General features: G+C 40.4%; 7 protein-coding genes across 14 annotated transcripts; 2 read left to right on the top strand and 5 right to left on the bottom strand.

The window, feature by feature from the left end:
* Positions 1-494: 494 nt before the first annotated feature.
* On the bottom strand, positions 495-33,647 carry pi4kab (phosphatidylinositol 4-kinase, catalytic, alpha b). 2 transcript variants are annotated; one of them, XM_038704344.1, is made up of 55 exons: positions 33,412-33,647; positions 32,225-32,341; positions 31,544-31,637; positions 31,063-31,151; positions 30,901-30,973; positions 30,546-30,808; positions 30,120-30,186; positions 29,392-29,540; positions 29,219-29,284; positions 29,002-29,098; positions 28,686-28,877; positions 28,454-28,554; positions 28,060-28,189; positions 26,781-26,910; positions 26,580-26,675; positions 26,276-26,459; positions 25,519-25,622; positions 25,038-25,206; positions 24,896-24,946; positions 20,774-20,882; positions 20,111-20,247; positions 19,890-20,023; positions 19,711-19,793; positions 19,556-19,626; positions 19,300-19,424; positions 18,734-18,815; positions 18,469-18,552; positions 18,128-18,217; positions 17,688-17,807; positions 16,405-16,419; positions 16,172-16,264; positions 15,924-16,080; positions 15,687-15,814; positions 15,409-15,567; positions 14,691-14,842; positions 14,470-14,577; positions 14,248-14,375; positions 13,732-13,890; positions 13,466-13,545; positions 13,122-13,321; positions 12,773-12,863; positions 11,826-11,993; positions 10,240-10,293; positions 10,006-10,126; positions 9,773-9,902; positions 7,931-8,074; positions 7,742-7,812; positions 7,554-7,660; positions 7,312-7,416; positions 7,037-7,162; positions 6,790-6,910; positions 2,069-2,228; positions 1,888-1,977; positions 1,698-1,781; positions 495-1,579 (listed from the first exon to the last, which is right to left on the bottom strand). In XM_038704344.1, exons 1-55 carry the CDS (start codon positions 33,508-33,510, stop codon positions 1,528-1,530), a joined length of 6,309 nt encoding a protein of 2,102 aa, XP_038560272.1. In that variant the 5' UTR covers positions 33,511-33,647; the 3' UTR covers positions 495-1,527. The 2 variants fall into 2 exon arrangements, with proteins under 2 accessions (XP_038560272.1, XP_038560273.1); XM_038704345.1 differs by lacking the exon at positions 16,405-16,419.
* On the top strand, positions 21,154-24,327 carry serpind1 (serpin peptidase inhibitor, clade D (heparin cofactor), member 1). 2 transcript variants are annotated; one of them, XM_038704346.1, is made up of 7 exons: positions 21,154-21,306; positions 21,463-21,730; positions 22,063-22,706; positions 22,869-23,017; positions 23,141-23,265; positions 23,421-23,565; positions 23,736-23,927. In XM_038704346.1, exons 2-7 carry the CDS (start codon positions 21,471-21,473, stop codon positions 23,925-23,927), a joined length of 1,515 nt encoding a protein of 504 aa, XP_038560274.1. In that variant the 5' UTR covers positions 21,154-21,306; positions 21,463-21,470. The 2 variants fall into 2 exon arrangements, with proteins under 2 accessions (XP_038560274.1, XP_038560276.1); XM_038704348.1 differs by lacking the exon at positions 21,154-21,306 and having other exon boundaries at positions 21,471-21,730; positions 23,736-24,327.
* Positions 33,648-33,757: 110 nt separating the features above from the next.
* On the top strand, positions 33,758-40,155 carry snap29 (synaptosome associated protein 29). Of its 2 annotated transcripts, XR_005442523.1 has the most exons (7): positions 33,758-33,879; positions 34,713-34,949; positions 36,699-36,892; positions 37,854-37,939; positions 38,021-38,119; positions 38,969-39,330; positions 39,436-40,155. XR_005442523.1 is itself a non-coding variant. In XM_038704349.1 (6 exons), exons 2-6 carry the CDS (start codon positions 34,713-34,715, stop codon positions 39,127-39,129), a joined length of 777 nt encoding a protein of 258 aa, XP_038560277.1. In that variant the 5' UTR covers positions 33,758-33,879; the 3' UTR covers positions 39,130-40,155. The 2 variants fall into 2 exon arrangements, 1 of the variants encoding a protein (XP_038560277.1); XM_038704349.1 differs by having other exon boundaries at positions 38,969-40,155.
* A 2,879-nt stretch (positions 40,156-43,034) lies between these two features.
* Positions 43,035-57,344, bottom strand: si:dkey-178e17.3 (somatomedin-B and thrombospondin type-1 domain-containing protein). 2 transcript variants are annotated; one of them, XM_038704412.1, is made up of 5 exons: positions 56,892-57,344; positions 49,462-49,644; positions 48,889-48,979; positions 44,983-45,141; positions 43,035-44,494 (listed from the first exon to the last, which is right to left on the bottom strand). In XM_038704412.1, the coding sequence occupies exons 1-5, from the start codon at positions 57,139-57,141 to the stop codon at positions 44,389-44,391; spliced, it is 789 nt and encodes a 262-aa protein (XP_038560340.1). In that variant the 5' UTR covers positions 57,142-57,344; the 3' UTR covers positions 43,035-44,388. The 2 variants fall into 2 exon arrangements, with proteins under 2 accessions (XP_038560340.1, XP_038560339.1); XM_038704411.1 differs by having other exon boundaries at positions 49,462-49,647.
* A 2,907-nt stretch (positions 57,345-60,251) lies between these two features.
* Positions 60,252-79,832, bottom strand: si:dkey-178e17.1 (tricarboxylate transport protein B, mitochondrial). Its single transcript, XM_038702801.1, has 9 exons — positions 78,973-79,832; positions 69,245-69,352; positions 67,898-67,997; positions 64,469-64,607; positions 63,465-63,549; positions 63,192-63,296; positions 62,906-63,021; positions 62,711-62,784; positions 60,252-62,255 (listed from the first exon to the last, which is right to left on the bottom strand). The coding sequence occupies exons 1-9, from the start codon at positions 79,082-79,084 to the stop codon at positions 62,141-62,143; spliced, it is 954 nt and encodes a 317-aa protein (XP_038558729.1). The 5' UTR covers positions 79,085-79,832; the 3' UTR covers positions 60,252-62,140.
* Positions 79,833-80,117: 285 nt separating this feature from the next.
* On the bottom strand, positions 80,118-106,700 carry cltcl1 (clathrin, heavy chain-like 1). Of its 4 annotated transcripts, XM_038702797.1 has the most exons (33): positions 106,232-106,700; positions 99,870-100,077; positions 99,314-99,316; positions 97,457-97,725; positions 96,493-96,654; positions 96,093-96,206; positions 95,821-95,994; positions 95,443-95,640; positions 94,870-95,070; positions 94,483-94,635; positions 94,037-94,159; positions 93,403-93,540; positions 93,138-93,302; positions 92,777-92,957; positions 92,470-92,633; positions 92,229-92,354; positions 91,988-92,130; positions 90,777-91,011; positions 90,562-90,684; positions 90,317-90,462; positions 90,040-90,223; positions 89,711-89,903; positions 89,453-89,610; positions 89,184-89,348; positions 88,094-88,369; positions 87,194-87,343; positions 86,974-87,105; positions 86,776-86,886; positions 86,064-86,234; positions 85,538-85,759; positions 85,154-85,180; positions 82,315-82,390; positions 80,118-81,752 (listed from the first exon to the last, which is right to left on the bottom strand). In XM_038702797.1, the coding sequence occupies exons 1-33, from the start codon at positions 106,271-106,273 to the stop codon at positions 81,595-81,597; spliced, it is 5,091 nt and encodes a 1,696-aa protein (XP_038558725.1). In that variant the 5' UTR covers positions 106,274-106,700; the 3' UTR covers positions 80,118-81,594. The 4 variants fall into 4 exon arrangements, with proteins under 4 accessions (XP_038558725.1, XP_038558726.1, XP_038558727.1 ...); XM_038702798.1 differs by lacking the exon at positions 99,314-99,316 and having other exon boundaries at positions 106,232-106,699; XM_038702799.1 differs by lacking the exon at positions 85,154-85,180 and having other exon boundaries at positions 106,232-106,699.
* Positions 106,701-109,197: 2,497 nt separating this feature from the next.
* Positions 109,198-118,538, bottom strand: si:dkeyp-117b11.1 (B-cell linker protein). Its single transcript, XM_038702802.1, has 19 exons — positions 118,351-118,538; positions 115,529-115,554; positions 115,390-115,424; positions 115,261-115,292; positions 114,414-114,507; positions 114,209-114,273; positions 114,058-114,103; positions 113,870-113,950; positions 112,789-112,817; positions 112,433-112,469; positions 112,180-112,252; positions 111,916-111,946; positions 111,696-111,735; positions 111,493-111,595; positions 111,272-111,303; positions 111,022-111,065; positions 110,866-110,934; positions 110,321-110,479; positions 109,198-110,168 (listed from the first exon to the last, which is right to left on the bottom strand). The coding sequence occupies exons 1-19, from the start codon at positions 118,495-118,497 to the stop codon at positions 110,046-110,048; spliced, it is 1,266 nt and encodes a 421-aa protein (XP_038558730.1). The 5' UTR covers positions 118,498-118,538; the 3' UTR covers positions 109,198-110,045.
* Between the last annotated feature and the right edge of the window lie 225 nt (positions 118,539-118,763).

Consider the following 118,763-nt stretch of genomic DNA (forward strand, 5'->3'; position numbering starts at 1 on the left):
TTCCCTCATCTTGTCTGTCATTTCTCACGGTGGGTGGTGATGGCGCAGTGGATAAGACATGTCTTTGGTGTGAGAGATCCATGTTCAAACCTGTGAGACACCATTGTGTACCTGAGCAAGACACTTAACCTCTAGTTTGTTTGTTTTTTTAAATTGATAGTTTATCTTATTCATACTCTTCTTAATGTAAAATCAAAGCCCAATTCATTCATATTTAAAATCTCACCATCACTGATCTTTAAAAAAGCATACTGAGTGTGATGCTTTCAGCTTCAAAGTGTTACAACAAAAACATTTACCATCCAACTGAGTTTAAAAACAGTTATTATATTTATTTGAAAGACAACTTCTGAAGAGTCTTGTTGACCCTAATGACAGATGCTTGTTGTTGGATATGTTTCACAGTAAACTTCATTCTAACCAGTCCCTTCTAGGTTGAAGTGCTAGTTTAGCATTTAAAATTAGTTACTGAAACACCACCAGCAAGAGTATGACTAAGTTAATAGATCTTTATTTGATTTCATATCTTATGCATTTTCATTCAAAAGGCATGAAGATAGAAAAGGTGACAAAAAATGGGTCATGGATATAAATATACAAAGAGAGGCAAAATCTTTACAATCAGTAACATTACATAAAGGCTTAAGCTAGCCATATGGACATGGGGCACAGCACTTTGGATTACTAAAATTCACCAGAAGCTACGCTGGAACCAGGCTACATGATAGTTAACGTCCAACTTCATGCAACTGCCCAACATTCAAGCTGTGCCTTACCTTCACTCATAAACAAAAAGTTGGATTTATGTGCATTACCTTCCCTTCCCTTTGGCAATGAATATACAAAACTCTGCCCCACTGTTTCCCAGAACTAATGTGCATCATTTCTCTCCGAGGTAACTGCAAATACAGAAACCCAAAAATACAGACAGTTTAACTCATGTCTATACAGTCAGTTGTCACTGTTAAATACAAGACGAGTACCATGCCACAGATCAAAGAAATCTGACTGGTCCATTAAAAAGAGAAGCACAGTAGTACAGTCAAGTACAAGATGACAGAATAGGCCACATTGGCAAAACTGAAACTGGTCTACTTCAAGTATCCAATTACATTTCAAACCCCATCTAAAATCAACGGCTTTAAGAATTTACATTCACAGACATTACAAAATATTTCAAATTGGCACAAACTCTGATTAAGTATTTACTGAAGGTGCAGATTACCAAGAGCTTTTTTTCTCTAAATGCACAGAAGTCAAGATGCAAGTGCAATAAATAATAATAATTAATATCAACATTTATTTCAACATAAATTCATAAATAAGGGCATGGACAACTAATATAAAGAAAATGTGCTTTGAGAGGAAACAAGAAGCTAAAGCAAACACAAAGGACAACATCCAACAATCAGCAAAAACAATGAACCACAATGGTGAACATTAACAAAGGCACAAACTCACGCACGCACGCACGCACGCACCATGTACTAGCAAATACAGTTTATGCACATGCTTAGGCACAAATATTTAGTATGGGATCTGATTTTGGTAATACTGGATCATGTCGTAGGTTCTACTTCTGTAAGACAAAAAAGGAATCGAAACAAATGTGAATAACACTTTCTGGAAATTAATATATATTAATATATTAACAAGAATATAAAAGGATATCCGAACTGTTCAGATTTTGTACTGACCTGTTGCTGAGGAAGCAGTTCTGGATGACTTTGATGATGAAGGAAGCTGCATCTTTCTCACTCAAACCAGGGTTGAATCGCTGCCTAGATGTGGGGAAAGAGACTATGAGCAACAGCGAATGACATTCAAACTGCTTATTCTCATTCACACTGGCACACACATGCAGACACATATACACGCCTGACTCACTTGAGCAATTTGATGGTCTGTCCTCTGAAGCAGGGGAGGCCAGTGTCCAGCATGAGAGTAACTAAAGAGACCACACCATCCATGTAGGGCCTGATTCACCAGAGGGAAGTTGTTTTAATGTTACATGTTAGCAATCTTCTTACTTCCGTGAACATTTGCCTCATCACTTCTACGTACGCACCTGACAGCCAGGTATCCCCTCACACACATCTCCATGAACCATTTGAAGGGTGTTGCCTCCATCTTCCCACCCATGATCATCACCATCTCATCGGTTAGCTTGATGTCTGGCTCCCAGCCGAGGTTCCCGCCAGGAGAACTTTCAAACATGAACCCGAAGTCTGGACACACACACACACACACACACACACACACACACACACACACACACACACACACACACACACACTCTGAGAGTTTACTTTACAGTTTTTTTTTTTAATGCTCTAGTATCATGTTGCAGCATGAAGATAATAGCTGGCCCTATAATTACAAATACAGCCAAGACTGCAGACAAAATGATGCAGAATAAAGGCCATTAAAGGTTATTATTTGAATATCGGACATAAAAGTTCCAAAAGTTTGATTACAGCCATTTTGCCAATCTTGCTAGAAATGTGGAATGGGAGAAAAAATGATTCTTAGATGCATCGCGATGCAGACGTGGAAGATTCTGATTACATCAACAAATGTCAAAAAATAAATCATTTAAATGTTAATTGATAACGTAATGTTGACGGAACGCAAAAGGTGGAACTCGGGGAAGTGCGGGGGCCTTTCTCATTTCCCAAATTTCCACTTCCTCGACTCCTTGATCCTCGATTCCTCCAGGCGCATTTTAGTCCCGCCCACACGAGATGCGGGCTGGAGGAGTCCAGGAGGAGACGCGAGGAGAGAGGAGTCAAGGAAACGGGCATTTAATGAAATGAGATGTCCTTTCCTCGGAGCCGTCATTTTAAAGCGACTTCACTTAAATCTGACATGTTGCACAGCTGCATCATCTGTCCACTGTTAGAGCTGTGATCTCTGTCAGAGCAGCAGATCTTTTGGCACTAAAGGCTACAGATCATTTCTTCACAATCCAGAAACATGTCTGTTAACATTATAACATGCAGAAACATCTTGAGGTTCTAATAAACATTATAGCATCTGTGGAAAACAGTCAGATTACAGCAGCCTAATCATAGACTAGGCTACACAGTAGGCCTACCACTTTTTTGCGGTGCACCTGTAAACAGGAAATCGTTACAGCCCTCAGCTTGATGAGACGAGCGTTTCATCATCAGTCCATTTACAAAATGACACAGTAACATTTATCTCATATAGTCTCAATTACAGCTGTCATCACAGGACAGAAAAAAACCTGCAGGGTTAGGCAGCTGACAGGACAGAGAGAGGAAACAGAAATAAATTTTCAGCTTCTATAGTCCATGTTTAGACTCTGATGGAGCTCAGGACTGACCAAAAGGACGGCTGCTTTACTCCAAACAGTTTTACTATATGAAACTGAACTCTGTGTGAGACCGTTTGGACGTGAAGAACACAGAACATGAATTAACACCAGATCCTCACCGATCCTGTCGGCGTGTTGGGAGATTTATTATTATTAATTTATGTTGCTGTGGCTTGTGCGTAAATGCGCAGTGTCACTGGGGAAACGCTTCATACAGCCGCTATTTAATGTTAATTTTTACAATTCTGCTGCCCATCCACACATCCCATTCAACATCAGTGATATCAAAGTGAAATGACATTAAGGAATGCGGTTAGAACAGCTCTTTATGAGGCGCTACACGAACGATGAAGGGCAGAAAGTTTGATTCTTTTTAATAGGCTTAACTGATACAACTTATGAAAACAACAGGAACACTGCAGCGTCCTGCTCCGGCTATGGGTTGGTCCAGCTGCTTGTCACGCCTCTTGTAAACATCATAGCGGCTGAAAAGACTTCCGCAAAGGATACACTGATGTATCCTCCAGCAAGCCTCCTCGATTCTCGCTCCTCGATGTGCATTTTAAGAATTCAGATGTACTTCAAGATGGCATGCTGAGATCGATTTCCAGGTCACACGCTCGAGGATCGAGGAGTCAAGCAGACAGAAATTTGGGAAATGAGAAAGGCCCCAGTGTTCCCCCTGCGGAATGAATAACTGTAGGTACCATATCCGTGCTGCCTGCCAGACACACCCAACTAAAATGTCACACAATATCAATTAATATCAATGCACAAGAGATGATTTTATCTATATTATATAGCTGCAGTACCGGACGCTGCAGTTTCAGGACCCCCGCAATCCTGGGGCTGCAGTTCTTTTGTGACAGCACCACCTAGTGGATTGGTGGTGGTAATGCACAACAACACGGAGGAGGTTAACCCTGTCTGCCCAGCTGTAGGGTTAACCGGTTGACATGCATATAATCAATAACTTAGGTTTAGGCACACACCCTGTGATGGTTAGGGTAAGGGTAACTGGCTTCGGGGGGCTTTCAAAACTAACATAGCTAGCTAGCTAACTAGCCAGCCAGCTAGTTGGCGGTATCAAAGTAAACAAGGGGCATACAAATGCAGTTCCGTTCCTAGGATTGCGGTCCTGAAACTCCAGCTTCCTGTACTGCAGCTAGATACTACTCTGTTTTGGCTGTTTATAACAAGCTAAATTAGTAACGAAGTAAGATTAAGTAGCTCAGCTGTATGTCATTACTATCTTACCTACTTGTCAAGGGTTGAGAACATCAGGTGCAAGCTTAGACTAAACTGCTATACAGCTCTGTCCTGTATAAATACTGTATATCGTGATAATTATATTTCAGTTTTCAGAGGAGTTTAACAACTGGTTGTTAAAGAAATGAGGGACCATGGAGATGAGGTTAAAGGTTCAGTGTGTAATATTTCTGAGGATCTATCGCAGAAATGCAATACGAGATCCATAACTGTTGTAATGTTTTCAGTGGTGTGTAAAGACCTTACATAATAAACCATTGTGTTTTTTATTACCTTAGAATGAGCCATTTATATCTCCATAACCGTGGGTCCCCCATTCAACGGACATCGCCATGTTGCATCGTCATGTTTCTACAGTAGCTGTAAACAGACAAACAGCGCTATGGAGCGCATTTCGTCACTATGTTCTTCTTGTTCTACGTCTTGTACGTTAGAAGAAGAAAAAGTAATAATATGCTGCAAGGGTCAGCAAAAAAGTTTTGCATCGGAGCAATATTTTCAACCATTAGATGGATGAGAATATAAGACATAATGTTGACGTATACTAACATGTTATTTGGTTAGCTCAGTTGGTAAGCCGTAGGAGTCACAACCCAAGTGTTGAGTGTTCAACTCCACTTTAGGACAACTTTCCCCTCTCTTCAACAAATGGATTCTGCAGCGAATGTTTCTCAGATCACGGAATGTGCTGCACTGTTTTTGTTTCAGTGTTTGATCCACATCCATCAACCTACTGACGCTTTTTCAATTCCCCAGTATCTCCAGGCAGGAAATTTAGGGAAATCACGTTTTCTGACGGCTCTTTCAGAAGTGTGTCAAGCAGGCTACAGAGTCTTTTAATGTCGTTCAGTCTTTCAAAGTATAAGCTCAGTTCAACTCTAATACTGCATAACAGTAAACAAGCTTCTTGCGCTTTTATTTTGTAGGCAAACCACTAAAGAGAGTTGCTGTTGTGACTGAGATCTATTTCAGCACCGCTATCAAAGTATTTATTTATTTATATTTTTGCCGCTATCAAAGCACCATAATCTGGCCGCGGGCCAGATATTATTGCTGGCGGGAAGTTTTGTCAATGGTCCATAATCACAGAGAGAATTGATATGTTTCCCTTGTCAATGTTTGTATAAACTTTATCCATTATGTGGTTTATAATGGACTGGGGTGTAGAAACAGTGACAGTGTTTCACACTCTTGGCTCTGTCAGTGGCCAAGTCACAATAACATATGGTTTTACTGAATAATTTCATAAATATAATTTCTTAATAAATATACCTTAAAAACCCTCATTTCTTGACTGGCCACTCTCTCTGTCTCAGAAGAGACACCTTTGTGCTGTTGTCAGCCACCGTAGCTGACCTACGCTCTTTGAAAGGGCGCAGTGGTAGACTGGACAGATGGCTGCATTTCACAACCCTCACCACTAGATGCCACTAAATCTTACACACTGAACCTTTAATGAAGTAAACTAGTCCTTTTAAGCTGATTAGGAGATGTTTCTCTTGGATTTTAATGCACAAATTTAATGCTTAGTAATTATCCAGGGATCCTGTTTAGAAAAAAAATGATGTATCAAGATGCATCGATAATCGTTTTATAATTGCATCGCAGCCCACTGAATCGTAATCGAATCATGAGGTGCCCAGAGATTCACTATGGTTGGGTATCGAGAACCAGTTTAAGTTGGAACCATTAAGAAATTTCCAAGAACCATGGATGTGTTAAGACACGTGCATTTCAATTCTGCTCATCAGTTCCAAACTTTTTGCATATTTCAGTCGCACTCCCGATTGAACTGCAGTGAACCTTTTAAATTCCATAAAAGTTGCACTTATCTGCCAGGACTTGCTACGCGGACCTAACATCACTTCATTTGTACGCAGTATGTGAACAAAGCACGCAAGAAGAGAGTACTTCTGTTTACATTCCTGGACCATGGTGGACTGCAGCAAACGCTCAAAAGTTTGGCTTTTTCTTAGATATGTGCCTCCAGAGATACCCCTCTAGTACAGAGACTCCTTTTACTTTAGCCATGAAGAGGAAACTGAGCAAGGACAAACTGGATGAATGTCAGAGTGGTGATAAGATTTGTTGTGAAATGGTTCGAATCAGAACCAAGATTCAATGACAGCCAGAAGAATCAGAATCGATAAAACTCTCAGGGAAATGCAAACAATACACACCAATGTGAATGAGGTGGCCCTGGCTGTCCAGCATGATGTTGCCGTTGTGTCTGTCCTTTATCTGCAGCAGGAAGAGCAGCAAGCTGTAAGCTGCCATGCTGCGGATGAAGTTGTACCGTGCCTGAAAAGAGAAATGTTGGAAGGAGTATCAGATGATTCGGTTAGTAATTACGGTACACTTTTACAGGTGTAAATGAATGACTGATGGTAGAAAAGCCTTTACAAGGTTGTGAGATTTGGTATTTACCTTCTGGAACGCTAGTGTGGATTCATCTCCATACTGATTCCTGAAATAGTCGTACATGCCGAAGTCTGTCTGTCTGCCCAGCTGGTCCCGAGACTTGCAGTCCGGGATGCACTCGATTACACCACACTGTGGTAGAACATCAGAAACAGTAAGATTGAGAAGTGGTTTGATTTTAGGGGAAAGTTAAGACTTGCGGTTTCATCATCTTAAATGAAAATGTGTTTTGAACATGTCAAGAATATAGACGAACAAAGAAAAATTTTATATGAACTCACTCCAGGTGCTGTGGCCACCACCCTATAAGGAAACACATAGAGATCCAGGCCCACCAGCTGGAAGATGTTCTTAAACAGGCTGATGATCTGAAGAGCCAGCATGTCCTGTGAACACAAAGGACGAAAAGGTAAAGAAAGAGAATTCAAACTAAAATAATTAGGTCACGTCGAAGGAGGATATCACAAAATCAATGGAAGATAGCAGTGTAATAAGTGAAAGGAGAGGACTGTGAAGCTGAGACCTGTCGGCAGTCGTCTCCCACTTTAAATATGGCTGCCTGCCAGCAGATTCTCTTGGCCTCCTCTTCACTCTTCACCTCATCTACAGAATCTGAGCGACACTGCAGACCTGAGGAGAAGGTGTCACAATGTTTGTCTGTGCACACACTTGAGAAATTCAGTATTTACTTTCATTTAACATTAGCAGTACCTTCTTTTTCAAGCTCGCTGACTCCACACCTCCTAACTTTGAATTTAGCCAGGTAGGGGGCTTTGGCAGCACTAAATAGAGACACAAAAGGATACAAAAGTGCTTTTATATGTTCAGTGAAGTTGTCACGTTTCAATGTGAATTGTGGTAACTGTAACAAGTATTACAGAAGATGATTTTGAGGCCAACCTCTGCATTGGGGTCCCAGACTTGTAGTCTATATCCAAAACTATGGCCTCTGGATTACTGGGAAGATAACAGCCGGGTTGGACTTTGATCTGTGACATGGCTTCCAGGCAGGCCCTCTTCCTCTCCTCTCCTTTGGGAAAAGGTCTGATGAAGACACACAAAAACAACTTGAAACCACAAAGTTTCCACAACTCTTCTATTATACATTGGTATCTCACTAAATGACTTCAGACCACCAGTGACAGTCGGGCTCTGTTGTTATTCACAGAGGGGAGTCACTAGGGTAGAGAGTAATAGAGAGTGGAAGCCAGGGGACAACCAAACTTTCTCCCCTGGACAGCTGCAATTAGTGCTGTAATGAGGGCTGATGGGAATTTTGTCTGCCTCTAGTGGACTGACAAAACACTCTCTGTGAGAGCCAGCAATAATAGGACCTGTCAAAAAAACTTCTCATCAGCTGCAGGGTGTACACATGGGCAGACAGGTAGTCAGGGGCAGAGGGAGACGGCATGCAGTGCCTTCCAGACCGGTGCATAATCAGAGAGACATGAGACCAAACAACAGCCAAATAAATGAACAACAAAGGGATTAAGAGAGTAGATCACTGGTGCAAGGCAGGTAAAAGAACAAAACACATTGGCTCAGGGGAAAACTTGTTATCACTTCATAAACACCTTGAACATTACGTAGAGGGTTCTGTTTAACAGAAAAGTTAAACTGTAGTTATACTTTAAGGCCTTTGGCAAAGTTCAGCGTCTTAGCTTCATAAATATTTCTCTTTTCTTTCAATGTCGCTGTCAGATTGTCAGAGTGCATTATACACTCACCAGCCGCTTTATTAGGTACACCTGTTCAATTGCTTGTTAACACAAATAGCTAATCAGTCAATCACATGGCAGCAACTCAGTACATTTAGGCATGTAGACATGGTCATGACAACTTGTTGAAGTTCAAACCGAGCATCAGAATGGGGAAGAAAGGGGATTAAAGGGACTTTGAACATGGGGTGGTTGTTAGCGCCAGATGGGCTGGTCTGAGTATTTCAGAAACTTTTGATCTACTGGGATTTTCACACACAACCATCTTTAGGGTTTACAGAAATTCTCAGAGAAAGAGAAAATTTCCAGTGAGCGGCAGTTGTGTGGACGAAAATGCCCTGTTGATGTCAGAGGAGAATGGGTTAAACCAAGGTATGCAGACTACCATCTCTGAACGCACATGTTGAACGTCGATAAGACACATGCCTTTGGTGTGAGAGACACGGATTAAATTCCCCACTGTGACACATCCACCAATGTGTCCCTGAGCAAGACACTTAACCCCTAGTTGCTCCAGAGGTGTGCGACCTCTGACATATATAGCAATTGTAAGCTGCTTTTGATAAAAGCATCAGCTAAAATTTAACAAAAATGCTCCATGTCACAAAGTCCAAATCATCTCAAACTGGTAACTTGAACATGACAATGAGTTCACTGTACTCCAGTGGCCTCCACAGTCACCAGGTCTCAATCCAATAGAGCACCTATTGGGATGTGGTGGAACGGGGGATTTGCATCACGGAAGTGCAGCCAACAAATCTGCAGCCACTGCGTGATGCTATCATGTCAATATGGATCAAAGTCTCTGAGGAATGTTTCCAAAACTTTGTCTGTCCAACAACATTTCTGGTCTCTCAAAACTGATACTAATACTTCAGTCAGATAGGTGGTAAGTGGTAAATAATCTAAAATGTTATAAAAACTTTGGGAAAAATTCAGCAGTAATGTAAAGAATATGCTACTGTAATTAAACGTGCAGTATGGTCCCTAGAGTAAAATAGAAAAAAGCAAAGCGTGTTCATACTTGATAATGGCCGACACATTGGTGATTTTGTTGAAGAAGTCAAACTCCCTCTGGTAGAAGTCTTTGGCCGGGCCAGACAGAGAGCCAGTGATCTCCTCCACCATCTGCTCCAGCAGATCACCAATGTCAGCTGCAGGGAGAGAGATCATCATTGTGTTTTACATTAGTATGTTCAAGTGTTGTGGATGTGCACATGTGGAGTTAGAAAGAGAGAGTGAGGGTGAATATCCCACGGTCTTTATGGCTTCCTTCCTCATCCAGGAATATGTTGGTCTTCATGTTCCAGATGAACTGGTGAGCCAGAAGCTGAGACTTCTGAGCGGCCCACAGGATGTACTCTCTCACATAACCCATCTACACCAGGTTGTGACAGGACAGAAATACAGGGAGAGTTCCGACAATTACATAATCTGAATATATGCATTTTCTTTAAATGCATTTGCTAACTCAGAAAATCTGATATTTACCTTGTCGTAACGAAGCGCTTGGACAATTTGAGGAATGTAAAACAAAATGGCATCCTAGACAAAAGGAAAAAATACATTTTACCAGCGAGGAAAAAAAGAAATGCCATAACTTTGTCATTGTATACAAGTGAAACAGAGTCCTCTGTAATGTGGGCATCCCTTGGGCTTATTAGTGTTAATTATAGACAAATTAAGTGATTGGCTGGCTTACCTGCCTACCTGCGCACACTCTGCCCATGCACTTACTGCCATGAAAATGTGTTTTGGGGCAGTGGCTTTGGTCGGAGGCATGAAAGAAGTGGGTGGGATTTTTCCAGTTGGAAACTTTCAAAAATGTTGCTGTCTCTTGATAGTCCAACGTTGCATACCCCCGGTTTAAGAGAATAATGGCAATTTTATTGCCCAGGGAAACAAATCCAGATGACAACAGCTGATTGTGTATGTGTGCTGTACCTGCATACCATTAGCTGCCTCTTCTGCCCCTATCACTTGTGGAGTACCTCAAGGTTACATTTCAGGGCCTATTTTATTTGCTGTGTATGTGCTCCCTTTAGGCTCCATCTTCCACAAATACAATGTTTCCTTTCACTTTTACTCTGAGGACACTGCCTACCACTGGATCCAGGGGATTCCAAAACCATCACATTCATCCCTAATTGTCTGCAGGATGTGAAATGCCTGATGGCAAAAATCTGCCTTCAGTTAAATCATAATAAGACAGAAGTGATTGTTTTTGGTCCACCCAACATCACAGGGAGTATAGCTAGCCACTCAGGGCCACTGTCATCAAATCTTCATGCCGATGACAGGACACATGGGTGTCATTTTGAGTGAAATTTGACAAACAGATCAACTCTGTGTTATAAGGTTGCTATTTTCAGGTAAGTCCATCCTGTTTCTCTCAACAACATGAAGATCCGCATTTATCTCCTCAAGACATGATTTCTGCAAATCACTGTACATGGGTCTTGGCCAGTCCTCTTTGTCTCGCCTGCTGCTGATGCAGAAAGCTGCAGCGAGACTTCTAACTGCTACCAGAAAAAGACACAGCATTACACTGGTCCTAGTATCACTGCACTGGCTACCTGTCAAACACAGGGTTGGTATTAAGGTTATTTTATTTATTTTTAAAGCCATGGCAAACCCTGTACATTTTAGAACTTCTCTGCCCCAACTCTAACTCTAGGCCACTTAGATCCTCAGAATAATTGTTTTTAACTGTTCTACGATCGAGGCTAGTGGGTAAGGGAGCTTGTGCCGTTGCTGTGGCAGCCCCAAAGCTTTGGAATAGTCTTTACTCAAATGTTCCCATTCTATTGGCACTTTTAAGACAAATCTCATGTTTTTAATCTTAGAGGTTTTAGTATTTTTTAAATAAATTGATCTTAAAAGTTTTATTCTGTTTCTGTTTTAAATTTGTGCACATATTTCGATATTGCCTTTTTTCTATTATTGCCATTTGCCATTACCTTTTTCCTTTACTTGCTATTGTTGTGCCATTTATTCTAATTTGTACAGCGCTTTGGTAAACTCGGGTTGTTTTAAAACATGCTATATAAATTTGACTTGACTATATGTGAACGTACAGGAGGAAAGGAACGAAGCACTTTGACCCCATACTGGGCTGTGAGAGGGTGAGGAGGGTACAGGGAGGAGAAGTAGGACAGTCCAGTTGGGGGATCTGCTGGGGCCCAGCACAGGATATGACTCAGCTCTGGAGAGTCAGCATCTATTGTGTGCCACGTCACCAAGAACTGAAGAAAAACAAAAAAAGAGAAACAAAATTGAGAAAGCCAAAATTTACATCATTTATAAGTTCTACTCTATGTACAACATGCATCACAGCATCCATTCAACATTATATATGATGCAAGGTTATGACCCCAAACCTGAGGGTGTGCTAACTAGCCTCCAGAGTAGGCTGTGTTCATTAGTTACTCAAGTGACAGGAAGGAAAAAAAACAACATGTCAAGGATGATCATCTGCTAAATTATGGTGGCCTTTGGGGAAGGCCATGATCTGCCTCCCCTGCTTCTTCTTTAGACAGATAAGAAGCTCATTAAGAGTTCAGTCAGGTAGAACTAAATGGAAATAGAGGACACTGGAGGGAAAAATATTACTTCAATAACACCAGCATCTCTCAAGTGACAGAATATGACCACTTGAAAGCAAAACACTGAGGGCAACTTAAGAGAAATGTAGTACCGGGAACTTGTGAAAAAATCATGTATTTAAATGCTTAAAGTCAACAAAGGTCAACAGCACTCAGTGAAACCACAGTATTATTTACCAAGGGCAGTAAAAATCCTTGCTGAAAGTGTATGGCTATAGACGATTGTAATGATCCAGAAAGGGTTTTAGTCACAACAGATCTTTAGATTACACATAAAACTAAGATAAAGAACAGTAAGCACAGAAGAGAAATTAGAGAGAAAACTTATGACAGCGGAGTGGGAAGACAGAGTAGCAACTTGTCTTGTCTGTAAGGAACCGCCATCCTGTTGGTTTGTAGTGGAAGGCGGAGGGCCTCACCTTGACTGCTTCTGGAACATCACACACAGCAGCTGGATCCATTCGCACTAGGCGAGTCACCTCAGAGACAATAGCCTCCGTGTTTTTAAATCTGAAAAAAAAAAGAAGAAAGAATAAATTGTGTGAGAAGTGCAACTTCTCTGCCATCTTTGTTGTGTTGCAGTTCAGGCACCGTTCAATTGCTTCTCGCTGCAATAGAGAGCAACGATGTACAGGGAGTTATGGATTTCACCTTTTAAAAATTTCACTTATTGGATTATTTTCATTTCAATTGTTGGAAAAAATCTATTACACTTTCAGTTTGACATTGACGAAACATGGGTTGTAATGCATTTTTTTCTTGGTGTACCTGGCAGGCAGCTGCAGGGCGAGGTACGGTGCTATGCTCCAGGCCAGATTAACATTGTCCTTCCACTGTTTCTCCGTCAGACTGATATATTTGGACCTCCAGTTAGCGATGCTGGTCTCCACGGACTGTTCAGTAGCAATAGCCAGCTCCTGAGTGGATAACGGGTTGTACCATATTGTCAGCCGTTCAATCTCGCTGGCCTAGACGGAGACACAGGGAACGAGAGTCATCATAATTGACCAATAAAGTGTCATGTATAGATGTAGAAATGTAATCATTTGATGTCAATTCCTTTATTACCACATAGTTGTGAATATAAATAGTGGTTGAGAAAGTGTAAATACCAGTAAAGCCAGTAAAAGAGTCCGGCGTTTCATGTAGTACTTGTGAAGCTGAGAGCCTCTGTTGCTTTTTTTAGATAGTCCTGAAACAGTGCAGGACAGCAACACATCAGTAATATGTAATATCTGGAAATATTATATTACTTAAAAATACTTATTTCACCTGTGAATAAGAAGCAGGTAGAAGTAAAGTTTCATTGTGATCATCTTAGCAGCACATGGTGTGTTCCAGCATAGCTCACTTAAGTTTAACATCCTGTGTGTTTTACCTGATTTCTTGGATATGGTGGACATCCCAGAGGACAGAGGGTAGGTGTTGATCCATCCCTGACCAACCTGCTGCCTCTGGCCCACAGCGGCATCAAGACTGCTCCGGCTATCCGTGACTGTCACTACAGACAAGCTGTTCACAGACATGTCTTGGGGATCTACTCAAAGAAAAATTGAATTAATCTATCATGCAAATCAATTATCCACCTATCAAGAAAATTCAAATGTAAAGGCCCAGATACCAACTTTATTTAGGAAATTATCATGATAAGGATTTAAGGGAGTAATAGGGGAAAATCTGCTTCTTCACTTCTCAAAAAGCTCTCTGAGGGTATTTTAGACTACATTTTACATTTTGACGTCCTTCTAGAAGATATTTTGAACCACTCCCTAATCTGTAACCTGGGCCTTCTAAACAATCAAAACAGTGAAGTTATCACTACACTACCCTGGAGTGTATAGTAAAAGTTCAATTTTACATTTATATTTAAATTTTATTTTTCTCAGTGCTGTACCTGGGGGAACCAGCTGGCTGGCAGCCAGATACTTCTTGTCAGACTGCAGGCTGGCATAGAACTTGATCATTATACTGATGTCTTCTCTCAGCCTCTTATCTGCCTGAGTTGGAAATTTGGGAGCGACACTACACAAAGACAGAGATGGCAAAAAAGGGACAATTTTAAATAACACACAAGAGTTTTCTTTTTGCCAACCAAACACAATTGAATTTTTTCTACCTGAAGTAGTCAAAAGCTGTGGAATAGATCTTCTCTCTAAGCACATTTCTGATGGTGGAATTTGTCACAACATCAGCATGCAGAAGAGTCAGACCCAAAGTCAGCAGTCTGGAATGAAGCACAATAGTCTTATGAAGTTTAGGATTCAGTAATTATTGCAGCTGACAATTACAACATTTAAGATTAAACTAATTTCCTGTTGTAATAATGAAACACGGTACCTGAATCTTGGTCCAATGGCAGCAACATGTCGGTTTAGGCTACTTTTGGGTCCTCCGACGCTCAGAGACAGAGATCTCTGCAAAATGGCGGTGAAAATCTCCACTTGGTCAGCACTGCTGTACTTAGCTATCTCAAACCTCTGCACAAGAAACTGGAGGGAGAACAGAAAAAAGGAATAAAGAGGTGATAGTTTCCAACCCTTATACCTTCAAAATAATGAGTTCAACTCAATTTTATGAAAAATACATGAACATTATAGAAACGTTCTAGGTGAAATGCAGACAGACATGCAGCAAAATGGTAAACTCTTCAAGTTTCATCCCCCAAAAAATTAATTTTTTTAACTGTCCAAAAAGTGGGTAATCTCCATAATTAAATCTCCACCCACAGAAAGTGATAAACCAAAACAGAATAAAATGATAACTGTCTCCTAAACAACATCAAGCAAGCAGACTGTTAGCAGACAATGTAACAAATTTAAATGTTTCATGTTTAAGAGATTTGCTAATGTTCCTACAGTATGCACCTTTAGAGTAGCGTCACTGCATTAAAGACCAGTGGATTGGTGAACATGAGCATGCTGTGTGTATTTTACTGACATCAAGTTCAGTGAACTTTGGATACTGAAGTTTAAAACAACTTAAAACAACCAGAAAGTACAAGCTAGCAACAGAGAGGACAAGAAACCAAATAAGTTTATGTCTGTGTGTCACTGACCTCTATCCAGAGGAAGTGAGGGATGACATCAGGTGCACATGGTGCAGGTTGACTCTCCTCTGAGACAGCCAGGGGGCCGGCCTCTACCTTGGCCTCAGAAAACAAACCCATCTTCAGCTCTACTGTCATCTGCCAAGCTCCTGCCATCTCACGCATGAACTAGGCAGACAGAAAAGAGAAGATAAGAATGAATCTATTATACAATATATCTTGACCAAGACACACATTCATGTAACTAATTATTCATATGATTTCATGAAAAGGATAAATAAACATACTGGCACTTCCACACCGTTGTGTGCAGCCAGGAGCCATTCCCAGCAGGCAATAGCAGTTTCCATGCCATGTTCTGTAAACATCTTCAGAGGAGACCAACACAGATGGTGCAGGAGCTGAGGATCGCAGTCTGAAAGAAAAAAAATATTGAAATTTACCATAACTGAATTGTATGAAAAAAAACAGCACTATTGCTGAAAGATGATAAATATAAAATCAAATGAAGCAGAGCTGCTCACTTTTGGTAGTTATGAGCAGGGCGGCCATCTTGAACATGACCTGGGTGAAGCCCTCTGGGTCTTTTCTGTCCAGAGCGCTGGTCATCTGATGGATCATCATCTTGCTGAGGTCTGACTGGCTGTGAGTCGCCTCTGAGAACTGGATCATACCAGCCACCTGGACAGCACATAAACAGACAAGTATTAATCATACTGTATGCAGAAAGTCCAGGAAAGTCACACCAATCTTTATAATATTAAGACTTCACCTCTCCTGTGTAGCGGTTCCGCAGGTTTAGTGATGCCATGAAGTTGGAGTAGTCCTTCTTCACACACGCTGGTCTCTCTGTCAGCTGGGTGGTCTAATGAACAACACAGTTTCGGAGCCGCTTAGGGCCAGGACACAGTCGCAAGCTAGGAAAGTAATATACGTAACACTTCTGGATATCCTAAAGGTATCATGCCTGAAACCTGTCTCTCTGAATTTAGTGTTTAGACCAACCTGAGGGAAAGCAGCCTACGGTTGGCCACATGGTGGAGGACAGCACCAGCATAACCAGTTAGCCAAATGGGCAACCAGCCAACCAACCCACCCGTCCATTGCAGGTAAGTAACCAGGCAACCAGCAAATCCGTAAACCAGGCAAGCAACCAGGTAGGCAGTTCGGTGCAGTTTAATAAAGATAAAATACAACAAATGAAGCAAATGAAAAGACAGATATAGCAGAACGCTTGATCCAGAACACATAGGAAATGCATAGCAAGCAAAATAATATCACACAGACTAGTAAGCACGCACACATGGACATATAGGGCTGTAAACAACTACAGACAGGGGACTGATTAAAGGAAACACCTGAATAAAGAGAGTGGAGAAACATTTCAAATGCAGAAGCTTCCATGCACCAGGTCTCACTGAAAACTTGTGAAAAACGACAAACGTGTAAGACAACGCTCTCCACCACCATAACACCAAATTATATATATATTTATCTTCAAATCTATTTAGTGATCTGTGACTGACTCTGGTGCTATTATGTCCTTTTGTTATGTCTGGCTCTGGCTCTGGTTCTTTCTTTCTTTCTTTCTTTCTTTCTTCTTTCTTTCTATCTGCTGCACTCAGGTCTCTTGCAAGAGATCCTGATTTCAATGAGAGGACCTGATTAACTAAAGGTGGTATATAAATGAGGGAACATCTTGTTCATCCCTCCAACAGAGTTCCACAGACTTGGCAAGGAGCAGTGAAGCTGTTCTGGTACTGGCACTTTATGTTGAGTTTGGTTTTTCCTTTAAATTGTCACCCATTTGTAGATTCCCAGTGTTTACAGAGCAAGAATACATAAAGAAAAAAATAATAAAACATATTTGCATGAAGGATACAAGACACTTCTGCTCAGTGTAAACAAAACTGCAAAGACTTTGACAAAGCAACTAAAAAGCACATTTGTTAACGTGTTAGACATGTTGGACAAATGTTAATAAGCATCAAATCAACAAGTGGTAGCACACAATAACTTATTGCATCCTCAATGCTCTAAAAGGGCTTGTGTTGTGGTTTTTTATGATGTCTAAACAATGTTTCACACAATCCACTATGTTGAGTGGGACAGCCTGACACTTGTTCTGCAGTCTTTGAATACTAAAATGTGACAGGTAGCTCAGATTATGACCACATCATTAATTTGGGATGTGTAAATTTGTCTAAATTCAACCTGCCTTTAATCTGGGAAAGGGTTTGTGTGCAAACCTGCAGGGATACCAGCATGTGTGTGTGTGTGTGACTCACGCCAAGCGTAGTACTCTGTCTGTTGTAGCCTGCAAAGTGCAATATGCTCTCTGTGGCCATGGCCAGGCCAGTATGCTGGGACAGTCCTGAGACCCAGTTCTGATGTTTGTTCAAGTACTCCTGCACAAGACATGACATTCAGGTAAGATATAGGAATGGACCAAAATACAGAAAGGGGGGAAAAGAAAAGCAATAATGGAACAACAATGACAAATATCCTCTATAGTCAAAATATACAATGATGACTTTTCTTATACTTGCTTTCAGTGCAGCCACTTTTGTTGGTTTTTTCTTAACTAAAAGTAAGCAGTAGTTACAATTAAATGCACTCCTTTAATTGAGTGTGTGTTAACCATCTCCAACTCCCCAGTTTTGTAGATATTTATGATGTCAAAGAAGAGATCTCTACTATGAGGAAACATAAAGGTATAGAAATTCACCTGTAGGTGGGACTTTGTGACTGAAGGGGCCCATTTCATTGCCTCTTTCAGGATCTCACCACAGCGAGCAGCAAAGTCCTTCACTATGCTCTACAAGGAGATGAGGAAACCAGGATACAATAATTTATGAAATAAAGAACATAAGTGTTGTAAGACAGTTAATGTCAATAAAATGTAATTTGTAAAACATCACATAAAAACCAAAACTAAGGATTATTTAACTGATGAACAGATTTAACAATCCAAAAAGAATGGAGTAAGAAAAAAGGCCACTTCTGTCTTTAAAACAAATACTGTGCTGTCCTCTAGTGGTCATAAGTGTACTAACAGTTCAAACTCACCTCTCGGGCCTCATATGTATCAGGAACAGTTATCCTGTAGGGGGTGTCTGGAATGTCATAGTATGGTTGATCCTTGTGGATGTCCTAAATAAACAGAGAAGATATTTTTGCAACCGAAACATATAGTTGCACATATCTATACACTGCACCAAAAGAGATACAATACAATTTTATTTCCCACCCCTAGATGTTCTTGTTCTCTATAGGGATTCAAACTAACAACCTGGGGCTGTGTTGTTCACACCTGCCCTCCACTGATACTTACAGCACTTAATGACAGAGAGAGTGTCTGCAAGATGTCCAACATGGTCTTCAACACACGACCGCTCCAAAGCAGATGGGGGAAACTAGTAGAAGTAACATATAAGACAAACAGGAATAATACTGTTTAATACGGTTTTCAAAGTCTGAGACTGCCTCATACAAAGTTACGGAAACGGCACCCTGTTTACTTGGTAAGTTCGCTCAATTCCTGGATGCATATGGGATCATGATTATGTCTGATCCCAAGACCCTCAACATTTGAGCCAAAATAGCCTAATATTGCTGTTTGACATAACTTCTGACTACACCAAATAGTATTTAAAAAGATTTTTCCTGAGGCATTTATTAGTTTCTGACTGAGGGCTGAATAGCCTACACACATGTAGGCTATTCTATGTGATCTCCTTTTGATAACTAATGCAATAAGTAATGTAATATTGTTTTACTTCCATTCACTGAGCCTCCCCTGAAACTGTTTGGAGCCCCTCAAGGGAGGCATGCCTCACACTTTGAAATATGACAGGGAAAAATTTAGGCTGACGAGGTTCTTGAATCATTTACACTCACGTCTCAGCCAAACCAGAGAGGTATTTGTCAGCCACTCTGCGGATCCTCTTGTGAGTGTGGTTAAAGTTGACCAATAAGAATTGGGCATGACGCTCCAATTCCTCCTCGTGCGCTTTGGTCTTGGGCTAAAAACATGAGAAATATACTTTGGTATTTATTGATATTGAAGAATAAGACATATGGTCAACAAGACGTCTAAGGCTTTTGAAATTGTTTACCATCATCCCAAATTTTAGAAGAAACCATGCTACCTAACCTTCTCAGCCATCATTTGGAGGAAGACATCAAACACCTTATCGCCAACACATATAATACACAGCATCATGCCTGTGAAGAAAAAAACATGAATTTTAGAAAATAATCAGCATGAGTAAAAGAATGGCCAGAGGTGAAGAGGTGTAAAACCCTCACCAGATTTGTCTTTCTGGATGGCTTTGTCTTCAAAGTATCGAAACATGACCTGGAACCTGTCGGGATCGTTCGATCGCAGCATCCTGAAAAAGTGCAGTAGGAAAGACAGAAATTACAGTTTTGTAATCTGACCTCATAATATACAAATAATTAACAATGTAAAGTGTAAAGGAGCTGACCTCATGTATTCTAGTCTGTAGACTGAGAGCAGGTACGTGGACATGGCAAAGTCTAGCTTGTTAATGAGGGCAGATACTTCAGGAGGTGGGTCAAGGAGATTGCTGATGGTTGCCCGCAGTTCGCTCAACTCTGCCTGAAAAACAGAAATAAATAATTTAAAGATTATTCCTGGACTTTTAAGAAGTATTTTCACAACCTTACTAGATTTTGAACACTGTACCGGCGTGACTGTATCATTTTTCAGGGCAGAGTTGTATTGCAGTTCGGAGCGAAGGGGTTCCCCACTGGGAAAGGTGAGAAGAGGAGACTTGGTGGCAATCTCACACACACCTTCATACCACTCTTCTGGCCAAAGCCCTGAAAAGACAAAATATATATCCAGAAATGAGGGAGCACTGGACTGTAATGACTGACACTGATGTTGGTATGCTCATATCTGTAATCTGAATTAATCATTTAGACCTGTGAACATAGCTGTGTTGATACTGAGGATAGAAAAAAAATCAACATCCATCTCCATCTTATTTAATGAACCAAAACATTTCTAGGAATCGCTAACCTTTTGGTATAAAATAAATCTCCGTAATTATTTAAAGGTGCATTTACCACAACAACGTATTGTAACTTCTCTTGCCATAGCCTGGACAAACAACTCTGAGAAAATAGGACCTACAAATGAAGGCAGTGGGCCTTGATGTTTTGAAACTCGCAAAACTTCAACACTGAACAGGGAAGAAAGTTTGTAATGCAGCAAAGCTACTGACTACCAAAATTTGCACCTTTAAATATCAGCTCCCATTCATTTTATGTGCTATAGTGCAAAAGTTTCTTCTACTTTCTACTAAACATGTAGCATACTAAAATCAGTTCATCCCTTGCTCACCTGATCCTTCCACAGCAAAACCCATGACCACAGAGTACAACCAGAAGTCCCTGAACAGCTTCTGGAGACGGGGCTTTGCCTCTTTGATTGGTGGGAGTCGCCTGGTCAACTGTGAGTTTGAAGAATGGCCACAGGAAAAGGGATTAATGATCCATTACACAAATTATCACATTTTGTTGTGAGGGAAAGGAATGGTAAAATAGAAACTCCTTCAAATACAAATAGATAAAATCTTTTTGGATATGCTGCACACTGGATAAAATAAAGACATACAAATAATATAAACAAACAGCAAACTATCTCTTACAAGACTACTAGCCCCTTAATAGTTAATTAATATAAAATGTTATTAGCAGATAACCTGAATTGTGAAGAGTTAAAGACTTTAGTCGGTCACAGCACTTTTTGTTCTGTTTGATCTGGTCTATTTGTTCAGGAGGAGCCCACATCAAAGTTCAGTTTTGTATTCAATTCTCTGCTCCTAGTCCTACAAACAGACGCAACACAGCAATTCCCGCCAGCACACAGTAAAGGTAAGACATGTTACAGACTGTTAGACACTGCTACTAAGAGAATTTAAAATATTTTGTATTTTTAGCCAATGAAGACATGATTTCATTGCTAAATTCAATCAAATCTACTAAATGTCAATAATATTATTAATTATATGCCCATTCCTTCTGCCTCAGCCTTTAGGATGTGGGTCATCACAGTCATCTCTGTGGCCTGCCTGCTTGTCAGTCCATCTCTGGCTGGTATCAAAGACCTCGGCTCTCACTTTACTGACCCTCAACCAGACCCCAGAGGCTTTGAAGGGGGGGCAGTGGATGTAGAGGCCATCCCTTTGGCATTTCACAAAGAAAACACTGTCACCAATGACCTCGTTTTTGATGGCTTTGAGGATGAAGATTACATTGATTTTGATAAGATTCTGGCTGCGGGCAGTGACGACTACATGTGAGTATTAACTGTTGTAGTGGAGTATATCAAAAACAAAAAGCTGAGAAAAGAAATTGGGGAAGTAATGACGTAATACAGTGAAAGAAAGGACTTGAATATGATGGGCCATAGGTAAAAGACCATAGGTAAAAGACACATTAACTGACGCCAACTCAGTTTCCAAATCTTTATTTTCCCTATTCATTGCTGGGAATATCTATATGCCTAAGTGTACATAAACTGTGTAAATAACAGTGTGTCTATAAAATGTTAAAAATCAGTAACTACTGTATAATGCAAACAGTGATTTTACTTGTTAATGGCTGGATGATGAGTTTGATATTTTTCAGTGAAGGGGATGAGATAGATGAGATTGCCACACCTGCCCCAGACATTGACATCTTTGCCGAACCCTCCGACCCAAAGATTCGCCGTGCCAAACTCTTACGGCTATTCCACGGTCGGTCCCGCCTTCAACGGCTCAACACAGTTAATGCCCATTTCGGTTTTAACCTTTATCGAAGTATTCGTAACGATGTCAATCAGACTGACAACATCCTGCTGGCACCTGCTGGGATCTCCATCGCTATGGGGATGATGTCTTTAGGGGCAGGACCTGGAACCCATGATCAGATCTACAAAGCTCTAAGATTCGCAGAGTTTGTCAATGCTAGCCATCACTATGACAACACGACAGTGCACAAGCTCTTCAGGAAACTGACGCACAGGCTCTTCAGGAGGAACTTTGGTTACACGTTGCGCTCTGTAAACGATGTCTACGTAAAGAAGGATGTCTCAGTGAAAGAAGCTTTCCGTGCAGAGACAAAGGCTTATTATTTTGCAGAGCCACAGTCGGTGGACTTCAGGGACCCTGCCTTTCTGGAAAAGGCCAACCGTCGCATCCTAAAACTGACCAAAGGGCTGATCAAGGAACCGCTCAAGAGTGTGGACCCAAATATGGCGCTGATGCTGCTCAACTACCTGTACTTCAAAGGTGAGTGAAAGTAGAGACACACGTGCCTCCACCTACTTTCAATTGATGCGTATGATTTCAATGTTGCAGAATTTGGGAAAGTTAAATTACAGCAGCTTTGTTTAATTATTTGAATCACAATGTTAACATATGAGTCTTTGACTTTGTGTTTGAATAAAAAAGGTACATGGGAACAAAAATTCCCCAAAGAAATGACTCACTATCGCAACTTCCGAGTTAATGAAAAGACAAATGTACGTGTGCCAATGATGACCAACAAGGGGAACTACCTGGCTGCTGCCGACCACGAACTGGAGTGTGACATCCTACAGGTGTGTGGCCTCACATTCGTTTGAAAACGTAAATTGGCTTCTGACGAGTGGAACGCTCTTTCAATCGACCCATAAACAAGTCAACTGAGCTGCATAATAATGTAAGCTCTTTTTTATTTTCAGCTCCCATACACAGGACAGATCAGTATGCTCATTGCCTTGCCCAGAAAGATCACTGGCATGAGGACCTTGGAGCAGGAGATCTCTCCCACTGTTGTCAACAGGTGGCTCAAAAACATGACAAACAGGTCAGCAGCATTCTCCTAAAAAACTAATAAACAGCAAGAAATGTTTTCCAGTGGCAACTCCTTTATTGTTAATGGATTAAAATGCTGAAAAGATTTAGATCTAATGGAGATTTAAAAGCTATACCAAGATAAAACTTTTCTATGCGTCCCTTCAGGACTCGGGAGGTGGTGTTACCTCGATTTAAATTGGAGCAGAACTATGACTTGATTGAAAATTTGAAGGAGATGGGCCTCACTGACTTGTTCCAGGAGAGTGGAGATTTCTCTGGAATGACTTCTGAAAAGGTTGCTATGAACTGGGTGAGTAGGACTAAATCAGTCAGTCATTTTATAAAAAAAATTATAATAATTGAACATCAAAAATGAAAGAAAGGGTTGTTGGTCATTTAGTCACCTGGACATCTTTTCTACTGCAATCAATAATTCCTACAAACTATTTCAAAGTAATGATGGCCTTTTAACCTCCACAGCTGAAGCACCAGGGAACCATCACTGTGAATGAAGAGGGGACAGAGGCCGCTGCTCTGACCCAGGTGGGCTTCATGCCCCTCTCCTCTCAGATCCGCTTCACTGTGGACCAGCCCTTCCTCTTTCTGATCTACGAGCACCGCACAGACTGTCTTGTGTTCATGGGCCGGGTGGTCAATCCTTCACAGAGCTAAACTTGACCACAAAGCCCTTCTAAACAGCTAATCTATTCCCTACAAAGTCCATGTTGGTTTCAACTTCCAGCTAAAACATTCCTGATTTTAATAGCTGGAGTTGTTGTTTTAATAGGCAGTTACATCTATTAGTACAATATGTAAATGTAACATCAAGTAATGAGTCTTTATGTGTATGTAGTCTCTTACAGAAAATTCAAACTTCTCCCGCATGTTTCTCAAAGTGTTGTGAGTCTGCTGAGAGTATTTAGGCTTGTTTTCTGTCTGTTAATGTTTTATCTTAAACCTGACATTATATAACTGTCATTACCCTAATGTCGTACTGTAATAATTGCAGAAAGACTATGGAAACACGGATACCACAGGAAAGGGGATAATAAAATATTATATAACAATACTAGACAAGTTTCTGTCAGACAAGTGTTACATTAATTTTATTATTTGGGGAGCATTTTCATGAAAGACATGTATCTTATCTTATTATGAATTCATTGTAATGAATATATAATTATAACACAATATTATAATTATTAAGCGATTACTTCAAACTATGTAAAATTATTAAAAACTATTATTACCTCAATACGACGACGAAAACACTACTAATTGGTACACAATTGTAGGACAATTTACGATTAATAGTTAACAGCTAGTTAACTAGTAGCTAAGTTAATAGCAATTAGTAATAATGCTATATAATAATATATCTTAAGAAAAACTAGGTTGTATGATAGTAACAACATTCAGCAGTGAACTGGTGACACAGATGTTTGTACTGCAGCGAACGGTAAATATTTGTTTATAGAGTTAAATGCTAACTAACCACTCTGACTCATCTGACACAATCAAATACTTGTGTTGATCATTTAAATGTGCTCTATTTGGGTATTCTAACACAAATTCTCATCTTAAATAAATGGGAACTGTCTTCAAAAGGGCAGCTGTTTTTGCAGACATCACATACTCACCACAGCAATCACTGGAATGAGGACTCCGAGATTTCCAGCACTACCTGATGCCTACGGGAGATAAAGAGCCCTTACCAACTTACCAACACTGCTGTTATCAATTTCCTGTTGTGTTTAAATGTTTACGCGTTAAAGCACGTACCTTCAGTGCTGGTCCCTTATCTGAGGCCCTCTCGCTGGCTCTCTTTCCTTCCAGGCCCAGCTGGACAAACAGTTCTAAAAGGTTCACCATGAGTTCGTCCACGAGTGGCTCCCCCTGCAGGTTGGCTGCAATGTTGGCCAGCGCATTTATCACTGCCAGAGAGCAGTGTCTTGGGGTGGAAAGACAGCACAGATTGAGACAACAGTCAAACTCAATGTAGAAACACATGTGCAGTACACAAGACCAACAAGAGATTTTACACACACACACACACACACACACACACACACACACACACAACACACATCAGGGGAATGTACATTACTATTATTGTCTACTACTGCTGACCACTTAGCAGCAGTGAGCAAAGAGCAACAATTATAAATATTTTCCCAACTACATTTCCTGCTTCTACTGTATACAACAACAGTACCCTTGTGCGACTAGTACTTCTGTGAACAGAGTGAGAGCAGGTGCTGACCTGTAACCTTGATCTCTGTAGTCTTTGGTAGCAGAGTAGACCACTGAACTGGCCTTCACACTGATCTGCTGGAACAGGTTCCACACCTCCTGATAGATGTATTGCTACAAGACAGACAGACAGAAGTAAGACTGCACAGGTACTAATCAGTTAAACTCAAGATAGATCATAAAATGCTTTTATTTCATATTTGTTGCTTAATTTGTTTCTTACTTGGTATATATTACATTTACAATTTTCTCAAAATCAAAAATCCCATTATTAGGGATGAGCAAATAGGTAAGGTCTGTATCAGGACACTGGAAAGCATTTTGTAAGTGATCTGTATCTGCTGTATAAGGTCAGATCCTTTTCCAGTTCTTTGTTAATTGTAGTCTATTGCATTCTGGGTACACTTGTGGTCTAAAACATGCCATTACACACCAATGGGGGCGTTGACTAGAATACTAGAACCTATTCTTTATGCACAATGTACTGAGCAAGTAAACAGCAGCCAGCAGGTTTCCAGTAATTGCAGCCTGCCAGAAAAAAAGAGTTACGCTGCTTCTATTTAAGCAATAGTAATACAAATTCATTGAATATAACACAGTTATCAAATAAATCTGCACACCCTCTCCTACTATACCAATGCTTTACACTTATGAATGATCCCCTGGTCGTTATGTACTTCCCCAATATCTCTTTTTAGGCATAAATGTATACAATAATGGAGGCATGATTCACTAAAAATGTCTTTTCATTGTCTCTTTCAACTCACATTTCCTGTAATGACCATGCAGCCAAGCTGGTCGATGATAAGCACATCCAGCTGTGACGGAGGCTGGCAGAACTTTTGCTGAAGGATTTGTAAGATGTGCTCCATGACTTTAGGAGTGTCTCTCAGAGCCACTGCAATGTGGCCCAGCGCTCGAATGGTGTGATCTGGGATCAGATGGGCATCCCTGGCAGAAAGACAAGTTTTATTTTTAGAGTAGCTAATCATCAGTGTTAGGACTTGAAAACATTCAGGATGAAAACAAGCCACACTGTAGCTTGCTTTTCCAACCAGAAATGTGGCTCACTTGTCATTCTCCTGTGAAATGTATAGGCGGTTGGACAGACTGGCCAGAAAGGCCTCCACTATCACATTATCCATGGTCAGACCAGCTTTCAGACATCTGATACATAAGAGATACAACACAGAGCTTAACAATGGAAGTTAAAAAAAAATAATAATAAATTGTATTTTCTAATCACAGCTATGCCACCTGTTTTTGTCTGACCTGCATATATTGTCAATGGAAATGTCTCTGAGCTGCTCATACATCGACGGCTGGTCTTTCCTGTTTGACAGGACGTTGAAGGTGGACTGAGAGTGCTCATTGGTCACATTTATCCTAATTTCTCCTGTGCCTTAAAAAAAATTATTGAATGATAACAGCAAAGACAGAATCGAAGTTAATCATCAATACAAAAAAAATTTTTAAAACATTATATGATCCTACACAGAAAAGAAAAAGGCTGATTGTAGTGCTAAATCTAAAATTCAGAGCATGTTAAATTAGCATTTAATCTATGAAAAAGTACTACACAGTGGAGGACAACACAGAAAAAAAATCAGTAACTTGAATTGCATTTCCATTTGTCTGTTTTTGTAGCTGCTCATCAATAAACACACTGTTCAGATCAATAGTGGATGTGAGCTTAATGTGACAATGACACTGTTACTGACGTATATTTGTCACGGTATCATCAGCCACAGCACTCTTGTCCAATTTAGTTCTGGATCTGATTATTTGTGCTATATTTGGGATAAGTAAGTTCCTTCTGGGTGTATCGTAGATAAACTCAAAGTTTTAGGAAAATGTTATATTTTGTTTTTGTGTTAACTGTGAAATATCAATTTGGATTAGTTAAATATTACATTTCAAAACATCAGCCATTGTATAGCCAGTGTCAGACTCACTCCTTTGCTTTTAATCAGGATTTACAGATATACCTCATCTGACTTATAGGAACTGGTACTGCCATGAATCTGTGAGGACTTAACAGTATCAAAAATTAAATTAGAACAATGTTTATTGGCATAAATACCCTTAAGAACAATATCCTTATTATGAGCTTAAGTATTTTACATAATAAAATCATAATGCTGTAAAATAACGGAGTTTTCAGTCTTAGTAAGTAATTAGTATATTAAATTATTAGTATTATATATTGAAAAGCCTGCTAACAGCCACTCAACTCTGTAACTATTAACTGCATTTTATTGGTTTTGCTTTGTACACAAATATCTGCTTTTAATTTGTTGCTGACAACATAGTGTGTTTGTATAAGATGTACTAGTGTGTGTGTGTGATGTACTATGTGTGTGTGTTTTATGGGTCTTGCCTTGTTTGTCCAGTTAACTTATGTGTATACTGTTTTAATTGTGACTACTGAGGGACTACAGAGGAAAATTAGCTGTAGGCGAACTATGGTACAATACATCAAATGGTAACATTTAAGTTAAATATTGTACATAACTCCTTACAAATAAAATATATAAATAAGTATATTTACCTGTGTTGTACTGGCTGTGATACTTGTAAAGTTTTATAAGAACAGGGGAAGGAACCACCAGGAAATCCCTGAGAGAGGTTGTGGCAGAGTGAGCAACTACAGGAAACCTCTCACACAGACGCCCCAGGCCCTGAAACAGAAAAGGAAACAATAAGAGAAAATTAAAAATGAATACCTAATAAATAATAGAACTTCATGACATGAAACACAGGTCTGGGTCAGCTTCAAAACCAGACAAGCATGTCCCTTACCAACCTGAACCATCAGGATACCTGATGCTCACTTTTAGTGAAGTAAGTTTCTAGACAGAATCTGATGATCTAGTGCATTTTGATATATTTCACTTCTAGCTGAGCAAATATCTTGGTGCTCTTTCTACCTTGTAGCATTATACCTGTAGGCAACAGATGAGCAGGGGCATGTGAGCAATGATGACTTTACTAGAGGTTTTCGACTGCAGCTTCTCTGACAGTTTGGTGCACAAATTCTCAGCTCCTGAAAAAAAAAAAAAAACGCACCAGGAAGAAAAAGTGATGCAACCAAAATAAATGAAAACATATCCAGTATCCCTCTGATTATAACATCTCAACACAATGCTCTGCTCACACTCTGCAGCAATTGATTACCTTGCTCATCTTTGACGGCCCACACCATGAGATCCACGCAGGCAGCATTGGCTTGGCAACGGAGTTTGAGGGGACTCTGTTCACCCAGCAGCCCGCTCGTGTCATGAAGTATTCGCTGCAACTCTGATTGACTGCTGCTAAACTGTTCCAGTACAAAGTCGTGCACTTCCCGTACAAATGCTGGCTGCAGGGCTGAGAAAGATGCAGAGAGCATGAACATTTGTCAAGCAGTCTCCCTAATGGACTACAAAATACAACAGTAGCAATTTAATGCAGGCTTTAATGCATAATAAATAAGCTATTTATGATGCTTTACCTTTCATGTAGTATAGTGTGTCCCTCAGCATTTTGAACACACACACATAGAGCGGGTCACTGAAGGTTTTGTAACAGAGGTTGATTCCAGGATTAGACTTAACAACAAACAGAAGAGACAATGACAGAGACGATTATTTAACTGATAATGGCAGAATTTTAACTTTGAATTTACTGTTCACATTTTCTTTTGTACAGAGAGTGGTTATTTTATGTACCTCTGTAACTTCTGTCATAGTGGCATTCAGTGTTTCCAAAAAAGACTCGGAAACAAACTTCTTCACCTGTAAATTAACAATACATACCATCACTGGTAAAGTCGCAAAATACGCATTCAGGATGGAAGCCAACAGAGGCAATATCTTGGTAAACAGATAGTGGGCTACTGTACCATGCCAAGGAGCTGTCGGAGCAGATCAATAGGCACCTCCACCTCGTTGTCTCCTGCTCCCAAGAAGAGAGGAGACATTGAGAAACTGGAGCTGACTGTAGAGAAATAGTAGTCAGGATCTACTGAGCTGCTGTCTGGCGGGTAGGCACCTGAAATGAAGGAGAGCAGAGACACAAAAGACATGTGATGAACTGGCTTTGATTCTGAAAACAAGCTGAAATTCAAAGTCAAATGAAGCTGAAGTGGAAATATCTAAATCAGATATAGGTTTGGCCACTTACAACAATCTGACTGCTCTGCTAACCCTTTTAACAGCATGACTACAGAGTCCAAACCAATATGAGCAGCAGGAAAAATGATGGATGGATTATCACTAAAAACACTGCTGGCATGGGACAGGGGACAGCAGTTTCTCAGTAAGATTACTGTACAGTAATTACAAAAAAGTTTATTAACAGTTTATTTGACAATCTGGAGTGAGATGTAGGACCAATATAAAGAGTGAGATATGAGTTTATATTTAGTTGGCTAAATAGGTATACAAATGATTTTAATTGTCATAAAGCACACACAGGCCTTAGCACCACAGACTACTTTATGAAAAGAAAACTGCAATAACTGATCATCTTTTCGGCTGGCAATGATAAGACGGGATGAGTTGACAGAATCCAGATTCACATTGGCAAACACAAATTTAATCAAAGCAGCTTATGTTTCTTGAGTTTTACCTTCAAAGTAATGCGGGCTAGGGGCTGTAGGAGAGCAGGGTGAGTGGCCTCCTGGATCTGTACAGACCTACATGAGACAGCACATTTTAAACGGTAACCAAACATTTACATTTGTTCATTTAGCTGACGCTTTTATCCAAATGGACTTACAATTGCTATACATGTCAGAGGTCACACGCCTCTGGAGCAACTAGGGGTTAAATGTCTTGCTCAGGGACACAATGGTGGATGGGTCACAGTGGGGGATTGAACCCGGGTCTCTCACACCAAAGGCATAGTCTTATCCATTGCACCACTGCCACCCCACAAACATAACAAAGTCTCAAAGAAAAGGACTTTCTCGCTCATTTACTTTTTATTTAAATTAAAGCACAAAGCATGGAAGAATATTCTATGTCTTGAATCCAACCAGCACTATACACACACCTGTGCAGAGGAATCCAGGTTGGTCCCGGTGTATCTGCGCAGAGAGTCACTTTGGCACACTGTAAGCAGTGAGGATGGCAGGATAGAACGAAAGTCATTGAAGGACCTGCGCCGCACTCCTTCTGTTTCCTCTGTGACGCAGCGGGCCTGGGGCGAATCTTTGGGGAACAACTTAGACAACAGGGCTTCGTCCGTGTTGCTGTAGCGGCCAAATGCTCGAGTCATGCCGAACAGGCTAGGGACAATATACCTGCACAGGTAGACTAGAGCCAAAAGAGCATTTATGAGGCTTTTTGAAGGACTGGTGTTTTGCACTTTGTTGCCTGTGTGTGTGTGTGTGTGTGCGTGTGTGTACCTTTATCATGATTATCCGGTGTTTGGCACATGTCCTGGAATACCTGCATGACCTCCATTATACTGTTCAAGATCTGGAGGGGAAAGTAGAAACACTAACTTAGCACTCAACTGCAATGCACCCTAATGTAAGAATAATATCTTATCACCACTTTTTAATGACCTCTTGACGGGAGTCTGGGTCCCTCTGAGCCACATCTGCCAAAAGAGTCACTAGACAGAAGCTGAAGTTTTCTGCAACCGGGAGAAATTCTGAAGAGCAGAAAATGACAGAAACACAAATACAGTTAAATGCCACATACGTGTGCAGCATGAAAAATAATGTCAGGCTGGTTATATCAAAATTTTAAAAGGTTATCAAACTTTAAATGCTGTACAACAAAAGATTAACTAGTGGAACAGACAAACTGTAGTTCACAGTATGTTGTTCCAATGTCATATCTGGCCAACACAATTTTTCTTTTGAGAAGTACAAGCTGGTGTCTCATGACACAGTATGAATGGATATCAATACTGTCTCAATATGTCTTGCGACAGTATTGAACAATAAATAAGAATTACTTCAGATACAACTGCACTGTTACAGCAGGTAAACAGAGGTCATTGCAAAACAAAAGGTGCCACTGTAAGAGGATTGTTCTTACCCTTTCCTTTCTTTCCCAAGCTTTCTTCGATCCATTGGACCCGTGGTAGCCCTCTCAATAGGCTCAGCAAGTAGGAAACAAGCATGTCTTTGTGCTTGCAGAGCAAAGCAAATCATTACACACCACAAACAACTGCACTTGTAGGCACAGAAGGGCACGTTTGTTCGGCCAACAAGCATGGATAGATAAACAATTATGTTTTTTTAAAGGTATTGTTAATTCTGACAAAGAGTAAAATCTGGGTCAAAGAATCATATATCAAACATTACTTAAACACTGAAAAGTGAAGCTACCATCTCTGCATAATCAGATGGCTTGGAAGCTTTCCACTTCGTGTGTCAGTGTGATGAGGTTAGAGGCTTACATGGTCCACTGCATGTCTAATCGCCAACTTAATCAGATTATGAAAATAAGCTTATCATGGTGATATATGTAGAGTCCTGTGAGATGATGGTGGCAAATGCAGACTAATAGTACTAATACAATTATTATTTCTAAGTGTATCATGCCACTGCGTCTCTATGCAATGTTCACTTATGTAATGTTTGGATCTTAAATCCACCATATTTTCCATTAACTGCCAAGACCACCTAAAGGTCTTACCTCAAAACATGATGATGAAATGCACCCACTGTGTTAAAAACGCTCAACAACCCAAACATTTTACTGACTGCCACCCACCTGTAAGCCAGATTCCACCAGAAACACAGCCAGCGCAATAACAGCATCTCTGCGACGCACATCTAGAGTGAACACACCGCGGACTTCCACTGGACACATACATTGTAGCTTCTGGACCTGAAGGAGCACAAAGAGATGTCTGTCTGTAGTTACAGCTTTGAAAACATAACGATTTAAAATGATATTGTTTCGGTTTGCATTAAAAGGCCTGTTTGAGTGTGACTGCATGTTAGAATATTGATTTTTGCTAAAGTAATGCAAGGAATATCAGGAAATTGCACAATTGGTTTTACACGTGCATTACATTTATGCACACTGGTCTAGGGTTACCTACCGTATATCTTTCTAAATTAGATTTTTTGTTATTTGTACATTTTTTTCCTACTTGTCTGTATTCTGTTCTTACCTTACCTGCCTATTTCCTTATTAGAGATAAATAAAGTTTACTGTATGTTACTATCAAGGTGGGAACCATAATCTATTATGTTGCTGCCCATTATAACAACATATATTTGATACAGTGCAAGACAACTGCTTCACTATAATTAATTCCCTCAACATACACATTGAAACTGTACCATACAAATATAATCTATATGCTCCATAAAATACAAGTACTCGGTGGAAGTGTATTGATGATTGCTTCGATATATTCCTGTATATTTTATTAGATTCCACCAATTCTAAATATCGATCTTCCCAATGCAGCTCTCCCAAACTCACTGACCTTCCAGTATTGGCGGAACAAAAGTCGTTTAATTTTGACTAACCCTCCCTTGCAACAAGTTTGTTATTGTCTATTAAAATAAGCAGAACATGCCACGAACACTCGCTCTTCAGTGTGTAAACCTGTTTGTCTGCAGCGCTGATCAAGCCTGACTACACTGCCTGTATGATGCAGTCACAGGCACCACAACAGCAGCGACGCCACTTTCTTCTGCATTGCTCTCATCTTCTATTCAGTTACAGGAGAAACACCGCCGAGAAGACCCCGCTCCACTGATTCATAACTAAAGTAACAAGCGCGCACACAACTGCCAAATGTTAGCTTGGCTGCGAGGTCAGTGGTCAAAATAAAGCCAGTCTGTGCGGAAGCGGAGCTACACCCTGAACAACCCTGTTGCTTAACGTTGGCTAATTAACACAAATGTGTCTTTTGGAGCTCACTCGGCTTTCTCCTTCCTCACCTTTTCGACCGGTGCAGGACGGTGGGTAGCTAAAGAGCGTGCCAGCGACAGGACTGTGTTGAAATAAAAACCCCTCGTACCACCTCCCATAACAGACATGTTTACTTCTAATCTACATGGAACCAGCTCGGCAATGAGAGGAAACTGCCAAACAGCGGCAGCTGGCAAACCCGCAGTACGGCAACGTAGCAGGGACAATCCCAACGACAGCTTACTATCTACCTTTACGTAGCTTTGTATTTAACCATACAAATACTGTTTTAACTAACAGGTAAAACAAGACACGGCGTCGTCTAGTATGATATTTATTTAACTTTCTTTAACAAGTGACTTCTGTATCACAGTGCGCGTTTTTGTTGCGCAGGAACAGCACGCGCCAACGTCACCAAACGTGATAGGAAGTGTTGTGTTGCTAACGGTCAGCTGATAGAGCAGCAGCTCTACACTCTACACTGTCCACGGTCAAAGGTTTGTCTGTTAAGTTGATCGTACAAATGATATTTACAGTTAAATGTCATCAATTCTTCGAGAAGGAAACGCTAATGTTGGCACAGGGCTTGTGGGTGTGGTTATATGGTTATATATCTGTCAATCCACGTAAATTAGGTTGGGTATGACTAGCTAGCCAACACCCTTTAGCTAGCTTTAAAACTTGAAACCATAGCTATTGAAGCAGTGATCTTAGTTCATTACATTCCGTTAATACAATGCAGAAGACGTTTTAGCAGATTCTTAGTGTGAAACATTTTGACAGACTTTCTTCGGTGCTCAAAACTTCTTTTATTGTGTGGACTTTGTAAAGTAGCTAGCGTAAGCTGAAGTGAACAATCTTGAATTAATTTTTCGCAAAGTTGGGATAACGTTACTAACGTTACTCAATCTTTAAAATTGTTTATTGTAGGGATACAACTAAGCATTATCTATAGAATTGGCTTCTGTATTATTTTCTATGAACTGAGTAGCTAACGTTAACCAGATAAACCAGAGGCCAAAACTTTATAGATAAGTTAGTATGGTAAAATGTTTGACCTTACTACTCAGAGCAGCGTCCCGTACTGCATACTTTTTCATTTATAACCATATGAAATGACGAAAAGCAAGTCTTTACATTTGCAATGCTGTTTTTGGAATGTTTGATCAATAAATCAGTAAAGTTATTTATTAGATTGTTCCCATTTCAAAATCCCCACTGTACAGCTGGAAAGAAAACTCCTTGACAATGATTGAGATCATGAGATACGGTTGAAAGCTCTGGAAAAGTTAAGATTGTTTTATCAAAACACTGTGTGTCTGCTCCACAGATGGCCTACCCTAAATCCCACAACCCGTTTGCAGATGATGACGATGAGGAAGATTTTAAGCCTAAAAATCGGGGGTTTGATGACGACCCCAGTGACAGTGGGATGAGTGATGCAGAAAGGAGGCAGAGGTACCTCCAGCAGGAAGTGATGCGCACAGCTCAGTCTGCTGTGGACAGTAGTCACCGTTCCCTCGGCCTCATCTATCAGTCAGAGAAGATGGGTGTGGAAACTGCAGAGGTATGTTAAACTAATCAGTGTTACCCTGGCCCACAAATAATTTCTTTGTCTCTGAGAGGGTGACAATCAACAAAAACATTTTTGTAGTCTCTCTCTCTCTCTCTCTCTCTCTCTCTCTCTCTCTCTCTCTCTCTCTCTCTCTCTCTCTCTCTCTCTCTCTGTGTTAATTTTTTTTCTTTAGTAGATGATGTTTTGCATCAAACATTTTAATAAAGTACAATGTCACATATAGACAATAGAATATAAATAGTAAATAATTAAAATTAAATTAAAGAAAAAAAGTATCTTACAAATACAAGTGTCTTGCTTCTAATGTAGAGCTTTCTTCTCCCAGAAGTGTTTGAATTGGTCTGTATTTTGGAAGGGTTAGAAAGTCTTGGATTTTCTGAAGGAAGAAATCTTCTCTAATGTCCTTATATTTTGGACAACCTGTGAGAAAATGAATTTCTGTCTCAGCTTCTCCTGTTCCACAATGGCTACAAATTCTCTTTGTTCTTTCAAACAATCCTCTCTTATGACAACTAGTTTCCATAGCGAGTTTATGGTCACGAAGTCTATATGTAGTTAGGGTTAGTCTTTTTAAGGGATGTTTTATGTGGGTTAAATATTGGGCTAATTGAAATTCTATATAAATAATATAATTCTTTATTTTATTATCTTTGTTTATTTGTGAATTGGGAGTTATTTTCATAGCATCACTTTGACATATGAATATGTTCCATTCCAGGTATTTTTAAATGGGCTCAGATAGCTTTTGCAATTTTAAGTACCCACTGAGAATAGGCCCAGCTCTGCTCTGTGCCCGTGGTTTGGATATTTCCTGTGGACCCCCAGTATGTTTTTACAGAACTCAATTTGAATTTGAATAGGAATTTCTTGTACTGTAATAAGCTCTACAAGCTTGATCTGCCAATGCACTTAGAGCCTTGGCAAAATGTCCTGAAGCAGTGATAGTCAGGTTGTATGACTCATTGTTGTCTCTCCCAAAATTTTAAACAATTATTATCTCGCTTTTGTTTAAATTTGATAATTTTAGTTTTATCTGATTGCCCAATTTTCACAGTAATCATGGAGAATGTTCAAACAGTCTTGTATTCCCTGTTCTGTTTGTGATCGCAGTAATAGGTCATCAGCATAAAAAAGACATGTTATAAAGTATTGGAGATATATTTCAGCATTGATGAACCCTGTGATATTGTTTGAAAAGATGTTTCTTTTTTGTCCAGTTTTTACAGCACACTAATTTTCTAGTCATTTACATTTATTCCATTAAAATCCTTTGCCTCCAATACCCTTCCATTGACAATCTGAAAAGTGACAACATTTAGGATTAGAATATGGAAACTAAATACGTGGTCTGTCATTTTATGTTAGCATGTTGCTTTCTATCAGATAGGACAATATTCTTGTATTTAATATACTACATTAATAGTTTCCCCAAATTAGAATTTACACCCCTATAATTATAGGGATTTAGATTGTCTCTATTTTAATAAACAGGAGTAATCAGTCTGTTGTTCCAATTGCAGGATATATGCCACTTTTTAATATCAAATTTAATCATTTTAGTACAGCCATTTTAAGTTTACTGTTACTGTGTTTCAACATTTCTGTCCTGCTTTTGACTAATTCATCATCTGTGTATTTAGTCGTATGTGGCATTTATGGCATAATTCTTTTTTTAGGTTTTTAGGGTGATTGTGTTTTTTGTTTTGACAGGTTTCTCTCTCTCTCTTTCTGTCTTTGTAGGAGCTGATGCGACAGGGCGAGGTTCTGAAGAGGACAGACAAGATGTTGGACAACATGGATCAGGACCTGAAGACCAGCCAGAGGCACATAAACGGTATCAAGAGTGTGTGGGGCGGCCTTGTCAATTACTTCAAGGGCAAGCCAGAAACAAAGCCACCACCTGAGCAGCCAAAGGCTTACCAAGCCAGTGACAGGTACTTAAGATGACACAAATTTCAAGCTGGACAAAATGTCAATTGTTGATGTGCTTTAGACAATGTACCTCCGACCTGTGTTGGAAATACGTAATGGTTTAAACCAGATTAAAATAGAGTTGGGAGATGTATAGATATTACTCAAGTGTCCTGGTTGACCATTAGAGCCACAAAAATTTTGAAGAGTTTTTGAAGAAGAGACTTAATCACCCACCACTACTTTGGATTAAATATTTTATGAATGCACCAAAAGTCTTCTGTTAACTATAATTACAGGCACAATATCAAGGAACTACATCAAAATATTCTATTTCCCAGCTTTAACATATTTTCAGAAGGTAATGGACACTCTGCTTGCAGACGAGTTGTCCACAAAATCATTCTCACTGCTTGACGATGCCATTGTGTTTCAAATTGTGAATTTTCAAAAAAGCTACGAAAAATACAGACTTGGGGCTGGATTTATTAAAGGTTTGCGTGAGTAAAGGTAAAAACGAGTGCAAACTTGATATCACCAGCAAATTAACATGTAAGGTGATCTACTAACGGTGTGCACGGAGAATGACGTGTTTCAAAAGTGCAAGTTAGCACCTATTGTTCATTTACTACTTTTGCATCCATTAAAGTAATGGGAGGGTAACATGCAAATACATTTATTTACTACATGCAGTGTGATCCTACAAGCCAAAAAGCCAACTACTGCCACCTCCATTGTGTTTGCACCTGTTGTAATTTACACAATAATTCTTAGTTAATCGCCCATAACAGGTATTATATTATAACATATGCAATATTTTAGAATGCACACACACTTTTGTACTCTTTATTCGGGGTGTTAGGAAATCCGGCCCTTGGTGTGCAAAGGCCTTAATGCTAGCGTAAAATGTGTATGCAATTACCAGCTTCTCGTCATTGACTGTCCTTCACTAAATGGTTAAACAACAGTTATCTGATTGCTCAGATTACAGAATGCCTTGTCCAGCAGCAGAGAACATGAAGATAAGTACCAAGCCAGCCACCCTAACCTAAGAAAGTTGGAAACAGGAGGTAAGGGTGTACACAATAACCTTAATATGACATAACCATAACACAAACAGGCTGTTACCATTTCTCATTTCCATGTTCCAGGATTTGGAGCTTCTGCATCAATAGACGACAGCTCACAGAACGGATACCCTCAGAATAGACACCTCAGAGAGGCTCACCAGACCCTCGACAAAAATTTAGGTAAAAAACATTTAATTCTTTTGTTTTTCTACTTGATTATAATGCAGTCACAAGAATGGCTCAAGGAGATGACATCCAAGCTTTTGGTAATGTTAAATGATAATTCTATTAATTTTGCTAAATATTGTAATTCATTTTTGTAATTCTGTATAACAAAATAGACGTAATTCACTACACTTAACCCTACATCAAAATACCATTACAATGACATTTTTTATTCTTTGAAATTTATAACCATAAATTATCCATTGGGGAATCTAATTCATAGTTTTCAGTCACGTGACATGCACGGTGACCTGGAGGGCAAAACAACAGACCAACACCGCGACTCCCCCGTAGAGATGCCGCAAAAGCAAATTTTATTTGGATCACCTTTCAACTTAAGAAAAAGAAAGATATGAACACAAACTGTTTGGTATATCCGATCCATATAACGTTACAGCATCCGCTGCCACATTTCTACCATTAAAAACCGCCAGGTCCCTGCCGCCGCTCAACTGCGGTAATGTTTACTTTTACATTCTTGGGAATCCCTCACCTAACACAGCTCAGGCTTCTCTCTTCCTCGATTATTAAATCCGAAAGCACAACAACCATGCAGCATTTTAGTAACAAACTCAAAGTAACAGTGTATCACTTGCTTATTGGTTGGTAGGCAGCAGAAAATAACGTCTTTTTTGCCCTCCAAGGGAGCTTTTTCCTTGGAATGTGACGTCACTTAAAAACTATGAATAGTGGTGTACTGTATATTCATCTTTTTTTTTTTTTTTTTTAAACAATCCCTTTAAGTATTGTCTGCCAATCCACAGTTTAACTAGTATCAGATGTCTTTGTGTGTGAATTACCTAGATGAGATGTGCGATGGCTTGAGCAGACTGAAGAACCTTGGACTTGGTCTCCAGTCTGAGATTGACAACCAGGACGACTCCCTTGATTCTCTGCTGAATAAAGTGGACAAGATGGATCTCAAGATCCACAACACAAACCAACAGATTAAAAACCTCAAATAAAACAAACACTTACCTTGCTCACTTTACAGAGACAAAAGACGGCAACAGGCCATCCTGTCACTTTGCTCTCCATCCTGGCCTCTGTAGAACAATGTCTGATTTTCTTTTTTTTTTTTTATGGATTGGAACATATAACGCTGGCAGATATGCAAGTGAAGACTTTTTTTTATCCGTATTATTTTCTTCTTGAATGACTGAGAGGTAATTTATGTTTCAGATTTACCCATCAATCCAAGTTTGTGTCAAAATTCCTTCTGCCATTTCATTGATTTGTGTGCTAAAGACTCTATTTCTTGTGTGTATTAGATGCAAGGGACTGTCTCTGTCCAGGTCCTTCATCATGCTCCACTGCACATCTGTCTGAAAGTAGTCCATTGAATTTGCATTGGTATGGATGATTACAGTTTGATCAGTTTTTCTCTATTGCCAGAGATGTACAAGTGGCTACTAATTTGTTCATCATTCAGGTAAAACAGATGAATAGTTTGACTAATGGGCAAGAGTATTGTTAATTGATTAAGAATTCAGCAAAAGGAGAAGGTCTTGACAGATCTGTCTGAAAGTGAAATGTTTTGTGTATGTGATTCATATGTTATTGCTAACTCTTAATTCATGGACACTTCAAGCTCAAGTCACTTTTGCCTTACATGTTATTTTTATGTATCGTAGACTCTCTACTTTTAGTTTAAAATATGTTCATGTAATTCAGTGCTTTCCCTAGCTTTATATAAATGTGACAGAATGTGATTCAGTGAATTATTGTACAGCACAAATAATGTGAACAAGCTCGCCGTGAATATAAAAACTGAAGGAATATCCCATTAACTGTAGTCATACATGTTTTCTCTGGGATATATGTATGAGTAGATGAACCATTTTTAAGTTAAACTAAAACAAAAGGTTATTCCACTAAAACAGTCAGAAATAAGAAAATAAATGACTTGCAGTCACAAGGTTTAATTCTTGCCATGTATATCATGCATTGTAATCAAAACCACATACCCAATAAAAACATTTATAAGGGGAGTTGTGTTTTATAAATTGTGTTTCTTTTAAAATGGAGCAGGAAGTCAAAAGCACCACAAGGTGACGCCACATTTCTAGGGTGGAATTTGGATGAGCTTCAGCAGAAAGATGGCACTGTTAACATATGAAATCAAATGAATTATTAACGGTACCTGACTGTACAGTATAATTTTTTATGCACTGTGATATATGTAGTGTGTTGTGATATTTTCAGATGAAAGTAGAATAGGTGTGATTTTACAATCTAAGTACACTTATTACTGTTGAAAATAACTTGCCTATATCAAACTCTACTCAAAGTAAACATAATACTTCATAATTTTGAAGTAAATTTAGTTTTCGCTTGTTCAAAGAATCTCATCTTTTATTGCAATTACAAAATATACCAAAAGACATGAACTGTTATGTCTGATAATGATGCTTGATCCTTAAAAATAAGAAAATGATGATTGGTTTTTTTTCAAGATGACCATTATAAGATGCATGTGTGTTTACTGGCTCTGTTTTATACCAGCTGTGTTGCTGTGTGTGGCTCAGGTCCTCATGTAGAGGCGTCTATTCATTATCATTCCTCTGTGTTGGACCAGCTGCTCCTACAGAGGCAACCATTAGGATGACTTGCTAATTACAGTACACAATTCCCAAAAACACATATATGCACAACACTGGGGGAACACAGGGGAAATGGGGGTACCAAATACACAGGGCCCACGAGCTGAGGAGGCTCCTGCATCTCTGAACTAGAAAGTTTTTTGCAAGTTCTCGAGCATGTGTTTGTAGATGATTTATATTTAATTTATTTTATATTTATTTGAAGCTAGGCTGGGTTGAATGCTGCAGAACCACCAACAAAACCCTCTCAAAAATAATTAGGGCTTTGAAAGGAAGGGCTATTGGTCAGTACATTATCTGATTAACACTGAATAGAGTGTTCAAAACATATTTCATGTAGGAAGAGTATATTAAATGATCATTAAATGAATACATTGGGTTGTGTTTGAGCTGTCGATGGGGGGACACAGATGGAAATGGTGGTGAAGGGATGTATAGGGCAGACAATTCCTATCTACACCCCTGCACTTTAACATGGAAAATGTGACTCTTCCTATTGCACGCGTGGTGTACACACACAAACAACCAAGTAAACAAGGTAGATGGAAATATAGATAGAGTACCAGATAATTGCAGCATCATGTACACACTAGGAGAGGACAGAAGAAGTCAAGGATGTTCCAGTAAAGCAATGTAGATAAATCAAGAAGATGCAACATTGGTTGGAGGAACTATTTTTGTAGCTGCAGGATAGAAAAGTCTAGAAGAGAAGTTCAGGTGACAGCCCTCATTCCACAATGTTGTACTTGCTTTTGTGACTTAAATGTAATGATGTAAAAACAATGTGATTATATGAGATGGACAAACTGGGGCTACAGATACATATACTGCTGAAGGGACCTCAGGTGGAGGTGGCATATCCACAGACACCACCAATAAACGGAAGTCAACCCGAGGTTCTTTCCCTTCACGCCGTCCATGGGGGCCGGGAGGGCTTTGAACAGCTGTCATGTCAAAAGCAAACAGTGGCCGTGCTGTGACAAAGGCAGTCAGTGCTGGAATGCCCCCCTTTTCAGCGGGCGTAATCCCAGAACACACTGCTGTCGGAGCCCATCAGGCACTGGGCCAGAGATGGGCCTTCCTGCCCTTTGGAAAGCGGGTTAGCAGCAGAGGCAGGGCAGCCAGGGAGGTAAAGCCTGCTTCATAGGGGATGGACAGTCAGGCTGACAGCACTCTATTGCCACTGTTGTAGTAAGAGAAAATAAAGAGTTGTGCTGACTGAGGGGAGTTTGGTAGGGAGCTAGGGAGAGGGTGGAGGGAGGGAGGAGTGCAGAGAAAAGGGGGAGGGATGCTAGAGAGATTAATGGAGGAGGTAACGTTCAAGTGCTTCTGAGACGAAACACATGAAAGTAGCCAGGAGTTTCGATCTTTCTCAAAGGACTAATATGGGACTACATGTTTAAACCCACCCTAAGTAGTGCTTTGCATCACCTTTCCTTTGCTAAATCTCATTGCCTTCTTGTTTACAGGACTTGTGATGACGGGCTACACTGTACATTACACAGCCTGACTAATGAGCAATAAAATGAATGACTTGGTGGGTTTCACACAAGGCAAGATAATATGGAAGACATTACAAGGTTCTGAGATTGTGGTTTAATTGGCATTATTTGTGGGACATAAGGTTGGAAAATGTTTAGAAATTGTCAGCAAGGGCAAGTAGCAGTGGCTTTGTAAATACCTTTCAGGGTCGGAGTCAAGGTTTAGACATCCCCTCCTCCATATTCAGTTAACTAGTCCATATATCATAAGAACGAGGAGGCAAACTGGCCATTAAATAGTCCAGAGCTGCTGTGAAAGCCAAAAAAAATGTGAGTGACAGATGTATTTTCAGATGATGTCAGCGTCTCAGGCCTCATATTTAGCCTTTCCACACATCATCTCCAGCAGTTACATCACAAACACGAACCCCAAATTGTAGAAGAATGTAGCACAAAAACATTGATTATACACATTATTGTCATTTTACTTATCGTCATCCCGTTTACACCACAGGAAAAAAAATGCCAGGAATGCAACAAAAATATGTTGATGGGTACGTGTTTGCATTAAGTTACCTATGTCCAACGGCGCTCCTCTTTTAACTGGGAAGTGTTGCATGTAAACACTGGTCAAACCGAGGGATATACTTAGCAGTGCTCATAGTAGTAATTGCAGAGGGGAGAAGTCAGAAATGTTAATGGTGGTCTGTGTTACGAAAACTCCACTTCCAAGTGTTGCTTAATCTGAGTGCAATGAAATACCCACATAGAAAATATGAGAGGGGGTGAAATGAAAGTATAGTTGTTTATTTTCACTAATGGACAGTGTACAGAGTATGCTGTGCTGCACTAATAAAATCATCACTTGTTTTATAATAAATAAACACACAAACACAGACACAGGAGAGAAAGAGAAAGTCACAGCTTTCCACAGAGAAAGACCCTTAACTGGGACTACACTTATCGTCTTCTTAAACCAGCCGTACAAGAGATGCGGGAAGGTGTACTGAACCAGACGACTGACTGTTTTTAAGCCAAGAAGGTAATGCTGTGGTTCATCTGCTGGTTTCATTTAAAGACAACACCAAGTCAGTAGAGACAACAAGAGCAGAGAAGAAGTGCAGTTCATGAAGCTGTTGGGAGTACTGGGAGGAGATTCTGTTAATTAATAAAATAGGAGTAACGTGGCTGTATGTGATAGTTAGATTATACTTTGCTGATAAAACTCCCTTGTGAAGGTAACAGGATTTCTGAGCAGGGCAGGGAGTGAGAGAAAACATAATTACGAAGCAGTTCTTTTCCATCTTGGACACAGAGGACAGAGAGAACCACTGGGAAATTCTCTTAAATGGCTCTTTTTTCCTCTCCAACAATAGGCCTAAACTACTAAAAACATCATTAACTGACCACCAGAAGAGGCAGACATGAAATAGAAAGCTTGATGGGAGACAAAGACACAAATCTCAGCACCTGAGAATCAATACCTGATATTCAACTTGACTTGCTGGTATAAATGTTTTTGTTGAAAAGATATAATAATAGGGACAAAACTGTAAAACACAGATATAGTGACTCAATGATTCTAGCAATGGATACAATTTGGATGAACGAGTTTTCAGCATCTCCAACCTATAGGTGATTTAGAACCCAAAGTTGGGGCTTAAACTGGGTGCAGCAACTGCTGTTTGGTGTTTAAACGGTTGGACACAAAGAAGTGTAGCTATATAGACACATATACATAATACATACACAATCAAAAGTAGAAAATGTATAAAGCAAAATAATATATTTATACATTATGCATTAATAAATGCACTCGCATTAATGGAGGTAGATAGCAAAGATTCAGAGGTAAAAAGGCATATAGATGTTGCTGTGCTTTGGAGGAGGATAAGTACATACCGTGACGTAAAATAATCGGAAGTTAAATGCAAGAATTGTGCTTAGCAATGCTGTATACAGTACAGAGTATGAGGTGAAAGGAAAAAGTGGCAGGATGCTGCTGATCTCCTTGAGTTACCCATCCAATATTCTGGGTCGGAGGGGTCTGGCTTGGCTGGCAGGGTTCTCCCCAGTTAGCAGGAGGTGTTAAGAGGAAATCTTGTCACTGCATATGGATGTCTGGGGTTTGCATATCGGCTCACACAAAGAGCACCGAATAGGGAGGACACCGGCACCTCTGTGAAAACGACTCTCGCACCCAGGACCCATGACAACCTGGGACTGAAGCTGCTGCCCAGAATGTTCTAAGGAGAAACAGACAGTTTGAGGCATTTTTTTAACACACACACAAACACACATACACTTTGATTACTTTACGCTTTAATTACTTGTTTAATGAAATGTATGGGGTTGATTGATGTAGTTTGTATAATGCTTTGGCAATATAGTTGTTACACATTCATGCCAATAAAGCTAATTTGAATTGACTTGAATTGAGGCAATATAACTATATGTACAATATATATTTGAATGGTACATTTTTCCAAATTAAAATTTTTCATTTGTGTTGTTAAAATCCACTTTGTGCGGATTTTATGTGATTATGGCATATTTCAAATGGTTCTATTGCATATATTTTAAATAGTAGAAAAATTCAGCCCAAATGTCTACACAAAGTGGCTTTAATGTCGTCATGTGGCCGTGTGGCCGTGTGGCCACTCCGATTTTGGGTATACTCCTGAAATGTAGTGGATGAATGTATCTTTAGTTTACTTTTGGCTGTTTGGTTTACCTGGTGCTCTCTAGGCCATCACCTCCACAGCGGTCAGACTTTGACATGGCATCACTCTGACACTCTGCACAGACCAGCCTCTCTCTCACCAACTGAGCACTCCACAGTTTGAGTTTACACGCTGCACTGGCCTGTTTCACCCGCAGGTGCACACAGTAACTGCAAACACAGAGTAAAGAGAGAGAAAGAGAAAGGAAAAGTGTCAAAAATTATTTACTTGATTTCACTTACATTTACTTAAATCTGGCTAAATTACAGAAAGTCAAATCACACATTTTTGGGCTCACAAAACTACAGATGTAAACCTGAGAGAACTAAACAGGGTACTGCTCACACACTTCTGTAGCCAACACATTTTCAACTTCCACATGTGTAGGAAATAATAGTCTGTTCATTTCATTGTGAATTTTTGTTGTTGCACACTTCCATTGCTATGTTGTGGCTTTTGCATTTGTGTTTTCTGTTAATGCGCTTGTGTTTTGGCACAACAGGCTTGACACCACGCCTAACTCTTGCAGCGGTCCTATTACATCTCCTCCTCTGTCTTCCACAGTCAAAGGCATACAATTCTCTTAATTTTCTCCTTTCACAGAGAGCGAAACTACTGACATGTAGCCATCCTATTACATGCCCACTGGACCCGATTTCTACCAATTTCCTCCAATCTAAATCTCCTACCATGGTGTCAGCAATCACTCAGGTGACAAATACTTCTCTGGCTTCGGGAACTTTCCCAGCTGCCTTCAAAAGGGCTCGGGTTACACCGCTACTCAAAAATCCCTCCCTCAACCCTGCTCAAGTTGGCAAGTATCGGCTATGTACGTCTTACTTAATTACTGAAAGGGCGATCTTCAAACATTTTTAAGAATTCCTCCCATGGAATGACCTCTTTGACCCATGTCAGTCAGGTTTTAAGAGTGGCCACTCCACTAAAACAGCTCTGTTGTCTGACAGAAGCCCTAAGATCAGCTAAAGCTTTAGTCCAGTCCTCGGTTCTTATCCTGTTAGATCTATCGGCTGCCTTTGACACAGTCAACCAGAACATCCTGATATCCGCACTCTCTGCAATGAGCATCTCAGACAATGCACTCCTTTGGTTCAAGGACACTTGGCTTCCTCTCACTGCATCTCCACAGGGGTGTCCCAAAGCTCTGTGCTAGGGCCCCTTCTTTTCTCAATTTACAACACCTCACTTGGGCCGATCATTCGCTCGCATGGTTTCTCTTAGCACTGCTACGCAGACGATATGCAACCCTACCTGTACTTCTCGCCAGACGACCTCACCGTCTCTGCACAGATCACGGACTGTCTCATATCACATATCAGCATGAATGAAGTCTTGCCACCTTCAGTTAAACCTCTGTAAGACTGAACCTCTGTAAGACTGAACCTCTGTAAGACTGAACCAGCTAAGCAATCTATCCACCATAACATCATGATTGATGACAAAATGTCCTTTTCAGACCATGTTGCCGTTGTCTTCTGGTCATGCCTCTTTGCTCTATACAACATTAGAAAAATCAGGCCCTACCCTACCTACCTTAGTACACCACCCAGCTTCTGGTACAGGCCATGGTTATCTCTCACCTCGACTATTGCAATGCCCTCTTAGCGGGTCTTCAATGGTTTTTGATCAACCCAAAAGGACTCATGTCACCCCACTACTCAGGGACCTCCATGTTTGCATACAGAGTAACTACTGGGTCTGCACCCATCTACCTAAACTACATAATACAAGCTTACGTTCCTTCTTTGCCACTGCGCTCCTCCATCTGGTTCTGCCATCCCTACACACGAGGCAATCTCAGTCCCGGCTGTTCTTATCTGTGACACCACGATGGTGGAACAAGCTACCACACGCCATCAGAGCAGCGTCCCTCTCTAACTTCAAGAAGCTCTTGAAAACTCATCTCTTCCACAAACACTTCCTCTTATAACACCTCTAACTCCTAACCTCTAACATGCACGTCATGTGCTCTTCTTCTTCTATCACGCTCATGTTGATTGCACTATTTGTTAACTCTTATTGCTTCCCTTATGTGTTAATAGCTCTTACTGGCATCTATGGTTGCTCGTAGATCTTACTATACTGACACTTGTATGTGTTCCTAAAATGTAAGTTACTTTGGATAAAAGCATCTGCAAAATGAGTGAATGTAAATGTAAATATTTTTTAATTCACAAAACACTTTGGATATGCAGTTTGTTTGACACATCTCAGCCACTGTACACCTCTTCTCTTCCTGTTGAAGCAGTTCAAGGGTAAAAAGCTATTTAATGTGATTGAGTGATGAACACAAAGCCAGCAAGCTGTGCTTGATCACAAGTATAACCAGAGAAAAGAAAAATCAAACTTGTTTTTCTCCTCACTGTGTTCTCTGGCAGGCACTTTGAACTTTTGCACTATTTATTTTGTCTCTGATTCAGCCATCTGTGACACAACACCATCCCCTATGGGGTGGTTTGTCAAAGAAAACATGAAGCTGTAGTTTTTTCTTAGGGTGATTCCTGTCCACCAGTAACACAGAATTCTTTTTTTCTTTTTTAGCTCATCCAGTATTATTATTCAGGTCTGATTTAGAGTGTCCATGCTTGAATTTTGAAGAAGGCTTTGCTACAAGGCAAACAGGCAAATAATAAACTAATGAAAATGACTCAATAAACAAGGTAGAAAGAGAAGAGAAGATTTTACATAATCACTTATGCTTGAAAGATTCTATCAGCAATTATCATTAGCATATATACCTTTGGGAATATTTTAAAATTAAATGAGGTTTTAACACTCAATACATACACACATGATTTCTGAAAAGGGGACTGCAATAGCCTCCTGGCAATTTCTAACCTCCACATCTTTGTGAGATATTACTCATTCAGATAATGTCACAGATATGACAGAGATCTAAAGACAACTACCGTCATCATTTCATGTCATTTTAACCCCTTGTTTTGTGGGTCAATTTACAGCACCAGGGACATATCAGGGCACCAGATGTCTGTGTGAAATCACCCTAACTCTGTTGTCCATGCTGGATGGCTTATATTTATGAGTAATGTGCTTACAATCCCCTGATGCTTTGCATTTCAGTCAAAACAAGCATATCCGATGTCCACTTTAATCATTGTGAAAGGCTGTGGCCTGTCAGGAAACCAGCCATGATTTTATTTCTTGGTCTCTGATTTTTCCAGCTCTGAGAACATCTGCAATCAGCTCAGGTCAAATGTGACAACCATGCAGGGAGGGAGGGTTTCCCTTTAACATGGATTATGATTGCTTTATCAGTAAAGGTCAGCTCATGATGCAGATATTAAATGACGCAATTGTGTAATGCCGTCAAAGAAATTTCAAGGCTCTGCATGCTATGGCAACCTTAGCCTTGGTCTGTACTCTCTAATCTTTTGGAACACAGCCTACTGAGCACAAAGACTTTTAAAACAGACATGAACCTCAAGTGCAAAATCCATCAACATATATCAGAGTGGTTGATATTCGTCTTTGGAGGTTGAACAAAAGAGGTTTATGCCAAGGTGTGCTAGCTAACACAACAACATTTTCTTATATAAAATGATTGCTAAAATGAAGCACATGTTATAGTTGTTGGTTATAATTGTAGTCATAAAAAAAGTTATGCTTTTAAGGTTAGAATCAAGTATGCATTGGAAATATAAAGCCAATAAAATTTACCCAGAGTGTAAAGATAGCATTTTAGAAATTAAACTCTTCAGTTCCTATAAAATCTCAATCTCTGTCCAGGACATTTGATCATTCTATGCTCCACACATTTCATCTGTAATTACCGCCTCTCTGCATCGACTGCACATGAAAGTCAGTGCTACAGACAAAAACAAAGTGGGATGGCTGGGCCAGTCGTGTGTTTGTTTGCAGTCTTGTAATAGAGGCCTTACCTGGCCTTCTCCTCCTTCATCAGCATGTGTGGTCGCCTCCAAGGGTCCTTGAAGTTCCTCTTGAAAGAATCAGGCAGGATCTTTGCCACCTCTGCAGGTCAGGTGTGGGGATGAAAAAGTGGAAATGAAAGAGGTAACAATCAGGTCAGATAAGCTCTTATTTTCACTGAAGAGTATCTTTTTTAATTACAGAAAATTCAGTGTAGGCATAAACACATCCCATATTTCATCTGTAGAAGCTCATCCCATGATTCAAAATGACTCAAAGTGGAGTGTGAGGTAGTGGAACTCAGTTTTCCTTGGAAATCTCCTGCTTGGAAAAGTGGGTGTGTTATTACTGGGAAAGTGATTCAATAGTAAGGAGCATCACTGAGGCATTTGAAATAGTGCAGCTGGAGATACGGCTTCAGAATAGATGTGCACATTATGTGTTGCTTACAGTAACAGTGTTAACAAGAGGTACCCCAGAGAATACTGAATCACCAAATTAATATGTAACAGAGTTCAGAGCAGGAGTGTGTACATGCATAAATGCATGCATGTAGGAGCAGGTAGAAAAGGTCATGTTCTCACCTTTCGCAGTACTGCATATGGCATTGTTTCCAAAGCATCCTCGACGCTGTTTGAGGTCAGGACAGGGTGTGCCTCCGTTTCTAGGGGGAACAGACACTTGCCGACTCCTTTCTGTGCTGCCAACTCCACATGGAGATGTGCATGATGACCAGGGACCCCATGATCCCACCACACAGTCAATGGCTGCTAGGGAAGCAGGGAGACAGAGAGATCAGCTGAGGGTTTTAGATAAACATAGGGAGAAAAACATGCAATCCAAAGATGGGGAAAAGGTTGTAAGATATGAATAGGATAAATAGAAAGATAATCTGGAACATCTTAGTGGTAATAGGTTGCTTTAGGATTTCTCATTGTTACATGCAGAGAAGGTCAAGTACCTTTTTCAGAAACTGAGAAGATTTAAAGGCATTAGGGCAGCAAAGAAATACACACAGACAAGCTCTCTCCAGCTGTTCTGTTACAATAAATGCTCAAATTCTGACAAATTATTTTATCTTTACCCCATGAATAGTTGTGAACTTTCCCGTAATCTTTGCTATCATGCCTAACTGCATGGCTGACAGTGTGAGTTGCAACACACACCCATACATAGAGTTGCATAATATTGCACTGAGCATTTACTCAGGTAGGTAGGCGGCAAAAGAGTGACTGGGTCATTACCATCTACTAATGTGAAAAAAAAAACAGACCCAGGAAGTCTGCGACCCAGGTCAAATGCGGGGGGCCATTCAAATAAGAGGCTAATTTTGCATCCTGTTCTCTCTGGTTTGCCTCTACCCCACACTTCAACACACACACAAATACAGCACACCACATAAACAAAGCAGCAGCAGCAATCAGGCTTCCCGTTCAGTAGGTTGATTTAGCCAATAACACCAGACTAAGAGGAAGCTATTAGCTAGATGGCTGCTCTGATCAAAGCCAAGAGTCTCCAGCAGCAATCAAGCCTTGTCCAACACAGAGATTTAACCTCAGCAGACATTTAACAGCCTTGTTTTAGAGAGGAAGTGTCCACTCCGAACACAAATTAATAAACGCAAACATTTGTTTACCCAAAAATACTTACTATTCAAAAGCCTGGTATTGGTGTGATGCTTCTTTGTAGATATTAAAAGTTTAATACAATGAGAGCCGGTGCACACAGCTTGAAGCTATTAGACGTTCTTGGGGAAATTATAGGGAGGGAGAGGATAAATATACCATAACTGAATCTAATCCTCCCTCGCCATCTAATCTATGTCTTTACAATACACACTCACCCTACAGTACAATGCTGCAAGGGAATAAGTATGTGTGTGTGTGAACAGGAGAAAGAGAGAGAGAGAGCTTTCAAGGTGCCGCCTGTTCGGGTTATTCCCATGGTCCTGTTGGGGTTGTGGAGGGGGGGGGTGGCTGTCTCAGTGACACAGCCCATCCACAAAGCCACTGTGGAATCTCTACATTCCTGCACATTAGTGCTGCCCACCTGACACTTGCTTTTCCCAGATCACCACACACACACACACACACACACACACATAAAAAACAATTTCTGTCAGCTTAAACCCACCCACTTGGGCTTGTTCCACCTTTAGTCATCACCCTAAAACACACAGACATACACAGTACCCTGTGTAGACTTGTAGAGTGACATGACCTTCCTTGAATGAACACTGAGGGGCATGATCGAATCAGACACAGAAACCATATCAACTTCCTATTCTTGCCTCCTCCACCTCTTCTTATCCTTACTCCTGTCTTCTAGCCTTTCCTTCCCTCTTCTACATCCTCTGACGTTCTTTTTCATAGTGGGACACACACAAACAAGCAGTTGAGCTCTTTACTGCAGAGGGTGTGTAATGACACCGATAGGGTCAGCGAGTTCCCGCACCCGAGGGGAAACAGGACTACTGCCTCTCTGATAGACACCAACATACACACTAATAGGGCTAAGGTCCTGTCTGAAAGTCACAGCCTGTTGGCCCCAAGCCACCAGAGGTCAAAGGCAATTACCAAACTGTGGTGGTCCCCCGTTCTGTTTCTGGTACCACCAGTGCGACAGTCCCACCACCCACATGATAACCCTGCTGACAGTCTGACACAGCCTGACCCACAGAGCGTACAGCCACTGTTGTCCCCTGTCCCCATTGTGGATGAGAAAGTCCCCAGTTGGAAGGCACACCACCACCTCTGAACTCCGACCCCAATACAGGAAACACATGGCACTCGTCAGCATGTTCAGCTTTTGCATTTTCGATCAGCTGACATTTTTCTACTTTAGTACTTTGAAGTAGTTTATGTTTCCCTTCATAGACGACTTCTATGATTAAACAGAGACAGTTTTTTTATCAGCCACTGATCTTAGATCTGTATTCTCCCCCATCTGTTTTCACTTTAGGACTTTTGAACATCATTTGAATCAGATTCTAATACATTGGTGGTTCCTGTCCGGTCACTGGTCACTGTCAATTAAATCTGATCAAACAACACTCACACAAATACTTATGATATTATGATTAAAAGCCAAGTTTTCAGTGGCTTTAAAGTAGGATAGCTGTAGAGAGGATTACACTGTATTTGAAATCTTAAAAAATAGAGTTGACAGTTTGCTTGGACAGAGTCTGTGGCTGCATGGCTAATTTTCCTGGCAGCTGGCAGAGCATCAGACAAATGGCACTAACTGAACCAAACCACTGAATGTGTATCCAACATAAGCACTTTTATCTCCCAACTTGTCAGCCAATCTCCAGTCACACTTGATACAGTGAGATAATAGCGTACTATCTAGCTTTTCAGATTAGCATTCATTAGCTTTTTCTTTCACTCTCCCCCAGAATTCTGCTTCCATTTTAGGGTTTCATAACAAAAGAGTTATCAGACCTGCCCGCCCAATTTGCTTTATCTTCTTCTCCCTTTATCACTTTGTCCCACACTCTCTCTTGTTCTTTCTCCCCCATCTGTCTCCTTTTTTTGGTCCTCTTTTTCACTCTCCCACCCCCTCCAACCACCCCCTCTCCTCTCTGATGGGACCCAGATGTCCAGCTGCTCTGGAGGACCATTGCACCCCAAAAATGTCCCCCACATGTAGAGAGCTGGGCCTTGGTCCCATCAGACAAGCCATAAAATGTTAAGCAACACAAGGGAGAAGACTTTTCATAGGGGTGAAGGACATGGAACTGAACACTAATAACAGGTTAGCACATAAATGTTTCCTGTAGACACCTTGATAAGGGGAGCCAAATAAACCAACCAATTAAAAGGATTCATTACAAACACAGCTGAGACAGATTTTCTGTTAAAATTGCAGAACTGAAGAAGAAGACCTTCTGTATACTGACTGCGCTTCCTCTAATAAAACAACAACAAAAACAAGGAAGCGGTTCACCTGCTGACCTTCAAAGGCGTAATTCAAAGACAAAGTGGACTTTACTTACTTAAGTAAATTCCCACAGTTGAATGAAAGCACAACAAAACTAGACTCCAGTGTCAAAGTTTGCACATCTATAAGGTTACAGATAAAAACAACTTGAAGAACAAAGAAAAATATATAAAACCATTTTGGATTAGAATTATATCAAGCGAACAACTCATTGCTCATAAGTACTTTTCTGAAAATTTAGGACAGATTAATAATGTCCCCTCTTTCATACAGATATTACCTCATCAACATCACATTAATTAGACAAATGCTTTGCTGGGGGGGGGGGGGGGACAACTGAAGCTAATCTGGTGTGTTTACAATGTTCAACATTTTTAGTTTAGCAGGTTGGCATGCTAACATTTTCTAATTAGAACAGAAAATACAGCTAAAGTTAACCTGATGATGGCGCTATAAATAAAAGTTGAGGGATCACCAGTGTTATTACTATTCATGCTGAGGGGGACATGAATGTGTGTACCAAATTCCATGCTAATCCATCCAATAGTTGTTGAGGCATTTCGCTCAGAACCACGAATGTCAATCTTCTAGTGGCACCAGTGGAAAAATCAGCTGGGATTCATCCTCTGGGGACAACAAATGTCTGTGGAAAGTTTCATGGCAATCCAATCCCAGTTGATGAGATATTTCAGTCTAGATTAATGTGGTGAACCAATGGCTAGACCAACAGTGAAACAATGACAGTGTTACTCTGAATAATCCATAGTCCCGCTGTGAACAGTTTTCCGTACAACTTCTTTCTATTGAAGAAGTAGTTCCTATGAAAGTTGCTGACAGCCTTCAAGTTCAAAATTGACAACAATATTTGTGTTTTCTGGTCATGAAGAGGTCAGATGAAGGACATCAAATTTGCAACCAGAAGTATATACGTATCACAGTCTGTGCAGTATGTGAGTACCAGGAGAAACTGGACAATTAGATGTTTGTCCCAAAAACTACAACAGCTGGGTTGTTTCAGCCAAGCTGGCCAAAAACATTCGCTACTCATAGAGGTTAAAGAAAGAACGTGTGGGAAGCAACGAAGAAAAAGAGGGAGTGAACGTAGGCGGAAAAAAGCAAACATCATGGCATGACAGAATACCGCACCCTAAAGGAAAGGCAGAGAAGCAGAAGTGCCTGCAGGAGAGACAGATGAATGATGAGCAAACCTCTGGTGTATGTGAGGCAGAGGCTACAAAATGTCTTCCTGCTGAAATGAGAACTACCAGACGCCACAGCAGGAGAGGAGCTGCCCTTACCATCCTCCTGTGGGCCAGTTTCATCTATAGAGTCTATGAAGAGGAATGAGCAATTAGAGACTTACTATATGGCTGACTTGGAAATGATGTGATGTATCAAAGGTACACAGGAGACAACTCCCCTCTTGGATTCCTAACACTGTACATGCAGTATTATTCATTTGTGATGATCTGTTAATAACACTTATTGCCCTGTAGCAATAGCATAGCAAGATGAAGAAAGTGAAAATGTCTCATGTGCTCTGTCAGTGCAGAAATATACATCAAGTTCTGCCTCTTCCATGATGTATTTTTCCCGGTATGTTTCAAAATTAGGTCTCTAAGGGACTGACACCAAAGATGGTTGCTTATTTTTACTTATTTGAAAATGGTCTTGTAGCTGAACTGGAAATATGAGAACTTTAAATTACTGTACTAATTTTGGCATGGTGCAGAAAGACTGGCAAAGACAGAAAGACCAGATCCCACTCGAAAGAGCTTTGAGCTTTTGTGTCCAAGTGGTCTCTCTTTTGATGTCACCCACTCCAAGCTCTTTGCTCGGCTACAGCTCACACGACAAAATTACAGACTGTGACAGACAGTACACAGACAGACTCCTTGATGCGTTACAGAGCTGCAGGATCAGATAAAGTCTGAGTGCAATGTGGGTTAGAAAACACCAGGGTGCTTTGATGGAACTGAGCCAAGCCACAAACTGAATGTTGTGTTTATTCTATAAGGATGCTCAGGTTGCAGAGGGAGGAAGTCAAGTTGTTTTTCTCAGCATCACTCAGTGTTCAATGAGCCATACTGCATTCATAGGTTATGGCCAAAATAACATCATTATCCTGTTCAGATTCAGACAGATCTATAAAACCATTAAAAAAACGCATTCCCAATAGTACATTTACTACCAAGAAATAACATCTTTCCAATTTGTAGATGATTATGAGGCTTGTCACATGACTATTTAAGCAGACATAGATATAGATATGTATAGTGAAACATTGTCCAACATGTTTCACCTGCATCACACCAATGTATGACTCTGATCCCAGAAAGAGATCTGGGTTTTTTTCTGTACCGTGTCACATCAGGATTTACCTGTCAGAGCAACACATGAGGTCCACAGTGCTAAAAATCCTTGTTTGACACGTGAGTGAAACGCTGCACATGGCAACCGTTAGCAGACCTCTGAGGGCAACCGTTAGCAGACCTCTGAGGGACCAGCTGCTGTTGAGCAGTACAGTGATGACTCACCACTGACCTGAGGTGCTTTCCTGTGCTTACTCTGTTAAGTTTCATCTTGGCAGGCACATGCAATGGATCAAGTGATGCCTGGACTGCACTCAGCTGGCTGCTGGATGATAAATGTTGCCTCTACATGCCTCTTTGAGTGATTGGTGGATAAAAAGCACAAATTGAGTTGACATTTGAGTCTGCAATATTTCCTCCTATGTGTAGTGAGTTTTAGTTGACAGTAGCCACACCTCTTCATGTGTTGTGACCGCATGACAATAACACCACCAAAATAAAAGCAGTCATGAAGCAAACTGAGATGGGCCACTTGTCTCAACTATTATTTCTATAGCCAAAAACACAAATTTGCTTTACAATCTGTGCAACAGACAAATTGATCTTTCCTGAATTCATATTGAATCTTAACTGAAATTAAGGTTAGAGGTCTATGCTTTACGAAAGACTAGTTGCAATGTAAGGTATACTAAGTACTGAAGTAAATTGAAATGTGCAAAACACAGCGCTTACTCCTTAAACAGTGATTAACAGGTGGTTCAGATATCTTTGCAGTAAACAACGAGGTCTAATTAAGTGTATTACTGCTTCCATCACAGCACGCTTTTAAGTGATTAACTCAAGTCTGGAAGAGGCAGCCTGTTCACATCACAGCAGAGATACAACACTCAAACAAAGGTTCACTATGTATACACTAGCTGTGTCTAAATAGAGGGATAGCTGCAGTATTTTAAGTGCTCTTTGACTTGTAGGACTGACCCTGCAGGTGCTTGTTAAGGTGCACTTAAGATGTGCATCACACTCTTAGTGTAGATAATTATTCTTTGTGAACTTGGGATGTTTCAACGTACTGTAAGAGCTGCCTCTGTCACATCTCAGACACAGCTCTACTGTAATCCTGACCATCTTTGGCAGTCTGTTCCCATGGTGTCCATTCCCTCATTTGTCCATATATAGCAGCAGGCAGGATGATGAGGAAAGAGGTTACACACACTCACATTTTAAGGATTAAGTGAACAGTGAACTTGAGCTCATGATTCAAAGTGCAGTTTATTCTTTTGTTGTTGATGAGGAAACTGCCATGCTGATTTGTGACTTTGTTGTGATCCCTCACTCCACTTTCTGACCTCTTCATGGCCAGGTTGTGCAGCTTTAATGTTCAAGGGTCAACCTTGCAAACTTACAAACCCCTACACACAACCTGCTGCTGAAGACAGGTGATAACCCTCCAAGTCCCCCTTACAAATGTTCACTTCTGGCTGGTCACTTAAACAAACAGCCTTAATGGGCGCACTAGAGACAGCTATGTGTAGTATGTCTCACTGTCTCCATGTCACCTCGATGCCAGCCATCTCTGGCTCAAACTGGACAACAATGAACAACAGGCGTCACTGGACAGGACACTGTTGGAATCCACGTAAAATCTGATCTGTACAGATTATGCGTTAATTTCCCCCAAACGCTGAGCTTTCCAGCCTTAAAAGCAACAACAAGTTATTTCATGTCAAATTTCAGTGACCAGGATAGAACAAACAACTCACCGGATATTTGGCACACACGCTGATAGTCTTCGCAGCAGTCTCCGGTTTTCTGACAGTAGGTATCACAGTAGCACACTGTTTTTCTCTTGCTGTACTCAAAACATTCGTTGTTCCGACCCGTGCAGCAGTTTGGGCTCTCCCTCTCTCTGCAGCCTGCTTCAGCCCGTGGTACAATTTGCCCGCAGAAAAACGCAAAATATCCACAAACGACAAACCCTAGACGCGCTGAGCTCCATCCATGCGCTCCCATGACGGAAACTTTCACCTATCCACACTCACACACACTCCGCTGGTGTATGTGTCACTTTGGATGTTGCTTAAACCTGATTTATGTTACACAGACACTTGCGGCATTTTCTAAAATCCAAATCCAAGGAAACTTCGGCACTGACACCTACACGAACAAGTGATGCTTAAAAGTGGAGCCTGGGTGAACACCAGTTCCCCTCTATCCGTCTGTCGGGCACCGCCCCTTGGAGCTACTGTTGATTATTAGGAAAGACATACAGTACCACCTCCCACCCCCTCTCTCTCGTGCGGTTGGTTGTGCAATTTCTAACTCAACAAAGGGGTGCTGTTACAGAATGTCTTATTATTCTCTCAAAAGGTAGTGGACCACCCCAGCTGCTGAAATCCAAATAAGTTGCAAACCAAGACAACATTGATTTTGGGGGTAGACAAACCACCCAAAATAAGCCCTAATGGATGCATTTATAGGGACTTGCACTGTTGCACCAAACATGGAACCAAAAACATTTCCAGGAATGCAAAAGATGAGCTGCACTCAAGTGAAAAGATATCTGTGAAAACTGTTTTAAAACTATCTAGATCAGTTAAGCTTCCGATCAGAAAATCTGATTCAGCACCACGGACAGCGGCGCTGCCACTTTATATCAAAATCAGTAAATAGCCTACGAAGAGAAAGTTTAAATCAAAATAACAGTCAGGCAACAGCTAACGCGCAAAATGAGGAGGTCCTTTTTTAGCTGCAGCGACAAAACTATCTTCACTCATCCCATAGAACTAAGAGCATCCAGGCCTTTGACTGGAGAACAATAACATTACTTACCCTTCACTGGTTCTGACATAATGGAGGCTCTTGGGGAGAAATGCAATGCAATGGGGGATACTGTAAAAGCACATCAGCAAAGAAAGAGTCAGTTATAAAGGATTCAAATCCCCTACTTCAGTAAAAGAACCAATGGCATAGATCTGTGGATAAATACTAGATTAAATCTCCTGTAAATGCACTGCTTCATGTTGTATTCTATAAGCAAATATTAGTGCTACATTTCCATGTTATGTGTGATGCATAATCTGTAAGACGTTTTCTCTTTTAAGTATGAAGATTAGTTGGTCTGGTTGCTGTTTAGAGGTCTGTTGGTTATTTAAACTTTAACATGAGCTCACAAGTTGAACCTTACTCTGCAATATCACTAACAACAACCATGAGATAATGGGATATGACAGAGCTGTGGTTCCCCCAACCTGGGGGCCCAGATCCCCCATGGTCCCAGACTAAATCTAAGGGGTTAAGAGTATGAGAAAGAAAATATATGTTTCTGTTACGCAAACACATGATTTGCTTTTTACTTGTGAAATACTGGACATTTTAAACAGTAACAATTCTTCAAATAGGAGGGGAAAGTATTTGTTTAACTCACCTCCACATTAAGACCATGACCTATGATGTGAGGTAACAAGGAGACACTGCTTCAACTTAAGGGGTCTCAAAGCAAAAGGTCAGGAACCACTGATATAGAGTATAAGTGTTTCCATCTATAAAAGGAAGTGGGAGAAAAGCATGAACTCTTCATTAAATGTACATCATTAATTTCCACCTCTTAGTATTTGTAGTTAGTGGAGCTATAAAGCCACTACTGGACTCCTCTCAGAAAAATGGGGAAAGTTAACATTTCATCTCTGGAGTTTGTCCTGAAAATTGTATATTGTTGTTGAAATATTGAGCAAATAATTGAGTTACAACAAATCGTTGTCTTTGAAGAATTTATTAATAAAAGAGAATAAACAGAGAAGTACTACAACACATATACAGCTGGCCCAGAGACCTGCTGCCTGGGGCAGCTTCGGGCATCCGGCCCCGAGCAAAGGGATGCACAATCATTTACACAGTCTACGTTTCTATGTTTTGGGGAACAGAGATCCTCACCTAAACCCACATATGTGAACAGACTAATAAAGAGTATAATCAGAAGAAAAGGTATATATAGATATATACAATAATAGCAATAATAATAGTAATAATAAAAGCAACCATAAAAGATTAAATGTAAGAGGAAACAATTTTCTGCCATAACAGAGTTCAAATATGATCTGAGTTAATATCTGTGAAGATGGTGAGAGATTTTTAGGCAATTTGGGACCAATCCTTTCTCCAGCAGCAGAAAAAAAGGGGCGGAGGGAGTGATAATGTTATGAAGGTTCTCATAAAGCCCTATTGTACAGATATGAAGAGAGGGAAGGCTTCTCTCATCACTGGGGGGGAGGGGGGGGGGTCGTTGAGCATATACAGTCTATTGTTTTTGAGAGATTCACACATGTGTTTGAGGCTCTGGCAACATCTCCACCTACTGTTCAAGATCTTTTGGCATGTACTGTATTTGTGTCTCAATATTTTTTTTTTCTTCCTGTCTAGTGAAAACAATGTAATTTCAAATTAAGTGATTTTGAATTCGATTTTTTCTGATTAACTGAATAATGAAGTGCTATATTCTTCTACTTCTTAAACTAAAAAAAAAGAAATTAGCTGGTAAATGTATCGTCACAAAGCTGAAAACAGGGCTGTTGTTCTGAGCTCATGAAAAGTTACTTTTTAGAAATACATGGTACATAACAGTGACACTACACACGTGATGATCTTATAGAATATGATGCATTGCCATAGGTTAAACTGCCCAAAAGTTTATACTTGTACTGGAAGTGGATTATTGTCACAGTGTGGTATAAGTACTTTCACTTAAGTAAAGGATCTGAGTACTTCTTCTACCACTGACACATACATAAGCCAACAATGTCCACTGCATGTTGTCCTCACTCCCACCTTCTGCAAAGAGCTGTGCATTCCTTCTCACAACAAATACTGGGGCACCAGGGATTTGACGTGTGTGTGTGTGTGTGTGTGTGTGTGTGAGTGAGAGAGAGAGAGAAAGACTGGAGAGAGATGGATAGTTCAATCACCCTACATGAGCATCAGCCAAAACTGGAACAATGTGTTCCCTGTTCGATTTCTCCCCTACCTGCCCCCCATGGTTTGTCTCAACATGATCTGTTGTAACCAAAAGGGCAGAACAACAGACAAACGGGAGAGGGAGGATAAAAAAAAACAACCAGTCTGCTTTCAAGTTTTCAGATGCTTGTTTTAATGAGTTCTGAAATCCCCCAACAACAAAGACTTTAAGCACAGACAAAAGGAGGGGACATTGTTTATTGCACAAGTTTCATACAGAACCACATAGCCTACACACACAGTCATGTATACATTGATGTGCTATAACATTAACACGTTCTCCTGGCTATTTGGCAGTAGGGAACACAAACATTTGGTTTGGCCACAGAGAAAAATACAAAAACAAAATATGAACATTATTTCAGAAATAGATAAATATAATCCATCTGTAATACTTTAATAGTTATTACAGTATTAGATATAGATGATGACATAAATACAGATATAGATTATGACCGTTATGCCATCAGTGACAACACAAGGATGACGAGCAGTTCTTGTACTCATTTGTTATTATAAAAATAAAATGTGCCTGGACCACAGAGATCTCTTAAAGAGTTGCTTAAAGAGTTTAATAGGTTCATAATAGATTAGAACATTTCTCAAGTAGCATTTCGCAACAAGCACAACAGCAAAAGGCACATGAGTGAGAAGTAAAGACAAACCCTGAATGAAACATGGCACCGAAACAGAACTACACTGGAAATGGATTTCAAGAGATTGTGACTCCCAGACTTTTTGGTGGGTGACCTCTTTATAATAAAAGAAGCAGTGCCTACTTGCAACCCCTTATCACAGGGCACATTTTGTGTCTACAAATTGAGATTTCTTGAAACAATTAACATAAATGTGTTTTTTCTTCTTTCCGTCCCAATTAATTATCTCGTGACCCGTCAGCTTTATCTTGTGACCTGTTGGAGGGGTCCTGGACCCCAGGTTGGGGATCATTCATCAGTTGGAGTGAACATATGTAGATGGGAGAATCACAGAGACTGAAATCTGCTCCTAATGTAAACACAAGACAAATAGCCATCCAGTGGTAGGAACCCGGTATAAGGGTATGGCCTGATGAACAGTAATACTTCCACTGAAGGGGAAAAAGAGGTCTGAGGTTACTTTGTCAGTGTCATTGGGTCATTTAGACTCACAGTGAAATACAGCAATAAAACATCTGATTACAGGAAAGAACTTGACACAAGTGTCACAAGTAAACAGCAAATAGTCTCTCAACCATCTAGATATTCAACACATACATCTATAAAGTACAATATGAGTCATAATATTTGCTCAATATTAGGTACTTTTGCATGTTCTTATGCTGAACACACTTTCATAGAATAACAGGTTTTGCATTTGGCACAGAAATAAAATATCACACTTTACAGAGAAACTATAACGCTGAACTAAATTTGAATCTGCATTGTATAAAAAATAATTAGCATATTACAAATGTAAAATAATTCTCATAAAGGCTTAGTTTTGGAAGTTACTGTAGTTTGTGTGAATGTAAACTGCAACCAGCTGCAGTCTGAGAGCTGTGAATGACTATAAACCAGATAACTTTATGCAAACATTTTGTGTATAAGCAGTCGTCAACATGTTTAAAGGAATCATGTTGTTAAAATATTCAGGTTTTGTTTCACATTTTGAAACAGACATATTTCTAGGATCAAGCATCTTTTTTTCACAATTATTTGGCTATCTTTATAATCACATTTTGTGAAATTGACCCTTGGTCTTGTCAGGTGTCTTGATGCTGAGCTGCATACACTCTAGTTGTCCAGATGTGGGCGACACTGAGCAACATTTCAGGCTTTGATTGTTCTCTGCAGCTCCTGTCTGAGCTCTTTAGCTTCCTGGGTAGCATATGACACTGATCTAAGTTCAGCTCTCTCCGTCTCATCTCGTCTGCAGCTGGTTTTATGATACTGAAGAGGTCTGTGAAACTCAGATCTGTGTCTGATGCCTGGGAAGCAGGATGCCTCTCTATACATCCAGCAGCTCAATCCGTCTTCCAGGCAGTATTCAGGACCTTCACAACCTCCTCATAGATAATGAAAACTATGGCCACATCCAGACACACACGGCCGAGCCGAGGAACTGTCCCTTTATAGAAACTACAGATAGACACAAAGATGGTGGGGTAAATATAAAATATCAGAAAGGCACATTTTATGTTTAATGGTTTATGTCTAACTTTAAAATGTTGGAAATAAGGGTTCTCACTATAACATGTTATCCCCTGGATTTGTGTCCTTTGTAGATCCATAAATAACTCAAAAGTAAAAAAAGTTAATTGAAAGTATTCTTAAAAATCATCATTATACAGATTAAAGTAGAATAAAAAACTTTAGGCCAAATCATTAGGTTTCTGGAGGTAGTATTTATATATTTTGATAATGTAGACTGGGGTTGAACTAAAACATACAGGTGTTTCCCCATGTACTAGTAACAACATACCGAGTTCAGTTGAGGCTTGCTGTGATAACAGGGGATAAAAAAAATAAAAGCCTGCTGTGAGACTAACAATTTAATCCAAAACTAAACTAAAACAAAGTGGAGGTGTACTCACGCTGCCAATCCCTCATTTCTCAGAATCTTTAAGGCACAGTCCAGTGTGCTTTTATATTTGTGGGCTTCCAGACCCTTTGGAAAGACCAGAAAGGCATTGTTATTTCTAATCAATGTCAGTAGGTGGCAACAACTTGACAAGTTTTACTAAAACATAGAAACACCTGCGCTTTACAACGGCCACCATATTATGTACCTGCATCCTTGTCTTGATGACATCTAGTGGGGTGTTTCCAAAGACACTGGCTGCTCCAGCTATGGCTCCAAAGGTTCCAGTCACCAAGGGATTAATAGCTTTATTGGGGTTATCGCCTAGTACAAGGACATAACAGAGGAGTCAATAACAGTAAAGCCTTTAATTTTAGTCCTGTTACTGAACAACTGAACAGGGTATCTAGCTGGTAAGACCTCAGACAACAGATATGTCCCAACTCCATATGAACACTATACAGACAAATACATACAGCCTTATGCACACTGACCTTTGTACCAGTTCTTGAGATAGGTCATCACAAAGAATCGAATAGCTTGATTGGAGCCTTGTTTAAGAACTGTGGCAGTGAGACCCTGGTATGTCCCTTTTAATCCTGTTAAGGTATAATAAGTAGCCACATTTATTATGATCCTCTTACATTTAGTAAACAACATCATGACTGGATGCTTCACTTTTTTAATTAAGAGGATGTTTTCAGCTGCATTACCCTGGCTGACCAGTAGATGTCAGGTGAATGACATGCATTGAAGCTGGTCTTTACCTTCTGCCTTGATGATGTGTCTTACTCCATGGAAAAAGCCCTTGTATTTGGGGTTGGCTGAAGTCTGGTCATGAATGAATTTAACCTTGGGAGATTAAAACAAAAAAGGAACAAGTGATCATCACCCAAAATAGAAAATGTTGCTTTACTATTAAAGGGAAGGAAGCCACAAAATGGTGAAAACTGCACAAATGTTTAGTCGGGCCCTCTTTCAAGTAGACTTTCAAATGAGTTCACTAAATGCGCTATATCGAACTACTTTACTGAAAGTACAATTAGCTAAGAAGAGTGCTTCATATCACTGTGTTTTTGCAGCTGTTTTTTTTTACAGTTATCTCACAGCGCTTTTCATAAAAGAGCAGGTCTAGACCGTACTCTATGATGCTATTTACAGAAGCCCAACAGTTCCCACCAAGAGCAAGCACTAGGCGACAGAGGCAAGGAAAAACATCCTTTTAAGAGGCAGAAACCTCGAGCAGAACCATGGCTCAGGGTGGGCGGTCATCTGCCTCGACCGGTTGGGGGGGGGGGAGAGAGAGAGTGGAGAGAGAGAGAGTGTGTGTGAGAGTGAGAGAGAGAGAGAGAGAGAGAGAGAGAGAGAGAGAGAGAGAGTGAGAGAGAGAGAGAGAGAGAGAGAGAGCAGCCTACACATATACACACAGAGGTACAGACAGTGAAGGTGATGTTGCTATAGACTAAATGAAAAATGGTACAGATATTTATAGTAGTGTTAATGGTAACAGTCGTAATGTTAATGATTATAATAACATAATAAATAAATAATTTTGTTTAGGTGGTTATGAATGTCCTGATTTGTTTTAGTAAAACACAAATGTGACAGATGTTATATGTAAATAAGCAATGTGCTTATTTTGTGGATCAAATTTCATATATCTTCCTAGAGAATATGCTTATATACAAATATTACGCACCTTGTGTGCATGACACTGAAAAATCAAACAAATCAAATCAGAAACCTGACCACAGATCAGTCGGTAACATACTTTGACAGTTTCCATGGGACAGACCACCAAAACAGCCTCCATCACCCCGGCTCCAAGCCCACACAGCAGGCCTCTGGTGCTGTCCAGTCGACCGGACTCATCCTTTGCACGATTGCTGAGGAACTCGAACACCCCAAACCTGAGGAACAGAGTCAGCAGGGAATTAAGGGAGAAATTTGCACAGGAAAGGAAGACTGCTGCAAGACAAGTATTTAAAATTATTTTATTACTAAAAGTGGATGACCTTTAAACAGTACATGTCTGCAAAACAGGTCTGTGTGACATGTTAAGATAAGTACTATATGTATTCAACTACACAACTTGGTCAGAGAATCTAAATTTTTAACATGGCAGGCAGGAAGTTGCATGTTTGTTTGTTGTGGTTGTCCCTTTGCTTTTCACTCCTTTGAGGCCAAAAAATTAAGCCATTCTGCAATCTGATTAATGCAGTTTGAATCACCCAAGATCCTCTTCCAGTAAAAGGCTAAAGTAAAAAATAAATAGATGACAATACCGCAGTCAAAGATAATGAGATTCCTTGTATTAAGACATTACCACCACAACTATAGCTTAAGAACAAAGGCCACAGATAGAAAGATAATTATGGTGCTCCTCATCAGCAGAAATCAGATACTAGAGGAGGACGTTTCAACTCCGTTAATCACGGAGTACAAATAAAAGCAAGACGAACTACTGAAAGTGCAGAATGTGCTTAAAATTTTTACTTTATTGTCCTGCCAGCATCCTCATTAAAGATGCACCAATAAAACTGTAGTGTCTCAGTAACCAACGAGTGACCAGCAACAGCTGCAATAGAAGTGTGGTTTGCGTATCTCTGCCATCAGAAAATGTTGTGCCAGCGAGTCCTTTACAAGAAAGGTTATTTATAGATGGAATTGAATTGTGGTGACGGCAGGATGCTGCCCGGTACATTCAGAAAATGGGCGGGGGAGGACAGACACTTGGTCTTGATGAATGCTTTGTTTTCCTCTCAGTCTGCTTGAACCATTTACCTGCCGTCGTCATGGGTCTAATAGAATTCATCTCTTATACTAGACAATTGCGATTGTAGTTTTTTCCATCTGCCTTTCTATCACTGACGATTTTCCGCAGCTCATTAACCTTCCACATCTTTTCTCTGTCTCACTCCTCACAAAGATTTAGTTTGAGTTCCACACAATTAACCGCCTCCCACTTTCAAGCGGGAACAAACACATAAAAATAAATCCATGTGTCTCTCTTTATGCACACCACTTGCTGACTACAAACAGGTTTTTAGCTTTGGAGAAAATAAAAACTGTACTTCCCTAAAGCTTGCTTCGACTGCACGGAGATGGCAGTGCACTTAATAACTAACCTTGTGAAACAAATGCTATTCATTAAAAGCTGCTGGAGAGAAAAATGCCATTGTCCGGCCTGTTCCTGTGCCAATTTACTCTCTAACCCCCCTATCCATTTAACAAGTAGACTAAACCTTACAGCTGGAATAAGACACATCAGGTTTTGGCCGACATCCACAGTCGGAGATGAGTCAGTCCGGACAGCAGAGTGCTGCCCAATCTTCATTAGTGGGACTTTCTACAAGGTCATTTCTGCTGATGAGAAGAGGAGTTGAAGAAGAAGAAGACAGAAGAGTCAACGGGAGAGGAAATACAAAAGAAAGAAAGAAAGAAAGCTGGGTAGACAAGGGAGTGGGATGTAAATATGGATGAGGGGCTAAGGTGAGGAAAAGGTCAAAGGCTCTCCTGTCTGTCCCTCTCTCACCTCCCTGACAACCCCTCAGTAGACTGTGTGGCGCATGATGGTGCACAGGCAATCAGTTAATGGGACTGAGGAATAAGAAGGGCAGTGAGGCAAAGGAGTGATAGGAAGGGGGAGGAAAAGAAAAGAATGGATTGAACAAATGATTAGCGGTGGTCAATGGAAAAGTGCCAAGCTATTCTCCATAAATCATTACATTTACACATTTAGCTAATCCCTTTACTCCAAAGCGACTTACAATTGCTATATATGTCAGAGGTCGCACACATCTGGAGCAACTAGAGGTTAAGTGTCTTGCTCAGGGACACATTGGTGGATGTGTCACAGAGGGGAATTGAACCCAGGTCTCTCGCACCAAAGGCATATGTCTTATCCACTGCTCCAACACTAATCAATCTAACTGTTCCCATTTCAACAGCTTTGTCTCTCCTCGGTGATGGTGATTAACAATATGGGAAAACAGAAATAAACATATTTCTGCTACGTAAAATGTTGTTTGCCTGTGATCTTTGCTTGTTCTTGTAAATTACTGAATAGTTTCACCTCTAGTATTCAAATAAGACAAAGAAAAATAATCCACATTGTCTGAACAGCACATACCCAAAGACATATGAAAACTCTACAGACGTGTCATGAGCAGATAGAGCTTCCTTTTAAGGGGTCTCAAGCTAAAAAGGGCTAAAAAATGAACAGAATCAAAATGTCTATAACTTGCACACATTTTAAATATACATTGTGTTCTGAAGACAACAGCAGAAAGAGAACATGGCCTAAAACCTCTGTCCTCTCCATGCCATATTTCCTCAGAGAAAACTCACAGAAACAAAACCATTCAAACTCCCTCTGGAAAGGATGCTGACTGACACACTTATATGTGTACACACAAACACTGTACATAAACATACACACATCCATTGACAGAGACACAAGCCTCCCTCTCTGTGCTCCTATTGAGACCATGCCCTGAGTTTGAGTGGCATCTTTGCCTCGCCTGGCTGGGCCTGTCTCTCCATCGTACAGACAGGCTCTACCCTCCAGCATCACACACACACACACACACACACACACACACACACACACACACACACACACACACAGAGAGAGAGAGAGTGAAAGAGGAGGGAAGGAATGAAAGAATGAAACTGTGACAGTAAAAGCGTCTTAGTTTTATGCAGCGCGTATGTGTACGTGTGTGCGCACATGCACTGTAATGTCTGGAGATAAATGTCACTGCTGTGAAAGAATAAGGTAATTATACTGAAGGCTAGTGTGGCATTTATGGCTTGCATTGTGGGTAATAGACTAGAATAATTGGAATGTGTGAGTTAGTGGTTTCAGGTAGAAGATCACGTCTCAACTAAAAGTGTTTTATCCATTTTATCCAGCCTTTGCTGCACACACACTCTACCTTTTGTATTTACATCAGATTACATTTTTCTTAGAAAATTTAAAGTGACAAAAATTTAAAGCAACAAAATAGACTTTAAGAAATGACAATTTTACCACAATATATAGACAGTCTAATTGAGAAGTGAGCGTCAGCTCTGCTGTTACTATTTATTTTAAAAGGTCAAACATCATGGATTAATGACAACTTTTACCTGTGCTAGAGTAAATGTATTAGTCTTCATATACTTAATAATAAGTATATTTCAGAATTGTACTTACCTGACTGCAGATTTGGGTATGGATCCATACAGTAATGAGCTCAGTCCTCTGTACAGTCCTTTGACACCGTGACCCTGTACCGTCTGTTTCACACAGTCACCTGGAGGAAGACACAGACACACAAACGTATATTACAGAATTGACTGCACAGTCCTTTCACATTCAGTGAATTACAAAAACAATACTCACTTTGGACAATTTCTTCTGTAGAAATATGTTTTTGTGATTTGAGTAAACTAACCCTTTTGATAATAACTCAGCCACCATAGTAGCAACTAGGGCTTGACCCGAATATTCGACTATTCCTTCATTGGGTAGGGACTCAATTCTCAATTTTGTCATTCGAATATTCAGGGAGTTGACATGAACCTGAACATCACACCACAGTTCACCTCGAAGAGAAGACAAAATGCCGCAGTCTTCAGCTGTGTGGGAGCCCTTTCAGTTCAGTGAGGACAAGACAAAGGCAGTGTGCCAAGTATGCAATTTAAAACTGGCATTCATTTATTTATTTGCCCTGTGTCATTCAGAATTGAATGACCCTTAAAGAAAAAACATATAAACCAGAACAATTTGTCTTTCACTTTTGGTTCATCAACATCACAAAAGGGAGAATACTAATTTCCCGAAACTTGGTGTTTTTCTTAACTTACTCTTGGAGACCAGTAATCCGTGTTCTGCTATCCAGCCAAATGCACAACTGAGCTGAAAAAGCAACAGCTGTCTTGAGCGCTCATTAGCATGGTCTGCGTTCCTCAGAGCTCTAGCCAACATTAACACATCCTGGGTGTGTGTGTGTGTACGCTGGTATGCGTGGATGGGGAGTGTGCATGTGTGCAGTGGTCTGTTCTAAGTCATAAAAACAAGCACAGTGACAGCCTGCCAGATTTCCTAATGTACCTGGGGATGATGGGTAATTAGATAATGAGCTCCTGAGAGAGGCAGAGAGATAGAATGACGAACAGAATATAGAGACAGACAGAGGAATACATGTATGTATTTTGTCTTCAATTGTCTTGTTGTTTTATTGTGATTTTACTGTGTCTATTCATGTTTTTAATGCTGTCTCACTGAAAAAAAGTTCCTCTTGTTGGAAAAAAAAATAAAAATCTGAACTGAACTTCTTTCAGCAAAAACAGAGCTTTTTGGTTTCTCCTCGACTTATGCCGATTTTTGTTCAGACAACACTACTACAAGTTAGATTTTATTAAATTTAAAGAAGAACAATCAACTGAAAAGGATATTGTTTTATATCATTGCTGGGTGTTTGAACTGGCAAATATTTGATATTAAATTAGGTTAAGGTCCACTGTTTTTCTCACATTTTCTCACACACATGATACTCACCTATTCCTCTGTATTTGGGTGGATTGGCCTTCTCATCCAGTTGCAGCTGAGTCTTGACATACTCGGTGGGGAAGGTGATGCAGATCTCTATGCCCCCTGCAATTCCACCTGAAAAACACAAGCAAAGGCATAAATTAACCTGGAACTGATCAAAAAGGAAATGTTTAAGGAAAATTAAACATTTTCTTTCTGGTCAGGCAGCTTTGTTAACATTCTGCATACCATGTCTGCCTTGCTGCAGCCTAACCAAAGCCTGATTCAGTGCCCAGTCGCCCTTATGAAGTGCAAGGAGGTGCCATTACATCATGGATCATTACAATGACACCACAAATGGCTTTCTCTCCATAAACATTAAAAGCACTGCTGCCAAGGAAGGAAGAGTAACAAGCCGCACAAAGATAAATCAACGTTTCTGCTATGGTTAAACTACACAGCGACTGTGCTGTATGAGAGGAATGAACAGAAATTCAACACAAGAGAAAGTTGAATTTAGCTGCCTCTCAAATATTCTGTACCATATCTTTAGTGTATGATTGCAGAGAAGAAAATAAACAGAAAGAAAGAAATTAAATGAACAAATGAACTTGTGAGTGACTACTAGAGGGTTCAGCCTGAAACTCGCCACAGTTGATGAGTTCAGTAGATGAGGACAAGTGTCCAAAAGCGAGGCTAATGCACAACACGGATGAGTCACGAGGGAAGGAGGGGAGGATGGAGAGAGGGCTGACATTAATTAAATTATCCGCTCAGCCTGCAGGGAGGGGATCCATTACCCAGGCCAAGACCCTCCATTAAGTCAATGACACAGACACGCACAGTTACACTGTGCAAGGGAGAAACACACACATCACAGAGTTACACAGAACCATGCCCCCACCCCAAATAAAATAAATTCACAAACTAAAATACTTCATCCGGTTAATTATGAGAAGCATTTTACTGTACAGTATTTGTGCCAAGTTAGGAAACAGAGACCACAATAAACCAACGAATGGGAAGCAAAACACGTAAATGTCTGTCTTTCGCATGAAATGTCAAATGGGTTTAAACAGGAAGTGGTTGTGTTTGTCTGTTTCTGGGAATTACCAGTTGTGATCAGATGTTAATATGTAATATGTAAGATTTACTGAAAAAAAACTTTTACCTTGGATGCTCAGAAGCCTATCTTCACAACCTAGAATGTTAAACTGTCCATCTTAAATATATTTTAAGTATTATTATAGTATCCTTCAAATTGTTCACATTTTTGTATGTAGAAAAATTAGACAATCCAGTTGAAGATTGGTGCAGTCTATGTTTGCACTTTGTTCCCACTCTCTCAGTGTTTGATCTGTGGGGTGTTTACTGTGTCCAAAGTCAGAAATGTTCAAATCCCACACTTTAAGAGCTTTAACCAAGGGATTTATTAGATTATTGAGTCCTAAAGTCTTATTTTCTTAACACAAGAATGAGATTTTTCCACCTGATTCCATTATAAGTCTTGAAGGTTGAATCTCCGCTAACCCTAACTCTGTTCTTTCACTTATAAACATGCTTACTTGTCATTTAGCTCTGCAGTTTGGCACGCCTCACATGTCACTGCTGCCAAACGACCTTTATCACTGTGTCACCTACAAGCAGAGCCTCCACTAAAGAAAAACATATATTTAACCTGGAAATACATTTCAGGACTATGAGCAGTTGACATTGCAGAGCAAACTAAATACCCAAAAAAGCCTCTGAATCATCTCTTTATCTACATCTCCTTTTATTTGAGTGGGCCTGATTTAATAAAGTAAATCAATAAGGGAAAATAGCTTTTACTTAAGGCTGCACAATTATCTAATGTACCCATTTATCTCTCCATATAATTATATTGGGAACACATTTTGACATGTAAATCAATGATATGTTAAAATTTACACCAAAATGTGTCACAGCATAATTTTTTAAATACCTGAGAATGTATTTTTCTGGACAACTGTAGTATTGTATTTTATTTTGGTCAGCCAAACATTATACAGCAATTTATTTTATTCAATATGATGAACATGATTTTGTAGCTTATGAGTCGAGTATTTCAGTCAATATCAGCACGTCATTGAGATAAAGCTGTGATGACTGACACAATAATTAAGTGTTTATCATTGTCATTGATTCACCTGATCAGCACATTTCATAAAAACTGTGAGCATGACTAAGCTGAATCATAACATTCATGTGATCTCTCTCTCACACACACACACAGAAACTTTAATCACCAGGCCAGTGAGCTGTAATTCTTCTAATCCTGGTGGAGTGGTAAGTAAATGTTAGCCAGCTGAGACAGAAATTGCATGAGCTTTACCATGCTCCATTCCAGCCGTCCTGACTTGGGATCAGTGGGTCAGTGTGTCTTGGGAAAGAAGAAACCGTAAAGCTCATTCATCGGTTTTCTGCCAAGACAGTACTGCATGAGAAAACCAACCAGCAACGACCCAGCAACAGATACATGATCAATCCTCATCAGACACACAGTGCCTATGGAGGAGAAGTCATTTTAGTAGACTAGTTCCAGACCATTTCGCAGCCTACATCCAAAACACACACACTTATAGGTGACACCCTTAATGACTCCTGTGTAGCTGCCAAACATGGATTACATGAGCAAAATGGCCATTAATCTTGATCTTCACAGGCTCGCTCTCCTCTCCTGTTGTTAATTTTTCTCTCAGCGGCACCTTGCTTCCTCTCTCCTCATGCCCAGGCTGCTTATCTCCACAGTGTCATAAAATCAATGCATCCACATAGATCTCTGACACTTACTATAACGCAAAAAGAAATGGAAATGGAGTGATATTCAGAAACCAGAGGTGGTGAAAAACAGGTAGTACCTGATACAAATCTGCTTCTATGACTCTTAGAGAATTGAAACTTAAAAGCCACGCAGCCGTTTAAATAAATTAAACATGGACTTCATATACTGATAAACTGAAACACCTTGCTCAGACAAGGTCAATTATTAATTTAATCAACACCATTCAGACTTCACAGCTTGGCCCCAGCTCATTTCTGCCAAACGACTTATATAGTGGCCAAAGGCATGTTGACCTGCAATAATCACACCTATATGCGAATTTTGAACAGATCATTCCAGAACCAAAGGCACTGAAATGCTGCTATACCAGCCTCTCTCTTCTGGAAAGGCTTTCCACAGATGTTGAACCTGGATTTATTCCCATTCAGACACAAGAATGTTAGTGAAGTCAGCCACTGATGCTGGGTGATAAGGCCTGGCTCACAGTCAGCAAATTCATCGCAAAGCTGTTTGATGGTGCTGAGGTTTGGGATCCAATCAATACTTCCATACCAAACTTGGAAAATCATTGCGTTCATGGACCTGGCTTTGTGCACGGGGGCATTGTTACGGTCACACATTACCTGCTGGTGGCGCTAGATGAAAGCTGGCGATCACCAAAGTTATTAGGATTTATCCTTTGGGCACTATGGATATTTTTTATCAATTTTCTTGGCAATCCATCCAATAATTGTCGAGAAATTTCCCACAAAAAAAGGCTTCTACTGGTGGCACTAGTGGAAAAGTCAATGATCACCAAAGTGAGCAGGACCATCCTCTGGGGACCATGAATGCCTGTAGGTTTCACTGCAATCATCTTCAAATAGCTTCTCAACTGTCAAATCTTCACAAATGAGAAGCTGAAAGTATAGTGTAAACATTACTTAAACAATGAATCCATTACCAAAGTAGTTGTTGATTGACGTGATCAGTTAATCAAGTAAACATTTCAGCTCCGCATACTTTTTAAAACACATTCTGTATGTGTGCTCATTCATAGAAATATTCATGAATGCAAGATGCAAACACAAATTCAGAGACACTTTTTTTGCAGTACTGAGAGGAAGCCAGGTGAGCAGGCAGGCAGGCAGCCAGCTGTCAGGGAGGAAGTCTCTGAAATCCTGTACTGCCTGCTTCTGTGACTCTAATGAGCCTCTGAAACATCTGGAGCACTAAGAAACTTCCTTTAACTTAGGAAGTAGTGACAGTCTGTCGTGGTCTTTGAGTGTGGCAGGTTCTAAACATATTAGAAGCCCCAATTTTTACTTCAAAAAAAAAATTTATCCTGATGCCTTGTTGAATGGCTGTGGATGTTTTGTTACAGCACTGATGCAGTGAAACCTAAAGCTAAGAGTCATCCGGCGTTCAATTCAGACAGTAAAACTCACCCAAGTCAACAATGTGTATCTACATGTGTTTGTACTTGCGTGTATGTGAATCTGCCAGCAAATTAATAAGCAGTTTTGCAGCAGAATCTATCTATTATTCACCAGATGTTCTTTATTTGGATTATTAGATTTTCACTTTAAATTCTCTGCGGTCTGAGGAAAAAGATGCTATCATGTCCGTATCTCCAGTCCAAACAGAACATAGCCAGAGGACTGATGTACTTCAAACATGAGGTGTCCTATTAATAGAACCGTAATATTTCTGTTTATGTTCAAGCAAAACATGAAAAGAATTATTCATCTGACGTCTGGCCTTTTAGGCTTCCGCTGTCCTGAACAACACTCCCTAATGCTACGCTGATGCTTAATTACAGGAGGGATGTTGATTAATTTTACATGGCAAGTTTTTTAACTACTTCCAACCCTGCAGCATGCAGATTGTACACTGCTTTACATTACAACTACGCACACATGTACAGCTGTGGACAGGGCTGCCAGGCTCTTTAAAGTTGATTGACAAAGCGAGTGGGCTTTACATTACTTACATAATTTTTGATTACCTACCTTAATTGACGACCCATCAGCCATTGGTTAACGTTACTACTACAGCATCAAAGTCAACTTGCAAAGGTTTGAAATGAGCTTGTAATCCTCAGAGTGTTTATTCAGTCTGCTTTCTGATTGTGCTCAAGTTACACTATAACATGCTCATGCAGTTATCAGCATTTGAAAAGTCTTCTTTGTTTGGTACATTCAAGGAAGCTCTGACATCTAAGATTCAAGCATTAAATGCCATCAAGGATTTTTGTGTAAACTATACTGTCAAAGTTTCAAACACCCTAAACAAATATTAGATAAACATAAAAGTGGCTAGAATCAATATTTTTATATCAATAGTGCATCACATAACTATATGTATGTGAAAGGGGTCACTCATAGAAGACCGATAAAAGTTAGCGACTAGTTGTGAACATAGTGGAACATTTAGCAGCAACAGAGACAGATGTTTCCCTCAGAACTACATAGCCCCATCGCTCATTGTAACAAGCCAATTAATCGAGGCCTTATTGTTGAGCAACCATCTGTCTGAGACGTCAAAGTGTTTATGAACCCAACAAGGTAATTACTTGGAAATGAATTACCCTGCTTTGATCATTTAACTGACAAAAATTTACAGCAACTAGATGTTAACTATGATCAATATACTCAAACAAGTTTTAAGTCTCTACAAGTTAATATCTTAACATTAGAGAAAGTAATTAAAACCAGTGGCTGAAATCAATCTAAAAACTTCAAGAAAATAGTGAACAAAATGCTCAGTATGTGCGATTTGTAATTACTGTAATGGATCTCCTAGACATTCCCAAATGCAATTGGAAAAATAGACTGAAAATGTAATATTTAGCTGACATATAAGCCTACTGTATTTTAATTTGCAGCACTAATTTCTACGCTGCTACATGTTGTGTCCATGGCTGCATTATACCAACATCTAGCATCTAGCTGACAGGCTGTTACAGGGGGGCTGGTTGGGGGTGGACAGTGGAACGAACTGTGATTTATTATCTTGCCTCCCGGTAGTTTGGGTCTGCGAGCCAGAACAGCAGAGGGGAGGTGACTGCGTGCGTCACCTGTGACGTGAGGAAACGGGGAGTAAGCGCACAGTTTGACGAGCCCTTTGAGCCTGAGAGGAGACAACCACTCAGAAAACCTAACTGGCTGCCCTGAGGCTGAAGAGAGGAAGAGAGACGGAGGAGAGGCAAAGAAGGAAAGGAGAGCAGGAAAAGTGACAGAAAAACTACGTGTGTCTCAGTGGAAAGTCCAATCTATCATGGAATCAAGATTGAATTTTGTGGTGTTAAATCCGCCACTCTGCTTTTCAGACTCTGCTCAGAAGGCTCATACATGAAAGCCACAAAAAAATGTATGAATGCACAGCAGCCAGCAAAACAGGACCAGAGACCCATTTAGACTGCTCTCTCTGCTTCAGGCCTTTTACAGATAAAACTCTGCCTCTTTCCGTGTCTTAACTTCAGTCATGTGCACCCTTCCTCCCCAACCACTGTCTATGTGAGCTCTCTAATCCATTAAGCTTTGACCTTCTACTTCTTGCTTTGTCTACTTAGAGCCTTCGGGCATGTACATGAGGCTCGCTCTCTCCACACAGACATACTGCTAACCATAACAGATAAATCTAAAACAGCATTAGCATGTCACACTGGGAGGTGTCAATTGGATTTATGAACTGCCATAGCTGAGTGAGAAGAATTTGTATCCTGATGCTGTAAAGCATCAGTTATGGTTTGTGATGGACGATATCTCAGGTCAGACTCAAAGTGACAGTTTATCTACCGCTGAGTCATCCCAGTGATGCTCTGAACATGTACTTTCATCAAACTACACATGCTGGCAAAAAAATCCTTTGAATCTATACATTGAATTGATCAATTGTTTCTTGACAGTGAGGCCGGGAGGAGTCGGGGGGGGGGGGGGGGGGGGGCAGAGTTAAGACAGAGAGAGTGCTGCTGTTGCAAAACAGGACAGACAAGCTTGAGATGAGCTAAACGACACAGCTAGGGGAAGAGGGAGTAACACTGGGCCATATCCAGTCACTCAGGCTGCACAGGGCTGATGGGGGATGGGGAAGGTCTCACCACGGCAACATTTCCATTTCTCAGTGGCTGACAGGACGACGCGAGTCTAGAGGAGATTTTTCCTCCTCTTCTCACTCCTCTTACCACAAAATCATTAACTCTACACGTTTTTAAATGTCATAATGCTATTTGAATTGTTTTGATATACCATTTTGTTAGTCGTGGTAGTGAATATCAGTTCTTAGTGGATAACAAGCTCCAAAGTACAGGAAAAGTACCTTAACATAAATGGTATATGTTGCTTGCTATGTTGGCAGTGTAAATTTATCCATCCATCCATCATCAACCGCTTATCCTGCATACAGGGTCGTGGGGGGGGCTGGAGCCAATCCCAGCTGACTTCGGGCGCAAGGCGGGGTACACCCTGGACAGGTCGCCAGTCCATCGCAGGGCCACACATAGACGAACAACCACTCACGCTCACACCTAAGGACAATTTAGGGTAACCAATCAACCTAGCCTGCATGTTTTTGGACGGTGGGAGGAAGCCGGAGCACCCGGAGAGAACCCACGCAGACACGGGGAGAACATGCAAAATCCACACAGAAAGGCCGGGGTTTGAACCCACGACCTTCTTGCTGTGAGGCGACAGTGCTAACCACAGCAACCACAAGATTTGCTGGTTTCAGCTTCTCAAATGTGACAATTTAATGCTTTTCATTATAAATATGATAGTAAAATAAATATTTCTAAATATTTTAAACTGTTGGCCAGGTAAAACAATCAATTTGAAGATGTTACCTTGGGCAGTGGAAGGTTACCATGAGCATTTTCACTGCTTTCTGACATTTTCCAGCCATAATAATTCATCGATTGATCAAATTTTAAACTTTTAATCCTCAATCAAAAGGAATTCATTAAAAAAAAAAAAGGTTAAATATTCAGCATGTAACCGTTGCCAGAGAACAAGGCTTAAATCTACTGAGTGCTGCCAAATACCAGCATGTAGCCTTAATACAGGAGCAGCTCTGAGAGGCTCTTCATCAACTGGAGCTGCAGCTCCCTGATCAGCAACCCCAGGGGGTCGAGGGGTCGAGGGGTTCAGGGTTGTGTGTGTGTGTGTGTGTGTGTGTGTGGGGGGGGGGGGGGGGGGGGGGGGGGAGTTTCTGAACCTCTGTGGGAATAAACCGATCACAGAAATGGCTAAAACAAGCCTGACTGAAGAAGTGCTGAACCTATAAGTCAATTTATTGATATATATTAAAATGTTCAAGATTGATTAACAATTTTAATCATTTGTCAAGGAAAATATAAAACCTATGCTGGTCACAGCTTCAGTGCAATTCCTTCCATTGCGGGAATAAATTTAGCACCTGCCACCTGCCAGATAGAAGGTAAATGTTGGTCGTGGCAGGTAACAATTTCAGGTCAGCTGCCACCATGGCAGAGAGGTTTGTCGTATAATAAATGTTGTCATTAATGTCATTAATAAATGTTTTTTTAAAAGCAATTCTTAAATTAAGAATAATATTCAGGTATTAAGGTCATGTGATATATTCCATATTCCTAATGTCAGGTACCACTGACACAGTGTTTACAATTCTATAGTGTTCTACATAGATTTACCGTCATAGTCGTACTGGCCATCATGGCTGGTAGAAATGACCTTCGGTGACCTGCCACAGTGGCAGGTGAGTTAAAAATCTTAATTTCAGGCCTTTCTTTCATTCCTCCGTTTCTGATCAATATAATAAATAATTTTGTAGGCTTTTGGTTGCTAATCAAACTAAAACAATTTATATGTTTGACATTTCATGGACTACATGGTTAATCCATTATTCCAAATCTAATCAATAGATCAACAGTTAAAAAAAAAAAAAAAAAAAAAACAGCAGAGAATAAAGTACTATATTTTCTTGTAGCTTCAGTCACAGTATAAAAGACCAAAACTGACAGAACATCATTTAAATCTGAGAACCACAAGGTCCATTTAGAAGCTGTTCAGGGAGTTTTCAATCTTATCACATGATCTTCATCAGGAGATGGATTCCCGCCCAGTTCTGGACAAGTGCTCAGAAAAACCTTCTTGACCAACATGACCACTGAGCAAAAACAATCTGCTAAAGATCAGGAGATATGATCAACCAGTAAAAGGTGTATCTTATGTTGCATTCTCTCAGTCATCTGATTTACTTCTGATCACCACATAACTGAGACATGTTTTGAATGGCTCAAGTGTATTGAGTGTCCTCTACACTGCTGCATGCAGCAGTCTGCTGGAACAGCATTATGTAAAGTGCACTAGAGGTGATCTGTAGATTAGAAGGATAAAATCACATCAGTGCACCAGGTAAGATGTGACTGTGACAGGACAAGACAGGAAGAAAATTGCGGTCTTCTTCGGCACTGAGCTCTCCAGACAATTTCTCTTTTACAACTGGGGTCAGCACGGTTTGACTGCAAGTGGCAAAAGTCGGTGGAAAATGTAGTGACTCGTTCGTTGTCCATCTTAACATATTGCAGCTCACACACACTCTTTGAAGCTCAACTAACTTCAACCTTTTAACTCCCAAAGCATAAAGTGAAACGTCATTCAGCAGAGAAACGCCTCGTTTGTTATCGCTGCAACAAAATGCCCCCAAGATAAATTATTGTATGGCGTGGGAATCCTTTTTGCAGTCTACTTGGTAACATGCGTTATTTTTAGTTACTCATTTTACTTTTTTGACTACAGGCAGCTTTCTTTAACTTGTGTCGTTTTAACGATTTGCTGTTTAGTATTTATTTTAGTGTTACCGCACCAGAAACAAACTTACAGAGTGAACCTGACATGTCGCCGAATAATCAAATATTGTTTAACTGTGACTTCATTGTAACTCGGATAACCAGCAACATTTTATAGTCTACTACAACAAATTATAATAAACTTACCTGCCAGAATCGCCTTTCCCGGGTGAGTTAATTTCGCTTTCCCCGCTGGCGCCGCTGCCGCCAGACATCGCGGTCTGGGAATAGGGCTGATAAATGTGCCTTTATCCTGCATAATGACCAGAAAATACACAGTAAAATCTACAAGAGCTTGTAGTCTGATGATATTTACTTCCAAGTACGTAGCTTGCAAATTCTGCTCAAATAGGAGTGGAGCGCGCAACACATGGACGACTGCTGTGCGCTCTCCTGGAGGCGGGTGATCCCGGACGCGTTGAGAGACTCCAGCCGGTCTCTCTGTTGACAGTGGCCGGATACTGGGACTGTCAAGAAAGTTGGAGTGTTCAATGTCGGATATCTGTTATTTGTAACCACGGTAACGCTGTGTCACGACAGTAGTGCGTAAGAGAGCAAAGCAGACCGGAAGTAAGCAGGGGCGGACAAAGTGTTGTGTCCGTATCCTGCGGCCGCGTGGAACTTGGCAATTTATCCGTACAGCGAGTGAACTTAAACCACCACCGAACCTGTAGGTGGACAGGTGTCAGTGGTGACACTTAGTGCTTAAATGAGCTCAGGGTGAGAGGAGTCCGGCCAGCCACCCTTGTTCCACATCAAAAGGGCGGGGCGCAGCCTCTGTGTCTTTGCATGAATGCAGCTCAGCGAGGATAAATGAAGTCGGGTTCCCCTTTACGCGTCCCCCCAGCAGCGGCGGCGGCGGCAATAGGTCCAAACAGCCCAACCGCACCCTCTCCAAACAAAGAGGCTGCAGCTCCCACAGTCAGAAACCATCAATCAGGTTCGTAGGAGCTTGGTTACCAAAATGTCAGTCTGGGTCCTGCAAGGGGTGGAACTAAGGAAAAAGCCCTGGTATGTCCACAGCTGAAAACCCCCGCTCCATCAACAATAGAGGCGGAGCCCTTCAGAGAGCTTGTAAATCCTTCTCCTGATGTGATTGACTTTTTAAATAATGCACTAACACCACTGTGTGTAAACTTTATTCCTCTTTCTGTATGCATGACGTGTGCAGCTCAGGTTTTCTTTATCCTGCCTTGACAAATCCAAAGTTGGCACCACGGTGGGGAAGAGCTCAGTGTATCATACAGGGACTGCCTGACAGCACAGGGAGTAAACAATAAATTCAACTGTCACCACTTCTAGCAGCCTTGTCAAGACTTTGCCATTTATTAACCTGCTGTTTTTGCATTTTGTCCTTTTCTTACAAAATCATTATGCTTTTTAAGACTACAACAACACATTATAGACAATACATATGGTTTTCCATAATATTTGAATTCTTGGATTAGTTAGGTATTTCAATATATCTTAAATTATACACCGTTTTCAGTACAATAATGATTTTTTTTTTTTTTAAACCAACTGGCACCAGAATGTGAGCTAATGTTCCCCTGTGTTTTCATCTCAAGTCTGTCGGAGCTTCATCATCGGTTTCTGTTAGTTGGGTGAGAAAGTTTCATGGAACATCACTTTGTTTTTTGACACGACATTAGTAATACTTGATATAATTGTGTAACATGGAAATTGTGCTCCTGTTTGCAGCTTTATAGTTTGGCAGCACATGCACGGACTACAGCATATAGCATTTTTTTTTATTATTTCACCTCCTTTCTTTCGTCTTTTTTTCCACAATCATCCTGAAACTCCTGATGTCCAGTATCTGAGTCCGAAAAGTCGACTGACGAGATCAAACCGCTCTGACAAAGCAAAAGGTTTGCGGCTGCACGGGAGTGGAAATTTCAATGAGTGTCTCTTGGTTTGGCGACTTAACCTTCGAAGGCTTTAGAGGCCCCACACACACACACACACACACACACACAAACACACACACACACACACACAGTAACCTCATAAACAAGCTGTCGTCTGTATACAGCAAACACTTTGTACCTGTTGTGAAAGGACAAAAAAAATAAAATAAAATAAAAACTATTGCACAGTAACTGTCTTTCTAATCTTAGCATGAGGCAGTTGTGAAATTAAATATGAACAAATGAGCCTGTTTTTTTGCCACCTCCTCAAAGTATACACGGCTGTAGCAGGGAGGGGGACACACACGCCCCTCTACTCCTCAGTAACACACAAAGTCTCTTCCTCATCAGTGTGGAATCTCTAGGAAATAAGAAAAAAAGCTCCTCTATGGTTAATAAAGTCTACATGGAACAGCAACAGGACAGAGTGGTTTGGTGTCACTAATCTTCGGTATGTTAATTCCTCTAGGAGCTGGAGGAGACTTCATGCTGTATAGATCAGTGATGCAGTTATAATGTCCAAGTGGAACAATGAGAAGTGGGGGGCAGGAGGGGGGGGTCCAACAGCCTTGATGCCATCTTAATGTGTGTGTGTGTGCGTGTGTGCGTGTGTGTGTGCGTGTGTGTGTGTGTGTGTGTGTGTGTGTGTGTGTGTGTGGAGAAAGTAGAGATGAAGGATATCTATTGCAGTTTCAGTGAACTTGGGTGGAGTCTCATCAGGGAATGAAGGCCGAGTTGAGTTTCAGGGGTCTCCGTGTCGTCACTTGGCCAGTTGAGACCCCAGAGCAGCACGGTTCAGGTCCAAGGTGTGTGTAGGGGGGAGAGAGGAGAGAGGGGCTGGAGAGGCAGGGTCAGGCCTCTATATGTTGAAGCCATAAGCAGTGGGCTGAGCAGGGTAGCCCGCAGTGGGGGGCTGAGCAGGATAGCCCGCAACGGTGGCGGCAGGGTAGCCGTAGCCTGGGTACGCTGGCTGGGGAGCCACTGGAGCAGGAGAGCCAGTCAACATCAGCTGCTGGCCTGATCACACACAAACACAAGCACACAGGGTTACATGCTAACAGACAAAATGCCAACTTTTTTACAAGTGCACATTGCTGCACTGTTTTTGTCCACTAGACTTCTCAGAGATCATTTTGGGGCCATATAATAAAATCCCTTACTAAATAACACAGTTGCTGCTGGTTTCAGTTTATAACATCAGAAAATTTGAAATTATGTTATTTTCTTGCTGTAAAATCGCAGCACAGACACCATCTGAAAAAAATGACATTCGACACAAGATTGTAAATGTCTGTGCAAATCTCCTATGTCTGGTTTTCGTCTGGCAAAGTACAAAAACTAACTGAATGTGCCCAAAATTTCACATTTTACTACAAGGAGACAGATTTTCCTGTGTGCTTATAGCATTTAGTAAACTACTTTACCATTACCTTTATCCAATCAGTATACATTCGGTTAATGTTGAATTTCAAGACTGTCAGCCATTTCCCCCCCAGGTTAAACAGACAGGCTGTTTTCAGGGAAGGAGGCAATTTTCTCCTATTTAGGAACCTCCATTGTCTGCCACCTATAAACCTACCAAACACAATCGGCTGAGGCTCTGTCACCTCCTCTTCAGTTTTCCTTTGGCTGTCTGCCTCCTCCAGTTTGTCCACCTGAGGGCAACAAAGAAAAGAGGATAGATCAGACGCGGCTCACTCCCACACTGTACAGAATAAAAGAAAGTCTCATACATTATAGGTATCTTGCGGAAACATTGTAACTCAGCCTTGCAGGCTGTTTAAACTTAAATCCAAGCACAGGTTTTTAATGCAAATTTCAAATGTCGTCCTGTATTTGTCCTATATTTACATGGATGTAAATGTCAGCTGTCAATAAAAAGATATTCCCAATAAAATATCTTTGCTGGACACCTACAATGTGGCGATCACAGTGTTTTATTTAAATGGCAATATCTTATTTGATGTACTACAATAGATCATAAACTCTGATGCTTCAGTAGTAACAATGTATTTTTTATTTCATATCAAACAAATAGATACTGATTAATCTGACTTGTTAACACAGTAGATTTACCATAGCCACTTCTGAAAGACAAAACTTCACACAGTACTTCACAGTGCAGCTAAGGTTACTTAAGAGAAGATGCCATGCAGGTTTGGTGAGAATATCTAATACAGCTTTCAATACAAATGTTAAATCAACAATTAAAGGGTCCATTCACCTAAACGAAATAACCACTTATCCCCTAGTGGTATCTAACCATGCGGATAGTGACTGCTTAGACTCCTACTCCTAGAATCACCCCAATTCAATAGTTATGCTGCTCAAAGCACTGAAGAAAATTTACAATTAACCCAATGTGTGCTTTTGAGTCAAAAAAACAAACTTCTTTGAATATATTGAGCACCAGAAATAAAAGTACATTCACATTGATGGGACGGGCCCGAAGTAGATGCCTGAAACCTCAGCAAACAACAACAACAAAGCAACATCACAGCTAGATACCACTGGGGGAAATGTTTTGTTTTCATTGTGATCTGTGTGAACTGACCCTTTAAAAGTACAATTATAGTGAGAATCAAGGTTAAAGAATTATTACTTTGTGTATTAAGAAGCTATACATGCCTATATGCTGATGCTACATATCCAGCCATTCAGTTAGGTCTATCAATAAATTACAGCTTCTACATGCATCCCATTCGTGGCTGTAAGCAGGCCCTCCTGACAGATTGTCCTTGAGTGGGTTTCATTCTGCTGGACTAAAATCAAGCTACATATTAGAAGCTCACAGGTTAAGCTCATCCTTGCCAGGCATACAGTATTTGTGCAGTGAGTTGGCTGTGGTGCCATTTTTCCTAGTCACTAAGTGCAAAGAAAGAATCAGGCATTGTGCTTCAATTGTGGAAATAGCTGAATACGAAAGGTTTCTGATGTAAGTGGAGATCAGTTCAAACAGTAATTCAGCTCAATTAATGTAGAATTTCCCTTGAGTCATAATTTCAAGAAATGAAGAAAAATGTGGACTTAAGAGTGAAAACATTTAACAGCACCTATAAAGCACTTTTCTGTATATGACTGCAAAATGTTACGAGAGTATGAATGAAAAACTGTATGCATCTAAAACAAAAAAAAACATAACAGTGAGATAGGGGCCATAATGTCTAAATTGTCAGTGCTGTTCTACTACTCTAAAATTATGGTATTTCACACCCTGAACGGATGCACTGACCAGCTGCTAGATTCCACCTCCACCAGTTTGACCAGTGATTTATGGAACAAAGTGTTTGGTCTCTAGAAAATAGACTGCCTGATTAGCTTAAATAAACAGAGAATTCCCCCAGAGGCAGACAAAAGAGGATTTCATGACCTTCTCAATTAGTGTCTGTAGCCCTGCACTGATCTAACTTGTTAACCTGGAGTTAGAAACATGGGGATGCATCTAACAAGTCTAGAGTGGCTCGCTCTCCTCACCCACATTCATTTCTGGTCTTTAGACAGCATTAGGCAGGTGGACAGATCACTGTGTTATATTAGACTACATTGTACCATAACAGCAATCTCCTAATTTTGCATTAGCGTAACAAGATAAAATAAATAAATAAATAAATGCCACTTAACACGAGATGCAGCCCCAAGAGAGAGGAGTTAGAAGGGCAGATGTATCTGTTAGACCAGGACAGGCTAATCCTGGTCTTGAAGAGCAGATGGTGCACAGGCTTTGGCTCCAGCCATCAACACATTGTTTATAGTTAGGGGCTCTCGACTGGTCCGAGACTTCTTCTACAGACCATATTATACCTGAAAATCTGGCAGTCTGTTCAACCATCCATTATAAAATGATGGCAAGTTAGCCATCTACAGGAAATACATCATAACCTACCAAACTAGTGTGAATATTTGAATGATATTAATCTCACATCAGCAGCGTTCAGTAGTTGGATTTTTACACAAAAGCAGCGGCTAATTATATTTCCATCGTTAACATACAGCATATATATTACTACATAGTGGTTCTTAAACATTCCACAGTAGAAACTGCAAAAGAGATGCCACTTCAGATTACAATAAGCTATTTCCACATTTTGGTTTTCATGAATGGTTTTCTGCTTCACTGCTGAGCTTTTTTATTTGAAAATGAAAATGAACTAACCCCTACCAGCAAGACAATGAGGTTCCCCAGATGCATCACTTAGAAACTGCTTCTACTCCATAAACTCAAAATGTATTTAAAAACATGTTGTGTTGGTGCTGAAATGGAACAAAGCCTGCACATACTATAGCTCTCCAGGACCAGAGCTAGTTAGGCCGTACTCAGTCTACAGTCCATGCTAGGTTCCTACATCAGAAACCTAAGAGATAAGTTACAACAAAAACAGACAGAACACATAAGAGAAATAAAAAAGAGGGCCAGAGACCGTCACCTTCGCTGCAAACTCATCAACCTGCAAAAGAACCCAAAGAGATGACCCCAAGTGACCTCACATGTCTCTACAGGTCAACATTTATAGGACCCGAGGGAGGTCACAGTGCTACCTTCTCATCTCAGCATATCTGTAAACTAAAATTGTCTGCATGACCTGTTCTTCAATATCTGCTATTGTCCACCTCACACCTGTCAAGGACAAATTTCTACAGATAATAAAACAATCTAGGAAAAATAAACACCTTTTGGTACACAGTAAAACTGCAGAATTTCCTTTCCTAAATAATACAATAATGAAACCTACTTTTACATTAAAGCATTAACTAAAACTTTACAATTAAGAACTCTTTGTATTGTTCTTCAGTGGAGTACTAACCTTTGTCAGGTACTCTCTCATGACCTGGATGAAGTACGGCATAGCAAAGTCCATGATGTTATGCCTCCATGCAAGCTCCAGCACAACGTCGGGGTGCAGCAGGTCATAGGAGGCGAACAGGCAGGCAGCGAAGCACTCCTTCCTGCCCTCCTCCAGGAACCACTGGAGCAGAGTCTCTGCCAGCTCAGCTTCCTTAGACTCTGCGGCGTACAGCATGGCATCCTGGGAAACACCAAAAGACAGTGTACTTAATTGACTCATTACAGGAAACCTTTGTGGGAGTTTGAGAAGTTATGTAAACAATCGTTCCTGTGAAGAGATGGCTTCTGGTGAGACAAGCATGATTGACTGTCCTGTCTTTAGTTGATGTTAGTTGGTCTATGTATCAATAGTATCTCCAAATACTGCAAATCTAAAGACTAAACAAATGGTGCCATCTATAAGAACATCGAAGTACATATTAATGCTTCTTTCTTTTCTCAAATATTGTCATTAAAGGGTTTTTTTTTGTTTGTTTTTTTCTTACCTTGTAGAGTTTGTCCTTCTTGCAGAGCTCTACACTCTGTCTCCAGCGGTTGTTGCCCTTGTACAGGTAGGCAGCAATGCGTCTGAACTCAATCAGTTCATGTTTCTCTAACCTCTGTGCCAGGGCAATGGTATCAAAGTTGTCATAGGCATCAATGGATGCTCTTAGGCCCTATAGAGAATACACAGAATAAAAGAATAGTACATCACAGACCATAAAGTGAGTCGAGTGATACCCAAACCAGTTACTTTATTGTAACTGGACCTCAGCAGTGCCACCTAGTGACCACAGAGGCTGAATATTTTTACTACTATTTAAATGTACTATTTCAAATGTGTCCCTCAAATGCAACCTACAACATGCAAGGGATAGACAAAATAATGTCAACACTTCACTCAAATAAATTGTAACCACAAACAGTGCTAAATACAAATGTGGATCATGTCAGATTAAATATCATGCAAATTTACAAAACAAACATGACAACTAACACAGCTCCGTAGAAGACAAATCAACTGTAAATCTACCTGCAAAAGCATTAGTCAAATGTCTACAAAGTTATTTCATATGTGAAGAGAACAGCCTCAAAAAATGTTACAAAATGCTTTTAACAACACAGTTAAAAAGTGTTTAAACAATAAGGAACAGCAATCACGAGCTTTACTTTGTCCATTTTCTATTATCAACATCAGTAACAGAATGGCTGAGAAACCTGGTAGTCTTCCTCCTCTGTCAGCAGGTTGTTGAGGGCTTCGTTTACTGACTTGTTGTTGTGATTCTGGACAGACCTCAGGTAAGGCTTGACCAACTTCAGCTGGTTCACCTGGTTAAGCAAAAACAAGCCAAGTCATGTGATGTCAACCAAATACAGAGGGGTTGATTCACAGAGGTTGACCTCGCTGCTTGTTACCTTGCTGAAAAAGTTGACAGCTCGGCTGTGGTCCAACCGTGGAGACAGAATGGTCAGCAGGTCATTCAGTAGGAGAGGTTTGTATTCCAGGTAGAAGGAAAGAGATTTATAGTACAACTCCACATTGGCAACCTGAGGAGGAAAACGATGCATATAAAGATACAAAAAATAAAGATGTTTGAAAAGGAAATCAACAGTTCAGTCACAACTACTTGTTTACCTTAGCAATAATATCTTTGAACAGCCCTTCTTTCCACGCGTCGGTTGGATGAGACATCATTGTGAGGACGGCATTGTCAAATTCTTCATATTTATCATAAAGGAAAACCAGCTCTGCCCATAAATGAGACTGCTCTGCTGCACGGAGGACCTGATAAACACAGAAAACACAAAACAATTTCCAAGTCATTCAGGTTTCAAAATGAAGCCCTCATAACTGTCAAAGTTTTGTTTGGGTAAATTCATGGAGTCAAATTTGAGGTAAAACATGACACTGGACTGAAAAAGACATCATAAACATCATTTATTTATATAACCCCTTTTCTCAAAATCTTTAAGTGCTTTTTAAAACAACTAACTAGATCTAACTAATCAACAGCCAATGGCATATCAAATGAAACAGCATGTTGAAAAGACAACAATTTTTCATTGGTACCAAGATGTATCTTTGGGTTTTTAATCATAATGTGAAGTTTTGATCTATAAATAGAATGAACTCTAACAATATTGACCAATGCAGGTACTACATTTAAAATAAATGACATTTAAAAGAGATTTTGTAATTTCAGGGCAATAATATATGAAAGACTTGTCTGCAAGCTTTCAATGATTGTAGGAACTCTCATAACTAAGAAAATCAACCAACATACTTTCTTTTTCACCTTCTTAACAACAGATTTTTACCAACTTCAAACTAGTAAAATAATGTCCAATGCCAGCTACAAAATATCCTCCTGTGCAGTTAAGTTTCCTTACAGAGTGCTGATGAGAAGCAGAAATATTTGCAGAGTAATAAATCATAAGTTCAAGGCACAGAAGCAGCATCCTCGTGGGTGATGAACTTTTTGATTTATTACAAAAGATATAATTGTCTTGAAACAGACGCAGACACATGCTCTACCTTTGGGATGTTGACTCTGGACCAGAAGAGCTCCAGGTGCTCCCTCATCTTCTGAGGTTTGAACTTTGAGTAGAGGATGGCGAGCTCGGTGAACATGCCCATGTGGGCACGCTCCAGACCCAGCGCAGCCTCCAGAAGAGCAATGAGTTCCTCAAAGTACCCGCGGTCCTGATAGTAGCTGATCAGGTCCTCCAGCTCATCAGCGTGGATCACTATGTGAAGGCCACAGATTTGTGCCAGCCGAAACTCCTCGCCATCCACACATGCAAAACACACCTGATGATGGAGGAGAACAAATTAGTTAGAAAGAAGAAAAACAAGGACATCTAGTCAAAGGTAGATGGAGATATTCCTGAAATCTGTTGTCTATATTCTAATAAATAAATAAATCTGCAAAAATACTAGATTTTCCTATTTTAATATATCTTCATATCATCAAAGATAAAAAGCAGATATGCTAGTATTCAAAAATCTCTCAATGTGCTCTAACAGTGCTTCTGTAGCGGATACATTGTTTACATAATGTGGGACAATGACAAAGATTCTCATGTTTACAACTTGGGTGCATTCACACCATCAATTGCAGAAATGCTCATTTTAAGAAAAAAATTAAATAAATTCAAAAATACTATGCGTGACCAATACAGCACTATAACAATTCACAGACTTCAGGTGGCATGAGGTCACAATGTTTTGTCTACTTTTCAAGGCATTGCTGTATTATTGTGGGCCAAGCTGGATGTATCGGATTTCCCAGTGGTAATTACGACTCGGATGTTGAAATGAATAGTGTTTAAGTTACAAAGTGGCAATTACTGTAACTCCCACACAAGAAGTATGTTGTTACTGAGTGCTAACAGAATAATTGTGTTTTCTTTTTTTAAATGGTGATGTGCTAAAATTTGACATGCCATTACAGTATCACAGTATCACATATTAATTTATAGTGTTCAGAGTATGTACACTGTGTTTCAGACTTTAGACAGTCTGATAAAACCTTCTATGATGAAAAAGAAAGAATCCTGACAAATCCATTGTCAGGCAAAGGTTAGCTGGACAGAAGCTAAACTTGCGTTTGCGTGCCAGTTACCTCCTTCCACGTCCGTGTGCTGTTGGCTTTCCTGGCGCTGTCCACGGCTGCCTGGTACTCTCCGAGGTGGACTAGAGTTGAAGCAAGGCGAGCAAAATTGGACACATTGTTGTACAAGAGCTTGGCTGCTTCATACATACCCTCCTCATAACATCTATCGCCCACCTGGAGAAGGAGAGAGAGAGAGAGAGATTTGCAAAAAGATATGCAGTTACTAGTACATAACGTGCACCTTCTGCAGCAGCTATAAAATCCTCTTTAACACTTACCTGTTGTATGTGAGCATTGTTGGGCCCACTGACAAACTCTTCCAGCTCAGCCAGACGGTTCGTTTTAGCTAGAGCAAAGATCAGCTCTGTCTCCACGTACGACTCTCTCGCTTTCTTCCGAGCCATCTGGAGGAATTTGACCAAGTCTTCCCAGTTATCTGCAAAATATAAAAGACACCTTTAAGATCAACTCCACACAAGAAAATCAGTGTGAGTTTCTGGTGTGCGGCAGAGCTGTGTGGCAAAGCAAAGGCTTACTGTTCTTGCTGGCTGCGTTGACCACCTCCATGTACGCTGAAGGGTCAACAGCTTTAATATACGAGTCAATGGCCTCCTTGACCAGGTCTCTTTGCAGCTGAGCTCTGGCTAACTGGCTCCACACTGCGGGCTCATTACAGCGCTCAGCAAACTCATAGGCACGATCTAAGTTCCCTATGTGCTCTATCAAAACCTGGAGAAATAATGAAAGAAGAGAGTTGCATTATATGATCTGACATACAGGGTTTAAAAATTAGACAAAAATCAAAAATGCAACTTCTTCAGAACTAGGAAAAAATAGTTGAGCTGTAAGAAAAAAATGATTTCACCTGTATAGCTGAGGTGTTGACATCGAATTTCTTGAAAATGGCAAACGCTTCTTCAAAGAGCTCATTGCTGATGGCAATATTAGCAATGTCTGGAGCATCATAGTTGTCTAGCCTGTTAATGTACTCCATCACACGAGTGCGATCTGCCTTGATGGCCGTCAAAATCAGCAGGTTCTGGAGGTTTCTGGGAAAATACCCGGAACAGAGGGATTATAAAAAGTATTGTGGCTAAATGAAATTAAATTATGATGTCTGATACGCTGTAAGCCTGCTGTACCGGTGTTCACTGAAGACAGAGTTATCAAGTACAATCTTCTCCAGCAGCTCAATTAGCTCGTTGGGCAGGTCTGCAGTCATGAAGGCCTTGACTGTGACTGACACCTCCTCTGGGTCCTGGGTCTCTGACAGAGCTGTCTGCACCACCTGAGAGGAGATAAAGTAAGGAGAAAAAAATATATATATACACATTGAAAAGTAGCACTCATTCAGTCGCTTCGGGAGTGGAGTTGGAGGAAGCCTAACCTGGTCGATTAGTTGTCTTCTGAAGGGGTTGTTTTCTTCCAACACGTTCGCCCAAAGCTCTGGATCTTTCCGTCGTACCAGATATCGAGCCTCACTCTTGAATAACGAGTTCTCATTGCACACCTGAGAAGAAAACATATGAAGTGATTAAAGACGTCTCTATATTATAATTATGTAAAGGTTAGTCTAAATGTTATATACTGTGATCTACAAACTTTGATGAGGTCCAGATCGCACTGTCCTCTCTCATAAGCCACACAGGCCAGATGGGGGTCTCTCTTCTCGCAGTATTTTCCAACCACGGCGCTGTCGTAGAACGGGTTCTCCTTTAGGAAGCGCTCAGGTGTGTTGTTGCTGTCAATGTAGATCTTGGCCAAGGCGTTGTGGGTAGCTGGCTCCTCACATCCTTCATGGATACGGGACTCCAGCCATGGCAATAGAAGTTTTAACCTGAGAAGTGTAATGGGAACATTAAACACTCTTTTAAAATATCCGTTTCATTACATAACATTTAGAAGAAGCTTTTAACTTGCATGCATTTCGTAGCATTTGTCTTTGCAAATTCTGCTAGATCAGTCATTGTTCTAAGCACACAGTAAGCTCAGGCAGTCTACCAGAGATAGATTATGTCTGACTTGACGGCACTGATTTATACCCCGCCCCTGCAGTCACCCGCAGCTCACGTTAGACTAGCAAGTCAGCGAAAGTCAGCCACAGTCATCTTGAACGCACCTATTCATTCAAAAAGCATTTATATTTTCTGATACAGAATGGAAACAAAGAGGATTTTCACTTGAAAAAAGCTTCAATAGATCAAAACACAGACGGAAAACAGTTCTGAGGGGTGTTCAGCAAGCTCAGAGAGAATCAACATTGTAAGGGTCCTTTATGATAAACTTAAAGTACTTATTTACACACAGCAAAAGACAAACAAAGGAGTCTGAATATTTTTTTAGATTTATGTACACACATACTTCAGTCACTTCTGTGATTTATTCATATCAGATTGAATTATAAAAATTTAAATTTCAGCAAGAAAGGTGTTTTCTAACTTTACTTCTGAACATCCTCTCAAGCATTATTGAGAAAGAGATGTCAGTATTTATTTTTTGGCTTCTGTGTCTTGAAGATCGCACGTCTTTCTTTTAGCTGGTCATTACTGGAAAAATGTACGGTATGAAGTGGTTCAAGAAGACAACAAACATTTCTTCCAGTGTAAGCATAGCCGCTATAACCTACATTTGCGTAAAGAGCTACATCTAGTTACATTAAAAGATGTTCCTACAGAGACACAAATCATACATTTGCAGTAGGTACCAAGTCACTTTGATGCCCTAATATTAATCAGATGTTGCATCCAATGAGCCCTACAGAAGAAACTATGCAAGATGAGAAGAAGCAGTAGAAGCCATTTATTTAGCTTTACCTGTTCCTCTTCTCTACCTCCTCCACCAGCTCATCAGTGGAAAACTGCCCTCTGACCACCATGATCAGGTTCTTAATGACATCCTCAGCACAGTCTACATCCAACAGACCACCTATCACCACCGGTAAGCGACTGGGATTCACCTGAAAAACAAGGGCAAATGTCAATGTGGAGTCCAAATAAGATTGAATTAAGTAGTAACCAGATATGCATAAAGTCTCAGCAGTAGCCTTGATCTTACTTTCTGTACGTAGATTTCAATGTATTTCTGCAGATTGTTGCGGTAGAGGTAGAGCACCAGGTCATGGACGAAGTCAAAGCGATCACACACGATGATAAGAGGAAGCTGGTCAGTTAGCTTGGCCTCCTACGAAAGGGGAAAAAAACATGATTAATCTATATGTATTTGAATAAAATATATCACAAAATTGCTGCTGAATGGTAAAATCATTTACCAACACTGACATAAGGGATCTTTTTACCTTGAGGAAATTTTTCACCCTCTCCGGGTCGTAGCAGTTGCTCTCTCTACAGATTCTCTCCACTTCTTTGATCTGACCAGTTTTACAAGCAGCCTGGATGTACTTAAAGTGAACGTCAGGCTCCTGGCTGAAATTCACAATCGACCCAAGGAAGTAGAACAAGCCTTGAATAGAAATGGCAGGAGAGAAACAGCACAGAAATCAGCTCAATCTGTAATGACTTAGAACCTGCACAAAAATGGGAAAATTGCTCATTTAACACATTCACTTGCTTTAATCCAAACCCCCACTCATGTGTGACACCTACCCTCGTAGCTCTTGAAGGATTCAAAGAGCTCCACTAACGACTGTGTCCCCAGCTGCTCATGATACTTAGACGCTACCTGGACACACAGCTGCAGGTTCTGTCTGATGTTGGCCGACAACATGGCCCTTAAACACTCCAACGAGTCTTCTACTGATAAAGAGCCAAAGAAGTTGACCAGCCACTAAAAGGAGAATCAGAATACGGAAAAACACACTGGAAGTGAGACAGCAGTGCAAAAAAAAAAAAAAAAAAAAAAAGAGTAGGAAGAGAGGAGGAGGCATTTTCACAAAACAACGAGTAAAAAGTGGCTGCTCCTAGGGGAGCAATATTCGCAGGCATGACCGAACATCCACAGGCATACCTCAGGGTTGAGCAGATGTGTGTGCACCACGGCTCGTTTGATATCATACTGGTCAGTGTAGTGTTCAAGAGCTCTCTGCAGCAGACCTGCCTTCTCACACAGCTGAGCAACGTGGGCACGATCATAGTGGGTGAACATCTGGTTCCCCAGGATTGCATCCGCTACCTAAATAGGTTCATAAACACATGAACACACAAATCATGTATAATATCATTAAAAGGTAAAGTTGCTTTTTTGTAATTAGGACAGTCATTCTGATGTTCACCTGGGGGGCATGTATGAGGTTCATCTCAAGCAGACGTGTCTGCAAGTGTCCTTCGGCTGGGCGGTTGTTCTTCAGGGCATCCAACAGGAAGGAAGTGCACTGTTGGATCAGGCTGCCCTCCATGAACACATCTACGATCTACCAAAGGGCAAGAGAGCAAAAAGAGGAATGGAAAGAAAGAATTAAGTAAGGAAAAATGTTGCATTTTTGTAATCCTACCATCTGTGAACCATACAGTGAGTTAGCATGCAGAGTCACACACTATTAAAAATCACAGGCCCAGTGGCTAGATGTTTCTGCTTTACATAACAATATTGGTGGAGGCCACAACTGAAAAGGGGCGGCCGTTTTAACTTCGACAAGCATCAAGTCATCGAGTAATGCTCTGGTAGAGATTTAGACTGAGCAGAGTGGTGATGTCGCTTTAAAAGGACGAGGGGGTCACTGACTCAGTGAATTCCTGGCATTGCTGGCACATCTGGAATAACACAGATGGAGGCTCCCACACTGGGCACAAGTGTGTTCGCGTGCATGTATGAGGGTAAACGTGCAGATTTTAAAAAAGGAGGACATGTGTAGGAGTAACGCTGCTTGTTTCTAGTGAGTGAATCGGTCATGATGGTGTGTGCCTTACCTGGTTGATGTTGGCCAGTGGCTCCTCATCCTGGACCAGCATCTGGGCAAACTGCAGTCCCTGGTCTGGATTGACACGCATCACATTTCTCAGCAAAAACACCCAGTCTGGGGTGTAGCCCACCTACCAAAGTACAGGTGGATAAAAATGCAATTCTCAATTAGTGATAATGAATTCATACAAAGAAACGATTTATAGACACCTAGTTTTAGTACTGTATTCTATACTCGACATACAAACAAAATTTACCATAAACTTCTATTATTCCATTACAATATCCATTTAAATGCTTGAAACTGCAAATAAAGTTACTTGTATGAATTTTCTTCCACTGACTAAATAGTATTGTGTATTGTTTTCATACGAGAAGATATGTTTGTGGTGAAAATAAAGTGTCTCATTTTCAATCCGTAGTTGAATGAGGAATGTAAAAGGTAGGTGATTACCTTTTTAGCATAAAGCACTATCTTCTGGAACTGGCCAGTCTCAGCGAAGCACTGGATCACCTTGTTAGGGACGTTAGCACGGAGGTACACACTAAGAGCGAGGGTGGGGTCAGACGCCTTCACAAGGTCTCCCAGCTCTTCTGAGCACTCCAGCTACAACACATATACCATCAGAGTTACCAACTGTGTGATCAGTAGACAATACTATGTGGTAAACAAGGACTATTTATGGATTAAGAAATGTAGTGGAAGTGTTAGCTAACAACCCACATAACTAACTATAATCACTTTCAAAATCACTTTTGGGATTCTACTGTCTATCTGTGGATCAGCTCAGGCTTATGAAATTATGAAAGCTACTTTGTTGTCCTAATCCTCCAGTCCTACCTTGTCCTCCTTCAGCCATTTCTCCAGGAGTTGCTTGCGGCCTTGCTGCAGGACGGGTCTGCACAGCTCCAAAGACTCAAACTTGTTGAGCTGGCCCTGGTCCAGCAAAATACCAAAGTACTGCAACAGTGGAGAGGCCTGGCCTGGCTGGGCCGGGACACTCTGAAACTTACGGATGGTCTCTGCCGTCCGCAGGATACCCTGAGGGGAGCAATGGCCAAGAATGGAGGAATTATGGTTATAAAGGAGGAAACAGAGGAGCAGAAAAAGTGAAAGAGTGAGTAATTACATTAAATATTTTTCACTAGAATTTCGTGTTTATTGTAATGTATCAACATAATGATAAGCAATCTCAAAGAAAAATATTTACCACATCCTTTGAACTTTGAACAATGAATTACAGGGGGTGTAACTAATATAGTTTTTACATCATGAGCGGAAAAATACTAGATCAGTACAAATTGATTACATTAAAGACAACTTTTCACTGAATTGTTTTGGACATTTTGCCAATGCACCTTGTATGAATTAGAATGCGCAAACACTACAACGTAGCAGTTGACACAGGCGTACCTTGGGTGCTAATGCAGCAACCTTTGCAGCCTCTGAATAACTTCCCTGTGAAAACAGAGTGTTGAACTTCCTGGCAAAAATCTCCTCAGCCCCAGCCAGGTTTGACCTCACAGCCATCCTCAAGGCTAGATCAGGGTTCTGCAGGACGTTGGTGGCATAGTTCACAATGTTTTCCTCTTCAACACACACTGACAAGACCTAAAAAGAAACGGAAAGAATAGAAAATCAAACCATTAATGATACAATATACATAGTCATCGTTTTTTCCACATTTATTTGTTCATTGAAGCCGGAATAACATTTAGTGAGACAGTGATGTTTACCAGAAAAGGCAGACCTGCATCCTGTAAATAAAAGAATTTACAACTAGTTTCTCACCTGTCCCTTCTTGTTGACCCCAATAATTCCCGAGGTGGCTTCATGAGGGGCGGTTACAAAGATGGTCTCCGCACTGATTCGGTTCATGTAGATACACACTCCAGACTCCAGGTCATACAGGTGAATGTATCCGTACTTTGTGATCAAATATATGACACCATGCTTACTACCAATCTGAGGAGAACAGTCAGAGAGAGACAATTTAAGCATTCAGCAGTTACTGTTAGGTTACCTAAAACTCAGGAGTAGCAGGGGTCTTTTTTTTTTTTTACCTGCATAGCTACAGGAAAGTCTGTCTGGGCCTCTGGAGGGAAAAACACATCCACTGCTTTCTTAGCAAATGGTTGGTTTCCTGCAGCTGGCTGACCAACTTCAATGATGTGCAACTGGAATAAGAAATCCCACATAAAGTTACCGCAATAGGCAAACAACCACAGTAAAGCAAACATGGACATGAAGGAGGAAAGAGGGTCCATGCACTTCAATAAACGCTGACGTTTCTTGATATAACATTTAGGAGCTATTTTGGTGAACAAACGGCATGAAGCATAAAGAGGTTTTTCCTAGGATCTAAACTAACACATGGCCAATTCAGAGCCCTTTGTTCAGAGACCAAATACACTGCGATAGCCTCATGAGTGAAATCCTTGTGTACAATCCAGGGGGCCTCACCTTTCCCCCAGCCTGTGAGCGCACAGCAAAGCAGAAGAGGGTGGAGGGTTTGGCATTTCCCTCCACTTTGAAATCCCCGAATGCAGCAGCGTGGCCCTCGATGGGCTGGGACACTTTCCTATCAACAGAATACAGCTGCATCGCCCCGACCACACGGTTTTGCTGGAGGACAAAGAGACAGAAACAAAAGTGAAAGAAAGAATTGATGCGTTTAAGTTGGTAACACCGCCATATTAATAAAATGGTTAGAGATCAAATAAGGTTCTAGGTTTAAGTTTAGAAACGCTGCGTCATACAGTTTGTATATCTGTAATGTTTAATCTTAGTAGGTTATTACATATAGACAGTTAAGTCTGTGTATTTGGTTAGGTGAGGTTCAAGGAGTAGTTCTAAATTTTGGGAAACACGCAAACATGCCAAGAGTCTGAAGAGAAGATCGATACTCCAGCCTGAAGTCAAAGGTAGGCATATTTTGTTACGACTTGGACACAGGCAGGCTAGCTGTTTCCCTCTATTTTCATTCTTTATGCTAAGCTATGCTAACAACCTTCTGGATCCGGCTTCATTTTCACCATACGGACCTGAGAGTGGTATCGATCTCATCTAACTCTCAGGAAGAAAGTGAATAAGTGTATTTCCCAAAATGTCAAACTATTTCTTTATAACCAGGATAAAATTTTATTGATTGAATTTTTTTCTGTTGTCAATCATCTCAACAAGCAATTTTATCATTGCTTTAAATGCTACAGTAGGCAGGTAAATCCTGAACTGATTGGGTCTGACAAAATAAAACATAGATACACCTGTGACTATATTGACATACACAGAGAAAGTTAGATGTGATGTTGTAGATAAAAGATCAGAGAGAGAGGGATTAATCATTCTAGTTCCTTTCAAAGCCATTTTTCTGTCATGCGTGCTTCTACTGTATGAGGCATGAGTAAACATGTTCATGCTTTCGTACCTGCGCAGAAATCCCTATCAGCAGTAGCCACTTCTGTTGTTCGTCAGTTCTGTAGTTGATGATCTGACATCCGGCCAGACTGGCGTGCCGATCGAATACCTTGGCAGGTTGGGAATCCCCCTCCATGCTCCAGTGATAGACGGCCGTATCCGTCACCAAGGCGACAGTGTTTACCGATATCCACTTCCAGAACATGACCTCTTCGGTCATAGTGTGAGCCTTCACCTTACTCTTCATCTCAATGTTGAAGATCTGCAGCGTCTTGGCAGCTGAGGGGAGGTAAAGAAACAGAGGGAGTATGTGAGAAATAAAAAGGCAGCGGGAAGTTTATAACTGAGCCCAGAGGATAAAACAGCTATCAGTGGATTTAAAGTAGAGCTGGGTAATGTAACCTCTAATCAAAATCATGATCATTACACATATTTACCTCAATGATCATTTATAAAACTTTGGTTACAAAATACCACTGTATTTACTACCTGTATAGCATTCTATAATAAATACAACTATGAAAAGTCTGCATCACATTTTCAGCTGGAAGGGTGCATTCTAATATTTTGTCTTCATGTAACTATAAAACTATTTTGGCATAAATAATGACTGGAAACAAAAACAGTATTTTAATGTAAATGAATTTGTGGAGGTTTGAGAAGGCTGTGTATGTATGCCCGTGTGTGTGTGTGCGCGTGTATATGCGCGTCTGTATGTATGTGTATACGCGTGTGTATGTTCAGCTCACCCAAATTATAAAAATAAAACATATCTTTGCTCACCTATTGTGGCATCTAGCCACACATATTTGTGATATCTGTCTCCAAAAAACATTTGCAGCCACCTCAATATAATACAGCTAAAATTATTTTTGTTTGTGGAGCTTACAGCATTGAAACTGCTACTGCTACTCTGAATAAATCGACAGACCTCCATGTGAACAGGTTTGGAAGCACAAACTACACAGAAACTCGAAAGGACTATTTATTTGGACCATTTGCTCGGACAAGAAAACTCTCAGAGAGCATGTTCTGTAGTTTCTGTAAAGAGGTGATGGTGTAACTACAGTTCAATATTGTGAGCACACACAAACATAAATATCTCAAAACCCTGGCAAATAAAAAAAAAATATCTGCATAACTCGATACCACTAGAGGGCAGATAAGGTGCCACTTTGTGCACATTAACCTGACTTGTGCTGTCCTCAGGTTACAGAAAGCAGACGGCAGCTTCAAGAAGGTCTCAATGACTAGCTGCTCATATGCTATATAATATATAATATTCTGAGCTCTAGAGTATTGTTGTAACATATGACCAGTAACAACCTCTATTAACAAATACAGTTAGACAGAAACAAACAGGTGAGGTAATGCATGATTTAGGTGAATACTTGAGCTGTACAGCTTCAATGATACATCCCTTATATGTAGCAAGGAAAGATTTGAACAATGATATGGCTGCTTGGCTGGCACACGCTCAGACAGGCGTGCAAAGACACACACACACACACACACACACACACACACACGTGTCCCCAACTCTTTTCAGTGTGTAATATCTGATGATGCATACCATACATACACTTTACCATCATACAAAAGCAGATGGCATGAAGTCATGCCAACACATGTATAGTTCTCATAAAAGTAGGATCTGTGCCAGCAGGTTGGGTCGGAGTAGGGGTGTGAGGCAACATACTGGCAGCAGAAGTCATTTTTAAACAGTTGTCTGTCTTCTGATCGATTGATGGTCAAAATAGCTCTGCGTAGTTGAGAGGGTTATGTGGGATGCTTTTATGAGAGAGACATGGCTACTGTATCATCACAACAGAGTTCCAGACGGGTAGACGGACAGAAAGCAACTCACCGTCTGAGAAATGACAGAAAGCGAGGGAGAAAAAGCAAAGTGTCAATCAGGCAAGAATGAGCAGACAAAGATAGACAAGAGGGAAGAGGGCAAACAGGGGCATAGTATCCTCAGAGGGAGGGGGAAGGAGGAGGGAGAGAGAAGCATTATAGGCAAATCATCCTGATCAGCGCTTGTGTTTGTGCTCTAAGGGCAAGATTCAGCGGCATAAAATCAATTTGCACAACCAATTTAGTACATTCAGGCAATAGAACTGAGTGCACTCTACATATTTACAGCATTGGCAGAGCATTACTCATTACAGGGCCGTGGCATTCCCACAGCAAAACTTGTAGATGGTGAAATCTCTACAGACAAATAAACAGTGCGAATGCCATGCAGACTTCATTCTGGGAATTTGAGCAGCAAAAATAACCTCAGTGCTTGGTACGAAGCTATTAATAATACCAGCAAACTGGTTTATCATCACAACAACACAGCATTTCTCATCTAATGGCCAGTGGTGTGACTGCCTGAATGTGTTACTATGTACGTATCACCATACATACTCTCTTACCTTTCAGGGCGATGACCTTGCTCGCAGGGTTCATGATGGCACTGTCAGCTGAGATAGGCCTCCTGATTGGGTTGGTGGGGTCAGACATGTCCACAATCACCACCTGGTTCTGCTCCCCCACCTTCTCTCTGATGCAGATGAACTTGTCCGACTCCATTGTCAGATAGCTGAACCCAATGTTGGCTGGGTTCACGCCCATGTTCTGCAACTGGAAATATTAAACCAAAAACATTAACAGTGAGAATCTTTTCCCTATTGGAGTAACTTTATTTTTACCCTATTTAGCATTTAAAAGCAGTATAATGCTTAATATAATGCACTATAATGTGGGTGTAAGCAGATAAAAATACATTTGAGAGTTTATCAATGTGTTTGTCAACAATTATAACTTAGTAAACTAGTTTTTGAGTGTAACATAGTTGTAATTAAAGCAGTAGTTCGACATTTGAGAAATGTGTTGTTTCTGACAGAGAATTCGATGAGAAGGTCGATACCAGTCTCATGCTGGAAGGTTAATATGAAGCTACAGTCAGCAGCCAGTTAGCTTTGCTTAGCATGAAGAGTGGAAGCAGGAGGAAACAGTGTTTTTGCTAAGCTAACCAGCTGCTGGATGTAGTCTTGTATTTAGTGGACAGAAATCATCAATGTCATAAGATTACACAGGTAAACCAACTTTTATATAGTGTGTTAGAAAAGATTTTTCTTAATTAACAGTCAGAATCGGGTTTAAAACTGTTAACTATTAAAAGTCATCATCAAAACACACACACAGAGCTTGGACTTTCATTCTTTTCCTTGGAAATAACAGAAATTCTTAATTCAAGGTCAACTTATTCAGATTTCTTCCAGAGCTTTTAGCCACATCTTGTGGCCTTCATCAACAGATGGAGTCTGCTCAGTGGTCAGAGTGAAGAAGTATTTACAAAATAATAAACGCTTCATTAATAAAAAATAATACATACGTATAATAACTATATACTTTATATTTCCATAACGTGGATGTGGCTACAACAGCATATATTTTACATCATATTGTTGTCAAATACATTAACAAACATTTTGTTTTGTATGTAGTTTTATCTAAAAATATTCATATAACTGCTTACAACTTCATTATAGTAGGTTATAAAGTGCCTTAAATTATTTATTGCTTATTATTTCTAAAAAGGGAGAGTGTTACCTATTAATTATTGGAAAGGATGAGCTAGTATTTGGCTCACTGTTTTAATGGTGGTCAAACCAAAACATGATGGATGAATAAAAACACAGACAACGACTTCTCCATCATGAACAGTTCCCTACATTTGGTATAAACTAATGTACAAGTGGAATATTCCAACTTAACAGAGTTTTAAGACCTCTGAAGGAGTCTTGCCTCCATCACGGCAACCGAAAAAGGTGGGCAGTGGGAAAATATAAACGGCAGCAGCTGACATTTGCCTTGCAGGAGGAAAAAGCAGCCGGTAGCGGACCAAAACGGGGTTTCGATTAAAATAGCAGCAGGTCTGCTCCCATTTTCCAGGGATATTCTTAAAGGTGGTTTTCCAGGCAGGAGGTCTGGTGGTACACAGAGCCAGGGAACTAGCATGGGCCCACAGCGGACAACAGGATGTTAACGCAACAGAGCTTTATTTTACACTTTTATTATAGCTGCTAATAGTCTCCTGGATTTACTGAAGCATTTTGAAGTTTGATGACAGATGTTTCTTTTACTTGCACTGCCATTATTTTAACTATCATCACATCTCAATTATACTAAGAAACTACAGTGTTCCTTTATTTAAGTAAAGCCTGTGATTAAACCCTGACACTGCATTTAATCGTCTATGTAAGCAGCCAGCTGTAAAGAATTTAATAATCACTAGATTCAGTCTGAGACACTAAAGAAAATCCCCAATAGAGATCCACTAAAACTAAGAATAAATTAGTATATTTTAATAAAGCACCTTCAGCAAATCTAATTCATTATTCAGCATTTACTTTTCTAACGAGAAGAAGTCCCAACAAGACGCAACAACACAAGACCAAGCTGATGTCAATTTCTGTCAAATCTTAGCAGAACTAACAAACATGAAACACTCTACCAAGGGTAGCAGCTGCTGAACAGAGGAATTATTGTGCCGATTGTCAAATTAACTACGAACTGAGAGGGCAGACCGAAACATGCACTCTCCCTCTGATGACTGAACTGACTGCATTATGCAGTCTGAGGCAAGCGGAAAGGAATCCTTACGCTCATCACAAGGACTGCACTATCTCGCAGTTGGCTGGTAGAGCAGGACAACAAATCATGACTGCTTAGCGGTTTAAATCATGTCATCTACAAAACAGGAAAGATGTAGTATGCATCAGTAGGGGGTGGACAGAGGGGTTCAGATGAAAGAAGCTGTTCTGAAGTAAAGTTCATTCATTAATTACATCCAAGAAATCGCATTTTTCAATTACACTGGGTAGGACTGGACAATAATTGAAAGCTGCACTACATCACTATGTTTAATGTGAAAGGTGTTGCTTTCAGTGACAAACTCCCATAGGATTAACCCATACTCTAAGCTCTAGTTAGTTGCATCCCTGCTCAATTTTGGTTGTTCTACATTTGATTTTACAAACATTAGCCATATCAATATACATATTAACCTGAGAAAATATCCTTGTTAATACTGTGACAATGCTTTCAACCATACCACTCAACCACAACTGAATGCACAGTTGGTGAATTTTTGGGAAAGATAAAGGCTCCTTGAAAAGGCCTGAGAAGACCTGAGGGAGGATTGGAGCCATATGCTGCATCTCCTCGAGACTGCCAAAACTATCTCTGGGAGGAGAGGGGAGGGAAACCACAATAAAGAAAGTGGGGGGAGATAAGGATGGGAGTGAAAGGAGGAGCTCAAGACACAACCCAGCATCCTGCTAAAAATGGGGGGGGGGGGGGGGGTGAGGAAGAGAAGCCAGAGATGAGCACTAGGACTTTATAGTGCAGTTCCGGTAACACAGGCCTTTGGCAAGCTACGGTTCAGGGTGGGGCAACTGACTCACCGGAAGAAAACCCCCCACACTCCTAAGAAGAACATTCCAGACTAAAATCATACTTTAACTACAACCTACTGTCTCCGTTGACCCAAAAACTACCTATAATAATACATTTTCACACAGACTCCTATGAGTCCTCTTTGCTTAACAGCTGAGATGAAAAATCACAAAACAGCATTACTATAACAAAGGCAGTAGAACTTCACCGATGATACAGCGTTGACGGTATTTGGTGAGTCATAGACTGGGAGTATGCACTGCTGAGGCACTGACACGTCGCATCAGCAGCTGAGGGGTTTGGGTTACAGAAGATTACACAACCACAAATAAAACTGAGGAAAGCAGCAAAAAGACAAAAGTCTTGTTGCTTCACAGTTTTTTGCACAAGCGGTATGGTACAGGTTAGGTATATAGCCTACGCTCTAATCAATATTGTTTCTATTAACAATCAATCAAATGAAAATGTGTATGTGAACGGGGTCACACACAGATAAATGTCACCTGACTGCAGATCCTCTCACATCATATTTTTGGTTTTCTGGCTGGCAACTTTATTGTTTTGGTTGACTCTCAGCACTCTCGTCTGTGTCAATACTCATAAATAAACAGCATACAGACAAGGTTAGCGACTAGCTGGTGAACATAGTGGAGAATTTAGCTGCTAAAGAGTGTTATCCTATGTACAGTAAACTAACTAACTACTTTTGGACTGTCAGTCAGATAAAACAAATAATGTGAAGATTTAACGCTGGGCTCGGAAATTGTGAATGTGAATTTTTTTTACAAAACTATTATTCAATTAGCTAGAAGATATTCTGCAAATCATTTGTTAATGAAAATAACCGTTAATTCCAGGACTAAATCAGTCTGTGACTCAAAACATAACACAATGTGTGTATTGTATGTGTGAATGACTGCTCTTTCAATGCATTCGTGATTGAGATTTGGTGACCAGCCACTGCTGCAGTCACAGATGTGTTCTGTTATACCAGAGTTAGGCTGTTCTGCCATCCTGCTTCCTATCCTGATGTGATTTGCCGGACTTAAATAGGGCCTGCTTACATCATCTGTTGGTTTGACTTGTTGGTATCATTTCATCAGTACAGATACAGCAGCTCACCAGGTTGCTGTAAACAGCCGCAGAGCAGCAGGTTGGACTCTCCTAACTCAACTCGACAGGACAACATTCAGGCGCTTTGGAGCTACAGGACATTTTTGCACTTACACAAGCTGCTACAATACGTAGGTTGCTGCACTGGCAGCCAGCAGCAGAACCACATAAGCTGCAAATGACTCTCGCTTCAGCACTTTCATAATTCAAAACCATTCGCTGTCCTCTTCCTCCTTCAGCTTGCCACCAACATAGTCTACACAATTTAAATCCGTGTTTGGAGACCACAGTGACGTAGCCGACATTTGGCTCCACACATACAACTAGGCCACTGATCCATTTGGTCAATTTATGGCATGCTCATACACAGCCAGGACCTTGGCTCATAAATCATCCAATCAAGTAAACAACCAAGGAGGACAAAGAGTAATGACGGAGGGAGACTTCACCACACAGTTTAGCGTTAATGACAATCCATAGCTACTAGTGTGGAGTGACAAAATTAATAAGGAACAATTTAGAGTGCTTTAGATTTGCTCTTTATTTCATGCAGCCTCTAATTCAACAGGCTGGGGCCTCATCATGAAGCTGGGCCCATGTTATACTCCTAAAACCCAGACAGTGAGCTGTAAATACCACGCCAAGAAAAAAAAAAAAAAAGCTAAACAACTTCAGGCCCAAAGTCCTGGGTTTGCAAATTCCAAGCATTTTTCACTCTGCTGGAGCCACCTAGATTCACAGAGGGATACGACTGGGGCAGAGCTGGGATTTCACGGTAGAGGTGGAACGTAAAGCAGTCTGCTTCTTACCGTCTCAAGGCAAGATTTGGGAGATGTATGAGGAAAGGTATGCTCAGTTGAGAGAAATTTGAACTGACAACCCAGACATTGCCAGGTATTGCAGTGCCCTCCATCAGCAAGCAACAGTGTACCAGTCCTTTCAGTTAGGAGAGGAGCCTGGTAGCCTGCAAGCTCTTCTGGCCGGCACAGTTTTTTTGGTGGATAAAGGATCTTTGGCTGACGAAAGTGGGGCTACTGGCCAGAGGAAGAGGGCAGAGAGAGGGGGGCCTTTTTTTTCTAGTGAAAGGCCATTTCACAGCCTGCTGTTACCATAACAACAGGCTACAGATGAGGGGAGGTGGAGGGGTGCCTCACAAAGTTTCTCTTTTGGCTGCAAGACACCAAGCACTGAGGCTGCTATGGGACAACGATTATCAAAGTCCATACCAGAGGGGAAAAAAGGGGGACATAGTGGACATGGTTTCACCACAGATGACCAAATAACCGCCTGTTTTACATTTTGTCCACAGATTGTAAGAAAGGATTTTGTGTCTACCAAGAAATTGCCAGTGAAAGACTAAGGGGCCTTTGCTACTCTGTCATGTTGATTGTGAAGCTGCACAGATGCCCCTCTAGCATGAGAGTACAGCTGGGAGACACACCAAATCAATATAACATTGATGCTGTCATATGAAACTAGATTTCATATGGGTTTTTGGTTATTACAGTATCATGGTATACCTCAAATAGTGTTTTTCTGTTCTCAGCAGCTGCATTACAGCTAAATGGTGCCGTTTTCTGGATTTATCAAAGTGCTGTAACTGAGTCAGTGCACAATAAATGCTTCTACTTTTTCCACACACACCTCCTGAAAAATGACAGTATAAAAGACCTCACATTGTCAATATAATATGGCGATTATGCCAGTAACGCCCAGAAACTGGACATTTGCAGAGACACAATGACCAGTGTTGTTGCTGAAGGTTACAAAGCAGGAATATGTTGCTGCAGGACATGACAACAACATGGTAGCCACACAGCTTGAGTGCAAGTGCCATTCAGGTCTCAGTTACAATGTAACCCCCGACAGCTGAGCTCAGTTGTCTGCAACTGCAAAGTGTCAAAACAGCGCAGTTTGCATCGGCGCGGATTGAAAATGACAGCGGCGTTTTTCCACGAGAAGGGGGAAAATGCGTCGTATCCACACACACTGGTCCGCATTGGAGCTGTATACGATCTGACTGGTCAATTTTTACAAGTCATCATCTGCCCGGCTCGAGAAAACTAGGCCTGTAGCTATATTGAGCACCACCCTGCAGCCCTATTTCAGATTCCATTCAAATGCGACATGTGCCGTGTGTGTGCGAACCTACATGGGCGAGGAGCTGCGCAAGAAGAATTTAGCAAAATTTTATTTTAGGGCTTTTTCTGCGTCTGCTTACCTGCAGATGTTCCTGAAATCGTATCGGCAGTATCTGAGCCATTTCTGGAGGATTTATCTTTCTGAAGAATCCGCGAGGAAGGAAAGGGGAAGGGGACAGCAGGAGCAGTAGAGGCGATCTTGTTCCGTTTGTGCCCTAAACGTCCCCAAAAGTCAAATATGATGGGCTGTAGTAGGTAGTCTGGGTGGCTTGCGCTGGTATCACACAAATCCAGTGACTGCTCCCATTCAGTTTCAGTAGCCCCCCTACACCAGTCCTGAATCAGAAACTCGGCACATCCGCTAAGAAATGTAGTCCATTTCAACTACTACTGAGCCCCGTGCGTAAACCAGTTCCTCCGCGAGACAGGGCCGTCCTAAAAATCCGCGCTGTGTTATTGTAAGTGATATCTTCGCATAAACAGCCCGTGTCGTGGATTTGTGTTTTCTTCTCAGAGCTGTCAATGCAAGCGGTCGGATATGCAGTTTGTACCCCTCCGCCACAGCCCCTTCCCCCTTCCTCTCCACCAACTTCGAAATCAGGGCTCGTGACAAGCGCCCCACCTTTGCATGATTGGTACAAAAATCCCACACACACACATTCGTCTTTCCAAAAAGTGTGTCGTATGGGTGACGCATGGATCTGTACCAGAGAACGCTTCTGACGGTTTAAAATGTCTTTCCAAGATGCTGAAAATGCATCTTTTTGCCTTCCACAGGATCTCATCCATGGCCCAATTCTCTCATCGCCATCATCATTTTCATTAAGCGTGGTGAGCAGCAGGTTGTGCACAATTGGGAAAAAAACTTACTTACTTTTACAGTAAGTTAAGTTTAAAACAAACAAGATTTCTGTCATACACTCAATCTGTTATTAGGAAAAAAACTTTCTGGCCTCATACACTCAACAAAATTATAAACACAACACTTGTTTTTGCCCCCATTTTTCAGGAGCACAGGAACACAAAAGGACTATTTCTCTCAAATATTGCTCACAAATCTGTCAAAATCTGTGTTAGTGAGCACTTCTCCTTTGCCGAGACAATCTATCCACCTCACTGGTGTGGCATATCAAGATGCTGATCAGACAGCATGGGTATTGCACAGGTGTGCCTTAGGTTGGCCACAATAGAAGGCCACTTGCAAATGTGCATTGCATGTTAACTGACTGACTCTGTGGACACATTTTTGCACATGAAATGGGAGACAGTATTAAAAGAATCAGTGATTAGTCTCTTTAAAATTCAGTTTGCAGTTGGTCTGACATACTTCCTTTGAAAACCAAAGGCCTATACATGACTGTTGTGAGTCAGTATTACGCACAGGATGTGGACAGCACAGACATAATTTCAAATCAAAAAGCTACTGTTCCAAAGGATCTGAATTAGACAAAACAGTTTTAACTTCCTCCTTTGAGAAATGTGATTACGTTTTGTATGGAAGGAAACAACTAAGTGCTGTATCGACATTTGTGGTCACCCTGGAAAGTAGTTGATCCTATGAATTCACAGAAAACTGTAACATGTTAAAAACACATTGTGTTTATTGGAACTGCATGCAATCAATTAATCGAATAATATATTAAAATTCTCCTGATTTCAGATTCTCAAATGTGAATATTTTCTGGTTTCTTTACTCCTTTATGACAGTAAACTGACTATCTTTGGGTCATGGACAAAACAAGACATTTGAGGACATCATTTAGACTTTTGTGAAACACTGATTTTCACCATTTTCTGACATTTTATAGACCAAACAACAGTTAGTTGCAGCCCCTAGTGTTTGCAGTAGATTTCAATCTTTTTATTCAGCTAATAAAGATAAATAAAATATATTTTAAGTCCTGTTACTTACATAATGATGGACTAGTGGCAATAGGTCTCCATGATATCATAATTTATTTATTATATATTTTTTTATGAAAATCTCTAACTTGGGGCATCGTGGTGGCCTAGCTTCAAAGACACTGGCTATGTAATGTAAATATCCCTCCAGGGATCTTTGTTGAAAGCCAAGCCTCTTCTCTCTCTCCCTCATTTTCTGCCATGTCTCTTCTCGCACTTCCTAATAAAAGCAAAAATTTCTAAAACACTTTTAGACAAAATCTATGATTTAAAATGTAATTGTGTCTCAGAGAAAAAATTAAAAAGACATCAATGTTACTTTAAAGTTAATAGCCAGCTGCTGTACAGTATGTTGCAAATCACACAATGTTCTTGGGGTCAGGATCCACAGAATAGATCAGTTTTTCATCCCAGCAGTTATCCTGTAACAGAGCTACACAATGCCTTACACCCACCTGCTTAATTATACTTGCTCCAGGAAGTTATTTGGTACTCATTCACACCACCTGTCTATGCAAATGCAGCAGCTGCAACAAGCCTCTGCATATATAGCCTTTACTGAAATTTCCAGCATATATTGTGATTAGACAACTTCAGACTGTGTTATTACTGTAAAAACACAAGTCAACTCTAAAAACACATGACAATATATGGTGTGTTAAGCTAAAAAAGCATGATGCTCGCTCTGCATGTAATTTCATGACTTTCAGGCACTTTACAGCCATAATCTAGCTTTTACTTGTTAGACTGAATCCATGTTTTACAGTAGATTTTAATGGCACTTCTTTTAAGTCGATAAGTTGTGACAGAAGAGTTGTTTGCCCACTTAATGAGATGATACCAGTCTGAAGCAGATGATCAAAATTATTAAAATGTAGGACTTAACTGATATGTGAATAATGTTGAGGTTTTACACTACATGGTTAAATCATGAACAATGGATTCTGTCATGTAGTATGCTCACAGGCCCTGGATTTGGCCACAGAGAAGGCGGTTTTCCTCTGACAGGAAGCAGGTGTAACCAGCAGCGTCTGGTCAGTGGCCACCAGAAGGCAGTTCACACACAAACACACAACTCTGGTGTCTCAGTTAAAGCCATAAACTCACCACACTGACATTCAATGACAACAATCTATCTATCAAGTAGAGGTTTGACCACAGTAGAGGTTCGAGTTTATTCAAAGGACTTCATCAAGCTTCAGTTCAACAACAGTAAATATAGGGAAACTGTGGTTAAAGAAATAAAATTAAAAACATTGTAATTGCACAGTATCTATATACTCAATTAACAAACCGTATAATCAAAATCAAAGTCATCAGACTAAACTAATCTAGGTAAAAGATACACTGAAATCTGCACCAGTGACTAAAATGAAACTGACTTATTCATGGAGACTTATCTTGATGGTTCATCACACATGACCACGATAATGGAAATGAGTAGGAGGCACAAAGTAATGGTGAAGATTTTAGCTGTATATTTGGAGGCTGTTGCCATGTGGTTTGATATCTTATAACAGCACAACAGAAATATACAGTTTGTATGTTCAAAGGTCTGTGGAATAAAGTGTTTTGACAGCCATATCACATTTCTTCATTCAAAGGTAGAAACACCAGACTCCGTGACTGTTTTTCACTAGAGACAGTTAACCTTGTGCAATTGTTGCTAAATTACATGGCACAAAACAGGAAAACCACTTTGTCAAAGCAAAGACCTTTAAGAGCTTTAAGTTTTGGGTTAAAGCTGTTCTTGTGTCATGTGGCAGTTGAGTGTCTTGGAGCAACTTGTGACATCTAAGTTTGCAGTGCATTAAAACTTTACATTGTCTATTTCAATTTACAAACAGCATCAATAGTACTTCTTCAGTATAACTGATTTCATACAGTTGTAATTACACTTTTGTGACAACCAGAAGATCCAAGTGGAAAAATTTCAAACTGTACAATTATCCTCATATAAATCACATCAATACAACGTGAGAGAAGCTACTGTTAGTTATAAGAGCGTGCAGGGTGAGTTAAATATGCCGTGTGCTTGGCCTGGCTTTTGCTGTCTATCAGAAAAAGCTGGTTATTTTTGTGGTGGGAAATAATCTCGTCGAGGGTGCCAAAAATCTGAGAGAGACAAAGATAAAGGGAGAAAGGTCAGTAAATGAAAAACCTGAAATCCTTCCAGGATCCTGCTTTCTTTGTGTTCTTCTTCTCCTTCCTCTCACTCTCTCTACAGCCCAATCCCCTCTCTAAAAACATGTCCAATTTGCCCTCACCTCTTCGTTCTTCTTGCCCTCTTTTCCGAGGGCATAACCTTGTGTCTCCTCCAGGAAGCGGATGGGAATGTTGTACACCTTCTGCTGGTAGAGCACAGCGAGGGTGTACGGCTGGCGGGCGCTCTGGGCTGAGCTGTTTCGGATGAGAAAGGCGCCGTCCTACAGCAAGGAAAAGAGAAGAAGACGGGAAAATCTGAGCAAAACTGACACAAAGAGTAGGAAATAAAAAGGGATGAAGAGGGGAAGTTTGGGAAGCTTTGATAGGAGAAGAAAGGCCAAAAGAGGAGAACAGTTAAGTAAAAATAAAAGTGAGTGATAGATTGAGAACTGAGGGAATGTAAAAAGATTGTACATGTTATACAGAGTGAGTGGTGGTAATCACTGTCATGGAAACCTGTCTGACTCAGATTTGGCTTTTACTTGTGAGTCAGCAAAAACAGGAACATTAACACTCCCCATTGTCTGTACAACACCCTTGCCTTAAGCCCTGGCGTTAGCTTGGTTGGAAATAAAAACTGAATGAAACCTAAAACTGTTTGGTTTACCTTGTTGACCCTCAACAAGAGGCCCTCCGCTGTCTTCCTGTTGCAATCTCCAGCAAACCATTCTTTGTCCTGTAATATGACATAATAATAACAATAACAGTAAACCTCTCCACACTAACTTGTGTGAAAGATTGTCCATGCAGATAGATACCATACCTCATTTCCAGATTGTTTGGGTGCCCTCATACCACCAGAGAAGGCTTAAAAAAGATGGAAAACATGTTGTGTCAAGTGTCAATTGCAGGTTTGGGAAATCCGTATTTGGCAACAACCAGATGGTTAAAAAGAAGTAAAGTATGATCCATGTAAATGTTTGGATTACATTAAGGAAGAATCTAAGCAGATCCCAAATGATCGCAGTCATCCCTCAGGATTTAAAACCCCCTTTTAAAAAATAGGAGCTTACCCACAGGCTTAGTGTCTGGAGGATTTGGAGGACTGGAATAAAGACAGGAAGGCTAATGTTATACAATAATTTTAATTCTCATGTATGCATGCACTTGCGGATGGGTTCAACTGCAGAAAAAAGCTGGAAATTAATGTAAATCATCACAGTTTTACCATTTTTACTAACATCTCAGCTGTCTAACAAAGCTCTCCACCCTCTCTGCATTCTTCACCTCTTACCTGGGTTTACCTTCCTTCAGGTTTGCTGGCATAGTGGGCTTAACAGTGAGTGGTGGTGGGAGTTTTGTCGGAAATGTGGCCCGTCTTGCTTCAAATGAAGGAGCTACAGAGACAAGAAATGTGCTTCATTGTCATGATCAAAATTATTTATTTTGTGTGGTTTGTACTGATATTTTATCAGTTTTTAAAGATGTGTTCTTTACCTGTTTTCAGCTCACTCAAGGAAGGCACAAATTGTGAACTCTGAAAGGGAAGAAATAAAAGTTACTTAGCTTAATTTCCTGGGTAGGAAATGGAAATACAGAGTAAGAATGAAATCTTCCATTTCTAATTCAGCCCCTGTCTTGATGGTCTCAGTTTAAATGAAGACAGAGCTTAGCATAAGGAAAAGATAAGACTGAGCACTGAAATGAATAGACTCACAGACATAGCTCTTGGTACCGGAGGTTTCATCCTGCAGACAGAGAGAATGTATATTTTCATTGCATGTTTATTACCAGGAATTTACTGTACAATGGCACAACTAGGCTACATCTGCCACATTTGCATTTTGCTGCAAAAACACAGCAGCATCATTGTCTGATATGACATGGGATTATGAAGGTGTGCCGACAGATTATCACAGGTTCGAGCATATCACCATGCTCCGGTAAAGTAGTAGGTTGACCCAGGTTGTGGGTTACTTACATGGTTACGGGAAAAGGTCCTGTCTGCGGAGAAGGAGGCATCCTCATCGGACCACGCGGGGGAGGAGAGCAAGCTGCAGCAGGAGCGGGAAAAAAGGAAATTAGCATTTTTATTAGACTTTCCATCATCTGGAAATGAACTACGGCTGTCTTTCACAATACATAATGAAGTAGTTTAAGTAACTGTCTGATCATCACTCACAGATCAAACTGTTCATTAAAAAACACAGTTCTTGGGAAGTGTGATAACCTACCAGCTGTCGGCTCTAAATACAGGTCATCGTTAGCTTCCTGGAACACAAAAAGACAAAAAATGTCATGTCATTACAATAGATATGAGCAATACACACGGTCAAATGTGCCAAACGTCGGGTCATTGTATGAAAGCCCAGCATTACAGTTCAGGCAGAGCACTGAAGTCACGCTGACATTAGTTGACTGACATGAGTCAATTCATGCTTGCAATGCCACAACCGGCTCAGTAGTTTAGCCACCGTCAATGTTTAGATCATCGAGAGGCACTAGTCTTACAAATGGCCACTACCAAACCATTCCTGTATCGGATACTTTTCCACACATGAATCATATCCTTTATCCAAGTTAAACTTACCTGGTCTTCATTGGGATCCAGATACACATCTGAAATGCAGAAAAGAAAATGCTAGCAGTGATCTATGTCATTGTGGTATCATACAGGTCTCTTGTGGTGGTGAACTGTACCAAAAAGCTTTTATAAGTGAAGACAGTATGAGAGAGAGTTAACAAGTGCCAGAGTTGACCAGATAATGTCAGTCAGTAAGTGTGTTAGTTAGTTGGTTGGTTAGTTAGTAAAAGGAGTTATACTGAAGTCTCTTATTATTTCAATTTTATAATATTACAACATAACACAACAATATAATGTTACATTATTAACATCACAGGTGGAGACATAGAAAAGAAACAAAACAACACAGAATGAGACAGAACTGTACCAGACACAACAACGCTGCACACTGTGATAACCAGGACTGCTGATAAATATATTTTACTGTGTATATGTGCTGTGATCATAGGGCAGAAGGCAAAAGGTAGAAGACGAATCAGACCTGTAGGTGCTGTAGGGAAAATCAGGCAAAGCCAGAGGATGTGGGAAAAATCTCCTACTGATGGGTAAGGTCCTCGTCTTTTAAACTAATGGTGCAAAGTTGTGATTGCCTTGGTGTTCTTGCACCTCGTTTTATTTTGGTAATAAGTTGAGTTTCTAAGGCACTCATGGTGCAGCTCAGCGACACTACACTAGGTGGCACTCTCTTCTTTGTTTCGCTCACAGCCGCAATCTCTGCTTGTCTTACACTTACAACCCAGTTCTACTTGTATTTATGCATTCTTAACAAACTGCTGTTGCATTAAATATTAAACACAATAAGTCTGTGTGCCATGTGGGTTTTTACCTGGGAAAGATCTATAAGACAACAGGTGTGCAGTAACAGCAAATGCCAAGTGGTTTATGGAGTGGGTTTATCAAATGACTGTAGGCTATTTCTGTAAATAGCACATGACAAATAAAAGCTCATATTTATTTTATTTTAGTTTATCTGGTTGCCACATCACCTCAGTAAGACATTTACCTTCCTCTCAGTCAACTGTCATTTAGAGGATGGTGAATTATTTCTTGAAAAGCTTGTTTGTGTTGGTCGAAGTGATTACTGCACCTTCCTCAATGTTGGGTGCAGGTACCGGTGGAGGAGGCATCTTCTTTTTCCCAGGCTTATCATTTCTGTCTACATCAGGTGCTGTGAGCAAGAAGGGTGTAGTTATACCACATAGAAGAAAGAGGTCAAAGACATGAATAAAATGCAGCATTTATGTAGTTTCAAATGAAAACAGATGAATGACTCACGTTTCTTGATGCTGCGATCATAGTCCTCAGCGTGTTGTTGAGGTTTCTGGATGACAAAGGTGAGATAATTTAATTAAAACAAATGCAACATCTTGAGACAGAGGCAGAGACACACAGAAAACAGACTTTTAGGACACTCAGCTACTGTTACCAAGGTTTTTCCTATTCTGGGTGGAGGAGCCAGCCTCTGTGGGACAGCAGGATTGGACATCCTCTCTGCAAAAAGGAACATTAAGTGACAGAATTCAAGGGGAAAAGTTAGTTAGTTTTAAATTGTCAGAGGTATCTATGCTGAAGGGGGCATTTAAACTGTTTATGCCCAAACTCTAGCAGCAGTAATGACTCAGTGCTGTTACCCAAATATACGTTCTCCTCCACTTGTGTCTGTGGGACTTTCATAGCTGGACGCTCGCAGGGAGGTACTTCATACATGTCACCTTCCTCGTCATCCTGCCAATAGAAAATTATAAAGTTTAAGTTTCTGCCTCTGGATCTGTGGTTGCAAGCCCCCTGCTATGTTGCTGCTACAATTGTTATGAGTCGTATTATTATTGCTATCATTATTATCACTGTTGGTCATTTTCGTTGATATTTGTATTATCACTCCATATGAAAAGTGCAGGGAGATAACTTCTGTTGTGAACTGGCGCTATTTGAATAAAACTGCCTGCGATGGACTGGCGACCTATCCATGGTGTACCCCCCCTTTTGCCCGATGTCATCTGGGATTGGCCCCCCGTGACCCTGTACACAGGATAAGCGGTTGACGATGGATGGATGGACATCAGTAAAACTGTTTCAGTTAAATTAAACCATAGCCAACAAGACTGGAAACCTTGTGTCTGCATTTTACAGTACATTGTGTGCAACAGTATAAAACTATGCAGGAAATCTGCTGGAATTTTGTATATGCCACATAGCCTAGGTTGATGAGTGAGTGAAATGCCAATAGAAAAATTATATTGTGATTTAGTTAGATTAAAAAAAATCCTCAGTGAAGCAAAATAAAAAAGTGAAACATAGAGAGGGGGAAGGACAAGCAGCAATAAGGTGTTCCCCACAAAAAAAAAAACAGAGCTTTAAATGTGGCAACAATATAAGAATGAGATATAGATGTTTAGAAATGCCACATGTATGACTTTAACAATATTTGATAAAACCTGTAAAAGCACAAATTCAGGAGCTTGTTGTCTTTCTACTTACAAACTCATCCTGTGGCCATCCTGCATTGTCATCTGAAACAGACATGTGTAAAACATACATTGATAGATAATGAGGTCTGTAATCCAGTGATGGAGGGATCATTCGTTCCAAGGTGAGGTTTATTCTCACCTGTCCTTCTGGGTGGAGCTGGAGGCCCACTGTGTCTGACGGAAAAAGGAGAGGTAAGATGCTGCAGTACCAATTTATTTCAAGCATAATACATTAAAGGCAAAACTAATGAGGCTTTGCTAATAGCCACAATACTTACAGGTTCTTCAGTTTTCCAAAAAAGCTCTGAAAAACACAGACACCTCAGATGAGTCACCTCAGAGGTTTAACATAGACAAAATAAACTTAACTGCATGCTTTGCTATTAATTATTTACATTTAGTTATCTATTTGCTTCATTGTCCGGCCTGATCCAGTGTCTGCTTTTCGGGAAGGCTTAACATGATGAACAATAGAGCTTTATTTAGTACACATGGCAATTTAGTCCAGTAAAAGAAAAACACCTGAAGTACTAGATAACACTTTATTGTGAAATAATATAGTACAAATCATTAACAAAAGGGTTGGCTTAAAGCTGTTTTGTCTTTACATGTATTTGAGGTACTGGTACTTTACTATAATGTTCTGCTAATTTATACTTTTACTCCACTAAATTCATTTGATAACTTCAATTGCTAGACTTTGCAGATTCAGATTAATACAGTTTATACAACATATAATCACCAACTTAAATTATGACATTACTATAGGTTAAGATATGATTGACTCAATATGACTTTATTGACCCTCCAGAGGGGTCAGAGCTACACAGCAGAATTTTATCTAAATAAAATTAGCCCTACCTTTCCCCGCTACAACTTTAAAGGGATGCATACATTAATGCATCCAATAATTATAATCCAATAATATGATGTATATGTTATTCTGAACTCGGCCATTCTGCATAATGACTTTTACTTTTACATTGGTACTTTGAGTATGGCACACTACTTTTACTTAATTAAAAATCTGAATGCATGGCTTTTACTTGTATTGCTATAACTGTACTTCTTTCACCTCTGCTTATTTGTTCACATACTTCTGATTAATGTTAAAAAGGAGGGTATTATTTCAGTATTCTAACTATTTAATCTCTGTGAATATTGTCCTCTGACTGTTTTGAAGCAACATTATCAGTTACAACCCAGACATGTTCACCTCCAGAGATCTGTCTGGGTTTGGCTGGAGGAAGAGGAGTTAAACATACATCTCAAGCGAAATCAGGAAGTGGAGAGACAGTATCTCTGTTTTCCCACAGTGCCAGGTGGTGGTAGAGGAAGTGTTGATGTAAAGTCAATTATTACAGATACACGGAACGGGAGAGAGGGAGGTACTATCTCTCGTGCATTGGCACGTAAAACATCAGAAAACACTTTTACTTTTTCAGCACCTCCTCATTTATCAACAGTAAAGCTGTTGATAAATGAGGAGCAGGTGAGAGGGGACAAAGACAGATGATGAGAACTACGTTGCTATTTATTTATGACATTTTCCTCACACAGTAATTTCAAAGGTATCTGCATTTTAAGGTTGGCTCAACAGTGACAACCTTCTGCTTTGTGTTGACCACAGTGTTGAACTGCTACCTGTTATAACTTCTCTCTGAAGGAACATGTTTAGAAACACCTGTGTTTGTTGAGGAAAAAGGTAAAAGTAAAATATACGTGAAGTGAAATCTGATGCGAACAAGGAAGATACACACTGAGTATCATTCAAATTTTTCACTATTCAGATCAAAGAAATAGCGCGTCTGTGTTCAGTGGCATCGCTCAAAATACTGGACCCTCCACTCTGTCTGTGCTATCACAAGCAATTAAATTAGATATAAAGGGAAATGAAGAGCTAGTGTATTAATATTATATTTTTTATACTTGACAGAGATATTAAGATAAGTATGTGCTGAATATCAATTATTAAACTAAAAACAAGCAGGTGCCATGAAAGGATTAATTGTTAATCCAGTATTTTTCACCAAACGTTGAGTACTCTAAAACACATAATAAATATTTCTGTGGGCATTTTTAGTTTTAGTGTAGTCACACACGACAGACTGGATCTTACAGCGATATTTTTTAAAGTTTGTTGTCAACATGTGAAAATACAGGGAACTCCTCCAACCACAAAACATTTTCATCTGCATGAATTGATTACACTATACAAGGGGAACTTGAACTTTGTCATATCAGACCAGTAAAAAGGGTTCAGAGAGACCGTTCAACCTACAATCTTGTGCTACCAAAACCTCATCTGAGAATACTTCTGCAGTTAGATATCTCTTATACACAATGATATCTGTGAAAACTCAATGAACAAACATGCTGTGTACAGACATATTCTCACTGTGACTCAACAGAATCTCTGCAAGGACCCGTGACAATTTGAACACATTTGCACTAGACAACAGAATAAAAACTGTACAAAAAGAAACATTAAAAGACTTATGTACATTTTCCCTGCCTGAAACATTGCAGACTGAACTCCATAGCAGCCACAGCACTTTCTAAACTACTGCATGGTCAAATTTAATGAAAGAAAGTCTGAAATGCATTGTGCAAAAAGTCACCTGTATAAACTGTGATTTAAGTATGTCTTCAAAATCGCAGTAAATTACACACATCCATCTCTAATAAATTCCACTTAGTAAACTATGAAACTTATTTTGTGCAGGGCTGTCAAGCAAAGACACAAACATAAAAGAAAGTTTAACAAACTTGTCTGACCTTTCAGAAAAGTCTACTCTATAGTAAAGCACATTACTGAATCCTGCAGGTGTGTTTACTTTCAGGTTATCTGCAAACACGAATTGTCTGAGTTCTTTTACTGTTTGCCTTCATACTCCCACACAACCACAACCTTAACAGTGTAGTGGCCGTCATATCTTTTCCCCTATTCATACTCCAAAATAAAAAATGCTGAAACAAAACAGTTAGGTTTACAGTGGAGTCAGTCTGCCATTGCCAACACCTCCTCACTTCCTCCTCACTCCACCCAAAGTTGTCAGAATGTAAACCAAAACATGACAATAATAAAACTGTAACTTACCATTGTCATGATGTTGGGTTGAGTCTCGCAGCTTAAGTTATGAGGAAATGTCTTTGTTTCTGTTCTTAGATGCAAATGGTTTAGAAGATTGAAAGTGAGCGATACAGAGAGAATGTGAAGACCAGCTCTAACTGATCTAATTTGCATTTCCTACCTGTGTCAGACAGACAGCCTCACCTGCTGCTGGACTGCCTGCCTTTAAATGAGCTGTAGTCACTGCACAGCTCATAGATGACTCCAAATTCCGCTACTGCTGATGTCCACATAACCAACTCAATTTTATAAAATTTACTGTAACCAATAAATAACATCTCCTTTGTATTTCACCTGCAATCAAAAGGGGAAATACACACGAGTGTCATTACTAAAGCTAAGTATGTAAGATGATTTGTCATTAAGCAGGAAGACTGCAT

This window comes from Micropterus salmoides, unplaced genomic scaffold, assembly GCF_014851395.1.
Source record: "Micropterus salmoides isolate LMB-PRFRI ecotype aquatic unplaced genomic scaffold, ASM1485139v1 Ms_hic_scaffold_7, whole genome shotgun sequence".
In the NCBI taxonomy this organism is placed as follows: domain Eukaryota; kingdom Metazoa; phylum Chordata; class Actinopteri; order Centrarchiformes; family Centrarchidae; genus Micropterus; species Micropterus salmoides.

Bases quoted from the DNA above. Each gene is read 5' to 3' on its own strand.
- si:dkeyp-117b11.1 (XM_038702802.1), bottom strand. From the start codon at position 118,497: ATGCAAATTAGATCAGTTAGAGCTGGTCTTCACATTCTCTCTGTATCG. The intron at 115,293-115,389 runs GTGAGAATAAAC...TGTCTGTTTCAG, and splicing joins AGCTCCACCCAGAAGGACAG to ATGACAATGCAGGATGGCCA. The intron at 114,104-114,208 runs GTAACAGTAGCT...TTTGTCATCCAG, and splicing joins CCAGAATAGGAAAAACCTTG to AAACCTCAACAACACGCTGA.
- cltcl1 (XM_038702797.1), bottom strand. From the start codon at position 106,273: ATGGCTCAGATACTGCCGATACGATTTCAGGAACATCTGCAG. The intron at 92,634-92,776 runs GTAGGTGTCACA...TTTCTATTCAAG, and splicing joins ATCCTTCAAGAGCTACGAGG to GCTTGTTCTACTTCCTTGGG. The intron at 86,235-86,775 runs GTTTCTCAGCCA...TATTCTCTATAG, and splicing joins CAGAGGAGGAAGACTACCAG to GGCCTAAGAGCATCCATTGA.
- serpind1 (XM_038704346.1), top strand. From the start codon at position 21,471: ATGTGGGTCATCACAGTCATCTCTGTGGCCTGCCTGCTTGTCAGTCCA. The intron at 22,707-22,868 runs GTGAGTGAAAGT...TGAATAAAAAAG, and splicing joins CAACTACCTGTACTTCAAAG to GTACATGGGAACAAAAATTC. The intron at 23,266-23,420 runs GTCAGCAGCATT...GCGTCCCTTCAG, and splicing joins CTCAAAAACATGACAAACAG to GACTCGGGAGGTGGTGTTAC.
- pi4kab (XM_038704344.1), bottom strand. From the start codon at position 33,510: ATGTCTGTTATGGGAGGTGGTACGAGGGGTTTTTATTTCAACACAGTC. The intron at 7,661-7,741 runs GTACTGCTAATG...CCTTCTCCTCAG, and splicing joins CAGCGAGCTTGAAAAAGAAG to GTCTGCAGTGTCGCTCAGAT. The intron at 2,229-6,789 runs GTGTGTATTGTT...GTGTGTGTCCAG, and splicing joins GGGCCACCTCATTCACATTG to ACTTCGGGTTCATGTTTGAA.
- snap29 (XM_038704349.1), top strand. From the start codon at position 34,713: ATGGCCTACCCTAAATCCCACAACCCGTTTGCAGATGATGACGATGAG. The intron at 37,940-38,020 runs GTAAGGGTGTAC...TCCATGTTCCAG, and splicing joins AAGAAAGTTGGAAACAGGAG to GATTTGGAGCTTCTGCATCA. The intron at 38,120-38,968 runs GTAAAAAACATT...TGAATTACCTAG, and splicing joins GACCCTCGACAAAAATTTAG to ATGAGATGTGCGATGGCTTG.
- si:dkey-178e17.3 (XM_038704411.1), bottom strand. From the start codon at position 57,141: ATGGGAGCGCATGGATGGAGCTCAGCGCGTCTAGGGTTTGTCGTTTGT. The intron at 48,980-49,461 runs GTGAGAACATGA...CCTGACCTGCAG, and splicing joins CATATGCAGTACTGCGAAAG to AGGTGGCAAAGATCCTGCCT. The intron at 45,142-48,888 runs GTAAGGCCTCTA...CTGTGTTTGCAG, and splicing joins ATGAAGGAGGAGAAGGCCAG to TTACTGTGTGCACCTGCGGG.
- si:dkey-178e17.1 (XM_038702801.1), bottom strand. From the start codon at position 79,084: ATGCAGGATAAAGGCACATTTATCAGCCCTATTCCCAGACCGCGATGT. The intron at 63,297-63,464 runs GTAAAGACCAGC...ATACCTTAACAG, and splicing joins ACACATCATCAAGGCAGAAG to GATTAAAAGGGACATACCAG. The intron at 62,785-62,905 runs GTACATAATATG...GTCTTTCCAAAG, and splicing joins TCATCAAGACAAGGATGCAG to GGTCTGGAAGCCCACAAATA.